The sequence below is a fragment of the Myripristis murdjan genome, chromosome 9 (assembly GCF_902150065.1).
Source record: "Myripristis murdjan chromosome 9, fMyrMur1.1, whole genome shotgun sequence".
Classification (NCBI taxonomy): domain Eukaryota; kingdom Metazoa; phylum Chordata; class Actinopteri; order Holocentriformes; family Holocentridae; genus Myripristis; species Myripristis murdjan.
The window spans coordinates 33,223,337-33,367,515 of NC_043988.1; the positions used below are offsets into that span (position 1 = coordinate 33,223,337).

General features: G+C 42.1%; 5 protein-coding genes across 11 annotated transcripts in view; 2 read left to right on the forward strand and 3 right to left on the reverse strand.

Moving 5' to 3' along the window:
• The first annotated feature begins 18,452 nt into the window (after positions 1-18,452).
• On the forward strand, positions 18,453-70,889 carry paqr3a (progestin and adipoQ receptor family member IIIa). Of its 2 annotated transcripts, none has more exons than XM_030060373.1 (7): positions 18,453-18,582; positions 19,980-20,211; positions 60,643-60,805; positions 61,460-61,615; positions 67,125-67,322; positions 69,200-69,290; positions 70,733-70,889. In XM_030060373.1, the coding sequence occupies exons 1-7, from the start codon at positions 18,522-18,524 to the stop codon at positions 70,873-70,875; spliced, it is 1,044 nt and encodes a 347-aa protein (XP_029916233.1). In that variant the 5' UTR covers positions 18,453-18,521; the 3' UTR covers positions 70,876-70,889. The 2 variants fall into 2 exon arrangements, with proteins under 2 accessions (XP_029916233.1, XP_029916234.1); XM_030060374.1 differs by having other exon boundaries at positions 19,986-20,211.
• LOC115365391 (uncharacterized) lies at positions 29,485-34,774 on the forward strand. Of its 2 annotated transcripts, none has more exons than XM_030060371.1 (8): positions 29,485-31,045; positions 31,169-31,252; positions 31,557-31,613; positions 31,704-31,766; positions 31,935-31,997; positions 32,838-32,882; positions 33,007-33,066; positions 34,291-34,774. In XM_030060371.1, exons 1-8 carry the CDS (start codon positions 29,716-29,718, stop codon positions 34,518-34,520), a joined length of 1,932 nt encoding a protein of 643 aa, XP_029916231.1. In that variant the 5' UTR covers positions 29,485-29,715; the 3' UTR covers positions 34,521-34,774. The 2 variants fall into 2 exon arrangements, with proteins under 2 accessions (XP_029916231.1, XP_029916232.1); XM_030060372.1 differs by having other exon boundaries at positions 31,169-31,237.
• Positions 42,360-53,948, reverse strand: LOC115365393 (rRNA 2'-O-methyltransferase fibrillarin-like). Of its 3 annotated transcripts, none has more exons than XM_030060376.1 (9): positions 53,814-53,948; positions 50,245-50,373; positions 49,689-49,829; positions 49,481-49,575; positions 47,085-47,255; positions 46,702-46,834; positions 46,079-46,191; positions 45,625-45,770; positions 42,360-43,038 (listed from the first exon to the last, which is right to left on the reverse strand). In XM_030060376.1, exons 1-9 carry the CDS (start codon positions 53,821-53,823, stop codon positions 43,002-43,004), a joined length of 975 nt encoding a protein of 324 aa, XP_029916236.1. In that variant the 5' UTR covers positions 53,824-53,948; the 3' UTR covers positions 42,360-43,001. The 3 variants fall into 3 exon arrangements, with proteins under 3 accessions (XP_029916236.1, XP_029916238.1, XP_029916235.1); XM_030060378.1 differs by having other exon boundaries at positions 42,983-43,013; positions 53,814-53,947; XM_030060375.1 differs by lacking the exon at positions 42,360-43,038 and adding an exon at positions 44,246-44,389 and having other exon boundaries at positions 53,814-53,947.
• A 2,566-nt stretch (positions 70,890-73,455) lies between the features above and the next one.
• On the reverse strand, positions 73,456-133,733 carry bmp2k (BMP2 inducible kinase). The gene is made up of 16 exons (XM_030060370.1): positions 132,729-133,733; positions 109,531-109,649; positions 106,915-107,020; positions 106,473-106,615; positions 100,483-100,604; positions 99,128-99,209; positions 94,770-94,902; positions 93,741-93,844; positions 93,549-93,628; positions 92,554-92,702; positions 91,566-91,774; positions 90,289-90,441; positions 87,774-88,018; positions 86,674-86,843; positions 85,542-85,652; positions 73,456-76,398 (listed from the first exon to the last, which is right to left on the reverse strand). Exons 1-16 carry the CDS (start codon positions 132,877-132,879, stop codon positions 74,936-74,938), a joined length of 3,540 nt encoding a protein of 1,179 aa, XP_029916230.1. The 5' UTR covers positions 132,880-133,733; the 3' UTR covers positions 73,456-74,935.
• A 7,931-nt stretch (positions 133,734-141,664) lies between these two features.
• Positions 141,665-144,179, reverse strand: part of anxa3a (annexin A3a) — a 15,536-nt gene continuing 13,021 nt past the window's right edge. For 2 of the 3 annotated variants that reach the window (XM_030059976.1, XM_030059977.1), the window contains one exon: positions 141,665-141,940. In XM_030059976.1, coding sequence (XP_029915836.1) covers positions 141,872-141,940 — 69 coding nt within the window. In that variant the 3' untranslated portion in view covers positions 141,665-141,871. Of the gene's footprint in view, positions 141,941-142,197; positions 142,309-144,179 lie in introns of all 3 variants that reach the window. The other variant, XM_030059978.1, reaches the window with a different exon arrangement.

Below are 144,179 nucleotides of genomic sequence, written 5' to 3' on the forward strand. Positions count from 1 at the left end.
TTCTTGCATTCTGGTCGTTTTCTTGATCCTAGTGCGCCGACAAGCCGTATTCTGCCTTGTTACAACATATTTATCCTTGTTCCCAGAGAAAAATCTAGAAATAAGTGAATCTGCATTGGAAAAAAGTGGGATTATCTCGTCTCACTAGCAGATTTTTTTAACCTTGCGTGATGAAAAACAAGATTTTAACACTCAATATGAGGTTATTTTACTTGTTAAGATGGAGATTTTTTTTTGCGACATTCCTTCATGTGTCTTCATATTCCTGCACACGAGACGCATTTTCAGCTAAACCCGTTTCAATTAATGGACGTTATTATAAACTTGTCTTGTCAGTATTTGCAGATGGAAACTTTGGACGTGTAGCAACCAGGATCAAAGTGTTATCCAGGTTATGAGATCCATTACTGTGAGTATGAAAAGCTTCACACACACACACACACACACACACACACACACACACACGTGCACACACCACCCCCACTGAGATGAATCCTGTATGCATTATGTCCAGACTGACACGTCAAGAGGCCCTAGATTAACTGCCCCCCACCTCCCAAGTTCCTTTTATCCCCTCCGTTCCAGGGGCAACGCTCATTTACATAAACAGATAATCCTTGATAAAAATTTCCATTAGACAAAGGTGAAATGGATCAATTTCTGCTGCCAAGATAAATCTCACGTTTTACACCGACAGGGTCATTACACAAGCCACATTTCAGGAATAATGTATTTAAAAAGTCCGCCGATAGCGGCCATTTCCCGCTTTCCAATTACCTTTAAGAAAAGCTTATTCTGTGGACAATAAAGCACATTACGGCACAATATGATACAGTCCATAAAGATCAGCGTGTTTGATGAGAGGTTAGCGAAAGCTCAGCATATTTCGGGGGGGGGATGTCACAACCCCGTGGTTATCGCTGACACCTCGCTGTGCTCGCCATGCAAATGTCCTATTACGCCCAGTCCAAATAGATTAAGAGGCCTGTTCGGAAATAAACAGGTTTTTTCCTCTTTTCTCTCCCGCGCTCGCTCCCTCTCTCTCTCTCTCTCTGTCTCCCGGCTGTAAAAAGGAGGAGAGAGAGAGAAAGGAGGGAAGAAAGGAAGGTGGGTGGCGGGTCAGGTGGGGGGGGGTGGATTGACAGGACGGCGAGGTGATGCCACCGGTTTCCGGGGCAGGGAGAGAATGGAAAAACTCATTAGTTCGCTTCCACCCCAATTCGCCGCTCTGCCTTTGACCTTGAGACGTCCACTCCCCTCGACGCCTTCCTCCTCCTCCTCCTCCTCCTCCTCTTCTTCGGACCCCCCCCTCCACCCCGCACCCCACTCCTCACAACCCTCCCTGCTCCTGTTTGAGGTGCATCACAGTGCATGTCGTGGGTGGTGAAGGAGGACGGCAGGAGGGGGGGGCATCCTGCAGCTGAAGGTGCCCAGGGTCCCCGCCAGGTGACTGAATCAGGCTTTTCCTCACACTGCAGCTCAAAGTGTCCAGATCATGTTGCAAAACTGCATCCTGAGCGAGACGGCGAACCCACCGGCGCTCGAGACAGATCTGCTTCCGACGCTCAGAGATCAGGCGGCACTGGCCTCTTGTTCTCGTTAAATTCAAAATCAAGAAAGCGATTAACAGAGTTTTCTTTCGATGCAAAAGCACTTGCAGAAGCAGTACTCTACAAGCCACAAATGCTAATCCTGTCTTAGACTAGGCCACGTGACTTCCTGCTGCCGCCTCTTCCAAATAAAAGTCCTGCTTCAAGTCAATTTCACCGTGCCCTGCAACGTGACCTACATGCCGTTTGTATTTGAACGCTCAAAGGAGGGATTTGTCCATGTTTTCCTGACAGTCAGGCCGTCTCGTCTTTCTGTTAGCGTGAAGGGCACAGAGACCAAACAATGGAAAGAAAACTGCATCGCTGACTTTACCCGTTTTTGTGGAGGAACTTCATTTCAGTCAAAACATGAAGGCGCACAGCCTGCAGGAACCAAAATGAACTGAAAACAATCTATTATGGGATTTATTATGGGTTACATTCTGGAATAATAATAATAATAATAATAATAGGAAAAAAAACATGAGGTAACAGCAGAAGTTCAGAATAACAGAGGTGAAAAGCGAAACTGGAAAATGAATATCATTTACTCAGCTGTTGTACTTGAGTGCAGTTTTGAGTTTGTCGTAGTGAGACTTTCTGCTTTTCCTGCGCTGCACTTCAGATTTGAAATCTTGCACTTTTTCCTGCTCTACATCTAACCTGGCGGCTGGAGTCTCTGTCGGTAAATGCAGGAGAGGCTTTTCCATGCAAAACGTCACATGTGCTGCGTTGTTAGAGTGTAAACCAGCCGAGATCAGCCGGAGCGACGACATTAAAATACCTCGTGCAGGTTAATGCAGCAGGAATTCTGACTTTTCAGACTGAACTAGATTTTACTGAGAAGGCTGCTGTAGTTTTCCAGAGGGAACATGTGGAATATATGCAGTGTTTTCTTCATTATGATACTGAGGAATTTGCAGACTTTTCTCAGACATTGCAGAAAATGTATGCATGTATGAAGGCCTGCAACGTGAACGCAGACACATCCAGCACGGCCTCGCCTGGGGTGACGGGTTCAGGGCAAACCACACCTACACATGCCCACCCCCTCTCTCTCTCTCTCTCTCTCTCTCTCTCTCAGTGTCTCTCTCTCCATAACAGAGGCAGGACATCCCTTCAGCTGTGACCAAAGTGTCTCAGTTTGTCCTGGCTGGAAACCAACCGTTCCCAGGCAGCCTCTCTCTCTCTCTCTCTCTCTCTCTCTCTCTCCGCCTCCAACCTGAGGACGCGTCCCAACCTGTGAGATCCATTTCACAGAAAGTCGAGCGGTAATTTTCCCCGGCGTGTGCGGGGCCAAACCCCTCAGAGAGGAGGGGAAACAAAAGAAATCAGCAGTGAAGACCCCCTGCTCTTTTGCCGCCCCCCCTCCTCCTCCTCCCTCCTCTCTCCCACCAACCTCACCCTCAACAACCACCAACCCCCAACTCCTGGAGACGTGAAACCCATTATCTTGATGGGATCAGGCAGCGTCCATCTTAATACTGGATTGCATATGATGACAATGATGATTCTGGGAGCCGCGCTGCACCGGCTGGAGCCCTCCGCTTGCCGGTTTTTGAGTGAAAGCCGCACGAGGGACGAGAAAAAAAAAAAAAAAAAAAAATCCACTTACAAAGAGCCGGCTTGTATCTCAATCTGGTTTACTCTGACGGTGAATTATTTATCAAATGAGATCTATCTGCCTGTCTGTCTGACTGTCTGTCTGTCTGTCTGTCCGTCCGCACACATCCATTTTTCATTGTCCGTGCATCCCAATCCTGTCATTTCCTTAATCATAACTTCAATTATTGCCCTGTTCTAATGGACTAACTTTTAATAAATCATATCAGTTGATGCAGAACGCAATTGGTGCACTATTTATTATTGGCCTACTGGAGGAAGGTGCACCAGTTTTTTTTTTGTTTTTTTTTTTTTTTTGGGTGGGGGGTTGGTGTGGTGGGGGGTGTCATACACTCAGCATGAAGGGAGTTGACATCTTTATGGGCGGCAGACACAGAGGTACCATAGCGCCACCTGCTGGCCTCAGAGCGATGAGATGCCTGCATGTTTTCCTCCCCAGTCTCGTCTCTGCCTCTCTGTTTCTGCAGCTGCCAGCCGGAAACAGCAAATGACCACAAAGACATTTAGCCTGAGATTTAAGGAATTCAATCAATCAGTCAATCAATCAATCAATCAATCAAGTGCATTTGTCAGATGTGATTATATGAAGTAAAATCACAGTGAAATGTGATCGTTGAGTCAATTGATGTAAGTGCATTGTTCAGTCAGATGCTCACTGGTTTTTGCAAAAACAACATTTATTCATTCTGGCGTTATTTATTTTCCAAGGGATGCTTTATTTCCTAAGTGGAATCAAACTGAAAATGAAAAAAAAAAATCTCATGAAACATTAAAAACTACAAAATTACAGCTCAGCGAGAGATTATATTACAATTCTGATGATGTAAATTGGACAATTAGCGACTGTTGATCTAAGATACAACCTGAGGATACTATCTTTTCCTCCAGTTTGTGTAAGTTTTTTTTAACATTTTGCACCATTTTTTATTTAATTAAATTTTATTTATTTTATTGTAGCATCTGCAGCTTCTCTTTTGAGCCATGTCAAAAGAAATTATTTTTCCCGTCATGTGCATACAGCTATGAGGAAACAATGCTATGACACTATTAATGCATGTTGATAACAGAGATTTTTTTTTATTTATTTATTTATTTTTTTTGTTGGCCAAATCATGGAAATATCTGTAATAAAACAACACACAATAGGCTTTATTTCCTTAAGAATACAGAATACAATGTTTACTATAATATGCAGAAAACTCTACGATGCCATACTGCTCCATTTCCAATAATAATAATGATAATAATAATAATAATAATAATAATGATAATAATAATAATAATGGTGTCTAATTGTGTATGACTGACACAGTACATTTCATCTGTTCATTGCTGCGTTTATCAATAGCAGTTCATCTTCAGTGGGTGGCCTGACACAGTTGTACCAACATCCTCAGCAGGTACAGAGCGACATCTACAGGCCGCACAGTGAACTACAACAAAACGCCTCCCAGTCAAACCACAGCCGGCACAGCAGAGGATCACCGGTGTTTCCCAGCAGCATCTTATTTTCTTTCCATAGTTTTTGATCACAGTGAGACGTCAAAACTGCAAAAAAACAAACAAACAAAAAAACACCTGACACATTAAATTAACATGGAGGAAAGAGCGTTTAGTCGACTGAATGACTGGGAGTGTCTGTTTGAATAAGTTTCTCTCTCACTTTCTGATGATCCGTCACTGTGATGATTTTTATCCCCAGGTTAGATTTACACAACTATTAATGCGTATGGGATTGATAAATTTCACTGGAGGGGCAGCCCGAGCTCAGCTCCTGCTTTTTATTGCCCACACTCAGAACTTTACATGGTAGTGATTATTAATTATTACTCATTTGCATAGGCCAATGCCCAAATTAATTCCATCTTCACAAGGCAAGCGATAAACAAGAGACGTCAAGAGCGATCGCACTGTTTTGTCGTAACTCTTCTTTTTACCGTCTGACTTAATGGAGACAGAATGAAATCGTTTCACTTTCTGAGACTGCTGGGAACTGCAGGGATGGCGATTCGGTGCGTTAATATGCTGATGAATGAAAAATGCACCAAGTTTTCAGGAGGTTAGTCAACTTACCTGTGGAGACATGAGGAAGCAAACGGCAGATATCATGCATATGTCCCTGGATGATCTTTAGCTCCAGCACTTTAGCATAAGATATGTTGAGTAATAACCTAGAAAAAGTGAATTCATAGTTCAGGGTCAAAATGCTGCTGCAGCCACGTGGGTTTCTGTGGCCCCCGAGGCCCTCAGAGGCCGCCGCCGTCGCCTCAGTGCACCTTTTTAGAAATGCAACTGCATGTCAGACGATTCAAGACCTCAAGATCTGCACTTTGTGGTGCTTCCTTGTTTTGCGAGTTGATTTCCACAGAGAGTGAAGACGACGTGATGCTGCATGGTTGTCGTTTTCCTTCAACCAGCTGGACCTGAGGATGAGGTCTGAAAATCTGCTCTGATGTTGCCAACTCATCGCCAAATTAGTCAAACTGCAAGGCATCCATGGTGAGAAACATCCCAAACCATCGCCTCGGACACCAACACTGTGTCCAAGAGTGACTTCTGACAACGTAAAAATAAAGTTACCTCCATGTTGACCTGACCAGCTCAGTGTGAACAGCCTCTCCTGACCGTAATGTTCACGCGAATATTTCAGCTCCAGTTTCAAGGCAAAGCGTGTCAAAGAGGAAAGCGTGTCAGGGTGACCGTGTGTCGCTGAGGCGTGGAAAACACACGGTGCAAGAAAGAGCAGTGACAAGACGAAGCCTGAAGGGGGCGACAGGTGAGGCGTCATGGACTTTCCTGCAAGAAACAAGAGTTCAAAACTGGAGTTTGTCTTTAGCAGGTTAGCTAACGTTGCCTAACCTTAACCCTTACCTTAAGCCTAACCTTTCATTCATTCATTCATTCATTCATTTTTTATTTGTTCCTTTCATGAAAATGCACAATAATGCACTATGAAATTAGTGCAAAAAAAATTCACAACACATATTTCAAATTGATGCTTTTCATGATTAGAAAGGAGCAGAGAGAAGAATCTAATTCTTATTTTTTGTCTGCCTCTGACTTAAACACAAGGAATCTTGGATGGTCCGTCACTACCCCCCCTTTGCTCATCATTTACCTGTACCATCGACTGCACCCTTGATTACAACAACATAAAACAAAAATAACCCATTAAGTAGAAATTTACAATCTCAAAACAAATATCAATATATCCAGTTAAATTTCAGATGCATATTTGATAATTTGTCTCTTTATACATTTTTTTTAAACTGCACTATATCTGTGCAACCCTTTAAGTCATTAACCAAGTATTTTAGCTAAAATTAACTAACAAGCTTAGAAACTAATGAGCTAACGATTTGCCAACCCTAATAGCTAACAAGCTAACAATTAGCTAACAAGCTAACGGTTATGGTGGACCTGACACGTGCTGCGTGTCGTTGTTACGCCGTAAAAACGTGACACTGAAACGGTTTTCTGCGGTGGAGCAGCGGGCATATTACACGCCGGGGCATGACATGGGGTTGTAGGTTCGATGCTACCACTGTAACACAGGGTACATCACTCTGGATGGTACTAAGGTCCATGCTAACACTTCAGAATACACCAGCATCAATGCTAACACTTTAGCATCAGCTGTAGAGTGGTGAAGTCCCGCCCCTTCCGGTGGGCCCCCATGGGACCTTTCGGAGCGAAAAAAATGAATGGTGTTCAATGGACAGAAAATAATTATTTTCTGGTCCCCCCGTCGTTATGCCATGGATTACACAAATGTTGTTTATAGGCTTAAATAACAAATTTTCATGTCAAGAGTTTGACCGTTTATTGCTCCATTGTTCAGTTAAATGCTGTTGAGAAAACACAATTAGAAAGACTACATACTGTGTCGCGTATGTGACGTCACGCCATCGCCGTTTCCCTCCATCCAGATTCAAGTCAAGATGCCAGTGTGTTTTGTTCCCGATTGTCCGCGTCTCCGAGGGCCGACGGAGCGCCGGGCCGGGCGGGAGGGCGCGCGGACCCCGCCGTCGGGCGGGAGGGCGAGCGGACCCCGCCGCCGGGCCGAAAAACTCAGAACCTCAAAAACTCAGCGCGGAGCAGAGAAATCGCCATGTCTGTTGTAGGCTTCCAGTGCGGGTGGTGACGTATATCATTCGCACCGAGAGCAGCGAAGAGTTGTAGTTCACAAAGCGGGCTCACACAAAACCTAACATTATTAATATTCTTTGCGCTAAATTGTAGTCTTCTTTGCGTGAAAAATTATCTTTAAATATCACCAACAACATATGTGAAATCCATGGCACAATTCAAACGGGACCAGAAAATAATTTTTATCTCCCCATTGGATCGCATTCATAATTTTTTGCTTTTGGGGACCCATGTACCGGAAGTGGGTGGGCGGGACTTCACCACTCTATTGACTGACAGTAGCTTCATGCTAACACTTTAGCCAAGACTCAAAGCCTCAAAAGTGATAAAATAACTTTTAGCAGCTGTGAAGTTAAATAGAAAGTAATTATATGAAGTAAATCTGGTTGAACTGTGTATGAGATTGGTAAAAAAAAAAAAAAAAAAAAAAAAAAAAAAAAAAAAAAATCACAAATGTGATGTCACTATTAAAAAAAATTAAAAACTGAACTGAACTAGCAAGACTTCAGTTTCTGTAAGAAGTGATGGATGACTGGAGACCGTTCAACAAAAAAATCATTGCACAATAAATTATTATTTTTTTTAAGTTTATAAATGAGCAGCTTTTTAATTGAATAAAATGATAATACTAAATACTAAATGTGCATCACTAAAAGCCTGTTCCTCTTCCTTTGGATAAGGCTCGTGTCATTTAGCATGTGTGCTAAAGTGTTAGCATGGACCAGAAGAGGCAGGTCGATGGGCCCAAACACTCGCTGGATTCTTTTTAAGTATTTCACCACAGTTTTGGGTAATGGATGAACCTGAAATGATCATTTGTGCCCATGGGATTACAGAGGAATAATCCCACCTGGGAGAGCTTTAAAGTAAACATCTTTTACACAGTAATTTCCACCAACATTTGAGAAAATTGTAAATTTCCCCGAGAAAACAGTCTTTTAATTCCCAGGTTTTCCGGCCTTCGGAGCTCGTGGTCGCAGCGCCGTCGGCTGATTTCCTCCTGCGTCTTTAAACTGCACAGTCTGCGCCGTGTTTTCCCATCCAGGAACACGCAGTGAGCTGTAGGTGAACAGTTGTAAAAGGTGGTAAGGTCGATGAATACAAGTAACAATCACAAAAAAAGCATTACTAAAAATACAGTTACATCATCTTTGGTCTAAATCTGCTTTGGAAAACTCAAGAAAATCAATCTGCGTCCCATGTCGCACTCCAAAAAGAGGATAACTGCAACGGCACAATATGCATATCTAATCTACAATCAGTTTTATAATAAAGGGCTTATTTTGTCCACAAAATAAAAAAAAATAAATAAATAAATAAAGGCCCTGCATGCATACTGTTTATATCAAAAAGCTTAAAAGGTTTGTAGGAAGTGACGAGGCCGGGCTTATGATTTTTTGTGCATTAAGGATTACCGGGAAGTTTTTTGTCCCGCTGCAAAAGTGAAACACGTCGGGCCGCTTGTTGATATTCGAAGGCATTAATCTCATTCCCGGTGGCAGCTAAATGCCCTGAAACGGCCACCCTGCCCTCCTGCTAATCCCTCCTCTGTTGTGAAAATTGTTTTCGCTTTTCTTTGGCGTCCCGGCAGGAATTACAAGACAGAGAGCCAGATGTATCTTCTGAGACCAACAACAACAACAACAAAAAAAAAAAAGTCAAAAGGAGCCCGGGGATTAAGACCTAATGCATTTCAGTGTTGTTGCAGAGATGAAGCTTTCAAAAAAAAAAAAAAAAAAAAAGTTAAGGAGGCTCAGCGACGAGGCCATTTCATTCCCTCTAAGAGCCCGGTGGCCCAGATGCACAGAGCAGCACGGTCCATACATTTTGGACTGTGCAGCATTTGCTGATGCAATATTTCATTTTTACACCTTTTTTCTGTTTGCGCTACATATGGCCTCCGAGACGAGTGAAGGCTGGAAAAAAATGCATTTGGTTTTTTGAATCGCTGCCTGGTCACTTTTGTGTCGCATTTCTTGCCTTTATTTTAAGATGTGGTTCGGAGTCCTTATGTTTTTCTCGAGAAGCGGCTCCTCAGAAAAGCAGCGAAGCTTTAAAATGCTCTCATATCGTTCAGCATTCATTCTGCAGAACGTGCATTAACCACATAGAAGATCTGAGGCCCACATGGAGGAAATAAGTGATGCATCTGCACAGATTACCAGGTAATAATCTCCTTAACCCGTTCAAACCCACAGAACTTTATTTGAAAGCCCAAAGTGTCCAAAGATCCCACATATGTGTTTCTGAATCCAGGGAAATGAATGTAAAATGATGCACGAGACATGTAGATATTTTCTGTTTGATGTGATGCTGCAGCCATAAAACAACAGCATCTTGGACTTGAGTAGTTCACGCAATTTAAGTGTGATGGAGCTTCAATGAAGCTCAGATACAGACCATATACATGACACTGTCCTACAATATTGAGGAAAACGTTTTTTCCAACTTCGAAGGGAGTTTTTGGGGGATTTTAAAGTGATATTTCAGATTCCTACCTCTATATTTGTTATGCAGGCGTAACACATCCACCAAGTTTGACCCACCAAGTCGAGAGCAGGAGCTTCAAGTGGTTTCTACCGCATTTTGGAATCAAGCGGACCGAAAAGAGGGATGAAAGGAAAATACTGCAGTCATGGGTTGTTTGCAGCTTCGTGTCGCTGCTCGTGTGTCCTGGTCTGTTTCTGCTTCTGTTTTGGAGCAGCACACTCCCGGTAGAGCTCCCGTTCTTGTGGCGGGGAAGGAATTAATGGACCAAACTCAGTGGATGCATTACACTGACATGAAAGAGCAAATATAACGATGTGGGTAAGAATCTGAACGCTTTAAGGAGACAGAGCTGAAGAGGTAAACCCTGAATCCCCAGTATTTTCAGTGTCCAACATCTGGAGGTGTTTGTCATTTTGCTAAAATTCGACTGGGATTTTTCTCATTATTTGCAAAAAAAAAAAAAAAAAAAACACATTTATTGTGAATGTGTGTGTGTGACGGAGGCTTCTTTTCAGGAACACTCACACACAGAGAGAGTGTTTTCACGCTGCCTCTGACTTCCCTCCCAGCTCTGTGGGAAGAGAAAAGAGCTGTCCCTCGCACTTTGTGTCAAGGCCCAGAGCGCCGTCCGTCGGAGAGACGCTCACGTCCTCCATGTGAGGAGGAGAAAAACACAGAGAGAGAGAGAGAGAATGGGAGAGGAGGAGAAAGTCTGTGTGACACGGCGCGGGAGGAGGAGGAGGAGGAGGAGGAGGAGGAGGGCGAGGAAGGGGAGGGAGGCAGGGCACATCAGACGACTGCCGAGCTGCATCCAAGTGTCAGCGTCCCAAAATAGCGGCTAGCCGCGACCAGACTGCAGACACCAAACAAACAACAGCTCTCAGATCAAGTAAACATCGGCTAACACACAAGACACGACAAACTGTGAAGCCTCCCTCTGTCTTCCGGTCTCGTTAATCAGAGTTGCGGGGAAAGCAATCGGAGGGGACACCCGTCCTATCAGAGGAGGCCGCCGCCGCCGCCGCCGCCACTGCTGCTGCTGCTGCGCCGGCGTCTCCTCCCAAACACTTTGAAAAAAAAATAAAAAAATAAATAAAAAAAACGTTGACAAGCTCCCTCTGTGCGGTGCTGTGTGGACACAGAGGACGGAGTCTCGTCTCCAGCAGATGTCTTGTGGCGCCGGCTATAAATAAAGCCAATGAGACCAGCCGGCCACTGATGAGCAGGAGCCGCCGCGAGGCCGTGTTAGCTTCGCAAAGGGCCTGTCTCGTCTTGGCACGGCAGGCGGGCTCACATTTGGCGGGCCTCACGTCGCAGCCTGCAATGTCTGTGAGCTTTGTGTTCGGATTTTCAGAGAAATTTAAGCTTCTGGCCCCGGATTTTAGGTTTTATTAAGGATTTTTTTTTTTTTTTTTTTTTTTTTTTTTTTTAAACACAGGGACAGGTACACTGCAAAAAAAAATCTCCACCCTAGCAAGTCATTTCATCTCATGTTTGGTGTTTGAATCTGGTTTTGTGTCTTGTTTTGTTGAGTTACTGCTAATAAATGTGTTTTACTGCATGAATTTTACCTTCTATTCTTTTTTTTTAATTCACCGTTTTGACCTTATTTTCACAAAAGACCTTTGAGGAGCTAGTGATGTAATTTCGCGTCTGCTACAAACGCGATGATAAACAAGGTAAAAATCTACATGCACAAACATGCGCTCAGATATACACATGCTGGAGATGCACTGCAAAAAAAAATCCATTAAAACAGTTTTAACAAGTTATTTTAATCTTATTTTCAGTATTAAAATCTTTTTCTTCAAACAAGTTAAAAAAAAATCCACCAGTGGGATGAGATAATCCCACTTGTTTCCAGTGCAGTTTCACTTGTTTCAGGATGATTTTTTTTAGGAACAAGTATAAATGTGTGAATAAGGCTGATCAGTCACTGGAATCAAGAAAAATGACACTTGATCCAAGAAAATATCGGAAACAAGTGGGTTTATCTCATCCTGCAAGTCGATTTTTTTTACTGAAGAAAAACAAAATTTCAACACCGAAGTCAAGACGGAATGAGGCAGAACTTTATTCATATTTATTTATGAATTTAATTTGCAGTGTGGCACAGAGAGAGTGAATAATGAGGTAGACTTAAAGTAGGGATGCACCGATATGGAAATTTTGGCCGATACCGATATCCGATATTAATATTGCTGTTATGGCCGATATCCGATATTTACCGATATCGATATGTTTTTTTTTTTTTTTTTTTTTTTTTGGAGTGGATGTTTACCAGTAAGCGTGACTCCAATAATTTAACAATATGTTAAATTATTATTTGTTTTAAAAATGTAAATTACTTATCAAACAGACCTAACAATTCAACTACCAATGAATGAGCAGTAGCATGCATGTGATAACACAGATTGAATATGAAAAATAAGCCGAAGTGATACCTCTTCTCTGAATAGACAAGCTAAGCCAGTGTGCTGCTGTTAGCCAGTAAAATTAGAGCAGAGTGGCACCTCTTCGCTTTGTTACACAATCTATGCCAGTGCGCTGCTGTAGCTGGAAAGTTTCTTTGCTTTTCGGCTCGTGCGGTGCCGGTGCAGTTATCATTATGTCAAATTCCGCGTTAAAAATAGATTGTTTTATTTGGCAATTCTGTCCACAATTCTGTGATCGATAAGTTATTGACCTGGCTTTTGAATTGTCCTTGGCAAATATCTTGGTTTGGTCGAGTACTTGTTGTATTGGGCTCCCAGCTGCGGCGGTGGCTGCTGCTGTTTTCGCTTTTGCCTGCTGGCTAACGTTAGCAGCATTAGCTTTCTGCCATTGGCTGTGAACTTCTGGATGGCGGTTTTTCAGATGAGATAATAAATTTGTAGTGTTGAATGACTTGACGCGGCATCCTCCTCGCATTACCTCGACTTTGCAGGTGTTGCATACTGCTTTTCGAGTATCTTCTTTCGACACCGTGAAAAACGACCACACCGCCGACATTTTTTTTCTCCTCTTCATTTTAACACCCCACAATCCTGGGCTGTTTATGTCACTGACACGTGCCCAAACAAATACCGCATGACCAAATCCCCCTCCCCCTTTCTCTCCCTCTCACCCTCCCTCTCCCGACACACATACACAAACAGCAATTAGACGGATATAAACATCGGTTGTTAATATCGGTCCAGTTTTACTCATCTGACCGATGCCGATATGTTAAAAAATGACAAACATCGGCCGATACCGATATTAATGCCGATATATCGTGCATCCCTAACTTAAAGTGATGCCTTGAAGAAAAATAAAAATAAAAATCGCAATGGAAAAAACACGTCGTGCATCGTTAAAATCCCCTCCGTGCAGTGAGACATATCGTCCGTTCAGCATGCGTGTACAGTCAGAGTGTCGTGTGTTTACCATGACGCAAAGTGCCGCTGAAACAAACAAACAAACAAACAAACAAACAAAAAAAACACGGAGCGGCAAACCCGAGTGGCGCGGGCTCACGATTCATCGATGACCCCGACGATCCCAGAGGACGCGGCTCGCCTGGAGCTCTGCCTGTCTGTCTGTCTGTCTGCCTGTCTGTCTGGAAAGGAGGTTGTCTCACTCGCCACGACACCGCAGGAAGCTTCAGTTAAGATATAATGCGCCGCCGTTTTACTGCACATTTCATACTAGCACGCATCTACAGCTAGACAAAAAAAAAAATCGTCCATGTCATGCCAGACCTCCAGCATCTCTGCAACATGATCACAAACGCCATATTTTGACAGCGATGAACCGCCCCTGCACACAAATCACCTCCTGTGTGTGTGTGTGTGTGTGTGTGTGTGTGTGTGTGTGTTTTCATCGCAGGGAACATTCAGAGTAAGTAGGAGCACTTTAATTTCATGTTCCATTACACGCCGCCTAAGCGCACGATTACTGTACATCGAGGCGCATTTCTCCGCATTAAGGCCTGACAGAAAAATGGAGGAGGGAAATCAAAGACAAAGATTTTGGAAAAAAAAGGAGGCCCGGAGTGCGACAGATTGTCACAGTGAATCACTGAGGAGTCAGGAAGAAGAAGAAGAAGGAGAAGAAGGTGATGGAGGACGAGGAGGAGGAAGGGCTGGGGCGTCCTCTGTCACCCTGCACAGGCCGGCGCTCCTCACAGGTGCGTCTTCTGTCACCAAGCCCTCCGCCGTGGGAGGTAAAACCAAACGAAAGCCTCCGTGTGTCCGACAGGAGCGGCTCCTCTGCTGGCTGCAGCTGGGAGGAGAGAGAGGAGGAGAAAAAAAATTACTCTGGGGTTTTAGTTGTGAAAATGTTTCTTGCTCTGAAAGCAGAAATAATCTGATTGGTTGAGCTGGTTGACGCTGATGTTTTCTGCTTTGGGCAAAGTCTCGTATTTATCTTTTGGAAAATGACACCTGACTGTAAGAGGCAGAGTTTTGTTCTCTGGCTTACAGATTTTTTTATTACACTGACAGGCTCTCATCAGCTGGATGAAAGTTGTATTTGACCCTGATAACTGACAGTTCCAGTTCGGTTCCTCTAAGAACCTGAAGTCGACTGGTGCTGGTGATGGCAACAGCAGTGTGCAGTGTGCAGTGTGTGTGTGTGTGTTTGTGTCTGTGTTTTCAGCAGTTATTTCTTGTGTATTGTAAGGTGTGTATGTGTCTGACGGCTGTGTGTGACCTGCTCAGCCCCTCTGGGATAATAAAGTTTTCCTTGACCTCGACCTCGGATGAGCCTTTCTGTCCTCTGAGTCGCTGGATGTAGAACCACGTGGTTCCTCCCTTAAATGCAGGAAGTTCCCCGAGGATCCTCTTGTCTTTAAGGGGGTTCTTGAAGGAACTTGAAATTCCCTTATTGGGTTCCATTTTGAACCATGGACGGCAGAAACAGGTTCTCTCTCTGAAGAAGCCGGCAGCTCGGAGAGGTTCTTGGAGTAGCAAAAATTTTCAAAGATTCGTGGAAGAAAGTTTCAATTCAACGTACGGATAATAAAAGCTCAGAAAAATGAATTGACAGTCTGTATAAACCAATGGGAGAGCTAAATACTACTACTGCTACCACAACTACTATTACTGCTACTGCTACTACTAATAATAATAACATTATTATTATCTTTAATGAGACAAAATGACCCCTTTTGCTGCAATTTGGACATACTACCACAACACAGGCATTGGACAATAACTGTTTTGAGAGGGAATAATAAGATTTGAGAACTTATGATTTTATGATTTTTATTATTTCCCCTGTAGATGGTAAATACACTCAGTGCCCACTTTATCAGCTCCACCTGCACAATCTAATCTAATCCAAGGCTGTAACGCCCATATACATTGAGAGGTACAAGTCCCCCCCAATGTTCAGGCACTCCAAAAATGGTGGTTTCGGCCCTGATCTAATGTAATCCAATCCAATCCAACTGTTGTGCCGTAAAGTTTCCTCTCCTGCTGCCTATAATGCTCAGCTTGTCTTGTTGTCACAGTAACAGAGGTGTTCATTCACTTCTATGTTTGGCATTAAGCTCATAGTTAGTGCTGCTGTTGGACTGGACTGCATTTTACCGACAGCTGTTTCCATTATTCTGTCCCCCGTCATTGTATATAAATGGGCAAGGACAAAAAATCAGAAACACCTCTCAGTATAATGCAGTGCAGTAGCAGACCTCTGCAAACTACAACCTCAGTAATAAACACAGAATTAAAGAGACACATTCTCCAACCCAAACTGAACATGATAAACTTTGTTAAAAGGTGGAATTGATGGCAGAGCTGTTGTTAGACTGGACAGGTGGAGCTGATAAAGTGGACAGTGAAATAAACCACCAGGCCGGACCAACTTATAAACCAATAACACAAACAAGGAATGAGATCACAGCTTTGATTTTCTTCACTTCTGTCAGAAAACATTTCTGTTTGCTTGGAGCTCGTTGGCAGGACAGATTTAAACCCTATGGAAAAGAGAAAAGGGGAAAGGAAACACACACATATACGCATATCCACATTCTCCTTAGTGTGTATGTTTATTTTTACAGTTTCGTATCAGATTCAGCCAATTGGGTGGCAAATTCCTGCCAACTGGAAGCCTTGAAAATCAATTAATAACTCAGAGCAGCGACTGCAGCAGCAGGAGATTCTGGTTGTTGCTTTTTTTTTTTTTTTTTTTTTTTGCCCTTGCATGCTCGAGTTACCGTCTCAGTCTGGCAGCTGACACTTTGCAGGAGTGGATGTGCTGAGAGGTATATTAGAAGTGATAATGAAGAACACACTTCCACTTGAGAATGAGGCAATTAAGTTGGGTGTAAACAGCAGAGGGAGGACGAAGTGTGACTTCCCTCCTCCTGGGGGGATCCTGCAACATCCCTCACACCTGAAATGTCTGCAGAGAGCGCTCGCGCTGATGAGCATCCCTGTTGACAGCCAGCGACAGGAATACATTACACCATCTCCTACCCCCCTGCCAACACACACAAACACACACACACACACACACACACACAAGCACACAGTAACCCCATGAAGAGTGAGATAATCCAGAGAAAATTGATTATAGTCTCAAAAAAATGGTACAAATACAACTACAAGGATACAAGGAAGTTTATTGGTCATTATACAACAGGTTGTATAATGAAATTAAAATGTGGTTCCCTCTTGTCAACTATAATAAAAATATAATAATAATAATACATTTACATTGGTAGCACTGTTCAAAACAGAAATGCAAGCATGGAAAGGAACATGGTAAAAAAAAAAAAAAAAAAAAAAAAAAAAACAGTAATAGTGAGGAAAAAAGCTTATAATCAGTGATAATGCCATAAAATAATTAAGTTCAGTATATTAGAGAACCATGTAAGTTAGTATTGACAGTGCAATGTAATGCTTCTTAATAAGTAATTAATTGAGGATTCATATCAAGCGAGCAAAGCGCAAAATTAAGAGAATTAACAGATAGATTTTTTTTTTTTTTTTTAAATCACGCATTAAATACAGGGTACGGAAGCGTAGAGCTGCCAGACCAAGAAAATAAAAACCGAGAGGCTCAGTATCACGTAATTACGTAAAAAGTTTATTGTTATAACAATATATTTTCACGTTATAACGTGAAATTATCACGTTATTTCATTATATGATTTTTTTTTCATGTTATAACGTGAAAATATCACGTTATTTCATGATATGCTTTCACGTTATAACATGAAAGTATCACGTTATTTCGTGATACGACTTTTTCACGTTATAACGTGATAGGTATCACGTTATTTCGTGATACGAATTTTTCACGTTATAACGTGATAGGTATCACGTTATTTCAAGATAGGAAATTTTCACGTTATAACGTGAAAGTATCACATTATTTCGTGAAACGTGTTTTTGTTTACTGTCTGCTGGCCATCTGTAAATCATGGCTGCTTTACATGATGCCATTAGATCATATTTCATGCTTGGCTTGAGACATGGGGAGACTTTACAGTTATTGGGCTCCGTGGATGACATTCATACATGCGCCGTGTTAGGCGATTTCTCCGTCTCTGTTCAACACCGCGGGGGTCGAGAAACTTTAACAAATGCCTCACTGTACTTTGGGTGACAACATATCCAGCTTGGATGCAGTTGAGGTGATGGAGCTTGTATCCATGCAGCCGGCCGTGTCCCTCCAGCTGATCAATGAGGAATGACTACCTCAAGAGGGTCCGACTCGTTTTTCCTCCGGTATAATCCCATTGTTTTCAAAATTCTTCTCAGGGTACGCATGCTTATAGCCTATGAATGTCATCCACGGAGCCCAATAACTGTAAAATCTCCCCATGTCTCAAGCCAAGCATGAAATATGATCTAATGGCATCATGTAAAGCAGCCATGATTTACAGATGGCCAGCAGACAGTAAACAAAAACACGTTTCACGAAATAATGTGATACTTTCACGTTATAACGTGAAAATTTCCTATCTTGAAATAACGTGATACCTATCACGTTATAACGTGAAAAATTCGTATCACGAAATAACGTGATACCTATCACGTTATAACGTGAAAAAGTCGTATCACGAAATAACGTGATACTTTCATGTTATAACGTGAAAGCATATCATGAAATAACGTGATATTTTCACGTTATAACATGAAAAAAACTCATATAATGAAATAACGTGATAATTTCACGTTATAACGTGAAAATATATTGTTATAACAATAAACTTTTTACGTAATTACGTGATACTGAGCCTCTCGGTTTTTATTTTCTTGGTCTGGCAGCTCTACGCTTCCGTAACAGGGTGACCCAAAAAAAAAAAAAAAAAAAAAAAAAAAACGGGAATCTTTGAAGTGCGTATTGGCAGACATGAGCAAGTGGCAGCACAATTTTTTAAAAAAATAAATATTCCATCATTGTTTCTTAAATGGCATGTTTTAAGGTTTCAGTTACTATGAATAAAATATTTTTCTTCCATCACTCTTGGTTTCATTGGATTGTTGTGAAGTTCCTGTTTTTTGTGTCACCCTGTATTACTTTGGCTTGCAGTTTTCCTTTTTTTTTTTTTTTTTTTTTTCTGTCAGGCAGTCCTCGGACACACTGAACGGGGTCCTTCGCCGGTGACGTCTGTGATGATTTGGAAGATGTCAGAGGTGAAACTTGATCAAGAATGTGTTGTTGTGTAAATTAACGTTCAGAGTGTTTACACAGATGTATAGCACATATTATAAGCCCCAAAATGGCACCAACTGCACATATACCAAACTGAAAGGTAAGTCTGGGGTTTGTTTCCTGGCTGTAACAAAGCGGTTAGCCGGCATTAGCCTGTTCAGCTCAAGGCTCTCGCTATAGTCAGCCTGTCATACCAGCCTCCCTTTGAAAAAATGTCAGTTTGAGATTAACTTGATTTTTGGCAATTTTATCCACCAGGTAGAAACTTGTTTAAGAGTTTTTCTAAGTATATAGGGTCTTAGGATAAATTCGGCTTACAAATAATTCATCAAACAGGACAGTCTTTGAGTAAAATCTGAGTTTGTTGGCTCGGTTCACAAAGCTCGCCGCCGCCCTGCCGCTGTGTTTCTATGGGAGGAAAACAGTGGAAATACCGGACGGGCCTCCTCTAACAGCTTAAACTTTACTGATGGCGTCTGTTCGGTGTGTTTAAACGCCTGCCGAAGTTAAAAATGAATGGCAACGATTGGTTAAAAAGTCTTGAATCATGTTGTTTGTGTGTGTGTGTTTGCAACGTGGCGCGGCCGCATTGACTTTCCAGATTTTATGAACGGACCCTGGTGCTCCGTTATCCTCCACAACAACGAGTGTATCTGTAGCTAGTGTGGCTAACTAGATGCTAGCTGGTGTTAGCCTCCTTCATTGGCTTCCACGCACAGCGGAGAAATAAGTTATTGAAGTCCTTATGTCAGAAAACTGGCTTTCCACGGGTCACAGTGACTGGCACATTCCCAGTTCACCAGACACTTCCAACTATTTAACCAGTTTTACTCCATAAACTAACTCTTGTGCAAATTCCCTCTGTGCAGTAATCCATATTCAATACCATACTTATGTGCAATAACCTGTGCAATAATCCATATTCAATACCATACTTATGTGCAATAACCTATAGTGCAATAACTCCTGTGCATGTTTTTTATTCTATATATATTTATATTTATATTCCTTTCTTTATTTTTCTTGACTATTTGCTCTTTTTACTTTACACTTGGAGTGGGAGTTGTTATTGTAACAAAAAGTAATTTCCCCCTGGGGATCAATAAAGTATTCTGATACTCAAGATTAGAGTTGGTTATTTGCCACAGTGGCTGGTAGAGTAAACAAACTGTGACAGCTTCTCCCTGGTGTGAAGTTCCCACCATGATTTGATAGATAGATAGATAGATACTTTATTCATCCCGCAGGAAATTCACATTTTTTCAGCAGTATCCACAGATTACAGATTAAGTAAATAAAGAAATAGAAATAAAGAATAAGATCTAAGTACAACAGAATAAGATCTGAGTACAACAGAATAACCTAAGTACAACCCAGTGTGCAAAAAGCAATGTGCAACAAAAAAAAAAACAGAAAAAACCGTGTGCATGGGTGTATAAAATGTGCATTGAGGTAGGTCAATGTGCAAGCTTTTGACCCAAGCTTTTGTCGTCCCAGCTTCAGGTCAGACCGCGGCGAGCTCCGCTGCTCCAGCCATGCCTCACAAGCCGCAGAAGAGCGCCCAGGCCGCCCACTACATCGAGCTGGGCAGCTACCAGTACTGGCCCGTGCTGGTGCCCCGGGGCATCCGGCTGTACACCTACGAACAGATCCCGGTGTTCCTGAGGGAGAACCCGTACATCACCGACGGCTACAGAGCCTACCTGCCCTCCAGACTCTGCATCAAAAGGTGAAGGGATGTTAAATGTCACATAATCCCTGCCTACCTAACAACATACCTGTGTGATTATGGCTCAACTTGTTATTTCACTTGATTTTCTGATAGATCGGTCTCTGCCTCGGTGATTTAAAGCAGCATCATTCATTTTGATATTTACTGCCTGTCCAGCTTCAGTCTATTCGTGGCTGCAGCCGGTCTGCAAAAAGCCGCCGTATTATCTCCTGCTGGGCTGAGGCACGGCTTCATTATGTGATTACTGTCATGTGTCAGCCTCTGTTTTGACAAATAAGCCTTTCATCATCGGACATCAATATTTCCATGTCACCTCCCGTGCTTGTCCTGCTCTCACGCTGACCTCGGCACTGATTTGACCGGCTTTAATATACGAACACCCTGCACGACTGTTTGAAATAAGTTTATTTTTATCAATGTTATTAACAGCATGTCAAGTTCAAGCCTGAGCCACCTCCATCACAATCTGTAAAATGCTGTACAACTGGTTCCAGTGCAACACCAAGCCAGTTATATCATGATGAACTGGTCTGTCATATAGAAATAGCACAGTGGCATAACACACTATAGAAACTAATATAGCTGTTGAGTACAGCCTTGTAGCTGTGTTTTTTTAGGGCCCGAGCGCTGGAACAGCGCGAAGCCCTATTGTTATTGTAGTGTTTTTTATTAGGGCCCGAGCACTGGAACAGTGCGAAGCCCTATTGTTAGGGCCCGAGCACTGGAACAGTGCGAAGCCCTATTGTTTTTGCTTCGTTTTTTCCTTCTTCTTCTTCTTATTATTATTACGCCCAAATAACCTTTAATTTGACCCCCTAAACATGCTCAAAAACTCACCAAATTCGGCACGCAGGCCAGGTCTGGCGAAAAATTTGATAAAATGGACAAACGGACCCCCTAAGTGCAAAAATGGGCTCGGTAGCGCCACCTAGGCACAGAAAGGCAGCCGCTGCGGCCCACAGGAATGTGATAGAAACACCAAACCAACGCCGAAATGTAGGTCTCATCAAGCCCTACAAATCACGCGCTGACACCCCCCACCTAAAACCAACAGGAAGTCCGCAATTTGCGTTGGAATGTTCACGTTCTCGCCCAAAGTTCCGCTTTGAAGAAAATCTATCTCCTCCCAGGCCGTAAGTGTCAGCGGCTTGAAAATTTAACAGATGACAGAGGACACAGTGCTGAACAAAAGTTGCTAAAAACTCCGTCATTACTCGATTCGTTTGGATTTTATAAGCCCTCAAAGTCGGAGTGGCCAGAGCCAAAACCTCATTTTTTCCCATGGAGTTTGGTGTACAGAGGCTGACACTTGGCACTAATTAGGCCCCTGCAGTCTAAAGTAAAAGTCTGACGGCTTTGAAAACTATGCAGATGGAAAGAGGACAAAAATTCCTACAAAAATATGTAGTTTTGATGTGGATTGGACCAAGTTTGTGGGAGCTGTGAAGAGTTTTCAAACGTTTTTGACTCTGGTGTGCTCTGCTCTGCACTCTGCCTGGACATGTGACTCACTCTAGCTGCCTCAGGAATGCGCAATACACACCCATTGTAAGAGCTCAGAGGGAGCAGAAAACACTCTCAAACTAAAACTGCCATAACTCAAAAACGGTAAAAGATAGAAAAATCATGTAAATGGGAGATTTATAGAGCCGAGTCTCGTGACTCGTTTAAACTTTGAATCAAGTCTGTCACTTAAACGGTGACCGAGCTGTGACGCCTCAAACAGGGGTGGGTTTTCTGGATTTCTCCACTGGATTGAATGAGGATTTCTCTGTCTGCCTGCATTTTGGTGTGATCATGCCACAGCTGCCACTACTCAAGTCAGTCACACACTAGGACATGCTAAGGGCGCCATCTGCTGGAGGGGCGCTGCTAGTGGCCAGAGGGGCACCAGCAGCGAATGTACTACCAGTGGGTTTTTGTTGGCGTCGTGTGTGTGTCTGTGTGTGTGTGTGTGTGTGTGTGTGTGCACGTGCGTATGTGTGTGTGTGTGTGTGTGTTTGTGTGAGTGAGTGAGTGAGTGAGTGAGTGAGTGTGTGTGCCTGCATTTTGGTGTGATCATGCAGCAGCTGCCAGTTGTCCTGTCGGTCACACACTAGGACTTCCGCGGCCTTTCAAAATAAAAGCCCAAAACTCTTTCAAAATAAAAGCACCGAAAAATACCCTTAAAACTGGCACAAACTGACGAATTGTCTGCACTTCGACACGCGCGCCGTCCCCGACGTGCACGGTGGGGGCGAGGGCCCGTCCAACGCTGCTTGCAGCTTTAATTATTGCTTCGTTTTTTCCTTCTTCTTCTTCTTATTATTATTACGCCCAAATAACGCGTAATTTGACCCCCTAAACATGCTCAAAAACTCACCAAATTCGGCACGCAGGCCAGGTCTGGCGAAAAATTTGATAAAATGGACAAACAGACTCCCTAAGTGCAAAAATGGGCTCGGTAGCGCCACCTAGGCACACAAAGGCAGCCGCTGCGGCCCACAGGAATGTGATAGAAACACCAAACCAACGCCGAAATGTAGGTCTCATCAAGCCCTACAATTCACGTGCTGACACCTCCCACCTAAAATCAACAGGAAGTCCGCAATTTGCGTTTGAACGTCACGTTCTCGCCCAAAATTCTGCCTTTGAACAAAATCTATCTCCTCCCAGGGCGTAAATGTCAGTGGCTTGAAAACTTAATAGATGACAGAGAACACAGTGCTGAACAAAAGTTGCTAAAAACTCCGTCATTACTCGATTCGTTTGGATTTTATAAGCCCTCAAAGTCAGAGTGGCCAGAGCCAAAACCTCATTTTTTCCCATGGAGTTTGGTGTCAAGAGGCTGACAGTTGGCACTAATTAAGCCCCTGGAGTCTAAAGTAAAAGTCTGACGGCTTTGAAAACTATGCAGATGGAAAGAGGACGGAAATTCCTACAAAAATATGTAGTTTTGATGTGGATTGGACCAAGTTTGTGGGAGCTGTGAAGAGTTTTCAAACGTTTTTGACTCTGGTGTGCTCTGCTCTGCACTCTGCCTGGACATGTGACTCACTCTAGCTGCCTCAGGAATGCGCAATACACACCCATTGTAAGAGCTCAGAGGGAGCAGAAAACACTCTCAAACTAAAACTGCCATAACTCAAAAACGGTAAAAGATAGCAAAATCATGTAAATGGGAGATTTATAGATCCGACTCTCGTGACTCTTTTAAACTTTCAATCAAGTCTGTAACTCAAAGGGTGACCGAGCTGTGACACCTCAAACAGGGGTGGGTTTTCTGGATTTCTCCACTGGATTGAATGAGGATTTCTCTGTCTGCCTGCATTTTGGTGTGATCATGCCACAGCTGCCAGTACTCCAGTCAGTCACACACTAGGACATGCTAAGGGCGCGATCTGCTGGAGGGGCGCTGCTAGTGGCCAGAGGGGCACCAGCAGGGAATGTACTACCAGTGGGTTTTTGTTGGCGTCGTTTGTGTGTGTGTGTGTGTGTGTGTGTGTGTGTGTGTGTGTGTGTGTGTGTGCGCACGTGTGTGTGTGTGTGTGTGCGCACGTGTGTGTGTGTGTGTGTGTGCACGTGCGTATGTGTGTGTGTGTGTGTGTGTGTGTGTGTTTGTCTTTCTATATTTGTGAGGACCAACCCTTGACGGAAGACCAACGTTATGAGGACATTTGTAGTTGTGAGGACATTTCGCCCGGTCCTCACAAAGAAAATGCTAGTATGGGCTCCTTTGGCCCTAATGAATCATCTGTATAAGTTTCAGAACATGTCCTCACAGACATAGTAATTCCTGAAGCGCTAGTGCTCTATAGCGCCCCTAATGGACACACGTCGGTATTGCAGGCAAATTTTTATTTAGAGGATCTGATTTTCTGATTGGTTAAGGCTGGCGATTTTTGTGATTGGCTCTTTCAGTCATGTGACAACATGACTAAGCAGGAACTCAGTCTGTTGGCAGATTTAAACAGGAAACAAACAGCAAATGCGGGTTTTTTTCAAATGTAACAATGTGAATTCACAATATTATACGTCTACTATTATATGTCTACTGTTAATAAAATTACTGCAGCTTCTATTGTTATCACAATTATCATTAACTATTACAAAAATAGTACTCATTCTCAAATGTACGTATTAAATCACAGACAGTGAATACATTTAGCATCTATTGACATATTAATAAATTACTTCACAACCACTCCAAGTAAGCATTAAAGTACAACTGCTGAAATACTGTGCTGGTGCATGTGGAGCTGAACAGAAGAGTCTTTATTTGAATTTAGGCCTTAGCCAGAATATTGAAATCATGAGTTCAAAACACCTTCACCATTAGTTGAGGTAATTTACGTATGAATGTGGAAATACTACAATATGTAAACTTCTTACATTAGTTTCAACTAATCTATTTGTTATTTATTTAAACCCAGCAGGGTGTCAAAGATCAACAACCTCTGAATTTCTATGTTTTGCCTATATGTTTTACATATATTATATTGGACTGAATGGGTTTAAAAGGTGTTTCCTAATATCTTGACAATTTATTTGACAATATACCCTACATTTTAATTTGAGGCTTTAATACAATCTTGGTTGTTCAGTAAGTAATGTTTGACTGGCATTTATGAAGTCATGTTAAGTTTTACAGCTATAAAAATCACCACATACCTTTTACCTCATGTGAACTACATTTGTGTAAGATTTTAGACCTGTGGGTCAACATTTATAGGAGCTTGTGAGTTTTATTTTGTGGTGTTACTGGTATCCCTAAACCTTAACCCTGATTCACTGCACTGCCAGTTGGGTGGATTTTAACAGGTAGGATCATCACCACAGACATCATTTTCATCCTCTTCTTAATCATCATCATCCATATTAGCATGGATGTCATCTAATTGGTCATCCTTGTCTGTCTCCTCTTCAGCCAAGACATCAAGGAAGGTATTAGGGATGATATCACCCTCAAACCACAGTGGTTCTAACTTACCATTTTCAGAGCTGACATGAAACCTATGGATAAGGTGGGGAAGAGATTTCTAATTTTTTATATGTGTATCCAAACGTGTTGGTACAATTCAAAATTAAGTCCCTTCCAGTCTCACATTAGACACAAGTAAGACAAAATAAACAAGCAGGCCTACTCAATAGTAATAATAGTATCAAAATGAGTTTCCCTTAAAAATAAATTTAAAAAGAAATGGAAATAAAATACCATTTACTTCAGTCCTTGTCTGAACAAGACTGGGTCTTAATCCTGAGGATTTATCAGAAATCCAGCAGTAACATAAAGCGCCTGTTGCAAAACTGAGGTACCAGGCTGCATGAAAACACAGCAGTTTTACTGAATGAAAAACAAAGTGATTATTTTGAAACATACAAATTTCAACTCAACTCTGAAAATGGCAAGCTAAAACCATTATGGTTTGAGGGTGACATCCCCAAAGCCCTCGCTGATTTTTTGGCTGAAGAGGAAACAGGGGGATGATCTAGGTGATGAAGTCCATACAAATATGGATGACAATGAGGAAGAAAATGAAAATGATGCATAATGAAGATTAAGTACACACTCAATTGCAATATTCCTAACTATTGATGCTTGGCGTCTTAATCACATGCTAGTAATTTTATTCTTTATTGTAACTGTATACTACTGGAGCGTATTGGTTTCATCAAGCTATCTGTGCATATACAGCATAGAAATATTTTGAATGCCATTTGAAAGCACATTTTCCTACTGTAGTATTCACTTTCATGGTCTTCACTTCAGATAGCAGTAGTAGCAGTACATATAAAAATATTATTAGGTACCAGAAATGCTTTCCCCTCGTCTTGCAGGCCAGTGACTGAAAATTAAGTTTTCTTTTATCTGGGGCATAGTGAAGAATTTTGGCCACATATTAATCCATGTTAGAATACATTGTGAAGACTGAGTAGATCATGCGTTGTAAAGATAAAGGCACTTTGGAGTGTGGTGGCAATTCTACAGAGGCAAAAGATTGAGACTCAGATTTTCTATAACAGGAGCAGGATCAGCAATATGAGAGAAGAGAGAGGGAGAGAAACAAGGTGCCTTGACACTTTAGAGCAGCACTGATGGTGGGGGAGGGGAGGCACTGACCAACCTGTAGACCCTCAGTGCCAAGTATTCTCTTTTACAATGAGATGACAGAGCTAAAATATCAAAATTACTGTGTCAGTCTATCCTAAACATTGTATGAATATGCCTGTTTCATATTAAATCATTTTTCACAAAGAACAAAACTTTAATATTTTATTTCTAAATTTATATTTTAGTTTTAATAAAACCTGCTATCTGCTGTAAAACGTGTGATACTCTCAGTTAAAAATAAACAACAGGAAAAAAGTGCAGAGTTCTGTTGGGCTGTTTCTCAGACTGAATTCATGCCATATTACTTGGCCCTCTGTCAGGTCACAGCCAGGTCAGCCGAGGAGAGGCGCGCTGTTTGGGGTGGGGGAGGGGAGATACCAATTAAGCACACCTGCAAACTTCACCCAGCGCTACTGCTGCGTTCACTGCACACGGGAATTACTGTTTTTTTTGGAACTCGATGAATAGTTATTATTCATAAATGTAGAACTGCAGAATCTCTTTATGTTTTGTAATTATTTCAAGATAAAAAAAGAAATTTAACTCCTTTTTACTAATTCAAACCATCCCGTGCCCTGGATGACCAAGAATTTTAACAAGAATTTTACCGTTTTTAAGACACAATTTTGGTGCACAGCATTAAAGCATTTACAAACTCTGCGTAAATCTGTTGAGCTGATTATTTAATATGCGAGTGACTGCGTTAATTTCTTATTGTAACATTTTATGAAGTTGTACATTTAACGCGAGGTCCCACGCATGGAATAGTAGTTTCCCCCTGCCTGTGAATGCATCATCAGACATGTCTCGACAACGCTGGGAGCGGAGGCTGCAGAAACTTCGGGAGCATCACATACTGTGCGAGCGACGATATGAGGCGGAGGCAAATGAAAATAAACAAAAGGAAGGTGAAAATACACAACAACTGATCCAGGTAAGACATTTTTTTTATTTCAACTCTGTCGTGCTGTTTTTAGTTTTTAAATGCGACCTGCGGGCTATCTCCTCAAAGACGCTAACCTTAGCATTAGCTTAATTCGTCGGATAATCTCCGACCAAAGTTTGCTAGTTTGTCCTGAGTCAGTCTGTCAGTCAGTCTTGTCAGGGCTGAATAACTTTAAAATTTATTTATTTATTTGTTTGTTTGTTTAAGCATAGTTGTGTATAATCTGCCAATGCCGTCCGTGTGACCATGTAATAAAGGCAGCCCCACGTTTGTAGGTGGCAGTCTGTTTCGTTTGTAGTTGTTTAGGTAGGCTACATGCTGTGGTATCAAGAATCGGGGTTGCTATGGTGTCCCCGGTGGTTGCAAGGCGGTTGTTATGGGGTCCGTTTCCCAAAGCAGGTTTAGTGAAAACTCTGAGTCTGTTCACCCTGAAATGAGGGAAACTCTGAGTTTTCTGTTTCACAGAGAGAGGTAACTCAAAGCAGAGAAAGAGGGGTAACTCTGAATTATGCACAAATTTTCGTGCATATTCCTATGAATTTCCAGGAGCACGAGCGATCAGCGCGCATGCGCGAGCCCCGAAGTGAGAGCCATAAGAAAAATGGAGGACATTCCTTTTGTTCTCAGTGGAAAATGCAATATTTTAAGAGTTTATACATTAAAATGCGTTTTGATAACATTTCACACGAAACACATCAAAGATAGCACTAAAGATTTATATATATATTTTTTTTTAAATTATTTTTCATAACACATCTTTACCCGTGATATAAACATAGGCTACATGTTAAGGTTATGCTTTTGCTGTTGAAAAACTACCGTATTGTTTTTTAAACCTAATTTCAACACTTTTACCCTAACCCGGAAGAGGTGTACCAGAACTACAATCCTACACGAAGTTGCAACACACAGGTGTCCTGCGCTATAGGTTTTGTAGTTCTAATATGTTATGTCTATTATATGATGTTGTGATCACTAATTTTTCAGTCTATATTCATGTTTTTGGGTGTGGGAAGATCGCCTGTTTGGTCAGATTTTCTTTAGTTTTTTTCTTTTTGACACTAGTCAGTGTTTGCCATTGGGTATGGTAGTAGAGGTCAAGAGCTTTCCAAAAATGTTGACCCCATGTTTGTACCATTTTTTGTCGCTGCACTGTAAGCCTTGCATTTCCAAATTGAACAACCGCAACAGGTCTGTCAATCACGTGGTTGTAACATTTAGCTGCCAGACGTCACAGCAGTGTGTCACAGACATTAAACTGCTGCAGTTTTGATGCTGAAACTTTCATTTTTCCCAAGATTTTGATGCTCAAAGTTGGTTACAGAAAAAATTCTGTTGAAGAAAAAACAGATTTTGTCTTAGGATTTTGAAACCTGGGATGGATGTCAAATTGACTTGGCTGCAGTTTTGAACAGAACTCAAGTGTGTTTTTCAGCAATGAAAATTTCATGTCTGTCTCTATTAAGAATGAAGTTACGAGGCTAAAAAATGACAGAAAAAAACATGAACAAAAAAACATCAAATTCGGGTCTACCCCATATATACTTTGTGGAGCTGTAACTCAGAAAATTCAATCAAATTTTTCATTTTCACAGAAAATGAAAAGAAAGGAGGAGGAATCCAAGGACACATTGGTATGTATGCTTTGGATTTATTTCTTATTTTGATGTGGGCTATAGGAAAATGGGCTGCTGGCAAAAACACAGTGGGTAAACTTACAGTCAAGTACTTAACTATATTGCACACATCTTAATTGATGTATATTCATTCAAAATTTAGAGAAGTACATTTCAACTGTCTCTTTCAGGCAATCCTTTCCCAAGATGAGTCCTTCTCAGAGTCTATTCCTGACCTAGACAGTGACTATGTCCCATCATCATCGGAGACCTCTGAGGAAGAAGAACAAGAGGATAACACAAAGTTGCCATTCAAAACATCAAGCGATCTTCTCCAAGAATGTGACATAACTTCCCTCACAAAGGACTTGGATGGACACAAAGAACTCATAAACAGAGACTGCAGTGACAGCGACCTCAACTTGGACTACGATGCTGACACTGAGAATGAAGATCAAGGTGAGGGTAGGTCACATGTTTCAGTGAAAACCTGCATCAAGGGGGAAAAAAGAAAATGGGACAAGAAACATTATTGTGTGTTCTGCAAAACACCACAAAGTAAAATTGGACGGCATCTAATGCGAAAACACAATGCTGAAAAAGAAGTGGCCCTGCTTACATGTCTTCCAAAACGATCAAAGAAACGTCTACAACTGTTAGATCAACTTCGCAGGAAGGGTGATTACTTTCATAACATTAATGTGCTAGAAAATGGAAAAGGAGAGATCGTAACCTGCAGACAGCCATCAGAACATTCAAAAGCAGAACAGTATCTACCGTGCAACTTATGTCTTGGATTCTTCTTAAAAGATGAGCTATGGAGACATGAGAAAGTGTGTCGTAAAACAATGAATGACACAGTTAAGTTCAAGCAAAAACGAAGAGTTCAAACTGCGGCCTCAGCTCTTATTCCATTCCGAGGACAGGCATCACAAAGGTGCTCAGAAGTTGTTAACAGAATGATAATTGATGATGTGTCAGTCCAAGTAAAAAATGACCCTCTCATCTGTGAATTTGGCGACAGACTGTTGGAGAAACATGGAAGCGATCGATCAAAAGATGCATATGTCAGTCAAAAGATGAGGGAGTTGGGTAGATTTGTCCAAGCTGCCAAGTCAATTGACTGCAAAGTGAAGATGCTGCAAGATGTTTTGGTGCCACCAAAGTTTTCTTTAGCAGTGCAAGCAGCAAAAAAAGCAGCTGGCTTCATCAAATCAAACCACAGGTACGACACTCCATCCCTTGCTTTAAAATTAGGACACTCACTGAAGGCAGCATGTGAAATTGTTATTGCACAACATGTAAAGGCTGAAGATGAATCAGCAGCTGGCAGAGTCAGGAACTTCTTGGGCTTGGTAGCTACAGAGTGGGACTTCTATGTGTCATGCCGTGCACGGACGAACTTAGAAGAGGGAAAATGGAACAAAAAAGAAATGATTCCACTCACAGAAGATGTAATGAAGCTTCATAAAGTGCTCAAGTCCACAGAGGAGAAGGCAAAAGAGCAACTGTTGGAAGGACCTAACCCTGCAGCATACAAGACTCTCAGTGAGTGCCTTCTTTCACAAATCATTCTTTTCAACCGAAGACGGCAAGGTGAGGCAGCAAAAATACTTCTGCAGACCTACAGAAACAGATCCAACGAGGTACCAAATGAAGACATCATGCAGTGCCTGTCAAAACTTGAACAGGACTTGAGTCACGAGTTTACCAGGTTGGTGATCAGAGGGAAAAGAGGTCATAAAGTGCCCGTGCTTCTTACAAAGGAGATGACAAATTCACTTGATTTCCTCATTGATAGAAGGAGTGAGGACAATGGCATCTTGGAGAGTAATGAATATGTCTTTGCAAGACAGAATTCAAAATCTTATCTTCGAGGTTCAGACTGTTTAAGGAAATATGCAGCTGCAAGTGAGGCAAAGAGGCCTGAAACACTCAGATCGACCCAACTGAGGAAACATGTAGCTACACTTAGCCAAATAATGAACTTGAAAGACAATGAACTGGATCAGCTTGCTAAATTCATGGGCCATGACATTAGGGTGCATCGGGAATATTACCGGCTAACAGAGAACACACTCCAGCTTGCAAAAATGAGCAAGTTGCTCATGGCAATAGAGCTGGGAACTGACACCTACAAAGGCAAATCTCTTGATGAGATTGATTTTGGCTTAGAGAGTGAGTATAAATGAAACTTACTGTATGTAACGATGTCACAGTGAAACACATTGTTTATTATTTTCCTTGAAATGAATGAAAAGTTAGAAGTGAATTTAACATTGTTGTGTGTATTGTCAACAGCTTTGTCGTCAAGTGTGGGAGCAGTACAGGAGCCACAAATAAGTCAAAGTGAGAAGTCTTCTGAACAAGGTGAAGATACAGATGGTATGAATGTTTATCGCTCTCTTAATTAATGGTTTGGTTATCTTTTAAATAAATTTCAGATAATATGAACAGTTAATTTACTAAACATGTAACATGTTTTGAGGCTTGAGTGTTATGATTCAGAGCAGTGGCATTGCAGGTCAGTGTAAGTTAGGTTCACCAAACTCTGTATTCATCTAATTTCTGATGTGAAACATACCAGCTCATGATATCAGATGGTGTGACTCCATTTGTCCATTGATAAGTGGATTATAACTTCATACTGTCACACTGAAACAGTACTGTCTCTTTTTTTCTCTTGAAGGGCCCCGTAAAAGAAAGAAGAGAAGGAAGGTTTCTGAGCCAGCTCAAGATTCAGATGGTATGGGCATAAGGTTCATTGAAGTTATGTTACTATATCGGTCAATATGGTGAATTGAAATTAATGCTCAGGTGGCATGCTCTTTTGTAGAAGAACCTCAGCGGACCTCCACTCCAGTACGACCAAAAGTGCTTAAAAAGACAAAGAAAACAGGTAAACTTAAAATTAGTTAAGTGGTTGAGTAAATGTATGTTTGATTAGAGTCAAAATAACTGTTACAGTTAGATAGATAGATTGATATTGTATTAATCTCCAGGGAAATTCAGGATGCAAAAACATGGTGAATTGAAATTAATGCTCAGGTGGCATGCTCTTTTGTAGAAGAACCTCAGCGGACCTCCACTCCAGTACGACCAAAAGTGCTCAAAAAGACAAAGAAAACAGGTAAACTTAAAATTAGTTAAGTGGTTGAGTAAATGTATGTTTGATTAGAGTCAAAATAACTGTTACAGTTAGATAGATAGATTGATATTGTATTAATCTCCAGGGAAATTCAGGATGCAAAAACATGCTGAAAATAATGACCGAAATACTCAGTAACTGAAAAATTTCATTGAAAAACAGTATTTGGAGACGGCCGACACTATTTTACCCACAGAGGTCATCGTCAGAAAAATGAATGAACATATACAGTGGTGGCCAAAACTTTACCCCCAAGTACAAAACAGTATTTTTTAATTCAGATGTATTCAATTCAAATGTAATGGAAATACTTAATTTTTACATTACTTTATTTTTGGATAGAAGGAAACCCTACAATTAAAAATACAGCAAAAATTATCACTTACAATTACAGTAAATGTAACAACTTATAATTCTGAAAATTTCACATGGACCAAATTTAGGACCAAATTTTTGCAAAACTTTGTTAGGTTTCTTACACTTGCCACTGTAAAGTCATGCAGAAACCAAAAATATGTAATACTTGTAATTTTAATATTTTGTAGTAGCCTATATCCTTTCTGCTTAACTACTTGTGCCAGCCTGCGGGTGTGGACTCGACAAGCTTTCCACAAATGTCCGCTGTTATCTTGGTCCAGGTTGCTTGGCATTCTTCCCATAGCACAGCAGCATTCTAGAGGTTCTCTGACTTGTCCCAGTGTTGGTCAAATATCTCCCACAGGTTTTCAGTGGAGTTCAAGTTGGGACTTTTCAGGGGCCATGGACAAACCTTGAACCTCTCTCAAACAGTACTGTCTCTTAATTTTCTTCTCTTCTTCACAGCAAAGAAATCAAAGAGGGTGTCTGAGCCAGCTCAAGATTCAGATGGTATGGGCATGAGATCCCCTGCACTCTGATAATTATATTAGTGGTATTAGTGGTAATACATTAGTGTGTTTGTCATTAAGATTTTTGTAGTTTTTGCTAACAGAACATACATGTTTTATTGTAGAAGCAGCAGAAACAAGGACCTCATGTGCAGGACCCTCAGCCCAAAGAACTAATAAAACAGGTAAACCTCTGCCATTTCTGTGTTCTGCTCCTGTGTGCTAGCTGTATTGTTCCATCATGTTATTTACTCATTGCCTTTCCTGATTCCACACCAGTTTCAATATGTATACACATATAAAACTAGGCAAAAAAAGTTCTACACCGCTTTTTCAGTCTATAATTTCTCCCCTTGATGTATACCCAATAGCGTTGTATCTTATACCGTTGGAAAGCCTCATTCGTCTTCTTTCCAATGAGATACAGTACAATGAGATTGTAAGGATCCTGCATTTCTGGAATGAGTGACACTGGTAATTGTGTGGGAAGTGACCAATTTTTTTTTTTTTTTTTTTTGGAAAAAATCCCCTCCAATATTTTTTCAGTTGATCATTTCTCACATTTAACAGTACCGATTGGTGTTGTCTTTTATACTGTTAGAAAGCCTGATTAGTCCCCTTTTTAATGAGAAATAAGTTGTAAGGATTGTCAATCGATTGGTTTGACCAACATGGCGGAGGTTGGATTTGGAATGGAATTTTTTTTTTTTTTTGTTTTTGCTTTTTTCTTTGAGATATTGATAAAATGTTTGACAAGCAAACATTCAATCCTCTTTGAAACATTATGTACATATGGATAAAGGTGAACATACTGACAGAATAAGTACACTGTCGTCCTCAAAAACACCATGATATTTTACATTTTATTTATTGATATTAACATTTATTTTGTGAAATTATAGTAATTTGATTTTTTAAAATTAAAAAAAAAAAAAGAAAATACTGTATTTATATTGGAGAGTGTAGTAACATAAGATAAGGCAGTAGGAAAATAAAAATTTGATAATTGATACAGGTTGTTCTATTCTGTTTCTAATACTGACTATCCCTCTACATTTCTGGCTGTAATACTCTACTGTAGGCAATATTGCAGTGCAGCTACACTCATCATTTGGCAATATTGGATTTACAAGGTTTTTGCAACAGTGATAAAGTACATTCATTTTTCATATGTTACAGTGGCTGGAATTTTTCATTTTGGATATTGTTCCTTATTTGAATATTAAACTACTATAATAGAAAATTCTGTAACATATAGTTAAGCATTGATAATCTTTGCAGGGCATTTCACAGTGCATCACAGTAGTTGCCCATAGTTGCCCGGTATCCACAAGTAGAAATAAACCATCTATACATTATGGCTGCAGGATTTATAAATAATGATGGATGATTTGTGAATTCTCTTGTAGGTACAGACTGTCTGATCCCCACTGCATCAAAGCGCAAGTCCTGGAGTAAAGCAGAAAAATCAGCTGTATGGCGACAACTGGGACAGTACATCACTCTAAGGAGAGTGCCTGGTAAAGAGCCGTGCCTCAAGGCACTTAAGGCAGAACCAGTTCTTAAAAATCGTAATTGGAAAGATATTAAGAACCAAGTCTACAATTCCATCACAGCTCAAAAAAGGAAAAGTATTTAGTTCCTGTTCATAAATATACGTATATGGACCAGTTAGCCAAGAATGTTTTAAGGTCAATTTTGATACTGCACTGAACAGCAGTTATTATGTTGCTATTGTCTACTTTTGATATTGCAGTCAGTATGTTGCTGTTGTCAGTTTTTTTTATATTGCACCGTATAGCAGAGTGAGTTTCTTGCTGTTGTCAATTTTTCATAATGCACCAAACAACATTAAGTTTGTTGCTGTTAATTTTTCATATTTCACAGAACAACAGTCCGTATGTCTCTGTTACATTTTGATATTGAACTGAACAAGAGAGTCAGTATTTTGCTGTTGTCATTTTTGGATATTGCAGTGAACAATACATTCCTTGCTGTGATTTTTTTGATATTGCACTGAACAACATAGTCAGTTTGTCAATTTTTCATGTTGCACTGAGGAACAGTCAGTTTCTTAATTTTTCATGTTGCACTGAACAAGAGTAATTTTGTAAATTTTCATGTTGCACTTTACAACAGTCAGTTTCTTGCTATTGCACTGAACAACAGTAATCATGTTTCTGTTAAGTTTTGATATTTCACTGTACAGCAGTCATTATGTTGCTATTCTTAATTTTTGTTACTGTACTGTACAACAGTCAGTTTCTTTCTGTCAGTATTTCATACTGAACTGAACAACAGTCATGTTGCTGTTTAGTTTTGAACAGTCAGTTTCTTGCTGCCAATTTTTGATACTGCACTGAGCAGCAGTTATCATGTTTCCGTTAAATTTTGATTTTGCACTGCACTACAGTTATTATGTTGCTATTGTAACATTTTGATATTACACTGTACAGCAGAGTCAGTGTGTTGCTGTTGTCAAATTCCAAGCAAAATAAAATGGAATTGAAAAATAAAGGAAGATAAAATGAAATACATGGATGCTTCTTTTTACCAGTCAGACAACACAAGACATTTGATGTTACCTTCAAGGAGCGTTAGGAAGCTTCTCTGGAATTGGTTTATATATGTTTATTGAATGATTTAATCTTTGTGGTCCATTTGAGTTCATATTAAATGTAAATATATCAACAGACAAGAGTTAGCTTAAACTGAAGAATTAAAAAAATGGAAAAGACCTCCATTAATAAAACTGTATAATGCCTAGCTGGTTTTGTGAAAAGCGATCTAAAAGAACACACACCAAATCTTCCCGGCAACAAGGTTAGGTCCTCACAACTATGCAAGTAAAATATTTTTTTTACTTTGTGTTTTTTGACATTTGAAGTGACATTCTGACTCTCCACTCCCATCTAGTGGCAGGACTATTTTTTGCACCATTCTCACTACAGTGGAAATGGTGGTCCTCACAGAGAACTCCGAGAACGGGGTCCTCACAATGTGATAAAGACATGTATGTGTGTGTGTGTGTGTGTTTGTGTGAGTGAGTGAGTGAGTGAGTGTGTGTGTACCTGCATTTTGGTGTGATCATGCAGCAGCTGCCAGTAGTCCTGTCGGTCACACACTAGGACATGCTAAGGGCGCCATCTGCTGGAGGGGCGCTGCTAGTGGCCAGAGGGGCACCAGCAGCGAATGTACTACCAGTGGGTTTTTGTTGGCGTCGTGTGTGTGTGTGTGTGTGTGTGTGCACGTGTGTGTGTGTGTGTGTGTGCACGTGCGTATGTGTGTGTGTGTGTGTGTTTGTGTGAGTGAGTGAGTGTGCCTGCATTTTGGTGTGATCATGCAGCAGCTGCCAGTAGTCCTGTGGGTCACACACCAGGACTTCCGCGGCCTTTCAAAATAAAAGCCCAAAACTCTTTCACAATAAAAGCACCGAAAAATACCCTTAAAACTGGCACAAACGGACGAATTGTCTGCGCTTCGACACGCGCGCCGTCCCCGACGTGCACGGGGGGGCGAGGGCCCGTCCAACGCTGCTTGCAGCTTTAATTTTTTTTTTTTTTTTAATAAAAAAAAAAAATAGAATTATGTGTTCTGTTATTGATTATGACGTTTCATTTTTATGTGACGGGTGGAGAGAGTGAGAGACTGGATTGGATTTGGAGGCTAAACTTTCAGTGACAGACAGACAACCAGCTGTGCGAGCGCAGCGCAAACAAGTGAGAGAGAGTTGCAGCAGCATCCCGCTGTGCTGGCAGGCTCGGCAGCAGGGACGCTTTCTGCTATGGGCAGTGCAACTGCCCAGGGCGCAATCTACTTGGGGGCGCACGAGAAAAAAAAAAATCTCCAGTTTTCTAGACTACCGTATTGACCCGCACATGCCGCGGCACCATCAGTCGGTATGAGGCGGGCCGGCCGCGGCACCGTCCGATACCGCGCCCACCCGTCAGGTCTGCCGGATCTGACAGGTGAGCTGCCTGATGGCCCGCCTCATACCGACTGACCCCGGTGCCGCGGCCGACCGGCTCTGCTAAATAATGGGGAATTTGGCGTTTTTTTTTTTTTTGTTTGTTTGTTTTTCGGGCTTTATCGGGCTGTCGGGCCTAAAGTTCGGCTAATTAGTCGGGTCGGGTCGGGCCTCGGGCTGGCCCAGTCGCGCCCGGGTCGGGTCGGGTCTTAATTTTCAGGCCCGATGAGAACTCTAGTCACAACTAAGGATGAAATAAAGACGATATTAACAGCTAAATACAATATTGACTCTGGCTCATTGTAAATCGAACAAATGATCAAATTAATCACACGAAAGTAGTTATTACTAGGGCTGTAGTCAACCAAAGAAAATCTTGGTCGACTAACGTCCTGAAATTTCGACCAAAAGTCGGCAAATCGGGGGGCGCCGGGAATACAATTTTTTTTTTTTTTTACTATTTTTAGATTAATTAACTGGGCAGTAGCCTACCTGGTAGCCTTGTCCGCCTAAATGAATTATAAATAAACATAAACAACTTGTATTTGTAGTATATCAAATCGTTTTTTACCTAATTATTTTGCACTGAATGACACACTGGAGTCAGTCAGCTCTGACAGTGTTGCATCAGGTGCACCTACACAATATCAAAGCCTATGATTTCCCAAAATAGTGCTATGTCAAGCTGCCTTCGTCGCGGGTGTGTGCGCAATCAGATTTTGGTCGACCAAGAACGTGTAGACCAATAAATCGACCAGTCGACTGAGGGTGTTTTCACACATACAGTGTTTAGGTCGACCTAACTGTCTAGGCCGACCTAATTGGTGCGGTGCGAGTAGTGTGAACACAACTAGCCGCACCCGAGGTCGACCTAAACAGCCGTACCGAGAGCGGCTGGAAGGGGTGGTCTCGGAGCGGCGCACCAAGTACTTTAGTGCGGTGCGGCGCACCAAACTAGTGGTGTGAACGCACAGCGAACCCGGGTCGGCCCAAGCCTGGTGTACTCCACAAGTTTGGGCTACAAACGCCCATTAAACGCCCACCCGAATAACCGCCAGGGCGATTATTTGCATTATGTTGAGGTGAACCCAAAATAAGGCAATTCACCTCATTTTTGCAGAAGTAAACAGTTAGCTGCACAATAACTGTGCGGCACCTCCGTTTTCTGTCAAAATAAGAGCTAGCTAACGTTACAAAAAGGGTCTACCGTAATCTTAAATCGACCGATCAACTCTTATTTTGACAGAAAACGGAAGTGTCGGAGGGAACGACTCGCAGCGCTAGCGGTTTGCACTGTTTGTATGTGCAGATATGTTTACCTTATGCCTTACAGTACTTTCTGCCTATGTTGCCGCCCTAGGCGAAATTACTGGCTTGCGCCCTTTCATGTTACTTCTTCAACCCCCCCGCGGCACCAGTCGGCCGCGGCACCGGGGCAGCATCAGGCGAGCCGGCCGCTCACCTGTCAGATCCGGCAGACCAGACCGGGTGGGCGCGCCTGATGCCGACTGATGGTGCCCCGGTGCCGCAGCATGTGCGGGTCAATACGGTAGTCTAGAAAACTGGCGATTTTGTTTTTTCTCGTGCGTCCCCAAGTAGATTGCGACCCGGGTGGTTGCCCACACTGCCCGTAGCAAAAACCGTCCCTGACGTTAGGCAGATCAGACGGCGTTGTTGTTGAGTCTCCATCGTTCACGTGTTTTGTTTACATCTTGAGGCTTCATTTCAACCTTCTCTTCCGGGTGGGATGGTGCTACACATGTCATTTTCGTCTGGTTGCCATGGATACATGACGCTCCATTCTGTAGAGCAGTGGACTTGGTACGGCGATAAAAAGCATATGTGAAACCGAGCCGCTCCAGTTGAAAATTGATACATTGTATATTGGGTCGACCCAAATATGTCACTGGGTCGACCCAAATATGTGTGAAAACACCCTAACAGACTACAGCCCTAGTTATTAGCTTAAAATTGTGTATTTGATTGACATTTTACTGTGCAAATGATAAAAAAAATGAGAATCACGCAATCACTGTGGCTGGTCATCAACCAAAACAAATGTTTCACTGAAAGATTCCGTCTCTCTCCTTATATTTCACTCCACCTCATCACATCGTCCTCAGTTCACTCTAGAAAAATGTGTACTCATGGTCTAAAGAATTTGTGAGGTGCATACATTCTCACCGCACATTCTGTCTTATGAATACGAGTTTATGTGCAGGAAATGGCATTTGTATGTTTTTTGTGCATATGAATTGCTGATGCATGTGGCCCCTGGGGTTTTCAATAGGGATGCTTATTTGCTATTCAATGCTATCATGATACTTGGGTGCCAATTCAGCATGTACTGCGATTCTTAAGTATTGACAGTCTACAAGTATTACAATTTGAAATTATGATTTATTGCAATTTATGTTTGCTTTTTTAACACTAAGCCATGGGAAAAAAGTTCAATCACACACTTCTAGAGAGAAAGTATTAGTGCATGTATTTAAGTATTGTGATTCAATGTTAGGATTTATTGCAGTATTTGCTGTTTGAATTATATCCATTCAGGAATCCAAAAATTGAGTGGTTAAGTATTAGAAAAAAAAAATTATAGCTGCTGCGCAGCAATGGTCAGGGCCAGGCAATTTTAGGCAATTCTGAGCAACAAGTGGAGAATAGGAAGATGAAAAGAAAGGTGGCATTCTAATGTGCATTTTGCATCAGTTGAGGCTTGAACTCACAATTTCTGGCATGAAAGACAATGCTCTATCTCACTGAGCTAATTGCCGAGTGTCAGTTCATGTGAAGCTTCACAAATTGACTAGCCAGTCACATGATAGCAGCCACCTATGCATGGAAAGGCAGATTTCAAACCACTGTAAAAAAAAAAAAAAAAAAAAAAAATCAGTCATCAATACAAAAATCTTAAAGTACACATATTGCATCTAGACAGCATGGAGATATTGGTAATTTATTTTTAAGCTTAAGCGCAATAAAGATGGCGCTGTGCTAGTGGCAGCCTGTTGCAGCAGCTCCGTTGTGTGTGTTATGTTTTTGCTCTTGTTTTGTCTTCCGTGGACCAACTGTTGACTAATTTTTGCACCAGTGAGCGTATCATCAACCTGGCAGCACCATGTATGCCAAAACTGCTGTGGTGGCTCTACTATGTCTGCTCTTTTTCACCTGGTTTATCACACCAGCAGCCACGGACTCAAGAAACAGCCGGCACCCCATTGTTTACACCCGTGAAAAGCTTTTAGCCCTCTGCAGCACAGGGAGGTTAACCGGCTACAGGCCCAATGTTCCCCGGGAGCTAAAGAGAAGGAGAAGAGGCTGCTGCTCCGGTGCAATGTGTCGGTATAAGAAGAAGCGCTTCAAGCCCACCACCCTCCGCTATCATCACCGGGAATGTGAGATCCATCCATAACAAAATGGATGAGCTAACGGCGCTAGCACGACACCAAAGGGAATACCGGGAATGTAGCCTGATGCTGCTCACTGAGACCTGGCTAACAGAGCTAACACATCACCCCCCCTCCCTCCCCTTGGGAGGTCCGACCACGACCTGGTTCGACTTCTCCCAGTGTATAAGCCTTTGGTACGCAGACAACCAGCAACCACCCACACAAGGAAGATCTGGTCTGAAGAGTCGGTGGAGACTCTTCAGGACTGTTTTGACACTACGTTGTGGGATGTGTTCTGTGAGGACCAGGGGGAGGACACTGACAGTCTCACTGTGTCACGGACTACATCAATTTCTGTGTGGACTCTACCATACCCACCAAGACAGTAAGACTGTTCGCAAACAGCAAACCATGGATCACTCCTGACATAAAAGCCCTCCTCAAGGATAAAAGGAGGGCCTTCAAGTCAGGGGACAGGGGGCAGATGAAGACTGTGCAAAAAGAGCTGAGGAGGAAGATTAGAGAGGGGAAAAGTAGCTACAGGCAGAGGATGGAAGAACAACTGCAGCAGAATGATGTCAGTGGGGTCTGGAGGAGTCTGAACACAATCTCAGGACACAAAAACTCCTCCTCCTCCACAACCCCCCTGTGCACTCACTGACCCTCCTACCCTGCCCCCTGCTGCCCCTCCTAGCACACTCACTGCCCCCCCAAGCAGCATGGTGCTCTCTACAGCCCAGGTAGAGAGAGAACTGGCCAGGCTCAAGGTCAAGAAGGCAGCGGGTCCAGATGGCATCAGCTCGCGTCTCCTCAAATCCTGCGCTAGCTAACTGTGTGGGATTGAGGAGCACATCTTCAACATGGGCTTGAGGTTGCAGTAGGTACCACAGCTGTGGAAGACCGGTACCGGTACCTGCGTGGTACCGGTGCCCAAATCATCTCGACCCAGTGTCTTCAACGACTACCAACCGGTGGCTCTCATAGCCCACTTGGCAAAGACCCTGGAGAGGCTGGTCCTCCATCATCTGCGCCCCCTGGTGAACTCATCTGCAGACCCACTGCACTCCCGTGCTTGGCCTACCAGCCAAGCACAGGAGTTGAGGACGCTGTCATCTTCCTCATGCAGAGATCCCTGTCTCACTTGGAGAGGTATGGGGAGCGCGGGCTTGAAGAGAGCCACAACAGGGGGGAGGTGACGTCTGGAATCCGTCAATGGACTCAATGGACTGAGTTGCACCCTGTTTTACAGATTATGTGCCTGTAATCATCAATATCAATGTAACCAACTGTGCATCTAACTGTTATCAGTAGCTATATGCATGCATACGAGATGTAATCAAGAAAATACATATGTAACCGAATGTTTGCTTACTACACCAATATCCGTGTGACGGTAGTGCCCAGCGTTTGAGTAGTGACAAGCGTTGTGTTGATGGTTCACTGTTCAAGGTGTGACTCGTGGAGTTGGTCGCCTGGGGGGTAAGGGGCCATGGGAGAATTTTCCTGTTCAGGTTTTTCGCTCCCATACATCTCTGAAGGTGTGAACTGTCCCGTATATTCTCATTAGTGTTTCAATATATCATGGTGAATGTGTTCCAATATGTTTTTGTTATGCTACTTTTAGTGTGTTACCAGGTTACATTATTTACTACGTATATCCTACACGTAACGTATTTAGGGGCACCGCACAGAGTAAATCACTAGAGTGATTTCAGGGGGGATATGTAGTAGCAGGTTAACACCATGACAGTGCCTGGTGGTGTATGTCCTTGTAAGGCAAGGTTGAAAAACAGGATCTTCCCCCAGCCGGTCAGGCTCCGGCCTGGCTGGGGGGTCGAGGGCCCTTCTCAAGGGCCAGATCGTTAGGGACTGGATTGGTGGTAAACAAGTATGTTCTTAAGTACAATGACCAGTTCTAACCGGTCTTTTACCAAAACAGGATAGCCGGGCCAAGAACATGAGCAGGAACATCCGTAGGGTTTCGGGGAAACGAGGAGGTGCACCACCGCACACATACATGATGTTGGGTAATCAGAGATAGCTGGTTAGAGTCCAAGTGAGAAGTAATTTGAGAGTGTTCCCAGATTGACGGGAAATGGGTGTGCGTGATATGGTGTGACATGGATGAAAAATGTGACATGATATTGGTCAAAACAACTACTGTATAAAAGGAGGCGTCCCGTTCGGGGACGTGGGCTTTTCCGAAGAATTGTCTCTGATCTACGTTTGTCAATAAAGAAAATACCCCCATCTGATACCTGCGTCTCATCCATCTGATTCCTTGTTGTACCACCGCTTTCCTGCCACGACAGCAACATTCAGACACACTGCATGACTAAACACTGAAAAGACAGGACATCTCACTTAACCGCTGTTTTTGTTTTTCTTTTCACAAAAATGATACTTTTCAGAACCCTACATGAAGACACACTTAACCAGCTGAATTAGAGAGTCACTCATCATAATCCAATCAACCCAATCAGGATGCCACATTGTGGTTATAGTCATCCTCACCGTGTAGTGTGACCCCAGCTTTTATCAGCAATAGTGAAAAACAGCCAAGCAGTGAGTTAACTGTCCCAAGAGCTCAGAAAATAGAAAAACTATGACCAAATTATGTCCACATTTAGCTGGTGGTGTTTTCCCTGCCTGCAACAGTCTATAGACAGGTCAAGGTGGAGAGTGGAGCAGCAGACAATGCCAGGGTGTGGTGATGATCTCAAGCTGTCCTGAGCTTTCTTTCAGGTTTCATTTCTTGTTTTTAGGAGGTGGTCTGTGGCAGGGCCGTGCAGAGACATCTGGAGGGGCAGGTGCTCAAAGTTAAAAGGGGGCACATGGAACACAAATTTGAAACACCATACAGAAACGTACCTTACAATATAACTGGTTGAACTGTAGCAACGTTTGCTACAATTATTCCTAGTGCGGATAATGAAGTAAAAAATAATTGAATGATGTATTTAAATATTTTTATGATTTTATTCAGTTTGACTATCCAAAGTTCTAAAAGTTATATATTTTGTATGCATATTATATTTGTGTGTAAATGTTATAAACAAACAAGTAATGATACAAAAATGAGAGATTGAGAAAATCACAATTCAAATTCTTCTAATTGTTGGAACATAATTTTGACATAGTTTGAAAGCCCAAAGCCTTACCTTTCTCATAATACCTTTTATTTTCTGTTTGGACTTACTGTCATTGAGATAAAAGCATTTGTTTGACTACTACTTTTAAGCGATTCTCTCCCAAGCACCACTGTCACTCGTGCTGTGTGCTTTATAGAACCTCATTTCTCTCTCAGTCCACACAAGCCAAGAGCGACAACACTATGCAACCTACAAACAGCATAGGGCTGTTGGTTCAGCGCATGTCCAGGCGGTTGCAAGGCAAGCACATCAAAACTTCTTCAGAAACTTTACAAAGTCTAGTTGTTATTGTTGTTGTATTTATACTGTAATAGTCCAAAATTATGTGAATATGCATAGTGCATTGTTTTAGTGAAATAATATAGTCTATGCCTCATTGCCTCTAGAAACATAGAAAAACACTGCTTGAGAGTAAAATAATACATGACATCTCTCTAATGCACTTTGCCCATAATAAGAGAACCATACAGAAATCTGACATACTTTTTCCCCACAGCCCGCTGTGTGGTTAACTTACTCACTCACTCGTCTGACTCTGCACACAGACGACACAGAGGATGCTCATTGCTCACTTCACTTCGTCAGTCATCTTGCAAGAATACACCGTGCACAAACGAATACCACTGCAAAACCGACTCACCGGACCAGCTGTTTACTCCCTTGGGTCTTCTTCGGTTTCGCGAGACTAGCAGTGGCCGTCTCTAGCTGCTTAGCAGCGCTTAGCTACATGGCATGTCTGGGCACGTCAGGGCAGTGAGGGCAGAGTGAGGGCACGTCGCGGATCATGTGACCGACAAAGGTAGATCTCAATTATTATTATTTTGTTTTATTTCTTATTATTTTGGGCCACAGACAGACTTTCACACACGCACTTACAAAAAAAAAAAAAAAAAAAAAAAAAAAAAAAATGACTTTGACAAAAGGGCACTTTGGTCATCAAGAGGCAAAGGGGCAGGTGCTCCAGCACCCTCCGCCCCCCCCTCTGCACGTGCCAGGTCTGTGGGGACAAACACATTAGTGTCAACTCATCTCCTACACTGTGAGGTGCAGGCACAACATAGGCAGAGCACATTACACCAGTTTGTGAGGTTATGGTGGTGTGGACCTGTAATAGGGGGCAATCCTCACATAATAAAACTAACTGTAAATAAACAAACATTAAACTTCATGATCTACTTTTTGTGAAGAAATCTCTTTGGCTTGCACAGGCAAAAGTGTGCTACTAAAAATAAAAGATTTAAGGATAAAATGAAAGAACAATAAAACTGTAAACGATAATTTGTTTGACTGAATGAAATAAAAACAAGAGGTTCTCTTACAGCCAATGCACAGTCAACACAGTCAGCTGAATCCTTTGTTATAATTGGCCTTATAGTTCTTGTCTCTTGCAGTATTCAATGCATGTTAAAGTTCAATGCTTCTTGTATTATTCAGAACAGCTTGACTATTAGCAGAAGGTAAACAAAGCTGGAACCAGACATATTTTCTCTATCTTATTTGTTAGGTCTATTGCATTAGATACACGCCCAATCAACATACATACACATAGCATCATACATTCCGAGATCAAGGCATGGACAGTGGTTGGCCTGTCCATGTCCGGTAACTGGCCAATTACTCTCGGTTGCGTTTAAAGTCCAACCTATGTACGGGGCAGGCCCAAGCCCAAGAACATAAATATGTATCATTTCCTGATATCGACACTCATTCTGACTGAGATCCTGCGAGAGCTCTGTCACACTGAGACCAGCGCTGCTTTGCTTTACATGTGACCAAATAAATATTATATCTGAGAGCTGAAGACTGACTCCGGTCTATCCTTGGGCATTCAACAAAAGAATCGGGTCCTAACACCTTAACTCAGATACTTCAAAGAGACTAACAATAAGACTGCTGCCCGGGACGGCATTCAGACTGCAGAGCATTTTTCTACCTGAAATCTGCTGTCTGCCTCGCTAGAGTTGGGCTTTTCCAACAAACTCATAGCAGAAGCAGGGTGGAGATGTGCATTATGACCTCGGGCTTGAAGTGTGGAGCAGATCTACACAAGGTTAACTTTTTTTCAGCTTGATCCATACAGGGGGTTGCAAGCAGAACCCTTGTCTCTCAAAAGAAAATGTTTTTGTAGAAAAAGCTTCAGTCTGACCACCCCCTTATGGTTTTAAAAATACTTAGCAGTCACTGGATACCAAGACTTATTAGACAAAAAAGACATGTTTCATGTTAATCTACCTGTAGACGCCCACCACTACAGCATGGTCTCTCTCATAGGGCTCCAGTGTGAGCTGTTCCTGTGGTTTCATGTTTTCAGCACTCATCTTCTTCACTTCTGAGGCAAACACTGCTTCTGGAGCTGCTGTGGAGTCTATACAGTTGGCCTAAGTTGAAAGACAACCCATAAGACAGAGTCTACATATTTTTTATAGACAAACTATACAAACATCATTAGCAACTCATCTTATATGTAGTGTGCTTGGTCTTTGGTGGCAGGTGACATCACCAGCCATAGCGTACAACAGATGGAGACTTTTGTTTGGCTTCTATCATCTCTGTGCACCTTATTGTTACATGCCAAGTTCAATAACAGGTAAAAACATTTTTACATTAAAATCTTAAAACACCTTGTGAAATAAAAATTGGTAAAAGATTGGAAGATAGCTTCTTGGTGTGATGGCCACTGCTGTACCTTGATAGAGATGACAAAGTGTCCCCCGTTCTTCAGGAAGTTGTGAGCATTCAAAGCAACAATTCTTGTCTGGTCTGGCTGGGCAACATCAGCAAAGATGACATCCACCATGCCTACAAAGACAGTCCATTAGTTGTCTAAGTAACTCTAAGACACCATATCTTGAAATCTATCAAGCAAAATGAAATTTAAGAGCACATTCCTGTCAATGGTGACCTCATGATCTTTCCTCTACTGCCACCTCAGGCAAAAATGTCAACTTTGCACTTAAACATGTAATATTACACTGCCCCAATATTATGTATTGGCCTAATTGTTGCGATTAGCTCTTCGACTACAAACGGTAACCCAGAACTTTCCATAACCTAGGAATTTCTAGAAGTTCATATAATTTCCAGTATATGAAGGATCAATCATCAATGGTATGAAGGGCATTATAAAGAATCTTTTTGTAGTCTTGTTTCTCTTTGTTAATTTAACAGACTGACAGCCTCTGATGGTTTTTACATGAGTATGTTACCTTCACCTCATTTTGAGATTACAGTATACCTGTTGCCGGTACTGGTGTACTGACCACACTACTTGGTGTAACTTACTGACTACCATGGCTAACTGCTACCTACCAACCAACATGCGGTATTTGTGTGGGTGACGGGCATCTTCAATGATGGGAATGATGTTGGTTCGTTTTTTTGCCACATTGAGAAGGTCACGACCTGATCGATGGGAAAACTCTACAGCATAGACCAGCCCTTCCTGTCAATGTAGGGAAAACACATGTCAAAATTTCTAATTAATGTCTTTTCAGTGTAATGAGATTTGCTTTATTCAACTGTGTACTGGGGGAAAAGGCATAAAAAGGTGGGTGGGAGAGAACAGGTGACATTAGAGTGGTTACAAAACTGAAATCACTTTATTTATCATCAGTCTGTTCCAGCAAACACTGGGTCAGAATATGTGTATCAGCGGGTCACAGGTGTAACTGTCAACAGGTTGTCATACTGACCGGTCCAACAATGTCAGAAACATGTGAGACTGTGGTCCCAGAGGCGGCTCCAAGGTACATGACCTTCACCCCCGGTTTAATATGGATCTGGTCTACACCCCCTAAAATGGCCGCTGCCAGCTTAGACCGAAAGGGATTCCAGGCCCGGTATTCAGTCTTCATCTCTCCTTCCTGACAAAGAAAAACAATGCACTTCCATTGCATTTTGTTTCTACCATAGATACATGTACACAGATATTTTCTGATAGCATAAAACAGAGAAAGCAAATCTTACCTTTATGAAGTAACGACTGAATGTTTGGTGTTTTTACTTGGTAAGTGACTAAAAACGATAATTCTATTAAGCCACTAACAACTGAAAATGAGCAATTAATTGTTTTCCCACAACTGAAGATTTTGAAAGGAATGGACAGTGAAAAGGCAGTTGGCAACTTTGCATTTGCTGTAAGGTGCTTCTCCTATCACCGCATTTCAAGCAGATGAGAGACTTGTAACGGGAATAAACAGCAAATTAAAATAAATAAAACACATTAAAAGGAAAACTGTTACTACAGGCTAAGCTGCTACTTTTCAGGCTGAGGGGAAAAAGCACAGGCCCGCACTGCATATTTCCCCTGCTCCTGGTTGCAGGGCACAATTCCACTGTGACCTTGAAATAATTTCAGTATTTCTTTTCTTTTAAATGTTATCTATTAGTTACTTGAATTAAGTGTGATTTTGAACTATTGATTCTCCAGCACCCGTTTCCATGCTTAAAATTCATCTTTTGCTATACTCTGGCATGACAGTCAGGCTTATAATACACCAGAGGAAACCCTGCGAGGGTGATGACCAGGAGAAGAGTTGTAGCTACTTAAGGTCAGCTTATACTTCTGTGTCAAAATGCTGCCATAGCTACACTGTAGGCTTCTGTGGCCCATGCGGAGCCTGCCATTGTAGATGGCCCCCCCAAGTCTCAACCCAGCTGAACACACATGGGAGATTCTGGAGCAATGCATTGGACCAGCACTATCACCACCATCAAAACGCCAAATGAAGGAATATGTCCCTCCGAAGCAGTGGTAGGGGAAACAATGTATATTATAAGAATGTATTACAAAAAGGTAATAAAATACACCAACATCAAGCTAGCCAGACAAGGCCCAAACAAAGCAGAAGCTTGATGCTGGATCGATCACAGCGAAGGGCCAGACTGGCAGACACAGGTGGACAGATATCAGTAAGGTGAGAATAAAGGCCGATTTATGGTTCTGCGGACACTGGACGCCACGTGCACACAGTTGCTACACAGATGGTATGTGCCTCTCATGCTTCTGCGTCCTGTCGGTCTATTCCCCGGCAACTAAATTAAACAATGGCAACTTAATCCCCTGCCGATATATTATCATATTTTCTCAAACAAATAGTGCAAAACAAGGTGCGCACGTTAAGTAAAAATGGTGCAAAAGAATTGAAATGCGCAAATCAAAACAAACGAAAAGGTGCAAAGTAGTGAGGTGAAAACTATTGGAATGTGATACTACAGCAGGCAGTGAAACCAGAGGGGCAAAAAGCCGGACATGATGTAGTTCGGCGGACCTATCATAGCTCTTGTTTGTCTGTGTAGGGTCCGCGTAGTTACAATTTTTGGGAGGTGCGCGGCAAGTCTCTGAGGCAGTCACAGATGTCCCGCAAGGAACATGTTTGCTACGCAAACCCTCCATAAGCTACACATACGCAGAACCATATATCGGCCTTAAGGGATCACTGTGGCAGGTCCTACATCTAAAAAATGATCTTTAAATTCAGCGATAAATGCCACAGCTCTGAATTTTTTGTAGGTGGCAGTGGATGGCCCACGCAAGGGGAACCTTTAGTTTACAAGTACTAGTTAATTATAGTTAATTATGAAGTCCACCACTATATTTTTATTTTTTTTAAAAAGGCAGCTGTTATAATTTTTCATTTAATGCTCTTATTCTATTGTCTGTTTATCTCTCTGTATTATGAGGACCTTTGTAACATTGTGACAGGGGCTATACAAAAACTTCACTCAAGCTATTTAGTCCAAACTAGCCCCACATACTTTGCAGGTTGCACCTTTGAAAGTCACTTTTCAACGAGCAAAAACCCTAGGGCTAATCATATTCCTGGATCCTAATAATGAATGAGTACTTTATCAAACATCAGTATTGAGTCAGCTAAACTGTTAACAGTGATAGCCAACATGCAGCACATCCCGTGCCTGTGTGAGGAAGTTACTCTCCATACCATGAGAGGGCAGTGGCCTTAAAAAGTTAAACAAGCAGCATTCGGCTCACAGAATAGGACACCTCAAAGGGAATCACTGGCCAAGGGTGGCCAATTACATTGAGGCCAATTGTGAGGTGTGTCAGTGGCTTTAGGTATGATCTCACCTCTACACTGATCCTCTTCTCTCCATAAACAGACTCTCCCACCACCATGTTTTTTGTCACCAAGGCATCCTCCTTCCCTCTGCAGATAAACACCCCTGAGCAGACACAAATGGAACATCACAGGCTGGTGCCTTGTGGGCCCAAAATTTGACATTTTTATATTGTTCTGTGCTTTCATTGACAATAATACTAATAGATAAAAAATAACCTTCATGTCTGTGTGGCTCCACTAACACCTTCTTCCCTCCTCCAAAGCCTCCTCTGCCCCCCCGGCCTCCTCTGCCCCTTGGGGTGCCCCTGCCTCCCCCTCGCCCTCTGAATCCACCTTCAGGGGACTTGAACCCTCCGCCTGAAAAAACACAGGACAAATATTAAAATAAAATCTTCAATACATCGGCACAATGTAAGTTCAAAACTTGTTCATAACCCTATGACCAGGTCAAGTCATGTGAAAAATACTGTCAAATAAATCAATGGAGTTGAACCCATGTGGAAAACAGTTTATTGCGAGCCACTGCTAATCTCTAGGCAGTTTAAACATTTGATCATAGGAATATTAACATGCAATGTGATATTTGAGAATACATGTGTGCATAAATAAATGACTGCAATTTGAAGTTAGTGTGCTCAGTTGACTGTATGATTCATACCGCTATGACATTTTCTGTATTTCTGTTAAATATAAGCCGCTGTTTGCTTTAAGTTCTTTTATTCACAAATATGCACTTTTTGATTCCCACAAACAGTGCTCCTTCTCTTCTCACCTCTTCCTCCTCTGAATCCTCCTCTTCCTCCCCGGTCACCAAAGCCTCCTCTTCCTCCTCCTCCTCCTCTCCCCCCACGAAACCCTCCACCCCCTCCTCTTCCTCCTCTGTCCCCACGAGGACTGAATCCTGTAGCAAACACACAGACAACAGACATGGTTACAGAAAAAACTGTGATACACTAATAAGGGCTGCCTATCAGCTCCGCCCTTGTGCCTGTCTACTACTGTAGTCTAGTAAATATTGCTACACAGGCTACACTTGATATTTGCAAGTCATTCATAGACTGTCATTAACAGAATGACTGGCCCTTGTCAAATGTAAGCTGAAAAGGCACAAGAGTAAAAAAGAAAAACATCAGCAGAGGTCAGAGTGCAGCAGACTAATGTTGTATATTATAAAAATATGTTAAAGCGCCTGATATAGTCAGCCACTGCAGATAAAAAGATGAGACATTGAACCATAAGTTTGTGAATACTGAAATCGATATCAAAATTGCAATGTGATTTTGTCAATATCATGCACCCCTATAGCAGATTATGAAGAAAAACAAACAACAAAAAAAAAACAACAACAAAGAGGACAGCCTTCTTATCTCAGTTATTTACAGCAGTACCCCTCTCTAATGGCTGCTGGTGCTACAACTTCTAATACTATTTTGAGTGCTTTATCCCTTATACTACCACTTCTAGTTCTACTTCAAAGACTGCAATTCTTTTGATTACTTCTACTGCTGATGGGAGGACTACTACTTTAATTGCTTTAGGTCATTATTCTATTACTACTTCCTGTAACACTTTACATTCTTCAAAAACTTCTGCTATCACTACTGCTGGTACAACAACTTCCTCAAGTACTACCTGGTACTCTCTAGTGACTAACTAGAGACACCCTAGGAACCACCTACAAACACCCTAGCAACCATTTGGTGGTCATGCTAATAACCACTTAAACGTCCTAGCAAATGCCTAAAAACAGCCTTGCGACCATTTAATAAGCCCTAGTAACTGCCTACAAACACTCTAGAAACCACCCGTATTGCTACTGAGATACTTGGCATAAATGGCGAGGTATGGAATTCTGTCTATATTCTGCAGCACTAATTGCAGATGTAGTTTCCTAATAAGCAATTAATACACCATAGACATGACTCTAAATTATCTGCATCAACATAACACTGACAAAGTGATAATATCTTTTGTTATGGGAAGACGATTAGGATTCACCATCATCTCCAATGACGTAATGGAGCCAAACGCAAAACCCCATAAAGCTGTACATAAGTATGAGTCAAAAAATAAACTTGTTATTTTGACCTGCTAAAGGTACAATGGAACGCCACTCCAGGTCGGAGTTCATTCTCCCTGACTCAAAGCCAATCTTTTTTTTTTTTTTTTTAAACATTCAAAGCCGATCATCACTTCAGGAGAAGTAGAGCTCTGACGTCACACAGCATGACGGCGCCCATAAACGCGCACGTTGTATGTGGTAAACATTCAATTAAAAGACTACATAATTCTGTTTGGTAACTTGTGTTTCAGCGTGTAAAACGTCAACATGCGTCGCCGGTGACATTTGTTAGCTAAGGGCGTTTTCACACCTGAAAGTCCGAACCAAGGTCCGAACCAAACTCCGTAATTCTGTTACATTGTAACACATTTGGTCCGGTTGGTTTGGTTTCACACTGCAAATAGAGTAACGGACTTTACAAGACAAACATACAGGGGAAATTTATTCTTCTCATTAGAGGACGCATTAACTCCCCATGCACTTCCGCGGCTCATTTTGCTTTGGTTACGCTGAGTTTTTGGGCTGGCCGGCATTTGACATCAGTATTACTTCCTGTTTACAGAAAATGAATGGAGCAAGCCAGAGCCGGCTTTGGGCATAGGCGGTATAGGCAGGCCTAGGGCGCCATCTGTTGGAGGGGCGCCGCTAGTGGCCGGAGGGGCGCCGGCAGCGGTTGTTTACCGGAGGGATACCGACAGGATTTTATCAGCGTCATAGGTAGAGTCGTCGGCGACATAGGTAAAGCCGGCACTGGAGCGAGCCATCTTTTTCCCGTTCTAATACTTTTGTTGGTATATTGCTACCAGCAGCACCAAGTTAATGAGCAATACATCAGAGTAACTGCTATTCGCAAGATGAGCCTCCTCATCATGAGAAAACTTTATCGAGAGGAGGAGAAAACGGCATACAGTCCTGCGAGTTATGGCAAGGTGTATTCCGGAGAGAAGGTGAGTGTGGGAATATTTTTTAAAGAGATGAGCTGTCAGTAGTGATGTATTAACTTGTCTTTATAGTGCTATACATTTTACCGTGCGACACTTTTCATTCAGCATAATAACGGACACGAGTCGACTAACGTTGCGCCTTGCATATAACAGCAACGTTTAACGTTAGCAGCTAAAGTTAGCATGCCGTCAGAGATGCATAACCATGGTAACCAGCTGGTTAGCGTGACGTAACTTCCAAAAACTTCCTGTCATTGATACGAAGGTCCGAACCATACAAACAGTTGTTTTCACACTGCAGAAGGTCCGAACCATGGTTCGTTTGGTCCGGACCGAGACCACCTCTTTTGGTCGGACCAAATTTTGGTCCTTTGGTTCGGACTGTGGTCCGCGGCAGCTTTCACACCTGTAATTTAGGTTCGGATCAAACTGAAAAGTCCGAAAGTCCGGACCAAACGAGACAGGTGTGAAAACGCCCTAAGGTAGTCAGTCAGGACACACGCGAGGGTAACGTCAAAACTAAGCACCTGGCTGGCACAGAGGGTTTGCACGGTCAGCCATGTTTGTTAGCGTTTAGCGTGGTGCCGCAGAAACGGTTCGAGGTATAGAGACCTCTAGCTTTCGACGGAACGTAGCTACTTTCCAGTGACTTTTCCGCGATATGAGAACGACCAACACATACAGGGAATTTAAGTAGCATTATCCGAGTTTTTTCCTAAAATAACCAATATCGTCCTTGACAAATGACTGGTTCGTGATTGCGCCCTGAGAAAACGCCAACTAATTCAGCCAAACAGCCAACACTGTCTAGCGTGAGCCTCATGCTACAAACCAGAACGATTCGGCCTAACAGTACAGATTTCAACCAGTCTAGTCCTGTCGACAAGTTGAAGACAATTTAAAACCTTTTGCCTTACAAACTGTAACTGACATAGCTGGGAGTCTTGGTCAAAACAAGCCTGAGTCTGGATTGATTAGACATGTAAGGTTAAGAGCGCGGTTGTGCACGTGTCTGCGGACATGTGGCTTCATCACACACACTTCTTCCTCAGTCCCCTCAGCCTCTGGAACCTCAGCACTTTGGCTTCAGTACGGCCCCGCTTTAACGTTAAAATCACACTTTTAAATTTTCAGTTTTTTTTCCCAATACATATAACCTGTAAATAAGGTATGGGGGGTAGTGACACGCGACATTTGTTTCCAGTTAAGTTCGAAAATACGTTTGCAATTAGCGGACAGTCGGAGCACTGGCGTTACAGGCCAGTTGGACAGTATTAACCAACGATTTTTGGAATTAAAAAAAATAAAAAAAAAACATACTGCGAAGACCGTTACCTGGTTTCATGATAGCTGCTTAACGACCGCCTCGACGCAAAAGTCGCACTTCTTCTCACTCCTCAAGCGCTGTGTGTGAACGCACTACCATGCATGTGGGCAACACTTCTTCGTCTTCTTCTTCTTTGTATTTTATGGCGGGTGGCAACTAATGTTAAGGTGCATTACCGCCACCTACTGTGTTGGAGTGTGAACCAGAGTCATCTATTCCCACTTAGAAGGAGAAAAATAAATAAAATAAATAAATAAAAAAATATATTCTCTTATTTAATCCTGTATCTTTCATAAATTGAATGAGTTTCCCTAATCCAACAGTTAAAGCACTTTTCAATGTTATCTCTTGTATTCCAATCTGCCTAAGCTTGTTCTTTAGACTGACTCTCTCTCTAGAATACTTGTTGCAATGAACAATGACATGTTCTACTGACTCTTCCACTGAGCATACATCACAAAGGCCTGTTGGATGTTTTTTAATCAAGTGAAGTGTTTTATTCAACCCAGTGTGACCTACCCTCAACCTTGTCAACATGTTTTCTTCTTTAGTGCTCTTTTTAACTGATCTCACCGTGCCCACTTCCCGTTGCACTGCATATAAATGTCTTCCCACTTCCCCATTATCCCATAAGTGTTGCCATTCCTGGTGTATATTTCTTTTTATAACTCCTTTTGCTTCACATTTACTGAGTGCAACAGTCATACTCTCCTGTTGTTTTAATGCCTGTTTAGCCAATGTATCAGCCATCTCGTTGCCTTTAATTCCTCTATGAGCTGGTACACATAAAGGTGACTACCTTATCCTGCCTCTGAAGTCTGTACATGGATTCATAGATTTCATTAACTGCATCTTGTCTGCTACTATGTGTGAATGATTGTATTGATAGTAATGCTGATCTTGAATCTGAGCATATAATAACTTTCTGGAATCTTAATTCTTCAATCCACTGTACAGCTTCTAAAATTGCCAACATCTCAACAGTGTATACAGCCAAATCATCAGATGTCCTCGTTTTGACTGAATTCTTCAATTGTGGAATAACAATAGAAAAACCTGTTCTTCCCGTATGAGGGTCTTTGGATCCATCTGTAAATACTGGAATAAATGCATGATGCATGGTATGTAATCATTCCTCCACTAAACTCACAACATCACCACAACCTTTATGCACAACTTCTTGAATGTGAAAGTCAACATGAACTGATGGAAAAAACCAGGGTGGTGTTACTGTTAATTGTACCGCAGAAATAAATTCTTTCTGATTTAATTTCATGTCTGCAGCTGTTCTTCCACTGCTCCATGCAAAACATTCTCCTTTGTATCTCTCTCTTTCCCAACATGGAAGAAGCACTTTTACCGTTGGGTGTTTGTCTTCTGTATGTCCCTGGAGATTTGCCCAGTAGGTTACCATTAATTGTTTCCTTCTGAGATACAGCAGCATTTCTCCCACTTCTACCTGCAGAGCTGACACAGAGGTTGTTTTGCGCGCACCACAGCAAAGTCACGCCCTGCGTTCCAAATCGCATACTTACACTTTTTACTTTTAGTATGTACTGCAGCTGCCCTTACAAAGTATGTAGTTTAGTATGTATTGGGACATACTCATTATTTTTTTCCCTACTAAATAGTATGGTAGTATGGGTATTGGAACGCAGGGTCAGTGCTTGAGCTTGCATGTGGGCAACACTTTCTCCCAGAATGCATTTCTTCTTCTTCTTCATCTTCTTCTTCTGCTGCTGCTGCTTCTTCTTCCTGAGATAAAAACAAGTTGCAAATCAGTGTAGTTCCATAGCGCTACCTCCTACTGTAGTGGAGTACGGAGCTTATACATCGCATTACGTACATTTAATTATACTAAATTATATTCTATAACTTCACCTTCCCTAAAGATACAGTACACACACACACATTATATATAATGTTGGGCAAGCTACTTGGAAAATCCAGTCAGCTGAGCTACTAGTTAGTCTCTATTAAATGAAGCTTCACTACACTGAAGCTACCCACCAGAGAAATGTAGCAAGCTAAGCTACAATACAATGACAAAATGTAGCCCAACTACATCAAAGCTACGTTGTTGTTGTTGTTGTTGTTGTTTTTAACATTGAACCAACTTCATTCCAAGTCACTGCTATCTTAGTGATCAATAAGATTTCTGCTTTTACTGCTACAAACCATTGCAACAAAAGCAAACACCATGCTTCACATAAAAAACAAGTGGTGTGTATATGCTCATGTGGGGGAAGCGTGTATATGTTAGCGTGTGTGTTTGTGTGTGTGTGTCTGTCTGTCTGTATGTATGTGTGCACACCTGTGTCTGCAGTATGCCTAAAATTAGGGCTCATTTGGACGACAATGTGTAAATATCCCTAAAACTCAATAAGTTGGTTCAAACCACCGGAGCAAAAGAAGAAACCCTGCTCCGAACACTAACAGCTTGGCAAAAAAAAAAAAAAATTACATGTAATGTGTGTGTGTGTGTGTGTGTGTGTGTGTGTGTGTGTGTGAGAGAGAGAGAGAGAGAGAGAGAGAGAGAGAGAGAGAGAGAGAGAGAGAGAGAGAGAGAGAGAGAGAGAGAGAGAGACCAAGTTTCTGCTTCTAAAGTTTTTCCTCAGTGGATATAGAGGCCAGGCATCCTGATCTTTCTTACAACAGCTGCTTGTTCACGTGTTCACGCGAAACAGAAACATTTCAAAATGCTCACCTCCCTCCTCCTCTGTCATCTTTGTCACCCGCATGCACTATTCCCGCTGCAGCAGACAAGTCCGCATCAGCGGCAGGATAGGTAGGCGACGTTACACGGAAAAACGTCTGGCGGCTGCACGTACAGGTCTGTGAGTGGCGGCGACGTCACCCACCGCTTCTAGATTTCAAACCGCAGCAAAAGCTCCGCTGCGTTTAAGGTATAGAAATGCCTGGGAAAATGTAGCTTCTGTGGACGCTACCGCGCCATTTAATCATTAAAAAAGTTTCACTGCTCAAAAGCTATTTGATTTAAGAAACAGCGACGTTACAACCACGCTACTGAGAAATGTAGTTAAACTAGTAATATCGCTACTATATATAAATACACTACTCACAAAAAGTTAGGGATATTTCGGGTGAAATTTCAGGATGAACCTAAAATGCATTCTAACCTTTACAGGTGAACTTAATGTGACCTTGTGTAACCTTTTGAATGCACATGTCCAACTGTTCAATGTTTCAGTACTTTTTGCACAAGTTGCTGTTCTCTAACAAGGAGTTTAACGGCAAAATTCACATCAGGTGTTTGATCCATGAATCGACCAATAAATTTCCTGGTTCAATTAGAATTGGCATTTAAACAGTCCTCCTCATCATGCTGTTCACATTTTGACATCATGAGACCAAGACGACACGTCAGCACAGAACTGCCCTACACTTTGTGAATGGTACAGTGACAAGCCCATGCTACCTGAATAACATCATTAATCCAGTCAGTGTGCCCCTGCATGAACAACACAGGCCTAATTTCATCTTCATGGACGACAATGCTCCAGCTCATCGAGGTCGTATCATTAGGGAATGGCTGCTGGAGACTGGGGTACCTCAAATGGAGTGGCCTGCACTTTCTCCAGACCTGAATCCCATAGAAAACCTATGGGATCAGCTGAGTGGCCGTGTAGAGGCTCGGAGCTCTGTACCCCAGAACCTCAATGTCCTGAGGGCCGCCCTTCAAGAAGAGTGGGATGCCATGCCTCAGCAGACAATAAGTCGACTTGTGAACAGCATGAGACGTCGTTGTCAAGCTGTAATTGATGCTCAAGGGCACATGACAAGTTATTGAGACATTGGCATTTTTTGTTGTGGTATATCCACCACTGTTGTTGGCTTTTGTTTCAAGAAATTGTTTGAGATGAGGAAATCACCAGTGTATGCTTTTACTGCACTTCCATTCTTCTGTTTCCTTTTGCTCATCCACCATAAGCGCCCTCTCTGTCTGGTACCTTCTACAACTGTTGACTATGTACGCGTCTGTCCCACAGTGATTGCATTAACATATAGGATGCATCCCAGTGATGTGCAGAGTTTTATTTAACATACTGTGCTGCAAGTCACAACCATGCAGTTACACTCTCTGCTATTAACTGAAGTGCCTTGTCCTGCTGTTGGACCTGATCATGCCATTTTTTTACTGCTATTTAGGGCCCGAGCACTGGAACAGTGCGAAGCCCTATTGTTATTGTAGTGTTTTTTCTTCTCCTTCTCCTTTCTTATTATTATTACGTCTAAGTAACCCTTAATTTGACCCCCTAAACATGCTCAAAAACTCACCAAATTTGGCACGCAGGCCAGGTCTGGCAAAAAATTTTATAAAATGGACAAACGGACACCCTAAGTGCAAAAATGGGCTCGGTAGCGCCACCTAGGCACACAAAGGCAGCCGCTGCGGCCCACAGGAATGTGCTAGAAAGACCAAACCAATGCCGAAATGTAGGTCTCATCAAGCCCTACAAATCACGCGCTGACACCCCCCCTCTAAAACCAACAGGAAGTCCGCAATTTGCGTTGGAATGTTCACGTTCTCGCCCAAAATTCCGCTTTGAACAAAATCTTTCTCCTCCCAGGGCGTAAATGTCAGCGGCTTGAAAATTTAACAGATGACAGAGGACACAGTGCTGAACAAAAGTTGCTAAAGACTTGTTAATAATTTGAATCGTTTGGATTTTATAAGCCCTCAAAGTCGGAGTGGCCAAAACCAACACCTCGTTTTTTCCCATGGAGTTTGGTGTGAAGAGGCTGACACCTGGCACTAATTAGGCCCGTGGAGTCTAAAGTAAAAGTCTGACAGCTTTGAAAACTATGCAGATGGAAAGAGGACAAAAATTCCTACAAAAATATGTAGTTTTGATGTGGATTGGACCAAGTTTGTGGGAGTTGTGAAGAGTTTTCAAACATTTTTGACTCTGGTGTGCTCTGCTCTGCACTCTGCCTGGACATGTGACTCACTCTAGCTGCCTCAGGAATGCGCAATACACACCCATTGTAAGAGCTCAGAGGGAGCAGAAAACACTCTCAAACTAAAACTGCCATAACTCCAAAACGGTAAAAGATAGCAAAATCATGTAAATGGGAGATTTATACATCCGAGTCTCGTGACTCGTTTAAGCTTTGAATCAAGTCTGTCACTCAAACGGTGACCAAGCTGTGACACCTCATACAGGGGTGGGTTTTCTGGATTTCTCCATTGGATTGAATGAGGATTTCTCTGTCTGCCTGCATTTTGGTGTGATCACGCCACAGCTGCCACTACTCAAGTCAGTCACACACTAGGACATGCTAAGGGCGCCATCTGCTGGAGGGGTGCTGCTAGTGGCCAGAGGGGCACCAGCAGCGAATGTACTACCAGTGGGTTTTTGTTGGCGTCGTGTGTGTGTGTGTGTGTGTGTGTGTGTGTGTGTGTGTGTGTGTGTGTGTGTGTGTGTGTGTGTGTGTGTGTGTGTGTGTGCGCACGTGCGTATGTGTGTGTGTGTGTGTGTGTGTGTGTTTGTGTGAGTGAGTGAGTGAGTGAGTGAGTGAGTGAGTGTGTGTGCCTGCATTTTGGTGTGATCATGCAGCAGCTGCCAGTAGTCCTGTCGGTCACACACTAGGACTTCCGCGCCCTTTCAAAATAAAAGCCCAAAACTCTTTCACAATAAAAGCACCGAAAAATACCCTTAAAACTGGAACACACGGACGAATTGTCCGCGCTTCGACACGCGCGCCGTCCCCGACGTGTGCGGGGGGGCGAGGGCCCGTCCAACGCTGCTTGCAGCTTTAATTTTTTTTTTTTTTTTTACCTCTCAAATTTCAAAATGAGGATCCATTTATTTATGTGTTGCATGCTTACTTCTCCATGCACAGTTTCAGTACGTACAAATAAGCATTTTTCTGGCGCTGGGAAGCATCAAGCTGGCGATCACACTTAACAAAAACAAACATTTGATTCTGAGGAAAAAAGAGTGAAATCCAGGCACTCAAGTGAATTAATAGGTTTAAAAGGCCTTTAATTAATTAATTGAACTTCCTCCTTTTGTCTTCCCATTCTTGATGCCAAACACCCTGAGAAAGGCCGCATTAACCTATTAATTCACTTGAGTGCCTGGATTTCACTCTTTTTTCCTCTTTTCATTACTTTCCCCATATACTCCATGAGCACCAGTGAAGGGGATTCCAGTAGCGCTCTGTCCTTTTTTCCTTTTTTCTTTTTCTGCAAAGATTTGATTCTGTCAAGCCCCAAAATTGTGTTAAAGGAGCCCAGCAGCCATAGCAGCTTAATATGGGGTCACGATGAGCAGAGATGACGGGTAAATGAGCTGTCTGGTAGGATTTATTTATCTGTTTGTTTTATGGTTTGTTTGATAGGGATCAACATGATGTACACAGACAAACTGAAAACAGTCATCCAGTGCAGGCATCATAGTGTTTGGAGCAGACGTTAATTTGAAACACCTGTCCCCAGAAGGGCTTTTTGTGAAAATAAATTAAATTAAAACAGTAAGACAAACAGAAGATGAACTGAATACAGCAAGATACAACAGACAGGAACGACCGGTCTGCATGAAATGTTGGGATTATTCCATTTGTCGTCAGCTGCATGTGAGATTTGCTTCACAAAACCAATCAAATTGCAACATGGCAGCGGAATAAATAAAAAAAATGCAGCCAAAACAGATTTAACATCGTTACTTCTGAGAAAAACTCTGTGGCATCGTTTGAGCAGAGGCATAAATCTGCAGGAAACAGTGAACAGGTAAACGTTGGTCTGCTGCTGTGTGTGTGTGTGAGCTCGTCATCAGTGTGTGTGTGTGTGTGTGTGTCTCCTCCCTGCAGCCTCTTCATCCTCTCCAACGAGACGGTGAATATCTGGAGCCACCTGCTGGGCTTCCTGCTCTTCTTCTGCCTGGGAGTGTACAACATGGCCTCGGTGCTGCCGGCCACCGGAGCCTCCCGGGAGGATTACGTCATCTACTCCATCGGCCTCTTCTGCTTCCAGGTACGGGCCGGCAGCGGTGACCGACGACGCCGACTTTGAATTTCCTGCTTAATGCAGCTTTAATGAAATGAGCCTGAAGCAAAAATGAGCTCTGACAGGACGCCTGAATATTGACGTTATTTGTTAAACTCATGGAACTGAAGCAATTAGCCGGTGCACAGGAAATTAATCAGCTGTAATTTCAAAACTTAATTAATCATTTTAGTCATTTATCAGTTTAAAAACACCCAACACTGTCTGATTCAAGCTTCACTAAGATTATAAGATTCACCTCCTTTCCTTCGTTCATATCTTTATAAAATTAATACTTTGGAAGGCTAAAGAAGACATTTGAAGATATCACTTTGCGCTTTATTTTTTTAGACTTTACAGACCAGATAATTGACATTTTAATCAACAGGGAAAATAATGATTAGTTTGATACACCTGAAGCCTGTATTCACGTCATTATGGAGCCGTTACCTGCACGCCTCTCTCAGCACTGACCACAAATCGTCAAATCTGATGTAGAAATCCAAGTCTGAAGAAAGTGCGGAGTTTTGAAATGGGAAATATTAATCTGTAATATTTCTTATTTGGTGTATTTTCATCCATATTGCACGCTCTGTGGTTTGTTTGACAAAGTGAGCTTGATGTTTGTGTGGCCGTCCTCAGCTGTGCATGCTGTGCTCCGTGGGCTACCACCTGTTCTGCTGCCACCGCTCCGAGAAGACGAGCCGCCGCTGGATGGCGCTGGACTACGCCGGGATCTCCATCGGCATCCTGGGCTGCTACGTGCCCGGGGTCTTCTACGCTTTCTACTGCAATAACGTGAGTTCATGTCGCAGCTGCACGAGGCTTCGGTATTTTTTGTCTTTTTGAATGTGTAGTAGCTTTATTTTATGAATAAATAACGGACTGAGAGGCTGTTCACTTCTTTACTTGTACTCTGTGTACAACACTTGTAAGTAGAAAACCTAAATAGAAAAATAGGAACTCTTATATTTAAATAGAAAAACAGGAACTCTTATATTTAAAAAGAAAAATAGGAACTATTACATTTAAATAGAAAAATAGGAACTATTATATTTAAATAGAAAAAGCACCTTAGCTCCTCTCTAACCTTATTCTACATGTTGAGGATGGCCGTCTTGGTAGTGGCGATCCAGCGTTTGGCTTCATTTACATCCTTTCATCATTTTGCAATTTTTTTTTGGCCGATCCTGATATCCAATTTTTTTTTTCTCCCCCAAATCTGACTTGCCATTTCCGGTTTTCTTTTTAAGAGCTATAATTCACAGTATACAAATATTTTTTTAACTTCTCTTTAATGAGAAATTCCCAAATCGTATCAGTTTGAGCAGGTCTCAGAACAGCAGAGTAATACTACAAGGCACCAGTTCTCAGTTATAAAATAACTGGCAAGCTTGTGTTCTTCTTTGAAACTAAATCCTCCATGTCTGGATATCAAAGCGCTGCAAGCTGCCAGCACAACAACTCCATGTGCATTTTCTTTCAAAATAAAAGTCCAAAGATGCCGCAACAGCTCAGTATTTGATATTCTTAAAAATAGCAAATGATGGCAAATACCGCAGTTTTCAATAATATCTAATATCGGCTCAGACCCCATCTGCACGCTCGCTGGCCGATCGGTCTCTGCAGCACCCGGTGCTTTTTCACATCACAGCGGCAGAGTTTTGTATCAGATGAGGAGGAAACAGATGTTGTGTCTCCAGGCTGCAGCGATGATCAGATTTGTCTCTGTTTAAAAGGCGAGTTGGTACAGAAAGCAGCTTTTTCCTCGAGTTGTTGTGGTCGGATGTTATTTGAGAAGCTGCAGTGACGCGGACAAGATTTCCTGAACCCAACTGAAATCTTTCTGACGAGAGATTCCAGCTGTTCACATGGACTTTTCTGACTTTTTGTTTTCAGTTTCAGTTTAGTTTTAATTCGTTTTTGAAAACCCGCTTGCTAGTTTTGGTTTGGTTTTTTCAAAAGTGCTTAGTTTTATTTTAGTTTTTATTAGTTTCAGTCTTTTTGGTAAAATGGGGTGTTTGTCGAGAGCGAGATTCAAAAAGGTCAGAAAAGTATTGTTTCAGTTAGTTATCATTTCTTTATAAAGCCTCTTTTCCTTGTTTCTGTCAGTTTTTCTCACATCTAGTTTTTGTTATTTAGTTAGTTTTCGTTAACAGTAATAACCCTGACATGGAGGCTAAAGTGATCCAATAAGTTGTGCCTTTACCTGCCCCAAACACGAGCAGAGAGAACAGATTTATTCCAACCAGACAGAAAAACCAGCAGATTAAGATTTTTCATGCTTATTAGGCGCCGATATTTTCCTATTGAACAGATTAATAATGGTTTACAGCAGCTCTCTCAACCTGATTGGAAATTCCTCCTGATCGGGCCGGTCTCCTCTGATCGAGGTGGTCACATGAGGCATTTTTAATCTGATTAGACTGTTATTCAGATTATTAGTGGAACATTAGGCTCCATGTAAGTGCAGCTGGTGATGTTGATAGATGGTTCTGGTGTTCCCTGCTGCTTTGCGGTTCTCTGTGGGAACTGATGTCAGCAGAACAGCTGTATGGAGCAGCAGCCACTCCTAAGGCCAGGGGAAGTGGGCGGGGCCACCAGCACTACCAGCCAATCAGCAGCCAGAGGCTCCAGAACGGCCCGTTAGATTCCAGGTGCAGCGGGAGGTCTTTCAAAATGAGTTCCCTAAATTATTTCCTCACTGCCTTCTTTCATTGAAGAATCACAGTTTTGTTTCTGACACAACAGCTCATCATATTAAACTACAACAAAAAAAGAATGAAAGAAAATGGAAATAATGATGATGAAATTAATGCCCTTAAAAGTTCTCCAAAGTTCACTTTTGTTGCTGTTTGTGTTTGTAGAAGTAAACAACAGCAGCCAGTGTTTGTGCAGATGTAGATGAATTTAGCCAGCTGACAGAAAACACCAGGCTTTCCTTTACGTAGAAGACGCACCTGCTTTATGATGTGAATATACAGTCATATCCAAAATGCAAAAATGTGAGACGCTCTGCTTCAACTGTCTTTGTGATTTAATTGTTGTGAGGCTCGGTTTAATTGTAAAAATCTTACAGTTACGTCCCTCTCTGCTCGCTCTGGTTCCATCTGATCTGCCTCCCCCTGAAGCTCATTTTAGTCCAGTGATTTTAGGCCAAAATTAGGGTCAACTAGGACAAATTGCAAGAGAAGCAAACTCAACTGATTTTGTACCTGAGTGAGGGAAAAAAAGTCCCAAGAAATCCCATTGGTGGAAAGTTTTGAAAATCGCCTCCATATGACCACATATTACCAAAAAACACTGTTTTTAACACACAGGGGAAAGGGGTTCAAAATTTATTTTCAGATATCACTATAAAAATTCACAAGTTGATTACACACACAAAGACAAGAAAAAAAGTCTATTACAAGTTCTTTGAATTATTCTGTTTACACATGCATATCACACATTATCTGATTTGATATGCGCTAATAAGGAATATAAGGAATAAATGCCAGAAGAGACATTTAAACAGTGAATTAAATGGTTACTATATATATAGTAACCTTGAATTAAAAGGTTACTGTATAACAGTGAATTAAAAGGTTACTATATATATAGTAACCTTTTAATTCACTGTTTAAATGTCTCTTCTGGCATTTATTCCTTATATTCCTTATTAGCGCATATCAAATCAGATAATGTGTGATATGCATGTGTAAACAGAATAATTCAAAGAACTTGTAATAGACTTTTTTTCTTGTCTTTGTGTGTGTAATCAACTTGTGAATTTTTATAGTGATATCTGAAAGTACATTTTGAACCCCTTTCCCCTGTGTGTTAAAAACAGTGTTTTTTGGTAATATGTGGTCATAAATAGGTGATTTTCAAAACTTTCCACCAATGGGATTTCTTGGGACTTTTTTCCCCTCACTCAGGACAAACTGAGGATACAAAATCAGTTGAGTTTGCTTCTCTTGCAATTTGTCCTAGGTTTTTTCATAAAATGACTGGACTATTTTGCTGTCGCACTCGCCGCAAATACAAATCTAACGTCAGATACGGCTGCACAGAGGCGGCTACCGCGTTACATCGACATCTGACATCTAACACGCTCCCCGGAGAGAGCGCCGAGCTCAACATCAGCTGCCTCAGAAAAGCCGTAATTGAATAAAAGCTGAACCCGAGCCCACCAGTCTGGCTTCCTCCTGCTGGAGTCATTGTTCCTGCAGAACAAGCGGCGCGACACCTTCGCCGCGCTCCCTTATTTGGAAAACAGCCTCTGATGACACAAGCCAGTTTCAGCTCCTTATTCCAGCCGCCCACCATGATTTCTTTCTTTCATTTTTTTTTTTTTTTTTTTTTTTTTGATATTTTATTCCCAGTTACTTCTCTCTTTTTTTTTTTTTTTTTTTTTTCTCCTAAAGTGTTTGGCTGTGCCTGGGCGTTCGCTTTCCCCCGCATGTTGGAAAGCGCCGCGTTATTTTGCCCCCAGAACGCAGCTGAAATCTGCTCCAGACCAAACCAGATGGCTGCGTTCACGGAGCGGTCCGTCACTCCTGTTCCCCACCATATGACGTTCGCAAGTCTGAGAGCCGGCTCCGCGAGGCCCCCCCGCCCCCCCTCCTCCCCTCCCCTTGGCCAAGACTGGGGCTCGGCGTTCGGGCGGCTACTACTACGGCAAGCCAAGTCCCCGAAGCAAACTGATTTTTTTTATATTTAGCCAGTAAAAAAACTCTCTCGTCTTCTTGTCAAGAGTTTTGAGAATGCAAATTTGGAAAAAAGAACACGATGTCTGTTATCTATACGGGAGGAGAGCTTGTAAAAAAAAAAAAAAAAAAAGAAAAAAGAAATAGGAAAAAAAAAAAACTTGGCTGGTTGTGAGCGGGCCCTCGTTTCCTGGTGCAAATTTATTCACTGTGAAATTCAGCAGGACTCTTTCACATGAGGACGTGTGACTGGACGGAGGCCTACACCGGCACAAATGCCCAGAAGGGACGAGGCTGTCGAGGCTGTGCACAGGCGCTTATAGAAGCTGAGACGTTAACTCGTTAGAGAGCAGATCTCACCGCTCGCCTCGGCGTCTCAAACCAAACGATTCTCTCACTCAGAGTCAAACAGTAGCCGTTGTTTTATTTGTTGGCGTGTAAACGTGGCCGGTGTGTCGTCGTTCAGCAAAATCTGAACAATAAACCTACAGATGACACCCTGCTGTCGAGTTAAAGGGCTCATTTGTATTTTTTGAAGTGGGATTAGGAGGTGCTTATCTGTAGTCTGTGTAGAACCTGCAGTAGACGGCGGTCGGCGGTCCTGTGGTTTGCCAAGCAGTTTGCTGCTGAGGCAAAACATATTTTAGTCACGCAAAGAAACTGAATATTTAGATTATTTTCAGACACTGCATTTTCTCAAATGTAGAGCGTCTGTATTCCTACACACAATCGCAGCACTGGATTACGCTGCTGTGTGCGTTTGCATTTGTGTGTGTTGAAGTTCATTGGGGATTTATTCATTATTTTTCAATTCCAGCCGGACTTAAAGACCCCAAGAAATGGACTCGTACTTTCTTGGTTTGATGTGCTGGGGGAAGGGAAGGATCATTCACCAGTGCAAACCAACAGAGAAATACACTTTTATTTTGAAGGGACAGGTGGATGAGAGAGGATGTTCAGAGATTTGTGAAGGTTTTATTGGTTGAAATTTTAATTTACAGCCACGAGTGCAGGATGATGTCACTGTTTAAGATGCTCCTCTGAGGTCATTTCATGGAGACTTATACTTACTATGAAACATGCACATACTCCACAACTTACGAGCGCAGATTCAAACGGCTCCTGAAAATTCTGAAAAATCAGTGAATTCAAAAAAAAAAAAAAAAAAAAAAAAAAAAACGACTGGTTTCAACTTCTCAGGTCTTCATCAGTGTCTAAAAAAATAAAATAAAACAGATTAGTATCTAGGATTTCATTAAACTCAGTATGTATTTTCCACTGTGTTCATGTTATGTTCGCTTCCCCTGCAGAAAAAAAAAAAAAAAAAACAGAATAATGAACTTAACTAACCTGATCAAGGAATAAAAACTCATCTTATGTTTTTCTAGGTCGTGGAAATTTAATATTTTAGTCGTGGAAAAGTCAGTGAGTTTGTCCTGAAGGCACCCCGTGTGAGGGGAGACGTCAAAATAGGCTTGAAATTTGGATTTATTTGAGTGTGAGTGAGTGTGTTTGTGTTCAAAGAGAGCAGGAAGCTGTGTGTGTGTGTGTGTGTGTGTGTGTGTGGGCGGTGTGTTTGGCTGGATCTGACCCCCTGCCCCCCCTCCTCCCTGCAGTACTGGCGTCAGGTGTACCTGGTGACGGTCCTGGCCATGATCCTGGCCGTGTTCTTCGCTCAGATCCACCCACATTACCTCAGCAAGCAGTGGAAGCGGCTGCGCTCGCTCATCTTCTGCTCGGTGGCCGGATACGGCCTGGTGCCCACCGTCCACTGGGTGTGGCTCACCGGGGGCTTCTCCTCCGAGCTCGTCCAGGTGAGCCGCTTCACCTGCACGTCGCTGCTGCTTCGACACAGTGACGCCGCAAAACACCGACCTGACAGACAAAACTTCAGTATTTTCACCAGGGCTTCACCTCATCAGTATTTTTAATGTTGATTGACCTCATGATGGTTTTGGAATTAATGGATTTATCACTTTTTTCACACTTGATAGACAAACTGCTGATTGTTGATTAATTGAATGATTGTTTTTGGGATTAGTCAGCTAATCTCAGTGTTAAAACTACAGAGGAATGAGGATCAGAGCCCAAATCTCTGCCATCGCAGCCCAGAAAACCCCAAAGTATTCATTTAATAAAGAGATGAACGGAGAAAAGGAAGACAGTCTCAGCATCTGAGTGAAGCTGGAATCAGAAGATTTTACTCACTGCAAAAACGCAAAATCTTACCTAGATTATTTGTCTTCTTTCAAGTCAAAAATGTCTTATTTCTAGTCAAAATATCTCATTACACTTAAAATAAGACATGATCACCTCAGAAGTAACAATTTTCAGTTGTTTCAAGTGAAAATTTGCTTGTTTCATTGGCAAAATTTGCCAGTGGAAAAAGTGAAAATTCACTTGAAATAAGTGAAAATTAGCTAGAAACAAGAAACAAATTTTGCCAATGAAACAAGCAAATTTTCACTTGTTTCAAGCAAATTTTCACTTGAAACAAGAGACAGTTGTCTAAAAACAAGTGACTTCTGAGGTGATCATGTCTTATTTTAAGTGTAATAAGATATCTTGACTAGGAATAAGACATTTTTGACTTGAAATAAGACAAATAATCTTGGTAAGATTTTGAGTTTTTGCAGTGCTTGATAAACGACTGAAACCATTAATACATCGATCAAAATTCAACTTTATTTTCCGTCAATATGCTAAGCGATTAATCGACTAATTGTTTCATCACTAATTTTCACCAAATGTGATGTGCGAGCTGAAAAAGTGTTTCAGCGTTTCCTCCGGAGCTCGTCCTCTACCTGCAGACGGCTCACAGGCCGGAGGAGGAGCGTCAGTCTGTGTCTGTGCCCAGTCCTGAACTGGATCCCAGTTCAGATCAGCTGGTGGTCAGACTGGAGCCAGAGCAGAACACACAGCTCACACACCGAAACCTTTTGTGTCGCGGTTTCCCCAAAGCTGTGAGCTCAGGTGTGTCACGTTTCGGTATCTCAGGGAAATAACCCCAGGTCAAGTTCAGTTTTAAGCATTAAAATTCTTTTATTTTGAAACTCTGTGCACAGTTATAAAAGTCCAAACGAGACAAAACTGTGATAATGCCAGCTTATTGATCAGCAAAATGACCTCATTTTTGATTTTGGTAATGGAGTAAATGTTTTAGTTGTAACTAGAGAGAGACCAAGAGAGAGAAGTGCACCAACAACACATTTACTTTTCATTCATTCAAGTTGTTCTTTTTTTCCAAAGTTTTTCCAAAATTATTTTTTTGATTACTTGTAAACATTTAATTGACACATCTTTAACATTTAAAGTCAGTAACATTAATGTGACTGTCTGTTTGTTCATTTAAGTTATGACAGTATCTCATATCAGATATCAGACTTACATCTGCTCCTTCTCTTCCAAATAAAAATGAAACCTTTGGGATTTTCTGGCTGCTGGTCAAACTAAGTGTGCTGTTTTAATTTTCATTTTGCCTCTGGTCAATAGCCCTGATTAATACCAATACCCAGCCTAGCAGAGGTCTGATCAGTCACTGTTTCAAGTTGTTCTCCTCAGACGCCGGGCTCTTCTCAGTCGGGTCTGAAAAAGTTTCTGTAGCTCCTCACTTTGAGGTCATTTTTCGCTGTTTTTTTTTTTGTTTGTTTTTTTTTCCCATCTGTGATTAAACGTTTTTTCTGTCCTTCAGGCTTTCGTTCCTCGGGTCCTCGGGATGTATTTCATCGCTGCGTTAGCTTTCATTTTCTACGTTTCTAAAGTCCCTGAACGCTACTTCCCAGGTAAGTTCACATCATTCCATCTGCTCTTCTGTCTTTTTTTTTCTATTGTTTTTTCTTTTTTCCCCATTTGCTGTCACTGAAATATAGTGTTGACACAACTACATCTGTTCACGAGGGTAACCACATATTCACTATCAATGTACATTTACATTCACATGAAGAGATGGAGTGAAATACCAAACTAAATTATGTGAATAATATAAAAAAAAGTGAATCCAGATCCCAGATAAGCACATCAGTGTGTTATATTTAAAAAATAAGAAGTCAAGTTTCTTTTTTCTTTTTTTTTAAAAGTATAAACTTGTCATTAAATGTGACTCGGTTATTCTTCCCCTTCTCTCCTTGTGTTCCCTGTTCTGTCGTTTTGCTGAGTCATGAAACGGCTGTGAACCCCCTCGTGCGACGCGCAGCTCGTTCATGTCGAAGCCGCTCGTGCGTCGATGTTGAACACGAGTCGAGTTTTTGCTTATCGGTGCATCATTTTGCGTAATTAATGACTTCATTACTCTAACATGTAATATTTAACGTATCATGGTTATCACGGCGGCTCCAGTGGCTCGTGCTTTAGAGTATCATTTGATCGTGGTTTTGATTATTGATCAGTTGTTTGAGACATTTATGATGTAAAAATGTCAAACGTCTGATTCCAGCTCCTCTAACATCACCTGCCTTTTTCCCGTTCACGTCATTATGAAGTCAAAACTTTGGATTTTTTTGTTTTCGTTTTTGTTTTTTTGGCTGCTGATCAGACTGAAGACATTTGAAAACGTCACTTCAGACATCATTTGGCTTTATTTTGACTCTTTACACACTAAATCACATTGATGCATGATGATATCAGCACGTCATAAAATCAAATATCAGCATTGGCCAGAAATGAAAATTTCTGCTGATATGACGTGTGACCGAAATCTTGAAGGTTGAATCTGCCCTGGTTGGTGATACTGTCAGGCAGAGCTTCATCCAAACCTGCTTCAGTACGATGGATCTTACAGTAAAAATAAACATGGCGTGTTTTACAGAACCTAAACTGAAGGATAAAGCTCCACCAGCAGGATCCTGATAAACGTCTGCAGCTGCTTCATTTCTCTGCTCTACCTGTAATTCAAGCAGATAACCAACCCTCACTTCACTCCACAATAAGAACAGGCATCATAATAATCTGTACATTCCACTACAGGGGGTAGACTTGATGTTCTCTGCAGTTAGGTGGGGAAAAAAATAGGTGCATATAACATTATTGGCAAAAAAAACTGCAAATATTATGCATCCTCATGAAATTATTAACCAATTGATGACAAACTTTTTTTTTTTTTTTTTTTGCAGCTTCAGTTGTAGCTCTGCTGTGTTGAAGTGTCTGACAGATGAATTGACCTGCTGTGTGTGTGTGTGTGTGTGTGTGTGTGTGTGTGTGTGTGTGTGTGTGTGTGTGTGTGTTGCAGGTCAGCTGAACTACCTGGGTGCCAGCCACCAGGTGTGGCACGTCCTGCTGGTGCTCATGTTCTACTGGTGGCACCAGTCGTCCAGCTTCATCATGGCCTACAGACACAGCCAGCCCTGCCCCGACTTCCCCCAGCACGCCTAGCAGCTCCCCGCTCGCTCACACACACACACACACACACACACACACACACACACTGACAACGACCACAGCCGCAGACTGAACCTCTGCCTCTGTTCTCCGGGCTGCAGCAGGGGCTGATGGGAGCTCAGAATCCACTCCACCTTTTTTTTTTTTTTTTTTTTTTTTTCCCAGCGGCTGATGAGTTGAAACCGCTCATTTTCTCTCCCATCGTATCCCAGCATGCTCTGGGCAGCAGGCAGGGAGGACAGGTGTGCACTGGAGTCCGTCACAAGGCTCATACAGGTAGACAGACACTCTCACACACACACACACACATACACACACACACACACACACCTGCTCACGCCTGCCTCAGCCTCTCTGGGAGGAAAGAGCCGGAGCTGCAGTGACTTTCTGCCTGGAGCCGGAGCTCCGAGAGGCCGAAGGTGCAGACAAACTTTAAAAAAAAAAAAAAATACGTTCGGCTGTGACTGACGTTCACTCGGTGGTCGTTTCTTTAACTGTGATCGCTGAACTGAGAGCAAACGGAGAAAAACGCTCCAGAAACCGACCGCAGCAGCGAAGGTGTGTTCAAACTCCCGAGGCGTCGTTACCGCGACGACGCCCTCCGTCAAATCTGTCAAATCATCAGCGGTGGAAAACGTGTGGGCGGAGCTTTTGATTGTTCAGGAGAGATCCCACCTTTTTTAATTTTTTTTTTTTTTTTTTTTTTTTTTTTTTTTAAAGAAGTGCCTGTTTGTTGCACATCATGTAGCTCCTTAAGTCAACTTGAATTTTTACATCAAGTTTTGTAACACTTAGATATTCTGTCAGTTATTTTTCACTGTTTTTAAGCCAGTGGTTCTCAACCTGAGGGGTCGGCGATCATTTTATGATGGTAGAAAACTCTATTTTGAATTTTGAATAAATAAATTTATTATAATGTTTGTACGTTTTCTAATAAATAGCTCGTTTGGAGATACGTTGCGGCCTCAAGGCGGCGTCTTCCCATTAGGAGTGAAGTCAAATGTCCTGAAAAGGAGGAAAAAAAATACGCTATAGTCGGCGCGTCGTGAGGAGTCGTGTGTGTGTGTGTGTGTGTGTGTGTGTGTGTGTGTGTGTGTGTGTGTGTGTGTGTGTGTGAGGAGCTGAGCTGGTTGAGAATCACTGGACTGAGCTGCAGCGCTGAGTTCACACGTCAGACACTCAACTAGTTTCTCATCCATCGCTGCTCTTTTTTTTTTTTTTTTTTTTAATTGTAGCTGTCATTGTGCTGAACATTTTTATAATCAGTAAAAGCCTGTGATGGCGCCCCCTGGTGAGACAACAAGCTAAATGGAGCTGAAACATTTGATGTAACACGTTCAGATCCAAACCAAAGACGCAGAACGAAACTCCAAACTCTGTAGGATTTTTTTTTTTTTTTTTTTTTTTTTAATTCTGTGCTGCTGCGACCGAGCTCAGTCGCCTGTACGGCGTTCGAGCGGCAGATTTCTGACGCTGATATTTACGAGGTACTCTGAACGTACCACAAAGACTCATGAACTACAAGCGTGCGAGTCCCCGGCGCTCCAGGGCTCTCTGGCCTGGATCGCCTCTGTGAGCAGTTTGCTTCAGAAAAACTGAGTCCCCGACCTGCAAATTTTTAAAAAATGTTTTCCAACATTTCATGATTTTTCTCCCCTTTTTCTTTCTTTTTAAAACATTCAAGCACTGAAAAAAAGAGCTGCATCCTCACGCACTGCGGGGGGTTTTTCTCAATATTGTGCAGTCCTGTAATCTACTGTAGATATAAATGACTTGAACAGTGTTTTTTTTTCTATCTAGCATTAATTTTTATATATCAGAGCGTCTTGTAGCTTCTGAACAAAATTGCTTTTTCTGCCTTAAGAGGAGACAGATGTGCTGTAGCAGCGAGTTCATCCCCACAACTCGCAGCCATTTATCGCCACATATAACGTTACAGGTCAGCTGTTACATGATATTTGGATGGTTTCGGTCCAAAATGTGCAAGATCCATCTCAGAAGAGGCGGCCTGACACACAACGCTTTACATTCAAGAAATATAAACGACTACAGTCTCTCAGATATCACTATTTTGTAAGCAAAGGTCTTAATGTTGCTAATTATTAAGGATTACTCTTTTTTTTTTTTTTTTAGTGAGTAATCATTAAATTAGTTTTGGCGTCCAGTTTTCAAACGGCAGCCATCTCTTTTTTATTTGTTTAGTGTGCTATTTATGCTTGTACGTTTTAGACAGACAGATGTTCTCTGGTGTTCCAGGTCAAGATTGAATCTGCTCGTTGTTGTTCTGTATTTATACCTCTGGTGACGGAGCTGGTCTGTGTTGTAATATTCTGTAAACACTTTGCTGGTTCGTCTGTCTGCGATGACGTCTGACAGAAAAGTCCGAGTCAAGTCTCCCAAACTCGTTTTGTAGCAGCTCTCGTTTCTGAGAAATTTTGTATGTTGATTTCTTTTATTATCACCTGGGCGAGGAAACCGCTCAGCCTGACTCTGAATAAAATCAACCATGCATCGTCTCCAAAGTGTGTCATTTCTGCTTCAGGTTTAAAGTCCATCCACCATGAAGAACTGAGCTGAGATGAATCTTTTCTTTTTATTGCATCAAACAGCAGTATAGCATGATAAATACAATAAAAGATTTACCCTCTTGAAAAAAAAAAAAAAAAAAAAAACGATGGAAAATGGTCGTATCAAAGGTCCATTGGTGAAAACACAGCGAGCTGCAGTTTGAGTCCAGATGAATGTGCCAATGGGAGGTCAATGCAGTGCTTAAGGCCATCTATATAGAACAGAAAGAACTAGACTGAGTCCGCACGTTTTGTTTGGACTCTGTCTGCAAGACAGTGGAAGAATTCAATGCTGAAAAGTGCATTCATCCAGTCAAATGACCTGATTTCAAATCTCACAGGTGTCTCAGAGTGGGTCTGGAAGGGTTTCCCTTTATGAGTACAACACTTGAACCGACACGTTCAAAGCTGACCAATTCACTTCCTCCTGCAGAGTAAAGATTGGCGTTAGCTGATGGCACAAAACCCATTTATTTTTTCCCCCGTAGCTTAAATGACGGCGGTAATATGCAAAATCAAAATTTGAGACCACACTTAAAGTTGCTCTGTTGGGGTCAAAGTTCTTAAAACGCAAATGCTAGACTAGTGATTTAATGTGGCTTCTGCATTTTATTTCCTGCTTTATTTCTAATAGAATGTCTTGAGTTGTAACTTTAAAAAAAAAAAGAAAAAAAATTAACATGGTACTTACAGGTTTACTGCTAGAAAACAAAACAAAACATAGAAAACAGTTAAGAGCCTAAATTATAAACTGTTCCAATTAACAGATCCACCTTTATAGGAAGTACAACGAAAATGAATCCCTTCTAGTATTCCAAGTGTAATGCGACACAAATCACAGCCCACATTTGCTGTGCCAAGACTACTGTAAAATTATGCATAGAGAAAGGTCTAATAAGAAGGAAATAAAGTGGTTAAGGACTACTCCCAAAATATCCCACCGATGCAGAAGGGCAACGCTGGCCGTCTGCGTCATGGTTTCCGAGGTACTGTGCAGCAAGGCAGAGCCATGCTCGTAAGGCTTTACGGTGCTAAAAAAATTTTGTATTGGTAGATCAGAAGGCAGGCCACAAACTACGCAGAGCTTTTTGCAGCAAGTCAAGCAGTCAAACACTGAGCAAGCTTATAATCACAGTACGATCTTGAGTGGATTTCAGTTTCCGTTTCTCCCGGTTCAAACGTCTCTAAATGTGTTATGATGCAGCATTAAAGGCTTCTCAGCAAACAGGTACAGGCGAAAAAGATATGGATACAGAGCCAGAGCCTGGAATAAATCACCTAACCTCCACAGGATTTTTGTTACTCAAACTGCGTGATGCATTAAAATGTTCTTACAAGGCGTTTGGACTGTGTTAGCTTGTCTGTTTCATGTTTGGCAGAAAATATTACTCGGTATAACCCAACCAAAACCTCAGAGGTTATTTCAGCTGTGGCCGTTTTGTATGTGATTGACGAAGTGTGTGCGCTGGGAAGACGGGAAGAGATAGTCACTGCTTCGAGGGGAAAGGCGCAGCTCCGAAAGGATCGAGCTCCACTTGCTGCGAGGGCTGCTGCTGCTGCTGCGGTCCGCCGTGGACAACGAGTTCTGTGAAGGGCACCGCCCCGAAATCATCGATGATGTCGCTCTCTCCGAGCGCACCGTGCAGAGGAGTTGTCCAGGACTTGCCGTTGGCTGAGCCCATGTCGCTCTTGCTGTCGGCGAGGCCTTGATAGCCGCCGTGCCTACTGCCATCTTGAGGGTGGAAGGGTTTGGCTCCGAAGGGGTCCAACAGAGCGTCGTCTACGGGTAAGGAAGCTCCTTTGTCTTTTCCTTCCCCCATGGTGATGTCAACACTGATGTTCTCTTTAGAGTCAGAGGTGCTGAGAAACTCGTTGCTGCTCTGCGAGTCTCTCCGGCCGACCTTCTTGTGCCTGCGGACTCGCTCCGGTGTGCGGAAAGTGGGCTTGTTCGTCTTTCGGCCTCCGGTTGGCGTACCGTGGTGACGCTTGCCGTTGCTGCCGCCGGCACTCGCGTCCTGCTTGGTCTTCCTCTGCCGCGAGGTCAGCTTCTGGAGGCTGCGCTGTTTCAGCCTCTGCTGCTGCGGACTGGCTGCCTCCTCGTAAGACGGCCGAAAGATATCTTCTGCGCTCCTGGAGGTGGTGGGAGGCGGCGCGGTGGGGCCCGGCTGGAATGGAGAGAAGCCGAAAATATCGATGCCCTCAGGGGAAATGGGCGGCGTTTGGCCCATGGGAACGTCACTGCTGCTCTTGCCGGACTTGGAGAGGTTCCGGTTGAATGGCGCTTTGGTAAAAACATCAAACTCCTCCATGGCTTGCTGCTCATGGCTGACCTGTCTGAAAGGCGCTTTGGCGAAGATGTCCGTGCTTTCTGAAGGCCCGATGGGTGAAGCCCCTCCAAGGAAAGGGACGGCGCCAAAAACATCCACAGCTTCGACAGCCGCGGCTGCTCTTGCACGTCCACTTGGCGACTCCGGAGGGGTGATTAGAGTCATGCCGGAATCCACCCGAGGACTCCTTTGGGCGGCGACAGCAGCTCCTTTGCCACCTGGAAGTTTCTTTGAACGGCTTTTGACTCTGCTGGGGTCACAGTCCGAATCAGAGCTGTGCTTGTCGTCATCTTCCTCGGCTTCGTCCTCAGAGTCCATCAGCAGAGGCCTCTGTCCCAGATTCTCTGGCTCAGTGTCGTCGTTGAACTCGCCGTGCTCGCTGTTCAGGCCTTCATCCTCCTCAGGCTCCTCATCCTCACTGCTCTTCGGGGAAGGAGGGTCAGACTCAAAGTCGCTGTCCGACTCGTCCCCTGGTCTGCGGCTCGCTGGGCCGGCAGAGTTGCTCTTTTTGCCTGGTTTGTGCTCCTTGGCTGCAGGCGCCTGCAGTTCCTCTAAGGTGTTTGAGGCAGAGGCGGGGACAGAAACTTCCTCATCCGTCTGGTCACTCTTAGTTGCGTTGGTACCTGCAAGAAAAAGCCAAAAATAACTGTTACTGATGGTGGACATGCTACTTCAAAATGCAACTTGTCATACTCCAATAGCTGAATCTGTATTCCAGTTTCTAATATAAGAACCCTCCAGATGCCTCTAAGCATTCCAACATCTTAACTCCTCAAGAAGAAAAGAAAATGCCTGCACATATGTAAGAGCGACACAAACGCTGACAGAATCCAAGTTTAAGTCTGCTACCAGGGGTTTAACAACAACAAAAAATAAAAGTGAAAGCTCATGCCAGAAGTATGATGATTGTATTTAGTAACAATGCGTCTTAGCTCGCTGAAGTTCTATAATACACAGATGTGGCATTAGTGAAATATGGATTATTTGACTTTATATTTGATTTCCAAGAGTCTTTCGTGACACGAGTTGTTTTTAAGCAAAGGAAAATCCCAACAGTTTGTCCAATACTGAAGCAGAAGGAGCAGGAGGAGAGAATCACAGAACTCATATGGTGAAAAAGCAGCTCTGTGTTGCCCTGCGACGAGGATCGAGGGCTTAGAGGCATAAGAAATAAGACGGCGCAGCTTCTTACCAATCAGATGCTGCTTTTAAATTCAAATCTCTACATGAAAAGATTTAACGTCTCATTCATCTCCTTCACAGCGAATAAAAGTACATCTTTGTTCCCTGCTAGTGGATTACTTATTCTTAGGCATATTTGGCATTTGATGTAAAAAGCATTGGCGCCTCGTAAAACTTTAAATCATCCCAAGAGATCTGCATAGTGATTCAGAAGTTAGTCTAATTAGCAGTTGGATAGTCTCCAGTATTATTGAAATGTTTAATAAATTGTGCCATACACAGTCATTATGCTGTATGGGCGAGTTTACTGTTCCCTATTAGCTACATTAGAAAGCAGAGCAGGACCCCGTGCTGTGCAAACAAAAATGGAAACCTCTTCACGTCTTCAGCTCTCCAAACTGGCAGGACACGATGACAGATTAGCCAAAAGCATTGTTGTTGATAAATGGGAAAAAAAAGAAAAAAAAAACAAAAAACACACAGGCACCAAAGATAGTGAGGGAGAAACTGTGCAATACAAAACATATCAAGGCGGGGCGCAGGAGCCGCTTGGCATTCGTTCGGTCTCCCCAACTGTTCCCAGATTATCCCGAGGAATCGTGTCCACGTCTCAGAGCGAAGCGTCTATTATCAAATATTAGGCACAAATTCCTTCAGTCAGTAGGGGAAGGAGCGTGGATCACACGCCATGGCAGCTCTTTGAAACAGGGATGCACGATAATATCGGCATGACATCAATATCACCCTTTGGAAATTAAATATCGGTATCGGCCTGAAATGAAGAGTTCTGCCGATGCGAAATGTCGAAATGTGAAACGGGTCAAATCTGCCCTGGTTGTGTCTGTCATCAGAATTTTCTCAGGCAGAGCATCACCCAAGCCTCTTTCAGAAATTAACTTTGCTTGAAAGAAAATGTTATATAAAAATAAATATGCCATATTTTACATAATTTAAGTTGAAGTTGTTTTCTCATTTTGACCCAGTGAATGTGCACATTTCGAAAAGCACTGCATTTTATGTCTGCACCTGCCAGTGGGCCTTCACAATAAGAGCAGGCATAATAAAATGTTACTTCCACTGCAGGAAACTTAATGTTTTCTGCAATTAGGTGGGAAAAAAAAAAAAAAATCAGCATCAGCCAAAAGAGTAGGAAAATCAGCAAAACTGCAATATTGTGCATCCCTGCTTTGAAAGTTATAAATAAGGGCATAAAACCTGCATGGTATTGTTGATGAATGCCAAAAGCTGCTATACAATGAATGCCTAATGCTGATTAGCAGGAGAGCATGTAGCAAATGAATTAATAAAAGGAATGAATAAATAAATAAATATAGTAGCATTAAATCAAGCGAAGGGGCATCAGTTTTTTTTTTATTTGCTATAATTATATCACAATAAATTGGGTTGATTGATGATTTGCTTTGTGTAGCCACTTAAGTTGAACTGGACTTCCCACTTCCCCATCCTGGAGATTTAAATATTCAAGATTGAGGTTAATCTGTATGTCGACGGTTTGTTCCCCACTTTGACACGTCTTTAACTGGAGCGCGGGGTCAAAAGGTCAAAGGATGACCCACAAAAATATTAATGACCTGAATCTGAGAAACAAACCCATTTAAGAAGAAGTGTGTGCTGAGGGAGGGGGCTGGGATGGTTGGTGTCTTTAGCGACTGTGAATCCCTGCCTGGCCAACCTTTAATAACAGGATTAGAAGAATAAAAACAACAGAGAGGGCAGCGAACGAGTCGCCTCATGAAACCTTCTGTTTGAGGTTAAGAAGGATCATAATTTAATCTTAATATCTCAGAATAATAACAGAGTAATATGTTTACTTAATAAGAAAAATATCTGCTGCTGCTCTGATTTGACTTTCTGCACATTTCATTCACTTTCAAAGGGAATGGGTGAAATTTATAAAATATATATAAAAAAAAAAAAAAACAACCTCCAGGTCCTAGCAGAAGTTCCTGAGGTTTTCTGGGATTCAAAGGGAGTTTATAAGGTTCCTCACGAGGAAACCCCGCACACCAGAGCTTCAGGAGGATACCAGGAAGGTTCCTCACAGAACAGCTCCACTATAATATAATCCTAACAACTCCTAATGCTGTGTGCCACCATTCAAAAAAAAAAAATCCACTCTCAGATTCTTCCACACTGTCGGATGTCGTCAGTTTTGGAGCGTACCGAGGTGCAGGAGTCATGTCTGCTGAATTTCGTTGGTGGTTTCAAAGAGGAGCCGTTTCTTGGTTTTATTCGGAGATGCACGAAGGGGAACATAACAGGCTTTAAGTAGGATCAAACAGCTTTGGGTTATTAATAAGGCTCCATACTCAAAACAATGCATTGTCGTCTACATGCTGCTCATTCCTGTCCTCTTCTAGCATTCCTGTTTTATTGTTGGACGTCGGTGCAATATGGCGACTTCAGGCCTCGCTCTTTGACGGCGAGGGGCTGACGCCAAAACCCGACGTTTACCGTTGCTGCTGCAGATCGCTGAAACGTGAAATATTTCAGCATTGGCAAGTTATCTGCAGGGATAATATGACACCAACAAATAAAAACCAATAACTTTTTTCATTTGTTTGTTGTTTGTTTAGGGCGGATCTTTCATTCAGTAAACCCACAGTTCAGTTTGTATTGCATTTTTTTTTTTGGTCACGATTTCAGGTTTGCTTTGCTTTGTACATTACAGAGGGAAATCAAGACTATTTCAAACAAACATTAGATGCTCTCAGTATGATCCTCTCTTCATCAGCTCAGTGTGTGGCTGCACGGCTCTCACACAGTGGATGTGTGTGTTACTCTGTTGAATGGCTAGGGTGTTTTTTTTTTGTTTTTTTGTTTTATTTTTTTTACTATTCGGTTTCACACGGCTACCTCTCACACACGTACCGCAGCAGGAGAGTCGTCGTGAGGCGTTCACACCTTCAGGAAATGCTCCGTATGGTTTAGGCGACGGGTGGCGTCTGGGATTTTGGAGACGCTACACTGTTTAAGAGTGAATATAGTATCTGTTTTCGGTGTGGCACTTTTTAGACAGACCCTGCACACTGATCAAAGTTAAATGTCCAGATTGGAGGACGGCTTGTTGTCATTTGTGTTTGTTATTCAGGTGAAATTAAAATCCATTAATACATTTCCAACTTTTCTGAGATGTGCCAGGATGGAGCGCCCACCGGCTTGGTGTGCCTGCTCTGGACTATTTCCTGCTCTGATCACACACGGGCTCAGCCGCATCATTTGCGGATCTGAGGACTCGGGAGCTGGGTGGATAAAGTGCAGGCATCCTCGTTCACAGATCCGGCTCCTCCGGCTAATGTCGGTGCAAGTTGCCGAGTTTAAATACAGCCACCTACTACCCTGAAAACCCATCCGTTAACGGAGGTTATGAAACCGTTAACGCTTCTCCTTCGATCAAGCTGTCGAGAAATTCTCTTGTCGTGCAAATGCAAGTCGGAGATGACAGGCTGTTAATCTGAGGAAACCAGTGTGGGAGTGTGCAGCACTAAAGATGATCAACCAAATCAATCGATTGGGATTCCCGGGCACGTTCATGAACAGTTTCGCCCTTTAAAACGACAGCTGGGAGGAAGTGAGAGACAGGAAAAAATACATGAAACAGTGAATGTTGACCAGCACCGGTGTGTTTCAGTCCTTCTCGGGGCTTTCAGGTGCACCCCTCGTCGCAGTGACGCACGGTTTGTCACCGGTTTGTCCAGGGCCCGAGCGCCGCGGTTTTGTTTTGCAGTCTGGTTCCCGTTTTGTTTTGGTGATCGCACAGCAGAGCACACACACAGACAGCCATGTTAGTAACAGCAACATCTTGCTCATGTGGTGTAGCGGTGGGGAGCTGCTTAAGCTTTCCAATGAGCCAAAATACACCACCTCTCTAGTTTAAAAGAGCCATAAAAAAAGGAATCAAAAAATGTATATTGCTTTTGAATGTTTTTTTTATTTATCAGTAACATTCTATAAAGAAATACATTCACACTCACAGTATGATACAAGACCATTTACATAGTCTGTTGCAAAAACAGAAGATATTAGACAACTTATTCATCTAAAAGGTCGTATTCTCTCTGCAGGAGGTACCAGGAGCTGCTGATAGCTAGTACAACTAAAAACCTGTTTATGAACAGTTGTGACATTCTTCAACCGACACTTCTAATCAACATAAATAAATAGAAAAACAAAAATTTCCCAAATATTTAGTGATGAGATCTGGGGCGTCTACTGCCTCGACGTGATATAAAGCTGATAACAGGGGAAACCAAAACCCCAAAATAAAAAGGAAAAAAAGAACAGAGAACTTGCAAATGTAAACAACACAACATATTCAAAATCTAGATTTGAAAACAATTTACATGGTCTTGACCATCCCACAAATGCTGGGATATTATTTCATGTGTTCTTGCACTTTAAAACAATAGTAATAATAATAAAGTGCAATAAATGGCTCTGGTTGTCCCTTTCACCTTTTTATTCGTTACAAAAACATTGGCTTTGATGGTACACCTGTTCAAACCGGATCCATCCACCAATACACATGAACAAGATGTTTCTGATGTTACTATGGCTGTCTCACTAAATGAAAATGAAAACAAAACAAAACAAAACAAAGTAAACCACAAAAAAGTCAACTGAGATGAAGAGCGGTTTTTCACAGTCCCAAGAAAAACAAGCAGGCAGTGAAATGGTGAAGAAAAAACAAAAGGAGAAACAAGAAGACATGCGGTACAGAAGGATCAGAAGACCTTCCTGCGGTGCTGTGGCGTTAAACTGCTCAGGTCAAACTTACCTGGGACAAAGAACATGAGTGTGGCTTTAGCAGTTAGTACGTCTGTACAAAATGTGTGTGATGTCATGTCAGTATGGATGAGCAGGATGAGTAACTCTCCCACTTGCTGGAATAAGGCAGAACGACACCAGCAGAGTGACGGTTAGCAAGCATACAGCCCTTCTGGATTGTATGGTCCATGAATTATAAAGCAATATATATATATATATGTATATGTATATTAAAAAAAAAAAAAACAACAACTTCAAAATGTTGACCATTTTGAAGGAAATCACCACCTCACTCTAACCAAGCATTCCTCTCAGCAAACATTTTGCACACCTTTTATATTTTTACACTGTTTTGCCATTGGTCAGCTGTATTCTGAGTGAACATATAACAAGCAAAAATAATATATATATATATATATATATATATATATATATGTTATGTTTGGAGAACCAGATCTTATGTCAATGCTTGTCAAAGTGGAAATGAAATCGAACGATGGAAACAGGACAAGAAATTCTTTTCCTTTCCACTCGTCACTGTTGAACGCTGAGCAGGTCAACTCTGCTTCACCATCAATCATTTTGCAAAATGTAAGGAGAGGAGGAGCTGCTGTTTTCGTCAGAGTAAACAAGCAAAAACATAACGTCCTGTTGTTGGCCACTTAAATAAAAATGCCACACAAAGGCACTTGCATCTCTAAGCAAAACGGTAAATGGCAGACAATTTATTTAATCCAAAAGAAAGACGCTAAATAAAAAACAGAATGCTTGTTAACTGCAGCTGAAAGAGGAGTTAAATTACAGAGTGCTCTCAGACTGCGAGCGGCTCATGTTGCTGTCCCGGTGGCCGTTTTGCCTGCTGGTTGCTAGTTGTCGCTTCAACAAAGCTGCAGCGAAACCACAGCAAACTGGAATTTCAATTATACAAACTTCTTTTTCAGGCGCAAAAATAATCTCATCGGTTTATTTAAACCTTAGTGTGCAGAGAAAAGTTTTTAGCTGTTACTGAAGTCAGGAGGCGGTCATGTTATGTTTGAATATGGACGTCAGACGGGCGATGACATTTCTCCGCAGACGGATACGAATGTACATTACTTTCTACTTCAGTTTAGACAAGATGTCATCGCATACAATAACTGCAATCAGCCATTTAGCCTCAGTGAGAGCTACAGATTATCAGTAATGTGAAAAACCCCATACTCAGACTCAATCCGATGAGGTTTAACTTGGGACAATGACGTCAGCCTTGGATAATTGTTTGTATAATCAAAAAATCTTACAATAGGCAAAAACTTAGCAACCAGTATGCAGTTAGCTGCTGATGGACGACACTGAGCTGCAGCTAACCGTTTCATTCTGCCAAATGAGGACGAAAGGCAACTCGTCGTTTCTCTGGTCTCATTAAAGCAGACAAACTGCTTTGTGATGGAAACAGACTCGGGTTCAGTTCATCCAAGTCGCTAGCAGTGTGTATGCACAGAGAGATAGATATTTAAAAAAAACTGAAGAAGAAGAAGAAGAAGAAGAAGAAGAAAAAATCTTATCAACTGACAGAGAAATGGCACAAACACAGGAAGCTAATGGGCTGATCAAAAATTTGCTGCAAATTTTCTCATGCCAGCCTTTTGGAATGACACCCAGAAACCACCAGAGATTATTTTCCGTCTGGGTGCTCGACTCAGTACAAAAGTCCTTTCACTCGGTTTGGTTTTGGTTATTATTTTTTTGGTTATTCCTCTGCTCAAATTGAACTCAAATATAATTGTATACTGAGTAAGTAACAGGTGAATACAGTTAAATATTTCCACACTTACATTCAAGTGTTTTGAGGGTTATATTGCATCATTATCTTGATCGTTTTCTAAGCTAGACTGTAGCCGCTGTACTTGCATTAAGCCTGTGTGTAAGGACACAAGAGATGGTTTCACTTTAGAAAAAAAAAAAAAAGAAAAGACATTCTATTTCCTTTCACTCTAAAAAATATCTAAGTGTTTTGTGTTGATACCGTTTGTCATTAAATATATTCTATTATGTTACAAAGAGCATTTCTAAATCGCCTATCAAAACAGTTACCAATTCACATTTAAGGAGCAGGAAGTACATAGGCACAAAAGCTTATTGCTGCCACCAATGTAATTAATATACATAGTTAAGAGAGATACTGCACTTTCATACTCACATTTGTATACCAAGGTTATGATCTCTGATGGGGATGAACTGCATGTATTCTGATTGGTTAACAATGCCTACATGAGCACTAAAAATCAAGTTGTACCGGGGCGGCTGCTGAAGTCGGCCTCCGCGGTAAAGTGCACGGCCCGGACGCGAGCACGTGAGGCTCCAGCCCAACCAAATAAATCCTCTCACGACTTTTTGAGTAACCGCTGCATTGCAGTTTCCATGGCTAAAGGACGACTACAGTATTTATCAATGTAAACAAACGGCAAAAAGCCATGGCATTGGAAGTTCCTCAGATGTTAGGTTCTTTCAAAAAGCCGATTATAAGTACCGTGGATCCTATGTGTCACTTTTGTCACGCGATATGTCGACTGTTCCTTGCTCCTTTTCATAACACATTCTCATTTAATAACCTCTTGTTCTTTTACTTGCTGCTAGTAGTTTTTTTTTTTCAGAGGTACACCAAATGGCATTTTAGCACGGGTGATACCGTTGAGAAACATCGCCTCTTGATGTTAGGGCCTCGCTCTACAAACTGAAATTCACCGAAAACCCCACACATCTCCCAACTAACTGTGTGAGTTTGCTGATGACACTACTCACTCTTGTGGCATCGCAGGGCAGATGGGAATATTCCCTAGCAAACCTCAAAATACAAAGACCCTGTTCACACTTGGTTTTCACATCGTCTCTGGTGCTCTGGTCACAAGTGGACAGCTCAGATCACAGGTGGGACCAGAGTTCAGCGTTTCTGCGTCTTGGAGAGACATTGAGATCTGATCTGACAATCTTCTGAGGTGGTCGGGGACGCATCACATTTTGTGTTAATGCTAAAGTGAACTACAGCATCCCCAACAAAGCGGGAAGACTGTCTAATCACTTTGGAAGTTGGAAGTTGTTTGACTTAGTTGGCATGAAATTCAAATTTCAACAAATCTGCTCTAGTGGTGAGATGGCAGTGTCTTTGTCGGGTAATACGAATAACAGATGCTGGGCACAACTGCTTCATGAATGAGCCAGAGATGGGAAATAGGTTGGGTGGGGAACATTGGGACGACAGTGACAGCAGGGATACAGAGATGAGGAGGAAGAAGAGACATAAAGGAGGTGGAATAACGTACAGAGGAACTGAATGAAGAAAAGAAAGGAAGGAAGCACCTCTGACAGATCTGAGATTGAAGTCACCTGAGACTCACCTGAGACGGATGTTAATACCAAGTGTGAACCGGGCCTGAAAACCAGAACTGACTGCGGTGATTTCCCAAAGTGCTTTTAGCAGCTCCACTGGGCCTGAACTCTGCATCAGCGCTATCCCTCATCATATAAACACCTTCACAAAAAGACCAGAAACTTAGACTCATCCTCTCATCTGCACTTTATACCGTTCACAGAAGCAAAACTAACTGGCTAGCGGACCATGGAAAACAAACAAAACAGAACAGTATGAGTGACCATGGGCCCCACCTCAGGGGTTTATATAGCATAGAGTTCCTGACAGGAAGTCAGGTAGGTTGAGAAGAAGAGGACAGGGGGAGGTCGGAGCTGGGAGGGGGGCAGAGAAGGGGGAGGTGGCTCCACAGTGTTGGGTCCTCACGGTAGAGACTCCTCTAAGACTTGCCTGCGCTGGCCACAAACGGGACCGACCCGAACAGGTCCTCAGGGGGGAGGGGCTTGGCGGCGGCAGGCGGTCGGTCTGTTTCCACGCTAGCTGTTCTCTCCACTGGCTTTTCTGTGATTAAAACCACAGAGGGAGGCTAATTAGATGGGATAGGTCCATGACAAGTGATCAAAAACATCTTCATGTTGAGAAAACATAAACGTAAGGCCAAGGACCCTGTTTTGTCAAGATAAGTTAAAGCAAAGCGACAGCCATTTGTAAAAACAATTACTTTAAAATTTTGGCACTTACACTTTTCAGCTATTAACTTTGAGGTTGTTACATTTGAAAGTTTGTCAGCAGATAAAAAGTCAGGGCTGAAATACACTGCTGATATCAATAATCCCATTTTCTGTTTCTAGCACCGCGTATTCATGTAAAGCTACTACTGCACTCTCCTGCTGTACAAAGAATGAACTTTTCAGTTGTTTCACTGAGTGTTTACCTGTTTGAATCTATTTACAGATTGTTCCAAGAGGTAATACTTTGGAATTAGCAAGTCAAGAAGGATTACTCAAATTTAACTGAGCTGCCAGGCTAGCTGCTTGAAGCTGAGCAATCCTAGAGAAGTGATATTAATTTACAGAAATCTGATTTTCAATTGTGTCAATGAGAACCGATGATGGTGAAATATAGAAATATCATCTCATTGCCACAGTTATGTAAATAAATATTCACTTCTTGCACTGGTAAATCTTGTTGCTGTTACTACGGTTTGACCTGTAGTGATCTTCTGCGGCTGATGCACCTTTTTACAGTGGGAGGGACCTTCAAAGACCATTATTCATATTCTTCAGTTATGTCAATGAACAAAATCCCTCTTCAGCATGACAAATTTATCACTGTTTGAATTAAAAGCAGACACTGCCAACAGCAGGTTTAACTTTTAACCTACTGCTTAACAACTCATTCCTGAAACAACAGAGAATGTTTTTAAATATGTAGTTGTGACAATATAGGCAACAGGAAGGAGCTGAGATAAATCTTTTGACTTATTCAGAGGACATCCTACATGAAAACATCCACTTTTTCAAAGAACAGAAGTTTACTAGTAACTGATGAAGTGAGGAAATGAGGGAAGAGGGCCACTTGCTTGCTCTGAGCATGTCAAACTCCCTGTCGATCAACTCCTCCTCAGTCATCTTCGAGAAGTTGTCCTCTCCAAAGGGGTTCCAGCCAGACATGTCGGGGGGGTTGCTGACTGTGCTGTTGCAGCTCTGAGAGGGCGGGGTGATCCCGTCTGTGCCAAGCAGAGGGTTTCGACTGCGGAGAGAGGACAACAACCGCACCATGTTCTGGTTAGGAGTTTTATCAATCTTCATTTCGCTCTGGCTGCAGGTTTGACGGAAAACACTTTTGTCACATAGTGGGGCTGCACGTTTGTGGCCAAAATGAAAAATATATCAGGAAGAAGTCGGAGAAGTCTACAATCTAGGAAATGAATGGAATGAAGAAAGAAATCCGAAAGAGGCCAACAGAAGAAACTGCTGCTATTTATTTTAAAGCCTGAAAGTGAAAAAACGAATGTGCATTTTTTTAGGCTTGCGCTTGTTATTCAATATAAATGAATACCAGCTAGTCCTTGTTTTGGTTTTCTTGGCTTATTTTGAGTTGCCTCCTTTGAAAAAAAAAAAAAGAAATCTTGCTGATTTCTTGTGAGTTGTTCCTTAAAACAAAAATCCAAATTTTTGTGGTAGATGCAAGTATCACAATTTGAAATCAGGATAATTTAGTTGTGATAACTGAGTGAACTAAATGGCTTTTTTGCACATTTTGCTTCTGATATCAACAGGGACTATTTTCAACTAATGTGGGTATTTGCAAGGACATGAAATTTTATGTTTTACTCCTGCCAAATCCTGTTACTTGTCACTTATGAAAACTGAAATCACAATACACACTAGGCAGCCCTGAAAAGAACAAAGAATGGATTATGATTTTCTATCATACAATAGATATCATACACTTTTTGGGAGCCCCTTTTCTCACTGATCTCTACAACATAATGAAATGTTCAACAAAGACTGGAATCAAAAACAGCACGGCTTTGGCACTTGATCTGAATCATTCATTCATTGTAGGAACACTGACATGCACAGCGACACCCTAACCCTAAGCTCTGCTCTGATGGAAACTCTCCATGTTACGATGGTGATGGGCTGCTGGTGGGGGTGGTGGGTTAGGGGACGTTACCTGGGGTTAGTGTATGGGGGATCCACAGGGGAGGGCCCCCCCATTTGGCCACTTCCGGCCCCAGTCCCAGCCCCAGGCGTGGTTGGATTATAGGAGCCCAGGGGGATCTGGAACTCAAGAGGGGAGGTGAGATAGGGGAGAGGCTGCTGAGCGGGGTGGTGCTGCTGCTGATGTTGATGATGCTGCTGATGCTGCTGCTGCTGCTGCTGCTGCTGTTGGACAAAAGCCTGTTGGTACTGGTGCAGCTGTTAGGGAAGGAAGAGAGGGAGAAAAGGAGGAAGGGGATGAGGGCAGGACCACTGAAATCATGGCGCACAATGACAGCAACGAGATGATGAAATGTTGTTAGACACTGATTCTGGATTGGGAAGCTGAGGAGACAGTGAAGGAGGGCGGGGGATGACGGAATGCAAGTCACTAAAGTTGTGGCAAATGTCGGTATGTTTAAGACACCATACTGAACTCTGCCATTAGGCACCAATGTCTGGAATTAACAGTGAGCTCCAAATGACCGTGAAATTTGTCTTTATCGAATAACACAGCGTCACCTTCTGCACCGGCTGGAGACTTTGACATTTGAATGCCTCAGTTATAGTCTTTTAAATCCAAGTACAGATGCTTTTTACTGCAGTTCCAAGAGAACTTTTTTCTACAAAACTGTCTTCTCAACAACCACGCAAACCCACAGACTGAAGCAAACAGGATTTCTTGATCGTACAATGCAAAATAGAAAATACAAAAATCAAATTCCTGCAGTGACTAAGCTCTAGCGTGAAAAACAGAAACCAAAGCTGAACAATTTAAGCTGCACGTGATGATGAAACCTGCAGCTGAAGATGCTACAGTGAACACCATGTTTGAAGTGGAAAGAGGTAAAACCATGCTGCAGGGTCTTAACCCAGTGTTGCTAATTCACAGTTTTGTCCCTCCGGAAGTAAAATCAACACAGACAGAATAATGAGTGCTGAGTTCTCCATCCATGTCATTTTGTTCACCACTAATTCACCTAGCTGAGGGATTTAAGTTTCTGAATCCAGTTGCGAAAAAGAGTTTCTTCTGGTAAAATGTTATGCCTTCACTGTAGTCATTCGTTATTCTTTTATATTCTGAAATAACAGACAACAAAGTTAGCGAGGCATGCAACGTCATGAGCCTTCTGGAAATCGGCTACGACACGATTATGGATTTCTGAAATTCCCAAACTTAATTTTGGCCCTGCTTGGTCCAAGTCAGACAAACCAAGACATGCATGGCCTCGTCAGTGTTTGGAGAGAAAGTATTCAGTATGAGGCGACATCAGAACACACTTCATACTGTTCATGGATGGTTCAGGGGAAACAGAAGCCAGTGTAAATGCCAGAACTTTACACTTCCTCTAAAGATCCAGGTTACTGAAAATTTGGTTTACTGTTGGTAGTGAAAAACGGACGTTAATTTTGGAGTGTTTCCCCATTACAAACTGACCACATGACTCCTGTACCCTATTTGAGCTCCTTTCCAGAACAGACTTCAAAATTCTTTTACTTATTTTTAAAACTTTGCAGTGGTGTTACTATAATGTATTTTTTTTTTTGAGCTTCTGTCCTTGCACAGTGCCACCTATTTTTTTAGGGCTTGATTTTACTGACTTTATGATTTTAAAGCACTCTACAAATAAAGCTGACTTGATGCAGTTGGAGCATATTTCAAGTTCGCACCCGTTCAGCAACCCTCCTCGATCACAATAAGGAGCAGCTTTACATTTGCCAGGGGAACGCTGGTTTTCCTAAACGCTCGCTGGGTGTCCTGGGAACGAGAGCAGTGAGAGGAGAGAGAGGCGCTCTCTTCCCCGCTGCAAATTGCTTCATATGTCACGACGCAACGCAGAGGAAACTGCTCGAATTCACCCTCTGTTCGATCCCCTCGTGGCTTTGCTCGGACCAGATTGCCTCTGAAATTAAACAGATGGTAGGCGTTCGGTGGGAAACAAGCTAAAAATTACACCGCCCTAACACTGGGTATTTGGAGGACCTGTGTTTGCAGTACTCTGATGCAGTAGGTACGTAAATACTAGTCTTAGGGAATATTTGGACAGAGTGACTACTAAGTTTGAGTGTTTGCTTCCAACTCTGCTTGGCACAGAAGTAACGCGATTCTACTGAAGAGGACTGGGTGCCAGTGTTTGGAATAGTAGTCTAGAGAGGGCAATTTAAGGCCAATTTGACATATAATGAAATATCCAACTCTTTAGCCAGCATGTTATTTCACGCTGTGTGTCCATGTGTTTCGCTGTCATTTGCTCAAGCTACGTCCTGTTTATTTTTGCCTCTTTTGGCTAAAATATTCAGCTGTAAAATCCTTCTAGACAAGAATCTACTCAATTTGGTGGACACTTTTATCCAAACAGCCTTACTGTACTGTGAGTAAATAAATCTTTAGCATGGCAAGTGTTTGGTCTGAGCATCAAACTCCGCACCCCGGCAGCATCAGTGCCATGCCCCAGCCACTGATGAGCACCACGTGTACTTGAACTCACCATGGCTGCGTACTGAGCCTGGGCCTGGGCCTGGGCCTGGGCGACCTGCTGCTGGTACATCGGCTGCATCATCATCTGTTGCTGCTGCTGGAGCAAAGCCTGCTGCTGCTGCTGCTGCTGCAGCTGGAGGGACTGCTGCACAGCCTGTTGGTACTGAGGAGGACGACAACGACCAAGAAGACACACACATGTTTGAGGGTTTAAGGTCAAAGTTAAAAGTTTTATAATGCTTTGTGCCTGTATTGCTTCGGCTCCATCTCGTTCTCCTTGTCAGGACTAAAAAACTGCAGTATGTGTGTATTTACTGTATTTAACTTTAATTTAACACATGACGGCAGGTACAGTGGTCTTCATTAATGCATCTAATCTGCATTAGACATCATGTTAACTGCAGAATAGGGCTGTACAATATGGTGAGAAAAAAAATAATATTTCCATTATTTTGACAGATGCTGCACACTGTGATACTAGTTGTGATTTTAGTGGAAGTGATCCTTTTTGCATCATAACTTTTATTTTTCCTGGGAAAAATTGGTAAAATGATGATGATGTGATTTTTCTTTCTGTGGTCTGCAGGGTTTTTTTTTTGTTTGTTTGTTTTTTTACATCTCTGTAACCTTTAGCAAAAAATTGCACTTGTTGAGATTTGGATAATGCACCTATCAACACTGCAATTACAATACAATTTCTATTTACTGTGCAGCCCTACTGCAGAATGTTTCACACCAAACAAAAAACACCAGCATCTGTCTGCTGCTGCCAGATCGTTTTACCTTCTAAAGTCTGTAAACAGATGAAAACTTTGTCAAAAACTATGGAAACAGTTCACCATAAATGCAGCAAAATTTTGTGATCTCTACCAAGGCTACATCTTTATATACTGTGCGTTACTTTATGTGCAAGAAACTATGGTATATACATATTTTATTGTAATAAACTATCTGCAAATAAACGAATGCAGACATGGTGTTCATAATTTGTGCAGGATGGCAGGTATCATCCATTTATACCACAAGAGCCCTGCAGGCTGAAGTGTTGAATGTTAAACAGTAGAAGAAAAACTGCATGTTGTGACACAAATCACAAGTATCTGTCTGACAAATTACCAGATAAATCCATTTTCTAAATGCATAAACAGCTCCAAACTTTGTCCAGATGTGCAGCAGGAGTGAAGGGTGTGTTCAGTGAAATATGTGGCTTCAACAATCTGTGCTGCCTGTGCGTGTGTGTGTGTGTGTGTGTGTGTGTGTGTGTGTGTCTGTGTGTGTCAGACCTACTTGGAGGTATTGGAGTTGCTGTGCGTTGGCGTGTTGTTGCTGTACGGCTTGTTGTTGTTGTTGTTGTTGTTGTTGGTGGTGGTGATGCTGCTGCAGCTGCTGCAGACGCAGGTCTCCAGGCTGCAGCTGCTGCAGGACTCGGTGCTGCTGGCTGCTGGCCTGAGGCTGCTGAGGCTGTAAGGCCGGCTGCCCAGAGCCAGGGGTGGGAGCTGGGTGGACAAACATGATTTTTTATTAGTCTGAGCACACACTAGACACACACTATTTAAATGAACAACTAAATTTAATTTATTTCACCTCAGCTATTTGTGCATGTGCATGTCTAGGTGAGAGAAGGTGTCCACAAATTCATTTTCTCTGTAACAATCGTTGCCTGACATACATTTTCTTTATTATGTGTCATTGTCTGTTGTGCTGAGATGAGAGATGAACTTTCTGGCCAAATGTCTTCCATCAGTGTTTGTGTGGCATTCGTTTAGCACTAGTGCACCATCACAGCAAGGAAATTACCACGACTGCAAGAAAAGAATGTGAAATTAACTCTTACTATTATTTAAAGCTTAAATTTGTAGCAATCCAGGTGTTTCAGAAGTTATGATTATATCATTGTTAAAAACAGTTTTACACTGGAACGTAGACCTGAAAAATAACTTAACCTAAACTGAAACAGACAAGCAAAAAAATGAAAATTATTGCCCAAAGCACAAGAGCTGCAAAAAATCACAAAAGAAAGAATTTCCACATCTACTCAGTTCTTCTAATTATAATTGACACCAGATGAATATGAAAGCTAAATACCATGTTTCACAATTTATGAGCAACATCTGAAGAAAATTATTATTCTGTACTGGATCTGAATTCAAATGCTTGTAGGGTAAGACACATCATGGCACATGGCTGCACAAAGTCTTGTGGCCTGACATGAACTGGGATCTCGAGTGTGTAGCAAGCATATAAAATACTGATGTCACTAATATCATGCATGTACCTTTCTGGCCGTTACTGACGGGTGCTGAAGGCACGGTCATCTTGACGGGGGTGACGGTGTTGGCGAGGGGCAGGACGTTGCTGTTGGCCGCCTTCGGCCGCTGTCTTGGTGCGATCGATGTTTCCGTCGGGCCCACAGAGTCCGTTATTCTGAGGAAAAGTAGCCAAACTTTTAGGTTGATTTTCCTTGACCAGTAACACCAAATCAGTAATCAAACCCTGCTGCCAGACTGTACAAAGCTGATGAATTTTTATATTAACATTGAGATCCTGTTATCAAGTGAAGAAGTTCATTTAGAGCCCTAATTCACTGTTTACAGTCTCAAAGGGCTTTACAGACCCACAGTTTACAAAGCACCAACCCCGCCTTCAGCCCTCATAGCAGCAAGAAAAAACTCCCCAAAAACCCCACAAGGTGAAGGGAGAAAAACGGAAGAAATCTTTGTACAATCACAGAGAGATGTGTTGTTCACACTGTATGTCACCACTTTCAGTCTTTCCACTCCTGCATCAGTGTCACAATCAACTATTCCAAGGTTAGACCAATTGATCAGTTTACTTTATTTCTAGCAGATATTTTCAACCCCTTTAATAGGAAAGGAGTATTCTCTATTTTTTGTTTGTTCACTTTGTGTATTCAAGTATTTAATAAAAGAGATATTCAAAATTGGTCCAAAATATTGGCTATTGGCAGCTACAGTAAAATGAATGACTATGTATGCATATATTTTAAAATGAATATAAAAAAATAAACACTGGAATCATTATCAATCTTACAAAACACTCACTGGACCCTGGTACAATCCTGTACATTTTTGGTGAATGACTGCTTCTGCAATTTCTCCATTACTATGTGCATTTTTCTTTGAAACATTAATACTGTAAGAAATGCCACTTGGATTAAAAAAAATAATAATAACTTATTTCAGAATGTTAATATGCAAGTTGTGTGTGCACTGCTGTCAGTTTGCACATCTGCGCGTCAGGAGCTGGTACCTGGCTTTCGTCATGCTCTTCTTAGCAGCGACCTCGCTGGCCGTCAGCGGCTCTGGGAGCGACGTGGGGAGGGGGGAGTTCTGGAGAGGGAGGGACATGACCAGGTTTATGTTGTCATGATTTAACAGAGCACATCATTTGAAATCACGGCGGATAAAATTAGAGCCACTGATACGACTCGCAGTGACTTACAGAGAGATTTGGCACTGGACAGTCTTTTCCAGCAAACTTGAAGGCAAAGTAGGACACTTGGTAGATGTCTGGTCTCTTCTCCTGGTCTGGCTCGAGCATGTATCCTGCAAGAGCAAAGCACACGATGCTCAACAGAGAGCGCTCTACAGAGGGCGATGTGCTTCTTCTCTTTGGCCACTTGGTGGAGCTCTAGGTCAAATAATTACAAGTGACACAGTCTGGATCCACCCTGCTTTACTAAGCACAAGGATGAATTTGAGGAAGTAAAACCAGCACAGCAGCTTATATGGAAATTATACTTGTGGATGTGAATTTTAAGCAAGTTGATGACAACACATGTGACATGAAACACTACAAAAAGAGTACTGGATGTGGAAAAAATAATCTTCCCCTGGACCTTATTCCAGCCGCTTCAGCCCACAGACAAACGGACTTGTCACTCTCACCTGTCACCACCCTGCGTTCATCTGTCTTCCTCAATACACACTCCGACCGTGCACTAATAACACACGCTTGTCATCTGTTGTTGTTGCCTGCATGTTGTGTTTCTGTTGTGTTGTTTTGTTTGTATCAGCTTCCTGGTTTATCCCATCAGCTGTGTTTTTCTTCTTCTTTCATGTCCACATTATTAATGTGGAAAGCGTGTTGGGACATTTTCTTGTGTCAAATGGACTTGAAACAGCTGAATTTAATTAAATCTTATGGCTCAAACTGATGTGCTGTGGTACTTCTTCAGAGCACCAGCAGTCTTTACTTTGAAGTCCACGTGTCTGTCAACACGTGGAAAGATGTGCGTTTGTGTTCATAAGCAAACTCAGATATCTCAAGGAGCAAATTGCTGTTTACTTTGCTTTAAAGATAAACTCTGGTCTGTCAAGAAAAGCCTACCCTGAGGATGTTGCCCAGAAGGATTTGCAGAAACGCACGCTTCTCCAACGGCCAACAGAGTAAAACATTATTATTTCATTTTCAAATCATTAGACCAGACACATTCAGAGCCTCGTGACGTGTGTTTAACCATCTACTTACTGATTAAGCAGTGCAACTTGAAGGAGAATTTGGAGTTATCTGGAACGATAAAGGTTCCGTCACATATGGCGACTTGACTCTCCCCAAATGGAAGCGAGAAGAAACACAGCTTGTACAACAAGCATCCAAGTGCCTGAGGGGGAAAAATAAAGCAACAGTCAGGGAAAAAAAACACAACCTATTCAATGGCAGAGAGAGCGAGATCTTTAACACTGAAAATCAAAGTTGTCAACATGGCATTTCACATTTTTCAGTTTGTGGATGCTGTTATCCAAAGAATCTTTTCCATGGCAGGAGCTGTCACCCTGAACCAGAAACCCTGAGCCCTGTTGGCATCAGAGGAACCACATCCCTCTGTTTGCCTCAGGGGTTTGAGTTTCTGGGCCCCAAACAGCCCCTTCTACCCAGGTAGTGCGCTGTGATTTCCTGTGGGTGTCTGGGATGTTCAGCATTAAATTTTCATCGGGAGTGTTTAAGGTATGACGCAAGCACCGTCAAAGTATGTCATTTTTGACCGCCATGCATCTCTTTTCCAAAATAAAATTCAACTTCATAGCGGCACAGTTGTAAATAATCATGAATGTAGGGACGGCTTCCACAGTGCAGTAGGGTTGCAAAATTCCGGGAATTTTCGAAGTCGGAATCTTTCCATGGGAATTAATGGGAATATATGGGAATTAACAGGAATTTACAGGAATAATCTGGAAATTTGCAAAATTGCATGTTGGCCTATAAGCGGGAACTTAATGTAGTTGAAGAAAAAACGTCTTGCAGCATAATCCTGATTAAGACAACCAGATTTAATACAAATTCAGTTGAATTTCCACACGACTCGAGCGCCATCTGAGCCCTCGGACAACATCCAGTCAAGGACGTTTTGATGATATGACTGGGGTAAATATATTTGACCCATGGTATTAAAGTTTAACTGGAAAAAATAAGTCAAAATGTGTTTAGTAGCTATTTAAGAGGCTTTCTATCAGCCATTGAGCTCCACTGTGATGCTGGTTCTTCTGCCTTCTGCTAACCAGTTTTTTTTAGAAATACAGTTTTCATATAAGAACGTAGGTTATAGTTTGATTTAGCTGCTGATTGAGGAGTGTTCATCTATTCATTGAGCCTATTTCTATTCATTTATCCACCATCAATCTTGAAGGACTGAGAAAAAAAAATCTACTCAAAATAAGTCAAAAATGTCATTAGTTTGCACGCATGTCTGCTTATGACAAAACAAAATTTCCAAAATTCCCCAGCTGAACTTCCCATGGAAAGTTTCCGGAATGTTTCCGGAAATTAACCAGAAATTTTCCGCCCCTTTGCAACCCTACAGTGCAGTCGTCGGTCACAACAGAAGGACGACAGAACAGGCACATCTCCTCCTTTTTTGCTCATTGTTTTCGGAAAAACAAAACTAAACTGAAGTGCTCGCTTTGCCCCCAAACCACCTTTCAAACAGCAAGACCCAGGAGCTTTTAGGTAGAGAAAGGGGTACAAAGCGCCTCCCAGTCCCTGGAGTGTGTAGAGACAAAACCACTGCATATTTCACACGTCACTGTATGCTTAGAGAACGACTGCTGCACTCTGAGTCCCTCCTCAAGAGGCAGTGTTTGGAGAAAAGAGGAAAAAAAGGCTTTCCTCTCTTTCCAATCAGCAGAAGTTAGATGTAGTCCTGTAACTAGCAGGTTCAGAGTTTTGTGTTATACTGTGCTCTGTTTGTTCTACAGTCACAGGCTCAAGGAGGAATCGTCTGCAGAAAGAACGGTAGATGCAGGAAAAATGCATGAGCGGGGATTTCCACAACCGTTACCACTTTACATGTCAAGCGTGGTCTGCCCCCCCTGGGAACTGAATCCTTAACGCTGGCAGTGTTAGCGCCACGCTCCTCCCATTGAGCGACACGCGACCGCTTATCAAACAATTAATGTTCCTTATGTCATTTGGCACAGAAGTCGCTTATTAAAAATGAACAAATAAATAAGAAAAAAAAAAGGCCCAGAGCCTTGTCCCCTGGCAATATGCCTGTCCAAACAAAACACACATGCAAAAGCGCTCATCTCTCACATAATATATTCAGTAGTGCTATATTTGGCTCTGGCGCCTTTTTTTTTTTTTTTTTTTTGCTGATGATGCAGTCGGAGATGAAAGAGACTTTGGAATTAGCCACAGCGTTTAGGGAGCGTTCTCCTTTAAGCGCCCTATCTAAAAAGAGACATTCTCCACTGAACAGGCTAATCCAGCCTGATATTATTCAGCTGCTAATCTGAGAGCGAACACATGCACTAACAAGCGCAACAATGCCGGGATAATTGCCTTTTACGCTTGTGAGGCACAGGCTACATACAGTTGCATTTAAACACTCGGCTATAGATAGAGCAGGAAGTGAGAATGTATGTGGCAGGAGACGGGAAGTTGGCGTTTGTGTGCTGTGTCCCCCCGCAGCTACAGTAGCCTTCCTGCAAACAGAAGCTCCTTTAAAAAGCCTCAGTAGCCATAGAAGCCATCTACAGAAACATAGAGACTAATTCTATGGTTCTCAACTTGTTTCACTTGTGGCCCCAGAAGAACGAGATGTTCACTTGTAGTCCAGTTTCATGTGGGGTTAGACGACTGTGCTGGTTTGCTGTAGTAGGTTGATATCAGCCTTTTATCAAACACTTGATATCGTCCAATCAGCGTGGTCCACCTCTGATATGAGAGGTTCCTTCCTGCAGCAGAGAGGTCGATGAAACCCGACGTAAAACCCTCCTTTTCACTGCAGTTTATTCATTTCAGTGTTCAGGACTAATGGTAGTGATGTATCTGAAAGTTTCTCTTGTATTAAACTGATGAGTTGGGTCACTCTGCCTTAAAGGGCTGCGATCACTAAAAGAATTTTATTAGTCTGAGTTTCAGTCGACAGTTTTAGTGCTCCAGGATGCTCTAGATACTAACTCAGGCATTTCTGAGGAATTCTTTGCACATAAAAATGCTCAGTTTTATAGATCGACACAAAATTGCTCCTATCAGTGGCTTCAGTGCAAAACCACTAGTATCAGCCTTACACTGAAAGAAAAAAAACAATAGTCACAAGTGCAGAATGGGATAGTCAGACCACAAACGACAAATTTTCTTTTCTTTACAAGCTGTTTTTGTTGATTAAACACTGGGAGAGGCCTGGAGGCTGCCATCATCCTCTATTTCACTAAAGAAAGGATTAAAACCAAGACCATACTCATACTAACTCATTTATGTAGAAACAGATTTTTTTTTTCCACTGCAGTGATCATTTTGCAGCCCCCAGGTTGACAACCACTGTGCTAAGTTGTCACATTAGCAGCCGAGTCATTAGACGCTGGCTGTTACAGCTCCCTGGGTTGTGCGGCATCAAATTTACACCGCTCCTCAAAATGGCTGCCGTCCAAAACCCTCGTCTCTGCATCGCACCTTCAAAATCACCCCTGGTCCGTTTCGCACAAGCCCATCAAGGTCCTTCACTGGGCCTAATTACCACAAATGGAGGATTCTCTGTGAGAAACAGAGGAGGATTAGGAGCAGGGAGGGGCCGAGGCCGAGGCCCGGCTGAGCTGCTCAGTGTTTTACGGGACAAAAGCAAACAGCGCCGGGCGAGCCGAGAGGGAGAGGACCGACCTGTCGGAGCAGAATGACGACAAAGACACCGCCGGGCCAAAACCAGCCCTGCAGGGTGCCACACACACACACACACACACATATAAATGCCCAGTTATCACCACTGTCTGGTGAAAACCTCGTATTGAAGTTTGACTTAACAGGATCTGAGAAATGCAGCTTTGTTTTTGGCTCGATGAGGTCAGAGAACAATCTCACCACAAACAGGAGCAGGTAGTCCATCAACTGAGGCGACGCAATAAATGCAACCAAACTGGCAATTACAAGGCCTTCATGTGGCACAAAATCAGCACTTTATGTAAATTTACGTAAGACATAAAACTTCCAGACTCCTCCATCACTAAGGCTACATCCACACAGAGGCATTATTTTTCCTTTTTTTTTTTTTTTGAAAACAAAACTTTTTTCACTCTGTTTCGAACTTCCATCCTCCTGAAAACAACATTTTAGGTTACCAAAAAAAAAAAAAACACAAATATTAGAAAATCTCTCCATGGGGAAAAAAAAAATTCCATGACTCCAGTCCACTGCCTTGAAAAACACAGAGGTTTAATAGGCATATTAATAACCTAGACACGACACCTGATCCCTGCCTGCACAAGCACTCGTACAAACACACACACACACACACACACACCAGCTAATAAGCACATGCTCACACATAATAACAGGCAGGCAGTGAGTAAATGCACACAGGTACACACACACACACAAACGGAGAAGAGGCTTACCCATATATCAGCCTTAGTGGTGATGGCTTTCCCTGCGTACAAGTTAATCATCTCCGGCGCGCGATATGACAGGGTCGTGTACCTGTGAGTCACAGCAACAGGATGTAGTCAGCCGTGGGTCAACGTTCAAATCACTAAACACACTTTCATACGATGCCGCTTATGTGTGTATGTGTGTGTGTGTATCTGCCTTCCTAGCCTCCCACGCACAGAAAGAATTGACCAAAACACGAGCAAGGTCTGTCTCATCTACCAGCCGCTGCAACAGAAAACCTGACAGTTTTATTATCAGAGCGGTGCACAACTAAAACTGGCCGGTTGGCTTGTGTTCTTGCTGTTTTCTTATCCCTGGAAGATGAGAACAGCAGGAGTTTGAGCTGTGGAGATCAGACGAGCCGGTGTGGCTGGTTCACCAGAGGCCAGAGATCCTTGGCCCGCTGGCCTGGTGGTTTCTGTGTGACCAGAGTCATGAACGGTTTATGAGCTGTCATATACTGAGGATAAGCGCCACATGCTGCAGTTTATCGCGGCTATAAATGTGGGAAAGCAGACAGGCCAGATCTGACCGGACTACTGTGATTTAGCACTATGTACACACCAGAACTGCAAGCAATCATTTGTGATCATTTTGATGGATATTTTGCATATGAACGGCTCAGGGTTCCCACTCTGTTAAAAGTCAAATTCTTCAACTTTTCCATGACGTCCCAGGACTGAAATGTTGACTTATTTTTTTTCCCCTCCATTTCATTTTCCAAGCTGCTTATCCTAATTAGGGTTTCAGGGAAATGTTGAATTTGCATGAGCTATCTATACTTAAACATGACGTTTTTTTTCCTTGAGCGAAATTCTGAACACACATTCAAAGAGGTCTTCTTGTTTTATTCTGAGCAACATGCAATGAAAAAAAAATGTGTTTCGTGAATAACTAGTGACTGAGGCTGACAAAATTCTGTGATTTCCAAGAATTTTTCAATTCAATTTTTCAAAAACTTTATGAAATCCTAGAACTTTCTGTGCACGTGCATGAAGCGCTTTCTTTAAACCATTTTATGCCACAAAAATCAGATGAGTGCAGTTTATTTTGAAGTTTGGTTTCAACACAACAACACCTTGTGGAGATAACTGAGCACCTTTCCTCTGAGAATATGAAAATCAATTCAGCATCGCTCTCCCCTGTGATGCCCAACACTGTGACCCTGACCTGACGCTTGTCTGGCGGTCACCCTGACAGGTCATTTTGAAGTCCAACTCCTGGCTGGTGGAGGAGCAAAACTGCCGAGTGAATTTCTTTTATCTATCAGCCGCAGCAGATTTATGAGCTAAATGTCTCCTTAGTGGACTAACACACTTACTTCTTGATCTCGTCCTCCACAGCGGTCACGCCGTCCTTATGTGGCACCAAGACCTTGTGAGTGGAGCTGCCGAAGTCACACAGCACATAATTTCCCTGGTCATTCAGCAGGATGTTTTCAACCTGCCGGAGGAGGGGAGAGAGAAGAGTTTTTGATGTTCTTTAATGAAACATGTCACTATGAAACGGGGAGACAAAATAAGGAAAAGACTTTTAAAAAGTCCAACTCCCACTCACAACACATATGCCTGTGATGATCAAACAAACAAAATAAAAGGAATATGCTATACATAAGAAAAGTATAAACACAAGTTAAAAAAAAAAAAACACATGGTTACAACTCCTCTTTTGGCTCAAGCCAGTCAGGGTGGTTTTGAGATGACGAGAGAAAACATCCATCAAAATCTGATCAGTTTTGTCTGATCAGATTTTGTGACGTGGACAAATGAACAAGCAAAAACAACACGTCGCGTCTCCCCTTTATGCCGATCTGTGTAATTTAACACCGTAACACACCGCAGCTGTGCGACGCAGCATTTCCAAATTTCATAAAAACCCAATCAGTTGTGTCTGACTGTACATTTTCATTTCACCATACTGAAAATGAGAAGTATCGCCTTCTTTGCCAGCAGCTGGCGGCTGAGCGTGTCACAAACAAGTCAAGAAAGCACAGCGATCACTTCCCACTCCATATGTTAAAGGGGAATTTGCAGTTGTTTGTCTGTTGTGATCTGTTTCTGTATTAATGCAGAGCTGTAGACAGCTGAGACCATTTGTCAGTGAATAAATGCTTCAACTCCTCAAGACCCAAGCCAAGTCCCCGTGTTTCTTGCCTAAAGTAAAGGGGGTTAGCCCCAACGCTAGCGACAATGAATGGGTTAGCCAGCGTGACCTGACTCACTGAAGGTGGAGTGGCCTTTAAGGTGGAGCAGCTATTCTCATTTTAGTGACAATCGCAGCTACTTCTAAGCAGAGAACAGAGAAGTGTGGCTGCGGAGTCTCTCCTGTTTTTACCCGGGAGAGACCCCACCCCTGCGACAGAGATATCGGCAATCGCCAGTTGTTGGCTGACGTTCAGCAGCAGGAAAATCTGACAGATCTGTCCAACCCCATGTCACTCCCGGCCTCACAATCTCATGTGTGGGATTGTTGCCTGCTGTCGCATTTTGTCATAAATGAAATGAACGGGAGGCAGAACGTTGCTTGTTTCCAGGGCTGTGTGATATGACCTCAATCTCATACCCCCATATAGGTAATTTCATATCCTGATAATGATATATAATCACAATATACCACATTTTCAGTAAGTTACAAGAATAAATAGTTTATATAATATGACCACATGAAGAGTGATTGGTGAAGTGTGACAATAGTCCAGTAATTTTAGGCCAAAATTGGGGTCAACCTAGGACAAATTGCAAGAGAAGCAAACTCAACTGATTTTGTATCCTCAGTTTGTCCTGAGTGAGGGGAAAAAAAGTCCCAAGAAATCCCATTGGTGGAAAGTTTTGAAAATCACCTGTTTATGACCACATACCAAAAAAACACTGTTTTTAACACACAGAAATGCCAGAACAGATATTTAAACAGTGAATGAAAAGGTTACTACATATATAGTAACCTTTTAATTCACTGTTATATAGTAACCTTTTAATTCAAGGTTACTATATACATAGTAACCTTTTAATTCATTGTTATATAGTAACATTTTAATTCAAGGTTACTATATATATATATATATATATATATATATATATATATATATATATATAGTTACCTTTTAATTCACTGTTTAAATGTCTCTTCTGGCATCTGGCATTTATTCCTTATATTCCTTATTAGCGCACATCAAATCAGATAATGTGTGATATACATGTGTAAACAGAATAATTCAAAGAACTTGTCATTGACTTTTTTTCTTGTCTTTGTGTGTTTAATCAACTTGTGAATTTTTATAGTGATATCTGAAAGTAAAATTTTGACCCCCTTTCCCCTGTTTTTTGGTAATATGTGGTCATAAATAGGTGATTTTCAAAACTTTCCATCAATGGGATTTCTTGGGACTTTTTTTCCCTCACTCAGGACAAACTGAGGATACAAAATCAGCTGAGTTTGCTTCTCTTGCAATTTGTCCTAGGTTTTTTTCATAAAATGACTGGACTACAAAGTCCTACTTGTTTCACTATGGTGACATAAAAAAGTACAGTTAGATATCATGTGTGACTGACAGGTGAAGAAACAAACATCCATCCATAGCTCCTTCCTGTTTTTATTATAAAAGGAACAACCATTAAAAACACTGGATGACTTAACGTATACAGTCCCACATCATTCATGTACATGTGCACGCATACAGCATTTATGCCTAAAGCAGCAGAGCTCAATGGTGACAACTAAAAACACCATGAGGGACAGAGAGACGAAAACTCGTTACAGTAATGTTGCCAGCAGAGTCTCATTAAGGCTGTTTTCTGTGGCCTGGGAAACAGCACCATCATTTCAATAACACGTCTGTCTGATAAGAGATCTCTGTTCTATTTGTTTTTAATCAAATCTGTTTCTTTTTGGGGGGGGAGGCGGGATGGAAAGCAAAGCTGGATAAGGCAGGCAGGTTGCATATGAGGCTTGCCAGGAAGGCCTGATGTTGTTGCAGGCCTTGGCTTTGGCTTAATACTTGATTTTAGGCCATATCAGTGAGACCTGCCAAGCCTGAGAAGTAAACATAAGCAAAAGAGGGGAGGAAGAGTGAATGAATAAAGGAAAGAAAGCGAACAATAATTAAATGAATGCAAGAGGATGAAAGAAAGATAGGAAACAGGAGTTTCAAAGTGACAGGCAGACAGGACAAAGAAACAGGAACAGAGAAGTAAGAAAAGCAAAGACATGGAAGGTGGCAAAAAGCTGAGAGAGTGAAAATGAGAGACTGGAAGGGCAGAGTGACATGGAAAAGTGTGGGCAGAGGATCCAGGAGTGGACATCTGGAAACTGAAAGCCAGTCCGTCGTGCTGACAGACATGAAAAGAGAAGAGAAAGAGAAAGAGCCTTCAGACTGTCCGGTAAAAACTGAGCTAATGAAAGCAGGACGGGACGGCTCGATACTGTTGACAGCTCAGGGTTAAGGGTTTTTTTGGGTTTTTTTGCACTCTTGCTTCCCCTGGCGATGCGTGACTGGGCCTCCCTGCGCTTTTGTGTCCCCACTTGGTTACGTAAGCCATGTAGGCCGAGCAGATAGACAGCGAACAGAGGAGAGGCCTGTGGAGCTGAAGGCAGCGCTCTGTTTAGAGGCTCGTCCAACTGGACAGAGGACAGCGCCGAGCAGGATTCAAAATGAGGTGAAGGTAGCCAGAGGATTTTGAGATGCAATAGCTACTGTGGCCTACTGTGACCAAAAGTTTGTTTGCTGCCCTGATTATAAAGGGAGAGAAACAGGAGGAGGAGGAGGAGAGAGACAGAGAGAGACGAGGTGGATGAGCAAAGAAGGGGGCAGAGGAGGAGGAGGAGGAGGTGGGGGAGGAAACAGAAAAACAGGCTGGGAAAGGAAGTGTGGGAGCATGACAGGAGGGAAGGAGTTGGATCGAGCAGGAAAGGGGAACTGAAATGGTCATCGGGAGTTTTTCTTTTGCTGACCGAGCACAGAAACTTTTCCTCTGAACTGACAGTAAATCACTGTTTGCTAGAAAACTGAAAGTTCCCCTTTTTTTGATTTAGGTTACACCTTTAGAGCTCAGTGCTCGTGATGTTTCTGCCCTGCACTTTTCAACAGATCACCTGTCAGTCCTACAGTGCGGGCAGGACTGTGACATCTTTTTCCTTGCTTGTCCATTTATGGTTTGGTGCTGCAGCAATAATTATGTAATTTTATGAGGCTATGTTTATCAAGGAAAGAGAGCAAAGTCAGGGTTAAGGATAGGCCATGCCACTAACTTCAAGAGCAACACTCCTTGCTGATCTCCACTGCTCATGCTAACTATCTAACTCTTTCTTCAAACCTTCATATGATGCAAATCTAGACTTTAACAGGCTGCACACCTGAAAGTCAATGCGCCAAATCATCTCTATAATAATAAATAATAAACTTTACTTGAGAAGCACCTTTCAAAACAAGGTTAACAAGGTGCTTTACATGAGCATTTTAGAATAAAAAAAACATTTCAGGACTAAAACAAAAGCTAAAAACAATGGAATAAAGGGGACAAGACAGTGGGAGAAGAGTAAAACAGCAAGACAAACAAAACCAGATAATTAGAAAACAAAAAAACAGAAACAGACCCCCTAAGGTAACTAAGTTTCTTTGAGTTGAACAGTGTTTTTTTTAGTATTTAATCATTTACTCATTTTAATGTTTTTTTTTTTTTTTTTTTTTTTTTTTTAAGTTATAAAAGCTTCATTCGACCAGAAATACCAGTGTGCTGTCTCATTATTCTAATCTCATTATTCTGACAAAGCTACACAGTAGCAATGCATTCTGGGTTGGCAATTAAAACTGGCCGGCAATCAAAATATTTATGCAGCTGTCTTGGTGAATTTTATTGATTTAAATGCTCAAAAATATGTTTGTATGACTCAGTTGCATTTGATTGTGACTGCTTTAATTATTACTGAGGTGGTTTATCAACACTGAAACTTGTGCACATGCCTTTTCTGACTGTCAGTAAAAGTCTATGGGGGAAAAAATAATTAAACATAAATAAATTATTGAATACTGAACGGGCCAATCTGATTACATGGAGGGAATTCTGATTTGGGTTCAGCCCTGGACTTTAATGAACTGGATGTAGGTCGGATCACTTCTGTGTTTTATAAATCAGAGACATTTATTTATACAAACATGTTGCTGGTTATTACTTTAAATCACATTAGGCTTCAGCGTGCAGCCAGAGGAACATACAGCACAGTGAGTCAGTGGGTTCAGTGTTTTCCCCATGGACACTGACAGGAGACACGGTTATTGATGAACACACTGACTCGGGTCAAACCTCTGACCTTTTGGTGAAGCGTCAGACTTTCTTTCTGCCCTTCTGAACATAAACACACGTTGTTTACAGTCTCAGACAGCATGAGAGTACTTTCATTGTACATATCATGTGGTTTCTTCTGACTGCAACAGTTGAAAAGGGTCTAAAATGCGGCTACAACACGCTCTCCTTCCTTCTTTCTCTCTCTCTGTAAACACGTAAGATGCAAACAACCCTGATAGTTAATTTGCTATTTTCACATTTTGTTCAGTCTGTGCAGGTCGGCTGCATGTCTAGTCTTGATGTCTTTTGGTTTCTGTTGTTATCTAGCTCACATCTCATTTGGGGAGAGGTGTGTTTACAGGCCGCTTAAGATTTCCTCTGTCTTGCCTGCAAAGTTTCTTTTTGTTCTCCCCATTTTAGTTATTTATTTATTTTCCTTCCATTTTTTTTTTAAGGTTTCGTGTCTGTCAGCAAAGAACACATTCTGGACACATTGGAGGCGATGTTATGTCAGATTCAGGTAACAAGTCGAATCAGGGTAACAGATGGGATTCAGGAAGAAAAAGTCACACGCTGGCAAAAGTCTTGACCGAGCATTTGATATAATTTAAGCTTATTATCTGGCCGATATCTGAATTTGATAATCGTGTCCGACTCTGTTCCCCAGTGTGAAAAAGAGGAAGTAAAGTCAGGCCAGCATGAAGGAGATGTAACGGAGAGGGAGGAAGTGAAAAGAGGAAGGGGATGGAGAGGTGAAAAGAGGAGGAAGATTAGGATCAGAGAAGTGGCAAGAAGACAATGGAGAGGGAAAAGGAGGAGGAAGAGGAGATGCAAAAATACAAAAGGGAGGGAAACATGTAGAAAAAGATGTTTAGTGCTTTTGAAGACCTTAAAATTAGACAACTTAAAGCTTTGAGACTTTTAACAGGACTTGCAGATACTCAGGCGAGTCCTCAAGGCTGGTGGGACGGAGAGATGAGGTGAGAGAGGGAGGGGGAAGGAAAAGAAAGGAAGAAGGGAAGGTCTTCCTCACCTTTAGGTCTCGGTGGATGACGGGAGTCTTGCACTGGTGCAGGCGAGCGACGGCCTCGCAGGTGTCGCAGAAGATGTGGAGGACTTCAGCCTCGCTGAAGCCCACATTCAGCCGCTGGTTCATCTGCTTCACCACCTGACCCGCTGTAGGGAGGGTGGGGGGAGGGGCGTTAGGAGTCAATACTGACCAATCTGTGATTTTCAGCTGACAGCCAGTATGTTTGGTGCTGTGCAGCTTTCTGCACACCAGATTTTCCAACTGGGACAATAACGTCTTCAACTGCACACGATTATGAGTGATAAGCACATTTATGTGCATCTAATACATAATAAAACAGCATTCACTATCATTCCCACATATGCCAACGTTCAGCCTGGTGATAATATTATATATTGACAACAAGCTGCTGATGTGGAGTGTGGAAAACAGAGGGAGGCCATACCTTTACAGTACTCCATGAGGATGAGGACTTCCCAGACACTGTCTGAAACAGCATTGATGGTGGAGTCCAGATAACCTACGATGTTCTTATGACCCGACAGCTCCTTCTGCAGAAAGGAAAAAAAAAAAAAAAAAAAATACAGGTGAGCTCAGGACAGGAAGATACTGAAATACCCAGGAGGAACTGAGGGGAGAGACAGGGAAGCCCCACTACACAAAGAGCTGTAAATAAGTTATGTAAGAAAAAGTGCACAAAAAAACACAAAATATGAAGTAGCCGACACAGAAAGGGGCCACTGAAGAGTTGTGAATCATATCTGCGTGAACTCATGTGTATGTAAGTGATAATGTGCGTTGTTTATCCTCATGAGAAGTGTCTTGGTGCATTCTCTCCACCTGACGTCTCCACCAAAAACAGGTTGTGTTTACACCAAGCATGTCTGGGCTGATTTATCTGATCTCTAGGACATTTATTCCATCAGTTTAGCTGCCAGTGAGTCTGTCACGTTCAGAGGAAAGTTCAATACTAGAATCTGTGTTGAACCTCACCCTTTAACTCCACCACGGCCAAAGATCTTGAACTTGGCAGGATGAGAGGACGCTAAAATGTTAACAAGTCCTAGTTTGCTTGTTGGCTGCGTGGCTTTGATTCAGACCAAAGAAAGAGAGACGCCATTGTATCCTTAAGGCTAATGGGTACCCTGTCAAACAAATGTCATACGACTCATTTACTGTCGTTTTGACCTAATTTTGAAAATTTTGAAAAACATAGGACACTTGTACCACTAAAACCACCTGAGAACTATAACAAGGCAGATACACGTCATGAACTGTCATGCAGCACTGACTGGCTGACCGGCCTACAAGTACAGAGGGTTCTACATTTCCATGAACAGGCAAACTAATCATCTATACATGCCTTAAATTCAGACAAGTTTTTTGTATTTTGTTATTGTAGTGATGAATGGTTCTGAGGAGAGGCTGGTGGAGGAGGTCAAGCCCTGAAGTCCACATGGTCCAACTATTTACTCAACGTAGCTGCGTCCACTTAAGCCGCATTTACCCGTGTGGACTCTTCTGACTTTTCTGATGGCTCTGATGTCACACAAATTGCAGTTTGGCATTAACACCGACAGATTTGGCGATCACTGCCTAGGAGTTGAAACCCCAATGCTATGAAACATCATGCGACATTTTGTCTTATGAAGTATAAATCTGAATATTCAGAGTATACTGCCGAAAAAAAGATCCAAGCAACCATCTGAATTCAGTCCAGCCCGATCTATGCCATGTGGCAGAGACAATGCTTTTTGTATTCTTCAATGTCCTTAGGCCACTCTGATCCTTTCTCTCTGCTCTAATCTCATTTAAATTGTTTGATTGATTGGATTAAAGCATTTAAAGGGCCTCGGCTTGTCCTGGTGGGTCATGAAATGCCAGCATGATCAGAGAGGCTGCTGTGTTGTGGAAACTGACACACCTAGGGCAAAGTCACAACAGGCCAGAACTGTGTCAGTGTTTCAGGTCAGATGTGTGCGTGTGTGTGTGTGTGTGTGTGTGTGTGTGGGCGAGTGTTACACATTGTTCCAGTCGATCAGGCAGTGAAAACACACATACATGCACACACAAACCTAGCCAAACAGCTCAGAGTGAGCTGCTCAGTAACACACCGGGGTCAGAAGTTCACCACAAGACATCTGTTGTTGTCCAAGTTAAGTCCACTGCTGCTAAGTTAACGGAGTGAGGACAACACTTAAAGTGAGAGTATTTAATTTTTAACATGACATAAAACTACTTTATTAACCTGATACCATCATGTGAGAGTGTTTGTGTGAAACAGGGGAAGTATTTTTCAATGGTTCAGGTGAATAAACACAACGTCAACCAGCCCACAGCGAAAGGCGGACAAAAGCAGTTTTTTTTTGTCCTTGCCAGATTGGAAACACTGAAAAACAGGGCAGGTTAGGAAGACGGAACAAGGTCAGTTGAGGAGACTGCCCCTTTAATGCCTCTTTTTTTTTTTTTTTTTAAATGAGGGCTTGTGTCTGACTGAAAAACAGGAATGAGAATGACGCTGACAAAGGAAAAGGAGTACAATGTCGTAAAATGCAGAAAAGACACTGATATAATTAAATGTTGTTAAATTCAGTTCATTTTTTCAGCAACTCTCCCAAATATTATGAAGCAAGCTATTACAGTTACTATTTAGATGCATGCATGCAACTAGTGAGCGACCTGGAAAATATTACAATAAAGAGAGGAGTCAGAAAACAGAATTATAAATCATGCTTATTTCTTACTCAGTTTCTAAATTCTGCAGGCTCCCTAGAGGCTATTATGATGTTTAAAAACAATGTTCACTGTAATTATGGAAAAGCAGGTAATAAAAGCAGGTCATCTGGGTTGGAGGATGGCCTAAAGTTTTAAAAACAAACAAACAAAAAACATATGCCAATGATTTTTGCTGGCATATCCTTACTTTCTTTCCCTTTTTGAGAACAGCTCTTTAAACTGTCAGTGAAATTAGTAAAAAGCCCCCGTCTCTGATTAAAACCTGATGCGACCAAACTCTGAATGTCAGATGAGATCCGACATGATGGCGCTGAGCTGCTCTCACCATGATAGTGATCTCCCTCTTGTAGATGTTCAGGTCCGGGACGTTGTTGACGTACATCCTCTTGAGAGCACAGCGAACGCCGCTGTGTGTACGAGCCAGGAAAACCACAGAAAAGCCTCCTGGAAAAACAGAAGATGAAAAGTCAGTGTTACATCAGCACACTTACACGCATATTTACGCCAGTACTGCATTACAAGCTCCTGTTTTTTTTCCACCATGCCGTCCTACTACTGAGTAAGATGGGAAATCAGCTCCTGCCAGCAGCCAAATTATGATTTCATTCGGCCTCTGGTTGAAAATTTTATCACATCCACCTGCCCCTGCCAGGTAGCCAGCCATCACTCTGCGGTCCTATTATGTTCTAAAGGTTAAACTTGGCTTGTAAAATGGGCAAAACGGATGACACATTTTGGAAACAAGCAGCCGCCGCGGCTGACAAAGCTGTGGCAGTCACGCTCTGAGTTGAAGCCTATCTTACGACATTCAGTGGCAGCGTTTAAAGAAGTTAGCCCTTTACTGCAGACGAGGAAATTCTGACCAAGTTACACAAGAGCATTAGCATGTTGTAAACTTCTAACTTGACTGGAAAATTTTTTAAAAATGATTTCATCCTTAATTCCGCTCACTGATGGAGCAGTAGTGCAGCAGCCTTTGAGCATGAGATTAAAAAAAATCAACAGTGTTTTTTTTTTTGTTTTGTTTTGTTTTTGCTTTAAGTTGCGCATAAGTGTCACAACATAGCTTGTCTGTTACACAGGTTGGTAAAGCAAATATTCTGACTGTTCAGCCTTTTTTTTTTTTTTTTTTTTTTATAGCTACAGTAGAGAGAGACAGGGAAGGCAGGGGAGAGAGAGGAGATAACATGCAGCAAACAGCCCAGACTCGGATTCGGACCCAGGGCACTGCAATCAGGACTCAGCCTCTACAAGCGGTACACGCTCTAACCACGTGAGCTACCGGGGCGCCCCAAACACTTTAACCATGACAAATTCTTTCCTGAGTTATTCAAACATGTTGAAATCATACCGCACCTCTTCAAATTTAACTGCATCTGCTTGTTTAACTCTAACATCACAGGTTCTGCTGTAGTTTTTTCACTGCATGTAGTGAAAAATAGAGTCTCTTTCAGGGTCAAATTGAAAAGAAAAATTGTCTCGTATCTCGTGTGTAAATCAAGTAGTAATCTTCCACTGGCCATGACTACCTGCAGTAACTTTTCAACATTTTACCCTGTCCAAGCTCTGTCAGCACGAAGACTGTACAATCCAAAGTGAAGCCATATTTTTGACTTGAAGCGGGATGGAGCAGTGTGTGGTTTGTAACTCTAGCATCTTGAACTGTACTGTCTGTACAGCAAGCCGACAGGGATAAGGAGCCTCACAACCTGTAGTTCCAAGCACACTTGTGAAAGAGGCATTCCTTAATTGTACAGTTAAATTACTGATATCTTGGTTACTGAAAAATTGTCTTAATTTGGAAAAAAAAAAAACGATGTGGAGGAAATGCTGCAATGCTAAAATCTGCACACAGCTTACACAGCTCAGAATCATGATTTTGTACTTAATCATTTTTTTTTTCTTCCATCCTACTGGAGATCAGTGAGGGAGGGCTTGTTACCAAAAGGTTGCTGGTTTGCATCCCAGCTGGGAAATCTGGGTACTGAAAGTGAAAAGCTCCTGCTCTGTCACAACATGCCCAGGTGCAGATGCAAGTTTGTTCAAGTATGAAACATGGTGTTGCTAAAAATAAAAAAAAGAGCGTGCATACTAATGAAAGTGCAAAAAAGCCAGAGTTCTTTTTTGGAATACTGCTTTTTTGGGAATTTACACTTTATTTGACAGTGAAAGTCGAGAGATAGGAATGGCAGGGCAGAGAGAGGGATGACATGCACCAAGGACCCAGCCCGACACGTGGCACGCGCTCCACCAGGCGACCCAAAACCCAGAAGTTCTTAACCGAGGTTCACTCAAGGTTTAATGGAGGTTCTCTGAGATGTGTAATGCTAACAGCAGCCAACTGGTGTAATTTCATAAACAAGTAGGCTAAGCTCATTTAGCTTGCGCTGGCATCACTCCCATCACGCCTAATCCTGCGGTGAAAGAAGCTGCACACCAGCTTTATAAAATCTGCCAAGTTCTGTTAAATTTGATACACGAAGCTCACTCTGCAATGTGAGTGGACTCTTAATGGAAAACTGGATTTCTGGTATATAGGAACAGAGGGTGTTGACAGCAGCAGGGACAGAGGGAGTTTGGCTCGGGTGCCAGTGGCTGTTCTCACTGTCCCATGTGTCTCTCTGGGTGAATGGACACTAGCGCTCTGACGTGACAGGCCCCGGTCTCATTAGGAGGAGCTCACTGAGTCATTGAGTGGTAGGCATCAAAGTCCCTGGGTCGGGAGGATAAAGAAAAGATCCACAATGGTATGCTTGTTGCCCAACAAGTTCCCTTAGGTCAGCTGAAAAAAGAGCATGGATTTGGATTGGGGATGAGCAGAGGGGGAGGGGACTGAAAGAAACAAGCAGGCAACAAAGGTTTTCATTGAGGAGTGCATTAATATTAAGGCCAAACAGGTTTGTGTGTGGTTTGATAACATTGTGAAACTAACAGTTCAACAGTAGGAGTGTGTGTTAAGCCGGCTCTGCCTGTGTCTTGCTATGAGGATAGTAAATATAAAAGATAGCAGGCCTGCAAGTGAGGCAGAGCATGCATAAACAAACTGAGGCTTGGTGTTTTGTTGTGTGTAGTCGCAACAGTGAAAGTTACTGTAGCAGATATATCAGATTAGACAGTGGGCACTGAGGCTGCTCTGCAGCTAGCTAATGAGATAAAAGACAACCTGCTCCACACAGATTTGCAGCAGATGTTAACGAGAGGAGGAGCACAAAGTCAAGGTGGGAAATTACGACCACCAAAAAAACATTGGTAAATTTTAACTGGGACTGATAAATCCTCCACTGACTGCTTTGGCAGGTACCTGGCCATATCAGTGAGGCTTAGTTTTCATCTTCAAAATGTGTTACTGGGAAAAGACACAAAGATCTGGCTTTTATAATCCAACAGCAACTGTGCCTGGGGCATAAAAAATGTAAGTTCCCTGCCCTGCACATAATGTTGGTTAGGTAACCTACACAGTCCATATTACATTAGGTCAGCAGCGATCGATGCATTATATAGCCGAGCCTCGCTCCACATTAACAGAGCACCTCAGAGCAGGGGAGTTGATTTTTAAATCAGTTTAGGAAAAGCAAGCTCACTGAGACGCAGCAGCATCAAAAGACACTTGGGTCACTAATCTTCCATGACCCTATTTCACTTCTATGTCACATAAACATTGCTGTGCATCATGGGATTGACTGGGGGGTAAGTAGGTTAAACATAGGGGCTAAACTCAGAAGTTGGCCAGTGAAATGCCTAGGGAGAGGAAAAAAGACAGAAAATGGACAGCAACTTGACAATATGCAGTTTACATTTTGACGGTGCATCAGCACTTAAAACAGAAACACACCAACTATATTTCCATGAACAAAAGAACAATCTGACATTGTAAAATATACAATTATGGGTGTATTATACTCACTTGGATGATCAACTAAAAAGAAAGTCTTGCAAAATCATATCTGGCCCAAGTCAACTGAGGTAAAAAGCTAGCTAGCTATCTGGGGAACCAGTGTTTACTTAACACCCAGTCGCTTTTCTGCTCTATCTCTGTGATAATGCACAGACTTGGGGACAATATTCACTTTAGTTGCTCACCTCACACTCCTCTATTCACCACACAAACTTTCGAAACCCTTTCTAAATTTAGCTGTTGGTTTGTCATGAAAACTTGTTCCCTCAGAAACGACACCTAAACAGCCGTTCCTAACTGCTGCTAAACTACTAGCATTTGGTTATCATTATCATTATCATTATCAGTTAATGTTACTATTCTGAATTTATCGTTACCCCCCTCTCAATCCCAGACTGCAACGTGCTGTTTGTGTTATGACGTAAAAGTGAAACATGGCAATTAGGACTGCTACTGCTGACAAAGACCTCAGGTTTAGTGGCAAATAAAAACTGTACACAAGAGAAGATAAGAAATACATATTGTGGGTGAGACAATAAAACAAACAGCTAATACAAACCCTGAGAGACCAAGAGAAAAGAAAAAATACGACATGAGGCAAGAGAAACCAAATGGCATCAAAACTACACAGATACACCAACAAAACACATAGGGCCCTATCTTGTGCCACCCGCTATCCGCTGCCACTACCCGCTACCCGCAAATTGCGGATTTAGGAGCTTCCGCTATCCCTAAACGGTATCTTGCGCCACCCGCTACCCGTTATGCCGACTGCATCATTTGCGCCTGGAGGTGCGTCGTGGGCGTGTTTCATGCGCTATCCCTAAAGTTGCTATCTTGCGCACACACTTTAGGGATAGCGGATAGCGGGTGGTCAGGACCACCCGCTATCCGCTTTCCCTAAAGTGTGGGCTGTTACGAGAGCGCGCCCAGGCGGCTTCAATGCGCCCCCGACGGAGCCTCGCCACACACACGGTCGGACTGATACCGGGACGCCGCCGGAATGGACTGAGTATATTACTCATATAGACTGTTTAGAGGAAAGACTGTTTTAATTGGACACTTACGCCAGCACGTTTTATTGTTTTATCATAAGCCAGCAGCTGTGCTATATTTTTATTATCATTTTAATATTTTATTTGCCCAATCTACCTTGTCAATAAATTAGTTTACACATAGTTCCACCTCTGCCTCTTGTGTGTGTGTGGTGTGACCCGGGGATTTTACTCAATCAGTACAACCTTGTGACACGTCCACTTGGACAGATGTGGCTCCATCTCCCGAATTAACTCGCCTATAATATAATATATAATATGTATATAAAGCCACCTTGCTTTAGCCTCAGTAGAAGCCCTGAGAAAATCTACCTCCCTCTCTCCATCGCGGGTTTAGGATTTAGGATTTAGGATAGCGCATCCTGCCCTTAAAGGCAATGGCACCTGGCACACTGATTGGTTAACTGGCGTAACGCCCAAAAACACGCCTATACATAATATAGCGGGTAGCGCAGGTGTTTTGCGGATAGCGGGAGGTGCACAAGATAGCAATTTTACGGGGGAACGCCTCTTCCTAAATCCTAAATCCGCAAATAACGGGTTTAGGGAGTCTGGCGCAAGATAGGGCCCATAGAAGGCAATGCTGGGGACTTCTAATAATCTCTAATAGCCATGATACAGAGGAGAGAGGGAGTCATTTTTTCCCTGTCTTTGAATTTTTTTTTTTCTTGTTATAAGCCTGTTGGGGCTTTAACATCATTACCACCATTACAGTTTTTTTTTTCTCTCACATTTACATTTTAGGCATTTAGTTGCCTCCCTTACTCAAAGTGACCTACATCCTTTCCCGGGTTATTCAAGGTACAGCATTTACATATGTTTATATTATCCAAATTAAACATCTCTGACAACATCAAGCAGGGGGAAAAGATTGTTCTAGAGACCAGTGTGGTTTCATTAAGGCAAGTTTTAAAGTTTTATTAACCATTTGGTCCTCATTTTGAGGGAAAACAACACTGTTTTCGCATTGACATTTTTCACCAATAAAGGCACTCAAAACACTGGGTAAACTGGCCTCACCGCACGTCTTACTGACCTAAAACAAGTTAAAAGTGAGCAGGACAGGCTTTGCTAGCTGCCTCTTGGGAATGGAGTGTGTGTGTGTGTGTGTGTGTGTGTGTGTGCCACCTTTTCTTTTCCTCTGCTGACTCAACTGAACATTTTCCTCAATGCTTCTTATTCAATTATGTTTTCTAATGGCTACACAACAGAAGTTATTTCCAAAATATTGCACCAATGGAAAAAAGTCATTACTGCCACGTGAAAAAGTTACATCAGCACTGATACAGCCAGCTGTCAATGTTCACTGACATAGTTCATCTCTCCATCCTTCAGTTTTGGCTCTTATGTCATGTACAAATAAAATCCTCAACACCAACGTCCTACCCTAAAAACAGAAGACAAAGTTCAGTGCAGATGTCAGCTCTTTCCCTGCTAAACCTGCAGATTTGGTAACATATAGAGTTAATGGAGATAATCACATTCGCTCTATGTATGAGTGAATGCAGCTCCTCAATGGAGGCATTCATAGACTCCTAATCCTGTCATCCCTAAACAGGTTGCGACAGAGACGAAGCGACTTCTGCCACAAGCGAATCTGCGAGAACCACAGCTGATTGCGACGACTGGACGCTGTTCATCGATTTGCCTTGCATCCTAATGTCAGTCCGATGGCCTCTGCGAACTGCTGGGCCAGGCTAAGATTGATTTCCTGTAACGAGAAAGCGGAGAGCAGAGCCATCCGGAGACTTGGGGGCAGTGAACTCCAGGCAGAAAATTGAATCATATGACCTTGTGTCTTGTGAGGGAGCTGCTTTTAAAACAGCAGGAAGCACTTATTTATGAGGCAGAGAGAGAGACTTTCTGCTTGCTGAAACCCAATCAGAGGTGATGCAAAGCCCACTTTCTAATGCTGCCATTTAAGAATAAGCCACCAGTGAGTCATCTTGTGCACATCTTAAGGTTTTTTTGTGCTGCCTGGACTGAGAGATGTAGGATCAAAGTGTAGGCAAGGATGAAGCCAAGAAGATGAGAGGGTTGCATGAACCGGATGACAGATTTAACAGGGCAAAATCCATTTGCTCAGGCAGAAGGCCAAGAGGCTAAAAAGAGCAGGCTATTAAGCATGGTCTTCAGCAGGCATGGACAAGGCCCAGAAGAACAGCTAACATTCATTGGAAAAATAAATCAATCCTTTTTAAGAGAGGGGAGAAAAAAACAAACACGCTCAACACTTCACTGAACATCCTGAACTCCAAACTCACTGCGATGGTGTTGCTTCACAGTACGCACCATTCTTTACAGAGCACTCTTGTCAACGCGCACTGCTTCCCCGACAGCAGCTGCTACCTGTCTGTCTACAGAGAGGGACTACGCTGCTGATCCCTTCAGCAGCCAGCGTGGTGTTTCCGAAGGCCCGGTGGCATTTGTGAAGCAGGAGGAAGACGGAGGCCTCGGCCCGGACCGGCCTATCCACTGCTGCATGTCCGCCTGCTGGCCCGCCCTGCGACTGACGGAGACCAGATGCTTCAGGATCAGGTTCTCACTAAATCACTGCCCTGGGGCTTTTGTTGCCTCCCACGGCCATGCCAACCACGGAAGTGGCGAGCCATAGAGTGTATTATTCCCCCGAGTGGCTCTGGATGGGATGATTTGTTAGAGGGCTTTGTGCTCAGCATAACAACTTCCTGGATAAATGAGGGGGACCTAAAGAATACAAAAGGCCCCTCACTGTACAGGGGATTGGCTTCGACCGGTGAGAACAACAACATCGTCTGTGACTGGCGGACACACAGAGATGCAAACACTGAAACAGAGACAAGCGCTGAGCGGAGTGGCACATCCTAATGCAACTGTGTGTAAAGACGTGCCCAGTAACAGACTGGGCAAGGCAACGGCATGTTTAGGATTCTCATGTGACCGCAGGAACTTTTCTTCTAATGGTGATGGTGAAATGGAAACAACAAAACAACACCCCATACAAGGGACTTATGAAAAATTCATGCACATACTTTGTGTTAGCAGCAAGCCCTGAGAGATTTACTACACTACGTCATATTGGTCTTCACTGTTCCTCCAGGTAGAGTTTACCCACCAACATCCACACAGGCCAAATTCTTTCTCCCCAACCTTTCCTTGAAGCCAAATTGGACCTCCTCGGCCTGTCATACTGAATGATTGCTTTTTATTTTCCCTTTTGAGGCTTTATAGTCAATTACTGGAGGAGGCCAATATTCTGAGACTCATTACTTCAGAAGAAAAAGGGATGTAAGGGATAAACTGGCACATTAGAAACATATTTTTCATGTTCCATTAATAACCTGCCTTTCCTCAAATCTTTCAACAGGGGTTTCTCAACCTGAGGTCCTAACTCCTAAGTTGAGGGACACCACTAAAGGGTGCCCACACTTATCTCTCTTTTCTTTCAGACTGTTTTGCTAACAGATGTCCTTGAAAAGAAGAAATTGATTTGTTCCAAGTATCATTGGCTGACAACATATTGTACAGTAAAGTCCTTGTCACTGAATACTTTCAGTGTGATAAAACATCACTGATGGAGATGTATAACTTCAGTGCCCAGCACCCATTAGTCACTTCCAAGTGTTGGATTGTACATCTTGCCCTGCTCGACGGGGGGTGGAAGCATATCACCGTGATGACACAGCCAGTTGTTGGTGGCAGTTGGGAGGAAAACCCCCGATCCGTCAAGCCATGCAGAAAGGAGGGGGAGCTGACGTTACAGCCTGGTTCTGAGGGAGGCCTGTAATTACTGGAGAATTTTCCCCTGCCCTGCATCCAGCACCGAAGACCCTGACATCACAGCAAAGCCTGACTAACTGGGACAGTCACAGATAGCCCACATGACAGTCTGTGGAAGGAGGCTTGAAAGAGAAACTTGACAGCCTTTGCGAAACAGATACTGGGTATGCCTTGTGATAGAGATGAAAAAAAAAAAACTTCAGAAGACGGGGTAGAGCAGTGTCTCAATGAGGGAGGATTAGAGGATTTAGTAACACTCAGAGAACAGAGATGGTACGTTTGTGGATTCGGCTCAGGCAACAGGCACAGATGTTCCCCCCTCTGAAATATGATGTCATCTCTGATAACAGACCCCTCAATGACTTTCTGTCTCTTTATGTCTGTCCTTCTCTCCTTGCAAGCCATAGCTTCGTATTCAAGCAAGTATGATGCTCCTAGATTGTTAAAAAGCATAAAAATGGGGGGGCACAGTTCAATTAAAAGTGCCTCCCTCTGCTGAAAACCTGCTTTTAAAAAGAGGGAGAGAACCATTTCTTGTGGAGATCGTCTGGAACAAGCTGAGGTATTTCCTCCTGGAGGCCCACCTTCCCCAACATGAACCCCACAACACTTCCCCTACATGTCTCCACAGTCGTAAGCTTGAAGATAGAGTAACTACCTCAAGTTCTCACATAGCCGGCCTGCCCGCAGTATCACTGCACTGCACGACAAAAAGTGTGAGTGACCTGTATCTTCAATGCACCTAAGAGAAAACTGAAATAAGTGGCTGACCTGGTGCTAGGCTGGACCTCCAACCTCTTATTTTTAAATACTCAACCTGTTCTATTCTATGTCATGAAGATTTGAAAATCAAGGTTTAAAAAAAAATACAAGTTAAAATACTGTTTTCCCCCTGCAGAAGCTATTTTTCACCTTCATCATCCTCTATCACCTGCAAATCTCCTCTTAGCATTCCTTCTCAACCTCCCCCTCTGGTGAGTGTTATTTCCATATGAATCAGCCCTGGAGAGTTTCATTTTCTGGCTCTAACTTTCAAAAAGAAAAAAACATTAAGGATCACTTTGTGAAGAACTTTGGGTTGTGAATCCTAAGTGTCACCATAATTAGACAGCCAGTAAGAGCAAGGCTATCAACAACAACAACAACAAAAAAAGCATGCTATTTTGCTACACTGCTGCATTGCTCATGCACAATAACAGGCATTCAGTTTTAACTTAGGGAATGGACCTTCAATCAGCTCAGTCATTGCCAGTTTGTGATGCTGTGCCAGCTGCTCTTGCTAATTACCAATTATGACTTTTTGATCCCACACTCTTTAGCAAATCCTCTGAGATTTGGTATTTAACAGGCAAATGTGGGCAGGACTTCTGTTCCTCGGGTCTTGAATGAAGCAGTTAAACATGTCATTTGGTAACTATGAAACTCTAGTTACAATAAACTTGCAAACTCAAGTAGCAGTAGCTGCAAAAATACTTGGATTTGTAGGAGCAAGAGATTAGGTCAATTTCATGCTGAAGATCAGTCTGAAGCTAAGGCTGCCTCGTTCGCCTTATTTCTTTGCATTCACACTCATAACACAGTAACATCAACCCCAGCCACACTGACTTTTACCCTGCTCCTAAGGTGCCGACAGACATATCCATTTGTAAACACTGTGCCCCATTTTAGGCTAGCAACTACCTGTTAAAACACTGCTTAAAATCAGTTTTTCTACAGCTTTCCAAAGTTACACTACAGCGATACAAAAGATGAATCAGTGGCAAAGGTTGCCAGGCTGAAAATAGATTCTGGGTTTGCTTTTGGTGAACGGCTGAGAGATTCTGCACTTGGTGAGCTTTTCCCTGACAGAAAACGCACCAACTTGTCATCTTTCCTGGACCTTTCATGGTAGAAAACCTTGGTCATCTGATTGAGGGGGAGAGATTTCATTTGAAAATAGGCAACTTGTAAGACACTGATCAAATGCTTTCTTTACAAAAAATACTGGAAAATTTTTATCACAAAAAAGCAAAATACAGCTGAGGGCACATGCAAATTTACAGCAGGTTTTGGTATGAAACATACTCTGTTTAAAAGATAGTAGCTGTAGTCTAGCAGCATTCCTCTCTCCATCATCAGGTTGGCCTAACCAAACTGGAAATGCTACAAACACTGTGCTGCTTAGGCGACCAAGTCAAGCATGGCCAAAACAAGGAGATAAAGGGGGCTGTTGCAGGTCAGATATTTTTAAACCTTTAGAGGTGAGCCTGGCACCTTGCCAAATACAAAGGAGATAGTGAGATGCTGCAAGCACACTGGACTAAAAATGAATCCAGGGGTGCATCCAGAGTGACACGGAACAAAAAAAACAACAAACAAACAAAAAAAAATCTTGAGTTTGATTAATGTCCCCACACCTGGGAGCATGATTTGGTCAAAATCTGTTTAATGGTGCAGGGATTGCATTTCAATCGTTGTTATCACTTTAAGAGGGCAAAGATGTTACACCTTGACCGCTGAGAGTTCAGTATCTCTTGCAAGCACTGCCAAACATTTGCTGGTCAGTTGTACTGCATGAGTGGCTCAGGATGTACTTAACTGCAGTAGGTCAAGTGGTAATGGAAGCCGCTGCCCTTTAAAAACTCCTGAAATTTACACTCTAAGGCTGAGTTGCACCAACAGGGATTAATGAGTTTTTAAATCATGCTTTACTATTAAATTCTGCTGCACCAAACTTTCAAATTGTCTTAGACTACCTCCTTTCAACATTTTCAGGTAGTCTTTTACTCTAAATCTAGATAAATTAATCCTCTGGTGCCAAAACTTTAAACCGTCAACTATGATCCGATATTATCCTTAAATTTGACCTTAAACACTTCCTGCGTACTTACTGAAATGTTAATCAAAGCTTCACTACGGCTTTATATTGAAATTCCAGCGGGGTTCACAGCAGCAGGTAACGCTCGCTGTGTGAACACATGATGCACAAACCCTGCAGCAGCCATGCAGCCCTGCCTCACACGCAATGCGCATGCAGTATATGCTCAGTGGCTCTCTTATCTCCTGATCAAAATGTTGAGCTATAGATACGTCTGCTCTGCATTCAGCACCACACTGTTTCCCACACAATGGAGGGGTCACTTTCAGCTGCCGAGTGCCTTGTGTATCTGCTTAGCATTGCCATGAAGTTGGAGCATGAGAGGGGCTGTGTGAACAACCTCTGTGCATTTCACTGGGCTGACTGGGTACCAGCATCTACAAAGAAATAAATGACAATAATCAGAGTAGACAATAACCATCAGCCAAACACTGGGTCATACTGGCTACAGCTGGGAATGTCAACTTTACCAGCCACTTTGACAGGTAACCAACCATTATGTGGGAGGTCTGTTCTGAACACTCAGTTTGGTGGTAAAACAGTGAGAGGGGCAGATAAGGGTTTGCATGTACAATCCATTAGCCAAAAAATACAACAAAACATTTGTTCCTGCCCCGTTTGGTGACCTGGACTCAACTAAAACAGGTATTTGATATGCGATACTATTATTTTTTGGACTGAAGCTGCCAGCAGTTTACATTGTGTGCCCTTAATTAATATAAGTAAGGCTGTTATTTTTCTTTCCAAACCAATTGCAAACATTCTGCGCTTATTCTTGTCCAGGTGGATTGCGTGTAAACCATCACAGGACACTCCAACTCTCCACTGCAACCCAAACTAACAACATTCTTGTAGGGTTAGCAGCTTTTTAATGTGGAGTGTCCCACCACACCTGTACTTGGTCGGGAAAACTTTGGGCTACATTTCTGCCCATTAAATGGAAAACTCATTTATGAAAAGCATTACTCAGCAATTAAATTAATGAATAAAAATGTGCAAAGAAAATCTTAGAGACTGTTTAATGCAGCTGTGGTTAGAGAGGAATTTCCATCATACTGGCAGTGGAGATACCTGGATGATAACCCATCTATAATTAAGGGATAATATCAATCTAACCCTATGACCACTGATAATAGAGTTTTAAGGAAAGGCCATGGGTCAAGTAGCAAAACACTCCCGTCCCACAGCAACTACATTTGTTAAGGAAAGCTAAATGAATAGAGATGCAAAGAAATCCAACAAAATGGAAATGCTGCAGCTGCAGAGCTGGTAGTATTAGCTACTTTGCACACCTTTTCCATGAGACAGCTGTGAAGGAAAGGGACAAGTGGATCAAAACTTGCAAAAAAGACTCCCGCACACTGTCTAATTTGCGATGATATATTTACTTGCGATGTTTTGGTTGTAGACCTTCATCTGAAATGTCACAAATAAAAGTATCATAGCAAGTTAGACTGTGCAAGAGACTTTTTGCAACTATTAGTTACTTAACAGCCATAACAGCAAAAAAAAAGTACTTTGAGCGATTACACACCCGCTTTGTTTCAACTAGCACCAACTTGACTGGCCTACCCCCTCCCACAGATCTCATTTCTGGTGTGTTTAGTAACTCCTGCCAGCAAGTGTGAACTGCAAACAGCGCTGCAGTCGTTTTGTGGGTTGTCTCAAAAAGCTGTCGACCAAGACCGTCACCCCCACCCCTATCCTTGATCAGCATTTCTACTCTTGTAATTAGGTCTATGCATTGTTCACAGCAGCCTTGACTGGAATGAGTCCAACCTCCTCTCCCTCCCAGGTGTGTGATGCAAAGCACTTGGATGACCAGATGTAAGTGCAATGAAGAAGTCTTTCCAAGAAGTGAGACCATAAAAGGCAATATGAGGCGGTGTGGCAGTGAGCGTACGTGTTTTCTGCCCCGGGTTTAGTGGGCTGGAAAGATTCTGGCAGTTGGTGCTCATAGATCTTACCCCAACAGTGTTATGACTGAGCCGACAGACACAAGTGGCTGTGCTTTGGAGGCTTTGTGATGAAACGAGAGAGGAGACGGCGGTGCTGTGCAGTGAAAGGACGGGTGAGGGTGACACATTACAGTCATGAAAGAGGCGGAGCGCAGGTACAACAGCATCCCAGCAAACAAAAGAAAGCAAAGGAAACGGGGGATGAGATTGTCTTATTTTTAATCTATGTGACACTTAATCTGACAAAATCACAGCTGGCATGAAAGTACAGCATATGACACGCTATGATGAAAGTTGTGAGTCACGATAGGAACTCTTCTTACTCAACAGCTGTTGGCTAATAAAGTTTTTTTTTCTGTTATGTTCTACCTATTACAGTGTTTTTTTCCATGCCTGATCCCACTGTGAAGATAGTTGAGTTACATGATTTATATAGCACATTTCTAAATCCACCAGACTGCAGGAAGGCGCAATGAAAAGTTCAGAAAGGCCCAAGGAACAAGGTACAAATGTAGATGGAGACGTGAGACTGAAAGATGATCAAAGAAACCAAGCATTGATTGATCCCCTCTAACTCCGTATGCATTTAACCCTCTGGAGGTTAAATCCCAGTAACCAGTAACACAGAGGTCAGTCGAGCAAGAGAGTGACAGAATGAGCGTTTCTGTTTCATGCTCCTTGACACAGGAACTACCGCTTAGTTTACATTACAAATGTATTCTGACGTGACCTGACAAGATTCTCAATACATTTTTAATAGACTTCCTTTTACCCAAGTTGTAACTGCATATTTAAGTACAGAGACAAATAAATACATCTTACTGCATTAGACACATCTCTTGACTTGGACTGGCTGATTTCCTAGAATGAAACAAGAGCTGATTTTGAAGCAATAAAAGAAACCACACTGTTCTCCCTTCTCAGGTTCTAGCTGACTTGTCAGATTACAATCACTATTTAGAAAGCCCTTGACTTTTCCTAACGGATATTCATCATGCCAGTTTTTTGGTACTTCTTGTTTGTAGCAGTTAGGCTTTTATCATCTAGTTGTCTGAGACGTACGGTAGATCCAAAAGCCATCTTGAATGCCAGTTCGGGACACACGACCCAAAAAGCTAATCTGATTGGTAGGTGAATTTTCAACCGGCCTCTGAGGGGAAAAAAAATATCAACACGGGTCGATGTTTGCAGTGTGAGATTTTGGACTCTGAAGATCACAGATAAGTGATGTTTCGTTTTTAAAAAATTGGTGTGCATGTACTTGTGCCGAAAAAACAATCTCAGTGTGATTATGCCCTTAGTTCTTCAAATAAAACTGTAAAACTTGTAAAAAGGACTTGATTTCCTCGAGCTATACTCCCATTGGCTGTTGCCAGGGTAACAATCAGATTTCAGTGTCGGTGAGTCTTAGTCAGCTGGATGTGCTAATTGAGCCCAACCAGACCAGATTGGAGATTACAAAGCAAACATCTCAAAAGTCTTTTTGGACTCCAACTGGTCTTGACTCATCAGGAGGACCTGAGTCAATTTAAAAAATAATCTAGAGTGACTTAGCCTCAATATATTTGTCACCTGCGGTATCAACCAATCAAATATGTGAGAGATAGAAAATGGTGCCTACCTGCCAAGGTGGGTGACAGAGTGGATAAACCTGCCTGCTACAGGTGAAATTTACCAGCATCTGACTGATGGCTGGTATTTATTCCAACTGTGATGGAAACTAAAATGGCACTGGTCTGTCTTCTTCAAGATCATCATCAAAATCTGTTTACTATTTTGGGGTAAATGCAATAGTTTACATGTATGCAAGCTGCTTGTGAGGCGCTCGGGTGTCTCATTTCACTCCTTCCACTTGAGCAGTAATTCTATTGACTTTCCATTGTTCGATAAAATATGTTGTGTTGTGTGCCACCCAGCAAGACAAATGTGCCAATTTTTCCCTTTCGGCACAGTTAAGTCTTTAACTTGGGAGAGAGTATAGCTTCCCAGCCAGACAGGGATTCCTTGGCCTATAAATTTCTAATTAGTCTGAGATACAGAGTCATTACCGAGAGCGCAAATCATTTATCAGAGTGATACTGACACAGTGAAAGAACTGATGTAAAAAAAAAACGATCATTACTATTCCATGATATAACAACTTCTTGTGTCACTATCAGCTTCAAAACAAGGAAAGGACTGAACTACTTAAATCTGAATTAAGAGGGGAATCTTTGTTTTAAAGATCAAAGCAGGTGTTGCTGTTGAAAACGAGGCAGTGCAGCTAAACTCTAATGTGCACTTCTCTCCTCGTTGAATTATTTCACATGATTAATTATGAGCAGAAGGTTAGTTTGTCCATAATATTCTTTATTTCGCAAGGAGAAGAGAGCGTTTATCACCGAGGTTAGATGTATGATACATTTCCACAGATGAAAAATGCTTTTCACCTTGCATTAATCTCGTGTCGGTCAGAGTGACACGCTGGCACCGGCTTGTTTACGGTGCCCACAGCCTCAGTCACCGAGGGTGAGGCTTTCAGTCATCACTTTTCTGGCTAGTCATTTCATCAAGTGTGCTCATGCCTAAGTCACTGAGCTCACATAAGCCCATGACCTGTTTCAAACCTGTATTTAGCCTCCCTGAAAATGTTGGCCTAGTCTGGAAGCCAGCCAGGAAACCAGCTTGTTTGTTACCCACTAGCGACAATGGCTTATTGACACCAAATTTCCTGAGTCAGGCGACTGATTTACCAGCCAACTTGAATTTTAGACTGGAACAAGACCTCTAATTTATGGTTGGTTACCAGATGAAGTGAAGCAGCTAACAGAGTAGAAAATTTCACCACCCACAGTATATTTACTGTAGTGATGATGTAGTGTGGTGAAATTTAGGGTTTTTACAAACTATGATCTCGTGAGGTGCAGGCATCTTACTCCTCTGGCACACAGGGATATGGGACCAAGTGTGCTTGAAATAAGTAAAATTAGGGCAACGTTGAGCTTGTCACCAGGCACAGACACTCACCGAGTACAGTCACAAATGTGTCCTCATTCAAGGTCGGTACTACAAAATATCAGTTTCTTTCATAATGAGCAACTCATCCGACGTGGAAAGGTTGTTACACCATGACTTTATGGACAAGGTGCCCGAGAGTGGCCTGAATTTATTAGCTACAATAATCTCAATTACTTTTTCAGTATGTCGTGATAATTATGAAATGCGCTTATTACTGTTGATGATTAAGGAACAATTATTTTTTGCACTTTAAGTATGTCGTATGTCGTGATTTTTTCACACAACTCAATATCATTACAATCCACTTACTTAACAATGAGTGCAACTTGCTGTTCCCCCCATATTTATGTTTAAAATGACATTACTTTTACTTCCTGGAAAACAACATTTTTTAAGTACTATTTCACGTATGTCATGTACACATACAGAGCAAGTAAAAAAAATTCTGGCCCGTTTTGGGCCAAACCCTCTCTCAAATCATTGCACAGCGTACCAACAGTGCCAGCTGTGTCACAAGAGGAAACACGGTACAGTGATGTATTGTTGGACGTTTTCCTCTTGACACAAACTTCTGAAAGATTTCAAACAATCCCCCTATGTCCTGCCCCAACACCCTGTTTCAACCAGAAATGCGAGGAATTACAATTTAGCAATTTCCTCTTGACTAATTGTGGAAGCAATAAAGTATGATTATGCGCAGTAAAAGGGACAAAAATTGTTTTGACATGATGCTTGCGCGGCTAAATATGATGTACTGCTTAATCGGCATCAGAATTTAACTGATCAAAAAGCACAAAAAATAATCGTCAGTGAAAATGCACTGAAGTGAACTGTAGTACTGGCCTCCCGAATCAATGTCCTTCTGTTCGGCCTCCCCCTATGACCCCAGTTCACTCCCACATTTGGCTAAACGCCCTCCTCAGATCGGGTGATAATGAATTGGGAGAAAATAATTCATTTGCAGCAACACAAAAGAAGGGAGGGATGGTCGTGTAGAGAGGCAGATACAGAAGGCCTCAATGAGCACGCACAAAGGCTGCAATCCCCATCACGGGACCAAGCGCTGCATCGTACCAGCATTCTTTCTAGGGTGCTCGAACAAGACAACAAAGGGGTACAATCCGCCTATTCATCACCAGTACAGTATGCTAATAATGTCGATGGGATGTGTTCTCACCACGCTCTCCAGGCAGCGAGCGAGGATCAAATAGGTCATACAAAAAACATTATCAAAGAGGGCTCTGACTTGCATTGTAATGACTGACATATCGCCCCAAATCCAAAAGAATAACAAACAAGAACCTTTGCTAGTTTCATTCTTATGTTGCCGATCCATGCGTCCAGCTGCAAGCGGCACAATAGCACTCGGTGTTTGCAGATGATAAGCTTAGCCTGTTGCTGGCAAATTTATCTTAACTATTGTATATCCACTGGGTCGGCTTTATTTCAGGCTGACTGTGGACCCAAAATGGCTACATGATAACTGTATTTACCTAGCTTTCGAGTTATGCTTTGCCTTATTATATTCTCAGTAATGAGGCGATCACTGTTGAGGAAATTTACAACACACAGCTTTTCAAATCTGCTTCAAATGAGTCCAACATGCCACGTGATGGACAGAAAAATCAACCGTAATCTCATCTGCACTGATAACATCGCTCTTGTAATTTGTAGTAATGTAGGAGTGAAAGAGGCCTGCTGGGAGAAGGCGTGGCGTCTCTACAGTTTATGGGCAGCTCGGGACAAGGTGAATAAACCCACGTGTTCGCTGTGAGCACAGCAACAGTGTTTGCGTTTCTCCTGTTTACATGATCTGTGGCTCATCCTGACAGGGAGTCCCTGCCACCAAGCTTGAAAATCTTCCCCTGCTCTCATCTCTTCAGACTTGCAGAGCATAATTACAAACCTGAGCGTAAATGCTTCAAGATTTTGCTGATGGCGAGTAAACAACAAAAAATTGTGTGCAGTCAGCATGTTCTTTTAAAAAAAAAAAATGTTTTCTGACAGGCATGCATCACCTAAAATCAACAGACAATACCCAGAGGACTGGACAGCTGAGGGCAGCCTAATCAGGCCTGCTTTGTAAGTACTGTATGTGAGGAGGGTTAAAAACAGTACATGCAAAACACAGGGAACCTCTCTGCAGCTCAAAGGTTGTGAACCAGTGGTGCTCAGAGGATGGAGGTGCCCTTAATTAGTTGAGGCAGTAATGAATTACAGCCTCGCTGTTAACGTGCTTGTAAAAGTGCAAACATAGGATGTGAAACCAGTCAGCCGAGGTCCTCCTGTTAATTAGAAAAAATAAAAAAGTGTGGTGACATTTTCCACAGAAGTTGCCAACACAGGCAAACATGAGCTGCCTGCCTTGTACGCTCAGATGCAGGTACGAGAGCAATGCAGAGCTCCAGTAAATAAACAAGAGTTTCGTAATGAGTTACAACACCAGCTTACCTGGAAACGAGACATGTGGGAGAAAGACTGTTAAATATTCAGAGGCTTATCAGCAAGTAGACCGACTGATCGGTTTGGAAACGTTAAGTCAGTCTCCTTGAACACAATAAAAAAACATGCCAATTTAAAATCAGGAGAAGTGACCTGCACAGATAAACCAGACACTTCTCCGACAGTCCGACAGTCAACAGGGGTCATTTCTCACTACCTATTTTTTCCTAGTTTAAAATCTCGTATTCTCTTGCATGATGGTGTTTTTTGCTTAGTATTTCAACACATCCATTATCTGACTAGCTATCATTAACTATATAAATGAATGCTGTTCTTCAGAATAACAAATAAATGTGAGATGACAGTAAATCAACAACTAAAAAGTCCAGTCATGAGTATTGGAACTATAAGAACAAGAATTCCCCAATTTCAACAATCTCCCAATTTGGGGTCAATAAAGTGCATCGATCTAAAGCGATTTGAGTGTCAGTATACTAGACAAGTGCTTTAAAAATGCAGTCCATTTATATTTCTCTGCTGCAGCTGAAAACATGGGTTTATAAAGTTAAAAATTATAATTAGATCTTCTAAATAACAGTCACAAGACTCACAAGCAGTTTTGTTATCCAGTGAGGTTAACTTACTTACTTTACTTTAGTCCCGAGTGTTTGCATTTTAACAATCACAGACAAAATGTTCAAAAATCAAAGTATGATACAATGAAACATGGAATGTAAATGTGTAATCTAGTGCTTTACGACATACGTGCTGTGTAGTAAATGTGCTAAAACACAATCCAGCATGGCACAGCAAATACAGCATCATTTCTCGAAAGTGTTCAGACTTTTGTGTTGTCACTCAACTTTTGAAGACATGATTATAAATTTCATTTTTTTAGCAATATATTTCCAGATCCTTCTAGTACCGCTCAGGAACCCTTCAGGCTAAGAGAATTAGTAGAGCAAGTGGTGACACGCTCACAGATGCATCCTGTTCCTACATCTCATTTCATGTCATGTGTTCCTCTTTGAGACGAGCTGAAGAGAAACCACAGAGGCTAGACTGAAGTGGAGGGAAATGACTAAGTTCCTGCTCAGCATATGAACTGTCCTATGCTGCAAGATATGTCGCTGGAGAGAAAATAGCTAGCATGCACAGGAGTCAAGACAACTTCAAAAAAAATCACATGCAACGTTTCAAGCCAGGATCTTAAAAACCAAAAAAACGAGGTGGTGCTTGCCCTGCCGTTTGATCGGCGATACCTGATGAGTCAAACAAGCTTTCATCTGTCTCTGTTGTGTCCTGAAAGCAGAAAACAGTTGCTGTGTTTTGCTTTCAGGGAATCTCCTGCTTTTCATTTAACTGGCAGAGATGCTGACTAATGGCTGAAAGAGGGAGTGGGAGATGTGCCTCTGGTAAACGTCCCATGATTCATTGAGTACCCAGACAGCAGTCGCACAAGTGACCCGCTGCCTGTCACAGCCAGGCTGTGCTGATGAACGTCTCTGATCTCACCTGGCTGCCCCTCATTAATGACAACAGGGTTTTTAAGACGGCCATGAAATTAAGGGAAGTGATCACACCGTTCATTTTGTTTGCTCTGAACCACAGCGGAAAGGTTCACTGTTTAACTTTGTTCTTTAATTTGTTTGTTTAGGTTTCCACTGGCCGATTACAGCTGAGTCATGGCTTGTAATAAAAGTTTCAAGACTCACAAGTAGTTTTGGTAACCTGTCACCCTGTGAGGCTGGAGATTTTCTGGCAGCAGGCGGAGTCAAAACAAAACCAGTTCCTGTAACTCTAGCTACGCACGATACTTCTTTCAAACTAGTGCTGAACAATATGGTAAACAAAGAAAAAAAATCATACTGAGATGGCAATATGAGTCATAATTTTAGTAGGAATGATCATTTTGTGTCATATTTTTAGTTTCACTGAAAAAAAAAAGTCAAAATCACACTGATGTGATTCTGACTGAGATTTTTGTCCATACCAAACAAACATTTGGAGATCACAATTTGTAGGCAAGGGCATCTCTCAACTAAAAGAGTCATACTTCCAAGTTCAAACAAATTTCTTCCAAACATGCTCAGTGTGCCCCTTCGCTTCTGGCCTCTGGCACACTTTGGCGAAACGCTGTTTGACGTGGACAAAATGAAATATTGTGAAATATTTTTTATCTATTACCTTGATATTGCTATTGTAGCAATATTGTAGGGATGATCATTGGTGATTACACAAAATTTACACATCAAAAAATAAGTAGTCAGTGGTATAGCTGTACCCAACTCACAATTTCCAGAGTCGGCCTTTTAATACGACGATTCAACTATTTTTCATTTCAATTCAGCAACTTTCGGGGGCAGCCCTAGTCATTAGTGATGTGGATATGATGGCCAAGCAGGTAGAGGCAAATAACAGAAACAGCTACAACAGTCTATTTAGTTCTGTAAAATTGCACATCTTTATTGTGATGCAGCCTTTAAAACCGGAAAAAGACATAATCATATTGCAAAATCCAAAATCCCAGAAAATATCTTGTCTAATCACCTGACACCAACATAACAGATATATTTCCCATCCCTGATTTGTCCAGTAAGTCCCAAAAAACCTGACAATTTACTAGTATACAGCCAGCTAGGCCTTCAAAATAGTGTAGGACCCCCCAAATGATGGCTGGTTACCTGCCAAAACGGTTATGCCACAAACCCCCAAACCACAGCAAAGCATCACCAGCATTTGGTTGGTGGTTAGCGGTCTCATGTAACTTAACAGGGAGCGTATGGGACCCACACTCAGGCTTAAAATGAATGCAATCATGGCACAATAAGACACTATATACCAAAAACTGCTCGCATTATAGTTGATTTCCAACTGTAAGTGCAGAGGTTGTGGAGACGCATACAGTGCTAACAAGGAGAGAGGGGATAACAGCTGGGGTTGAACAATTGTATCTAAAAAGTCAATCTCTGCTATGTTAATTCATATTATGATGATGGTTATTAAACATCATAATTAATCTGGATTATATGAGAAACAAGATTCCTGTCCTTTTGTCATTTTATTTAAACATCTGTTGTTTCTGATTATAGCAGACATTGTGCATGAACTTGTGAAATGTTTAAATATTGCCGAGATACAAGTGCTCAGGATTACCTGTGGCACCACACGCACCAGGATTTACCTTGGGACAAAGTGAGGAGCAAAGGTCACAGTGCAACCTTGTGCTGTTAGTGGCAAAACCAGCACCAGACACTTCACATGATTACATGATGACACATGCTCATGACTTGTTTTTTTTTTGTTTTTTTTGGCTTGGCAAAAAACATGTCTTTGTCTCACACTGCGGTACATTTACAATGTTGTGTAACATTTTCAGCATTCAGCCAGCGCTCTATATTCAGAGTCACTTACAGAGAATGATTACAGGACATTATCAATAATGACATTAGCAGGCAAGCATTACTGTGCCACTGACACAAATCTAATTACAGATGTCCCTTCAGCTTATGCTTTATTGATTTCTGGACAGCAGTTAAGTGTGCAGTTCTGCCCATTTTGCACATTAACTAAATTTCCCTCCAGCCACCCGCCTCCCACCTGAAATCTTCGCAGTCTGCATCTCCAAAGAAGCTTCAAGTGGACAGATACTGCAAAGATCACTGGGTCATTTCCACACTTCTACATTTCAACACTATCTGTCCAACTGTGCATTAACACCGGTCTCGTTTCTACAATTTCTATACACAAGGCTTTGCCAAACCATGTGAGAAATCTGTAATGCATCCAATAAGGGTGTCAGAATGCTAGAAGCTGTATTGCAGAGGAAGGCCTTATAGAAGTCAACCTCCATGCCTTTAGCCTGCATGCACTGCTGTCAGTCCTGTTTTAATGTTATGCAACAGAACCAACTTGGTAGACTGTAACAAAACTCCATTGTCCCTCACTACAAGACTATTTCTTGTAACATCTGGCAGCTGGAAAGAGAGAGGGGGGAAAAAAACTTTATTTTCGCAAATATTTACTTATGGAAACAGAGGCAAGTGCAGCAGTAGCTCAGCAAGCATGCAGTTAAGAAGTGTGACTACTACAATGTCTACATATTTACATGCAGGCTGTTGACATAAGAGGAACAAACGGTTACTATCCTGAGGGCAAACTCTCCTGCAGGAGCATATGAAGCAGGATATGAGCTACAGTTGCATGCGGGGAAAAGTTGCAGATTGAAAAATTGAGCAATATACGAAATCCCTGGTGTCCCACTTTAGGACCCGAGCATTACATCCATCAAAGAGAAGAGTGGCCTACTTCAATCACTCTGCAGATAACTCCTTGGGAAATAAGCAGATGTTTAGCAGAAAACCCAGGGCATACTGTGGAGTGCAAGCCAATTACTAACCCATAAAAAAAAATGAACAAAACTGATAGTGAACCACTTGCCTCGCTGCTGACTATGTGAGTTAATTGTTTTCTACAAAAAAAAAAAAAAGGGGGACACGGGCGGGTGTGTCCCGAGAATAATGGTGCATAGAGAGATTACTGTACTGTTAACATACATACCCTCTGCAATCAGCTCTTCCACGGTGACTTGATACCGGCCGACTGCAAACACTTTCCCGAAGTAGCTGCTGACCCCGGAGCCGGAGCTGGAGCCGGACGCCCCTCCGAGCCCGCCGCTCTCCGACTTCGGCATCCTGGAAAACTTCTTCATTCTTGCTTCCCGGGTGCGGCCACAAAAATACAATCCTCGAAATTTTAAATAGAAAAAAACACAGATTTTCTCACAGCTGTGTCTCCCCCTCCCTATCTACTTCTCTGAACCCTTCTCTTCTTCTCCTGCATGCTCCGCGGCTGCTGCTTCTGGAGGAGCTACTTTCTGCTCCGGGGTCTCATGACATGAACTGGGAGTCAGCGGGAGGAGAATGTCATCGGCTCCGGCTCCTCAAAGCACGTACCGGCGGGAGGCTGACAGCATCCACTCCGACTCGAGAGGACTGTGAAATCGATTCAAATAATCATAAAAAACAGAAAGAAAAATCACGGGGCGAGATGAGTTTGTTAGCTCCGATGACACATCACGCTAGCTGGCTACAGCTGGAGCTAGCACGCAGCCGACAGTCGCTTCAACAACAATGACTGAGTTGTGGGCAGCGGAGGAGCATAACAATGGTGCCCGGCGTTATTTACACCGCGGAGATAGATCCGCCTCGGAGTCCGCCGCCCACCCCCCGGGGAAACAGCGCCTTCAAGCCCGCGACTCGCTCACTCCTCTCCGGCTGCTTCTCCGCGTTAGCCCGCGCGAGGCTAGCTCAGCTCGCGGCGGCTAAACGAGCTTAGCAACAGCTAGTAACCGACAACTGCGAGCCACCCAAAACTGCAGGTGGGCTACAAAGTAAAAAAAGAAAAAGAAAAAAGCGTCAAATCCAAACAGGAGAGCGTCCCTCTGTTAGGTGTTAGAACCCCCCCTCCGGGCGGTTGGCTCAGCTCCGCTCCCCGGGTGTCTTCCTCCGGGTCATTTTCGCGAAGCTACCGTTAAACTTGGAACTCTCGTGACTCCCAGGCAGCATCAAGTAAGTGGGTGGTTTGTTATTACCCAATGAGAGTGACAACCGAACTTAGCCGTGGCCCCGCCCCCTCGTATTGTTATGATTGGTATACAGAAGACAATGCTCATCTGTGATGGGGCGCTGTGAGTGACAGTCTGAGCGCCCGCCCCCTCCTCCTTGCTCCCACTGCTCTCCGTTTGCAGGGTTGCCAAGTCCGCGCTTTTTCCGCCAAATTGGGCTACTTTTTAAGCGTTGCCGCGGGTAACAAAGTTTGTCCGCGGGTTGGGCTTGGGCAGACATGAATAAAGATTCATATTTTGAATGACCAATGTTTTATACCCAAATCCTGTCAAACTGACTCCGGGCCAGATCAGCATATAAACTATCCACATGTGTCACCTGCTCCACAGACAAATAATATGCCAGTGCTGTGTGAGGCCACTCAGCACATGACCAATCACATCATCAGCACCACTCGCGCCCAGTGCCTGTCAGCTGAAGTAAGGTATCCCATATTATATTTTCTGATATACTGTAAATTACATAGGTGAAAGAACTGTTCCGGGAAATTGCCTTCAATGTTTATGGTGTTATTTTATAGATATTATAGTGCATTTTGCAATTATAGCAATGCTGTTGGACTTTAAAAGCAACATATATGGATTTTTATGGGCATATTTTGAATTCTGGTATTGGGCTGATTTTTGGGCCCTTTTTTGGGCGGGTTTTGGGCTGGTTTTGAGTTGCTGTTTGGCTGCTTTTGTCTCACAGATCTGGCAACCCTGCCCGTTTGGTTGAGGAAGAACACAAAACAGGCTCGAAAGAATGCATGCAAACAAACAGGAGCATGCAGTGGATTCATGTGGTTTCTGCCACGCTGATTGTCTAATTTATCTTTTTTTAAAAATGATTGCATCCAGCCACTATCCAGTTTCTTCTAAATTTCTTCTAAATTTGCACATTGACCTACCTCTATGCACATTTTATACACCCATGCACACGGTTTTTTTCTGTTTCTTTTTGTTGCACATTGCTTTTTGCACACTGGCTTGTACTATAGATCTTATTCTGTTGTACTTAGATCTTATTCTTTATTTTTTTATTATCTTTTTTTATTTTATTTAATCTGTAATCTGTGGATACTGCTGAAAAACTGTGAATTTCCTGCGGGATGAATAAAGTATCTATCTATCTATCTATCTATCTATCTATCTATCAGTTGCATTTGTTTGCCATGCTTCTGGAATTTTCAAGCCCTTTTTTTTCCAGGTTGTGCGTTATGGCTCCCTACTTCCTCAGTGTGGTTAAACTGACCTGAAATAGCCCGCTGCAAACTGCACTGCCTTAATTTTAATGATCATCTGCAGCAGGGAGAAAAACAAAGGGATTTTCACCTCGCACTGCCTATGAGGAAGTGGCATGACAGCTGCCTCTGTGCCTGTGCTGGCTGAACTGCAGGCTTTGTGAACAAAGGCATTTGTGTAGGCAGGACAAAACCACAAGGTCTACACACACTTCCATTTTTTTGTTTCATTGTCTAACCATGTGCAACATCACCCAAAGTCACCTATTTTCTCCCTCTGCCCAACAACTGCGAAACAAGCCAACATCTGCTGGTAATTGATCACAATAAACAGAATCAGGTCAGTGGTTGCAGGGGGGAGCACATGGCTCAGATGAGGATTACATAAGAGAAGAGGAGCAGAGAGGGTCACATGACTGTAAACTCCATGTCTGGACACATCCTGTTCCTGCAGGGGGGTCGTCTCTCTCTCTCTCTCTCTCTCTCTCTCTCTCTGCTGACACACTTATTGTTGTCTGTCCCTGAAGTGTATGCTGCCACCTGTTGGTGTTTGTCCACAAAAAATGCACACACACACACACACACAAGCTGCATGCACACACAAGGGAGACCACCTTGCAGAGGGGTCTCTAGCCCAATATACAATCATACACTCAGTGTCCACTTTATCAGCTCCACCTGTATAATCTAATCTAATCCAATCCATAAAGTGTTGTGCCATAAAGTTTCCTTTCCTGCTGTTGGACTGGACTGCATATTATTGGGAGGTGTTTCCACTATTCTGCCCCCCTCATGTGTATATAAATAGGGAGGGACAAAAAAATAGAAACACCTCTCAGTATAATGTAGTCCAGTGCAAGACCTCTGCAAACTACAGCCTCAGTAATAAACACAGAATTAAATTGACACATTCTCCACAATGTCAACACAAACTGAACATGATAAACTAAAAAAGGTAGAATTTAAGGCAGAGCTGCTGAACTGAACTGCATTACAGGTATATAGATGTAGTTTCCATTTTGTAAAGTCAGCTTTATTCATGCAGCAAAACTAGTTTGGATGACAGAAGTGATTTTCAAAACTGAATTAGTACACAAAATGGGGGGAAAAAACACTTTATTCACTGTATGAATTCCCCATGTGCCCATTTGCTCTGATACTGATGCCAGTTAAATAAGAGCTCTAAACTGAACTGAATTCAGTTGTCGCTTTATATGTTTGTTTAGATAGTTTGTGTCTTCTCTTCGTACATATATTTTATATTATATTTTATATATATATTTGTACCATGCTACTGGTATTATTATTGTCAGTGTCTGTTTTTAACTACCTGCAGATGAAAACAAGACTGTCTGGCTAACTGGGCATGTAAAGCCGGTCATATTGGGCTTTAACTAAACTTGAACCTGAACTTAACTCGGGTACATTTACAGGAATGATATTTATGTACACTATCCATGTCAAATAAACTAATCTGTGCTGAACCTAACTGAATTTCAACACAAGATAAATCAGATGGCATAAGATGTTGCTGCTCACAATTAAAAAAAAAAAAAAAAAAAAAGTAAAGGAGCAATAAAAGTCACATAAATGCATGAAAATAGTTGAAGATACATGCTGATGATAGTTTGTGCCCCCATCAAACCCTGCAGGTGCCTGAGGCAGGCCGCGATGGAGGGCGGCTACACGTCTGAGTGGCAGTCAAGCTTCTAAATCCAAGCCCCTCGAATTGGAAAGAGTACAACACAGCGGGAGGAGGAGGGGGGTGCAGGTTCATGGTCAGGCCTGTGATTCCCAAATTCACGTCAAGCAGGATGAAAGCCTCTGCACTTGAATACCGGACTGTCACACTTTACACTTGGAAAACACACACACACACACACACACACACACACACACACACACACACACCAATTTGATTCTGGAGCGCAGAGTGAACTTGGCCTACATTTGCTGCACCGCTCCCCTGTGAGTCTCTGTGCTCCTTGGTCTTTCTGGAGCGCTGATAACACACACTGCTCCTCACACAACACAGCAACACGCCCAAGACTTGGAGTGACAAAATAACATCCACCACACTCATAAAGAGGAGCTACTGTGATCCTATAGTGAGCGTTTACAAACCCAAAGGCTCTGATGCTGCAGCCCTGCAGTCACAACAAAGGACAGTAAAAAATATCCCAACAAAACTATTCATCCCTGGTGGAATATTAGATTAGCACAACAAGGTCAGCATAACTCAGTATTGATTGCAGAGAGACACACAGAGGCTTATATGTTCCTATATTATAGGAAATATGATTGAGTTTTATGATAATGCCATAGGAGAAGAAAGAGGAAACATGGGGACATGATAATAAGTCATACTAAACTCATTGGAAAGTAGCACAGGAGGTTTCTACAGGGATATTATAGAAATGCCTCAGGAAAATGAGGATAAAATAGAATAAAGTACATGAGGTCCTGTGGTAATATAATAAGAATATTACAGTGATGGCATAGAAAATAAAAAAGCAATAAATTACTAAGAATTGAAAACCACGGGAACACTTTTAGTTCCTTTATGAGTGTTATAGGAATACTACTGGGATGTTTTTTAGGGTTTGTGGCATTGATTCCCTGAAACACACACACACACACACACACACAGTCACACAAGCATGGGATGTGACAGGGAGCTGTGTGAGGATAAAGATGTAGGCTGGCAGCCTTTCCTCTCCTGTTTTCCTTCAGCAGATAGGAGGAGGAGGAAGGGGGGGGGCGGTGTGAAGGACTCAGGGTGATTACTGGGTTTTAATGAGGAAATCGTCTCTGCCTTCAGGCTCTCATCCACCTCAATAGGCTGTGAGTGAGTGGCGAGCCTCGGCCGAGCCTTCGACAGCGGCTCAGCCTCCCGTCAGCTCTGTGAGTGACGGAGGCTTCAAGGCCGAGCTGCAGACGGAGAGCAGACGAGTGCAGGTCTGTGACTCAGACAGGGAGCCGAGCACGGGGTCGCGAGGATGCGCTTTGAAGCATGAATAAAACAGTTAGATGCTGCTAGAACTTCAATTTTCTGAAAGGAGAGTGGACGATCTACATCTTTCACTTCAGGAGAGAAAGGTTGTGGTGTGATTCAGCTCTTCACATTTCACCTGAAACACATCCATGATAAAAGCAGACTGAAATACAGAACTGGGTGCTATTTCAACGGTTGATTTAACCGTTTAACTGTGCAATAATTTATACCTGACAGCAATTCAACAGTGCAATATCCCTGTGCACATACAGTGTATATAGATATACCATTTTTACATATGCTCAGTTTCCGATTTCTGTATTTATTGTTGGATTAATGCACATATTTAGACTTATTATACATAATACACATAGTTTTGATACAACTTTATGCCTAATGCACATACTTTTAAAACATTTTTTTTTTACAAAGTTATAAGGTCCGTATTTTTATATTTCTTATTTCTTTTCTATTTGTTGTTATTTAATTCTTTCTCTTGAGAATCTGAACAACTGCAAATGACCCAATTTCCCCTCAGGGAGCAAGAAAATATTACTGATTCTGACTCTGAAAAAAATAAATAAAAATGTAAATAAAATAAAATAAAATAAAATACATTGTACCAAGTCATTTAATCTCATCTTCAGTGCTTAAATATTTTTTTCTTCAAACAAAGTAAAAAAAAATCTGCAGTGGGATGAGATAATCCCATTTGTTTCCAACACAACTTGTTTCCAGATTAGTGATTTTCTTGATCCTAGTGAGTGATCTGCCTTATTTAAACATATTTATACTTGTTCCCAGAAAAAAAATAATATATAAATTATGAGACTGCACTACAAGCTTTATTAGAAACAACTGGGATTATCTCGCCCCATTGGTAGGTTTTATAAGATTTGTTTGAAGGAAAATAAGAATTCAACACTGAATATCAGATTAAGTGACAGATCATTTTTTTCCCTCTGAAATGCAGCAGCCAGAAAAAATATCCTGAAACAAGTGAAACTGCAGAGGAAACAAGTGGAATCATCTCATTTTGTCATCGCACACTAATAAAAATAAATACATAAAGGACAACAACACAGTGGCAGATAATTTCTGTCATTCGCTGTGGTCATTTTCCAGTTATTGAAGTCTATACATCATTTTGACTGTTTTTCCTCTGCATGTGTTTGGGCAACATTTCAGCACAGTTTTCAAAGTCTTATAAACTCTTAAATAAAAAAAAAAAAAAAACATCACCTGAAAGTAATCGTGCGGTTGTTTGCCAAACCAGACTCTCAAAGGTTACGCACTTTTCTCTAAAATGAAACAAATTTGTCTTCCTTTTCTTCTGCTTTGCAAGACCGTCCATAATGTTTCTCAGCTGCTGGGGATCTGATTTTGGAATGAAACTCTTCATTTCTAATATATTTCACAACATTTCTGAGACTCCCCCCGGGCATCGGTCTTTCAGAGGCAGGCCTGAGAACTCAAATCTTCTCTGTGGGAGTTTGACCCCCGGCCTCATGGATGGGTTTCTGTGGCAGACTGGAAACACTCCGACACCAAAAAGGAAACTGCAGGCCCTGAGGTGAAAACGTACGGCAGCTGTACAGTATTCTGCTTCCTGATTTCCCTGCGTGTGCCTTACCGCTTTCCCCTCCCTGATAATTAACCCATAATATTTCACCCTGCATGTGATATTAAAGTGTGTATGACATTTACGACATGCAGTCTGAGCCGCTGTGTGCTGTAAGCTCTCTGCGTCTCCATGAGGCCATTCTGCATCATTAACAGCGAGGCCCTGCAAATGAGCTGCATCGATTTTTTCCCCCTCCACCTGCTCTCCTCTAATGGATGAATTAGTCCTGTTTCAGCATTGTGCATTGTTTTCAATTTGCATGTTTAATACGAGCTGGGTAAAGGAACATCAAGGTCGGATATCGATCGCACTTAAAAAAAAAAAAAAAAAAATATTGTTTTACAGAGGCTGTAAAACAATATGTGTCAAAAGAAAAAAAATGTGACAAATGATATCACATTCTTATAGTAATCGGTACTTATTGTTTCTGAGGGATGTGCCACATTTGTAACTAATGATGTAATAATGACATGAAGTTATAATGCAACAACTGTGAGGTGATAAATTCCAGTTAATGTCATGATATTATGCCACTGAGGAACCATTTAACAGATAAAAGTTTTCCTTTCACTTTTGTTTTAAGGTTATTAGACATTAGTCTTTACATTATCAGCCTAAACTGTGGCTAAAAAGAGAAAAATGATAAAAACCAACTGTCCATCTTCATTACCTTGATCCAACACCTCCATTTCTCAGGTTAAATTCTCTTTAAGATGAAGAGGCTGTATTTATCATAGTGAGGAATTAAGGAGACCATAATGTAAGTATGTAAATAGAGTACAAAGCAAAAAACAAAAAAAAAAAAAAACAAAAAAAAAAAAAACAAACAAACAAACAAAAAAAAAAAAACCAGCAGGAACTATAATATTTATATAATAATATTAATAATGTCATATTTGTCCCATTCAGAATCAGAATGAATAATGTATTTGTAATTCTGATTCTGCATAGAACCAATATTAAAAACATAAATAAAGGCAATAAAACTCATGCAGAGATCAAATGGGGTAGGAAAGCTATCTGCAATCTATGAAATCATGAGTCATTGTTTCTCAAAACATGGCCCGAGGTCCTCTGAAGGCCTTGAAGGGCTCCCTCTGTCTTTAAAAAACTCTGCTGCTGGGACAGCAGTGCCCCCTGCTGGCCAGAGAAGTCCATGACATGAGGACAAAGTGTGTCAGTGTGTCACTGAGAGCACAAACAGCATCAGCAGCGGGGAATCATGTCGCTGTTTATTCTGACGTTATCAGAGGGACATGAAGCTGCTTGATGTTCAGTTTAACCGGCTGAGAAGAAAAAAACAAAAAAAAAGATGCCAACGCAGGAACAAGATAAAGATCCAGTGACATCGTGCTTTCATTGATTTATTTCTGAAGAGTTTTTGCTCAAATTGTCCTCTTGTGTCTCTTACTTCAGCAGGAGTGCATCTAACCTGTGTTTTTGAAGGCATCGCTGGTTATTTCAGTAAACCTTTTTTTACTTGTCCTGTTGGTTACATGCTTGATTTTGAAGGATAAAAGGATAAATTACATTATACACTGTATTTACAGCCCTTTCCTCAGACACTCGACAGTCACTTATAAATTCGATGCTCAGCACATTTCATTGAGTTATTTTGCGATGAAGATATGTGTATTAACCCACTTATCTCTCGACCTGCCGTGTCTGCTTCTGCTCTTCTTAGTGATTTCCTTCATTTCCCAGAATGCCTTTTGACAGCCACCAGAGAGAAACTTGCTGCACTCTGCTGAGTCACATGGGAGAATGGAGCGAGTGATAACTACAGTGACTGTGACAGAGTGAGAGTGAGAGACAAGTTTCTTCTAGTTGCGAGTCGTGCTTTGCATGTCTTGCTGCAGCAATGCATTCTGGTCTATGTGCTGCTTGTCTACGTCCTCTTCTACACTGCATTTCTCACATTTTCTGACATCAAACTCCACTGAAGCTGTGGTGGAAATATCTCCCTACCCACTGTTGTGCACAGGAATGAGAACAATACACCAGCAAACAACAAACAAAACTGCAAGGTGCTCAGCCAAAAGTTGTTTTTAATTAGTTGTTTTTGGATGGAAGTTCCCTTTAATGCAGTGGAATAAAATCATTGTGCAGTTTTGGGAAAAGAACATGAGGAGAAATAGATGATAAGGCATAATAAAGCATGAGAAATAAATGGAAATAAACACAGAGAGAGAGAGGGAGAGAGGAGGGATGAGTGTGATGTCACACCGAGCGCCGTCAGGAGTCGTCGTCGTCCCCTCCACAGATTTTGAGCAGAGTCTTTCTATAATCCCCGTGGCAGTCGGACTGAAACGACACACAAACAGAATTTGATATGAACACTTCAGTCGGCGCGGCGCTGCAGACGAGCTCGGGCGGCTGCTTGTTTCAAATCAATCTTTAATGTCCTGCGTGCCGCTCCCAGGACTGTTCGCTACCCTTTCGTAATCCCCTGTGATGTGTATCTGTTCAAAGCCACTTGCTCTAAGACTGTAAACAAGGTTCAATTAGTAGTTTGAGGGTGAAGCACACAGTTAATTGGACATGGAGACGGAAGAGCCTACAGTGGGTCAGACGGGCAGCGGGTGTCCTCGTGGCCTGGGACGGACGGGCGGCTAGTCGTCCCCTCCGCAGATGGCCTTCACACACTCGCCGTGGCAGCCCGACAGATCCGACTGAGGACACAGTGACACAACCAAGCCAGGAAAATAACTTCTTTTCATTAGTTTGTCTGCAGCCCACACTGCCGAGTCCATCCCGAAAGCCAGCAGAGGAATTCGCCGTTTTACCAGCCAATGACAAATTTAGGATTGAGATTGGAGTTTTAGGGATACAAGTGTCGCTTTCTCAGAGGCTGAGCTTCACTGGAGGAAGAAATAATCTCAACTGGCATTGACGTTTCACACTGCAGCACCGTCATTTTTTAACATAGTGTGAGATAACATTTAAATGACCTATTTAGTAAACAGGACACTTTATTTTACCCTGTCCTTCATAATATGCTGAGTAAATTTGTGAGTGTTCAGTTTGAAGAGTGGCCCCTTTCAGAGGGTTACCCTGTTACGACGGCGTGTTAGGGCCACTGTAGGGAGGAATAAATTATGGAGCTGGAAGAGGGAGGTAATAATCTGAGAAAAAAACCCTCAAATTTCTAAGATTAATGCTGTAAATTTACGAGAAAAAACTAGTTTTCCGTCTGACCGTTTTTTTCTTGTAAATTTGTAAAATCTCAGAAATCTCAAATTTTTGAGTTTTTTCTCATAATTTTGAGTTTTTTTTTCCTCAGAAATTTAGGTTCAACTTTAATCTTAGAGAATATGCCAGTTTTTTCTCATAGATTTCTGACTTTAATCTCAAAAATGTAGGTTTTTCTTGAAAATATGTGACTTCATAATCTCTGAACTTCTGAGCTTTTTTTCCATAAACTTGTGAGTTTTTTCTCCTAAATTTACCACTTTAATCTCAGACAATATCTGAGTTTTTTTTATTGTAAATTTATGACTTTAATCTAAAAAAATCTGAGTTTTTTTCTCTGAATATTACCTCTCCTCCCCTGGCTTCATATTTTTCTTCCTCCAATTATGCACCATCATGTCTTATTGATACACTAATCTATAATTTATTGTAGTTGGGGGTTGAGGTGCTGCCATATCTAACAACCCACAGACCTACATCATGTGGTAGGTTTAAATCCCTAAAATGCATCACTATTGACAAGGTTTAAAAAATTATGCATGTCATAAACTGTGTTACACCAATTTAATCACTGTGCAAATTTTAAGTGTGCCGGAGATTGTTTTATCTATTGACGGTAATATAAGAAATTACAACCCATTATGATTCCTAATGTTGCTATAATGCACTGGTAAGCTTGGTGCTCATTTAGCAGCTGAGTGATAAAAGGGAGACTGACCTGAAATAGTGACTACATCCTGCACTTTGCAGAAAACTAAAAAAAAGTAAACCCTGGTCCCAGCCTGGCTATCCCAGTGGAAACTGGAAATTTTCCGCTTGTTCCCAGGGCCTGATGTTCCCTCAGTGTGTGTTTTTTTTTTTTTTCTAACTGTAAACAGCCCCATGTTCCCCCATGTCCTTTTGACATAAATGATGTGCATGTCCTCTGATATATTCTCAAAAATCAATCTCTTAATACAGTATACATTCAATAATCAATATCTGAAGTGGTGTTTGAATATGGTATGTGAAAAAAAATGCATTAAGGGAACACAGGGCTGTGGGAACATAAATACACTCTTTTTTTAGGGCAGTAGCAGAGTGTAACCTCAGATTATTACCTTCCTTTTTTCTTAACGTTTGTCTTTCCATTGCATTTTTATCCTGTTACTTAATCAGAAAAACTGCGGTTCACTGAAGTTTAACTCAACTGTTCAGATTATTTCCGCCTCCAAGATATGTTTGAATTAGTAAAAGTCCAATAGGACCTCTAACTGATGGATGGCTACTTGGCAGTGTGGCTCAGAAAGAAAACAAACGTTCAAGCTGAAGCCAAAAAGTAAAAGTACCTGGTGGTAATTTCCCACCGGTG

Bases quoted from the DNA above. Each gene is read 5' to 3' on its own strand.
- paqr3a (XM_030060373.1), top strand. From the start codon at position 18,522: ATGTATAGCACATATTATAAGCCCCAAAATGGCACCAACTGCACATAT. The intron at 60,806-61,459 runs GTACGGGCCGGC...GGCCGTCCTCAG, and splicing joins TCGGCCTCTTCTGCTTCCAG to CTGTGCATGCTGTGCTCCGT. The intron at 67,323-69,199 runs GTGAGCCGCTTC...TCTGTCCTTCAG, and splicing joins TCTCCTCCGAGCTCGTCCAG to GCTTTCGTTCCTCGGGTCCT.
- LOC115365391 (XM_030060371.1), top strand. From the start codon at position 29,716: ATGAATGACACAGTTAAGTTCAAGCAAAAACGAAGAGTTCAAACTGCG. The intron at 31,614-31,703 runs GTATGGGCATAA...GCTCTTTTGTAG, and splicing joins GCCAGCTCAAGATTCAGATG to AAGAACCTCAGCGGACCTCC. The intron at 32,883-33,006 runs GTATGGGCATGA...GTTTTATTGTAG, and splicing joins GCCAGCTCAAGATTCAGATG to AAGCAGCAGAAACAAGGACC.
- LOC115365393 (XM_030060375.1), bottom strand. The intron at 49,576-49,688 runs GTTATTTTTTAT...GTGTCTGCTCAG, and splicing joins GGAGCCACACAGACATGAAG to GGGTGTTTATCTGCAGAGGG. The intron at 47,256-49,480 runs GTGAGATCATAC...TTTCTTTGTCAG, and splicing joins AGAAGAGGATCAGTGTAGAG to GAAGGAGAGATGAAGACTGA.
- bmp2k (XM_030060370.1), bottom strand. From the start codon at position 132,879: ATGAAGAAGTTTTCCAGGATGCCGAAGTCGGAGAGCGGCGGGCTCGGA. The intron at 109,650-132,728 runs GTATGTATGTTA...CTGTTTTTCCAG, and splicing joins GGAAGAGCTGATTGCAGAGG to GAGGCTTTTCTGTGGTTTTC. The intron at 93,629-93,740 runs GTAAGTCACTGC...CTCCCTCTCCAG, and splicing joins GTCCAGTGCCAAATCTCTCT to AACTCCCCCCTCCCCACGTC.